This window comes from Rhinolophus hipposideros (assembly GCF_964194185.1).
Source record: "Rhinolophus hipposideros genome assembly, chromosome: 5".
Classification (NCBI taxonomy): domain Eukaryota; kingdom Metazoa; phylum Chordata; class Mammalia; order Chiroptera; family Rhinolophidae; genus Rhinolophus; species Rhinolophus hipposideros.
Genome location: NC_138051.1, coordinates 94,690,909 through 94,833,450, shown reverse-complemented (window position 1 = coordinate 94,833,450; position 142,542 = coordinate 94,690,909). Strand labels below are relative to the sequence as shown.

Below are 142,542 nucleotides of genomic sequence, written 5' to 3'. Positions count from 1 at the left end.
TTGTTCGGTCCACGGGCTAAGAATGTGTTCACATTTTTAATGTTGAAAAAAATAATGTTAAAGGATAGTATTTCGTGACAGATGAAAATTTTCTACAATTCCAATCCCAGGGTCCGAAAGCAACGTCTTATAGGAACACAGCCATAGCCACTCACTCGTTCAGAGTTGCCATGGCGACAGAGGCCGTGGGACCCTCACACCTGAAGTGGTGACTCGCTGGCCCTTTGAGGAAAAGGTTTGCCGACCCTGCTCTAAACTGTGTGGGGGGAGTATTTTTGGAGAACAAACCATGTCTGTATTTATTGTGAAATGTTGAAAACGAAGAGAAGAATACGACTCCCTGCAATCCGAATCAGTCGAGAGACCAGGGCACCTGGGACCTGTGCTTTTCTGCCTCCAGGGTTTGAATCCTGCACTCAGTAAAGAAACATTAAGCCCTGAGCAAGACCAAAGCCCCCTCCCTGCCTTTGCGTCTGCCTGGACGGATGTCACTGTGTGTCAGGAGTTCTCCCTGCCAGCTTATTGAGGTCACATCCAGGAACCACTGGAACGCAGTCCTCTGGGCTCCTGCCCAAGATGCTGGCACCAACCTGTCATTGCCAGTGCAAGGCTCAGGGGGCCCCAGGCTTCACCAGTGTGCAGGGGGGTGCCAGCTGGTGCCACCAAGAGACTCCTCACTTCACCTCAGCCCCGACCCTCCTGCATCTACTCCCAACATGTTTCCAGGACTCATCCACAGAGAAGTCTGCACAGGTCAGCTCTTTGGGGAAGCCACGTGGGCTTGTTGCCCATCTGTAGCAAAGGAAGAGGAGCAGAAAATCAAGTGTAATCGTGTCCAAATAATCACTCCTCTGTGCATGTCCCCTAGTATCTCACATTGCTGTTGCATTATTTGTCTCTCTATCTCTGGGGAGAGACAGGATACCAGGCCCACAGTGGGTGCTCAAAAAGGAGCGGACAAAGGGTAGTCCCCCAAGTAGAGGCTCCTGATACTGACCACCTCATGTAACTCTACAACAGCCCACTGGTAGGTATGTATGACCTCTGCCTTTCAATGAGGCACCAAGAACTCTAGTGACTTGTCAGTGGTCACCAGTTGTTAAGTGACAAAGCTTGGGTTTGAGTCTCAGCCCATGGTCTTTTTACAACAAACTTACAGGACAAATCAAGGTGAGAAGCAATGGGAGGCAGTGGATTAGAACACGGGCTTTAGAATTAGTGGGTCCAGGAGTCAAATCCTGACTGCAATTCATTGCAGTTGAAGCTGCTACTTGGTCTAAAAGACCACGTCTCCCGCTTCCTTGCCTCTAAATGTACGTACAAGGTGGCTAATGAGAGGTAGGCAGAGTGTTGAGAGTGACCTCCATCAACTCTTTCAAGATAAGCAGGTTCACCCTTCTGTGTACCTTCCTCCATCCTCTGGTTAGAAAGTGGATGTAATGATAGGAGCTTTGGCAGCCACTTTGAACCATGAGGCTCAGGGTGACATCCAAAAGATTGGGAACCAGAGAATTTGGGGGCCTGCCACACAAACCCTGGACTTTTTTTACACAAGCAAAAATAACCTTCTATTTTGTTTAAGCCACTAATTATGTGTGTTTCTTTTTAAAGCAGATGAATATCATCGTAACTTTATATCCCTGAACCCCACCTCCTGATCCAGTCATTATGGAGTCATTATGTGGTTACACAACAGCTAACACTTACTGAACACCTACTGTTTACCAACCACTTTTCTACGCACTTGATATGTGCTGACACATTAAATCTTCAAAACAAACCCCAAAGGAGGTGCTATTATTATTATCATTTGCAGAGAGAATGCTGAGGTTCAGCGAGCACATTAGTTAATTTAGGTTGGTCTGTGAGTGACACAAACCCCACGTTAACAGTGGCAGTTGTGTTTCTCTCACGTAACAGGCCAGCAGTCACCTGGACACCTACGGAGGCTCTGCTCCCTGACGTTCTCATGGATCACCTCGCTGTTGTCCCTGGGGGATGGCCCTCACCTTCCCCGTGGGCTGTTGTAGGGTGACACAAGATGTAAATATCAGGAGCCTAGACTTGGGGGACTGCCCTCTGTCCACTCCTTTTTGAGCACCCACTGTGGGCCTGGTCCCCACTGGGTCCCCACTGGCAGCACCACAATGCAGAAGGGATTTTAAAAACAAGAGAGAGGGGCTGTCTCTGACGGAAGGCTCCCCTGAAACGATCACATGACATTTTGGCTTAGATCCCGTTGGCCAGAATGTAGACATATGGCTATACATAGCTGCAAGGAAGCTGGAAATAGTCTTTATTCTGGAATGGCATGTGCCCAGCTAAAAACTCACCTACTATAAAAAGGGAGAGGATGGATATTGGGGGACTGTATTAGGATTCTCCAGAGAAACAGAACCAATAGAATGGATGGATGGAGGAAGATAGATAGATAGATAGATAGATAGATAGATAGATAGATAACAGATAGATTTGTTACAGGAACTGGCTTATGGGTTATGTAGGCTGAGAAGTCCCATAATCTGACCTGCCGTCTGCAAGCTAGAGATCCAGGAAAGCCAGCGATGTATTTCATTCTGAGTCTGAAGACCTGAGAACCAGGGGGCCGATGGAGTAAGACCCAGTCTGATTCTAAAAGCCGAAAACAAGGAACTGTGATGTCATAGGCTGAAGCAGAAGATGTCCCCATTCACAGGCAAAGTTACTTTGCCCTTCCTCCGACTTTTTGTTCTCCTCAGGCCCTCAAAGGATTGGATGGTGCGTACGTCCACTGGTAAGGGTGATCTCCTCTACTCAGTCCAATTCAAAGGCTAACCTCTTCCAGAAATGCCCTCACAGACACACCCAGAATTAATGCTTTACCAGCTCTCTGAGTATCTTAGCCTGGTGAAGGCAACACATAAAATGAACCATCACAGGAACTGAACCACAAAGAGGTTAAATAATTGACCTCAGGCTATGGAGATAAAACGTGGCAGAGCCTGAATTCTATTCCAAGCAGTCTGGCCAAATCTAGCCCTCCAGGTGTTTTTGTAAACAAAGTTTAATCATATACAGATGTGCCTATGTGTTTATATATTGTCAGTGGCTGCTTTCACACAGCAGCAGGATTGAGGAGTTACAATAGAGACCATGTGGCCAAAGCTAAAAATATTTACCCTTTACAGAAAAGGTTACAGCCCCTGCACTAACAGAGGAGAAGCAGAAACCCGGGTGGCAAGGTGAAGCTGGTGAAGAGGTGATAAATCCTCCCCAGGCCCCAGGAAGGTCTCCTGCACCTGCTCTGCAGGGGCCAGCAGAGGCGAGGTCAGTGACCCCTGGCTCTCAGAGGTGGAAAAGGAAACATCTGCTAAATGGAGTTTCTGTTTTGCAGAGGTGGGGACAGGCTGAAATTGCAGCTATTTTTCAGTGCCTGGAATCTGTGTAGGTGAGCAAAAGTTAAAAAGAGAATCTGTTGACAAAATGATTAGAAAGCTCATTGGGAAAAGAATGCTGCAAAGAATAGCCAAGAGAAGTTTGGAAAAGAAACAAAGAAAGACATGAGCAATGACAGGTACTCCTCCAGGAACGTGAAATTATAATATCTCATGTCATTTTCCCAGGAGACGCCTAAGGTAGAGACCGATTGTCATTAACCCCATTTTGGAGCTGAGAAAGCTGAGTCCAGAGGTGACAAAGGCTCTCCAAGGACGACAGATTCAGCTGCATCTATAGCTCTACACATACCTACACCCATGCCCAGAAGTGCTTTGCGAAGGTGTCGTGCGGGGTGTCGGGCGGGGCGGCCTGCGGGGTCTCTGCTCCCGCTCCCCACATAAGAACGCAGGACATGGTGAGGCCAAAAAGGAACACCCACGGAGCCATAGGTAGGGAAGTCATACCACTATGGTCTCACTGGAGGCTGGGTTTACACGACGTGCGACCTGCTGTCCGCTTTGCTGCCAACCGACCAACTGTCCTCGACTCTCCTTACTCTCCTTCAGTCTCCTCCTTCACTCTCCTCGGCTCCCCTCCGTAGCCAAGGCAGTTATATCAGTGACCAATGGCTTAATGGCTACAGCTGATGGCCAACCAGCCACAGCTGACGGCCATCCACTATCTGAGCCAGCACCTCTCCACATGAGGCCGAGAGCCTGGAAACCGCTCTCTGGGGCTCTGCCCCCACAGAAGGCATTTAAATGAGGGGTTTTGGGGACGACATCCTCCATGCCTTCAAAGCGGTCGCAGAAACCCCAGTCCCTGGGAAATACTATGAGAATGATTAGTAATTATCCCAGATTGCTAAGAAACCCTGTCTTAATGCTGGTATAAGTGTGATCTTTCTATCAAAAATGATTGATTGGAAGACATCTCTTAATTGGGAAATGCTATTTAATAAGTTACTCCCAACTGAAAATGATTTCTCTCTCACACACACAGGATGTTCAGTACACAAGAAGACCTGCCTACATTCAGCAAGAAGCTTTATTATCCCAAACCTGAGATGGAGCCATGAACACTTAACTCTAAGCCCCTCTCCTCCCTGCCGTTTATAACTAGGGTTTGGAACATCTCAGTGTTGGGTCAGTTATTGGATCCAAATGGCGGGATTGATCAAAGACCTCAACAACATCTGCGCTAAATCTATTCCACACACCAGTGGCCATTAGAAACCTGGCAATCAGGCTGCGTGGGCTTCGGAGCTCCCTTCACCTGACTAGAGTGGATGGATCATTCCCGATGGATTCTGCTAGCACTTGACCCTCACTCCACACACTCCATGGGTCCCACGTCAAGTTTAAAAAGGTGCCAGGGTTCATCTTTTCTCTTCCTCTCCCCCAATTCCCTGCCACACCCACACAAATGGGAAATCACCCATTGCTTGTACATTTTTATACTATTGGTGGTGTCTGTCATCAGGTGAAGGAAGCCCTAGACAGAAGAAAAGTCTGGAACCCCCATGACGGGCCTGACTAGCCCAGGAAATGACAGCTTTCAGGACACAGTGCAAAAACTTGAGCTCTGTACTCGATTCCCGCTTCTCCCTTATCCCAACGTCTCCAATTCTACCTTCCAAGTATCTCTCAAAGCCTTCACTGTTCTCTACCACCACTGCCACCACTAAAGGTCATGAGAGACACTCAAATGACTTGACTATACGCCAGAGTAGCATACGGGACATTCTGGGTATTCAGTTGACTTGGAACCACCTATGTGCAAAGCACCGTGCTAAGTACATTGTACACACACGCTCTTTAAACTCTGGCTACAACCCTTTAGGTGGATATTATTATCCGCATATTACAGATGAGAGAACTACATCTCAGGGGTGTTAAATAAATTCAGTTATTAGCAGAGTAAGTTCTGGGGCTCTAATGTATAGCGTGGTGACTAAAGTTAATACTGCATTATATACTTGATATTTGGTATGAGGAGAACTTAAGTATCCTCACCATACATTTTAAAAAAAAGTAACTATGAGGTGATGGATGTGTTAATGAACGTAACTGTGGTCGTCATTTCACAGTGTATATCAAAACCTCACATTGTACACTTTAAATATATACAATTTTATTTGTCCATTGTGGCCCCAAATATCTGGGGACAATAAAAAGAAATTTCCTGTTGTTTAAGGCTGAATGAAGAAACTTCATACGCCCTAAAACTTAGACAAAATTCAGTTCAATTCAGCAAGTATATTGTGAGCGCCTACTATGTGCCAAGTGTTCTCCTAAGTGCTTCACCACAACAATGCACAACAAAAATGGTCCTCCCAACTCCCGCTTCCATATAGAATGTAAGTCGGTCGTGGAAACCTGGGATCCTGCTGCAACAGCTGGAAAGAAAAAAAGGGAAAATCACAGCAATTCTACTTTACTGGTGTGGGAAAAGTGTAGAATCAACAAAGTACAAGGTGAGCTCAAGTTCCAGAGAGGGGGGAGCCGTTCAGAGAGCTGAGGGAATAGAGAAGCGCCCAGTCCAGGAGAGCCGTGCTGGAAGCCAGGTGTAAACCAGAGGGGGGCTGAGACTCCCTCCCCTGCACCCCAGCCACGATTCCGCTCAGTTGCTGAGGAACGAGGACTCGGTGGAAAATAATATCATCCATAGCCTCTATGGACCTTTTATATAAAATGAATATCATATAATAAAAAACTAAAATAACATGCTATTCAAAGAAGAAGAAATCATCACTCATAACCAGAAAAACAAAACAAAACAAAAACAAAGACCATAGAAGCTTACCCATAGATGATACAAATTTTGCAGTTAGCCAACATGGATATAAAAATAATTATAATTAGTATGTTACAAATAGAGGAAATATGCACTAAAGATGAAATGGAGCATTTTAATCCAGAATTTTGAATCTATGAAAAAAATTAAATAGCATTCTAAAACTGAAAAACACGTTGTCTGAAATTGAGAAGTCATTGGATGGGTTTAATACCATGTTTCCCTGAAAATAAGACCTAGCCGGACAATCAGCTCTAATGTGTCTTTTGGAGCAAAAATTAATATAAGACCCAGATTATATTATATTATATTATATTATATTATATTATATTATATTATACCCTGTGTTCCATTACAGTAAAATAAGATTGGATATGATATTATGTTATATTATATTAGACAGTCTTATAGTAAAATAAGACCGGGTCTTATATTGATTTTTGCTTCAAAAAATGCATTACAGCTGATTGTCCGGCTAGGTCTTATTTTCAGGGAAACACAGTAGCAGTCTGGACTCAGCAGAACACAAAAGTAGTGAACTTGAAAGTAGGTGCATAGAAAATACACAGATACCTTTTCCAAGTGGTAATGAATGCCCTGCAGAAAAATTAATTAAGGGAAGGGGATAGAGAGTGATGGGAGGTGGCTCCTTTACATGCAGTGTTTGGCCTGAGCCTCGCTGAGAATTTCGAGTAACACTGAAGGAAGCAGTGGAAGTTCAGGTCCTTGGTGAGAGGCTGACCATGTACCTATCCCTTCCCGGGTGACTGGTTTTCTAGTGGGCTCCTGCCAGCGTTGTCTTTAGACTATAATCTTTCCAAAAACACCATGCAGCTCCTTACATGCTTGGCACTGTACTGGGTATGGGGGAACAGCAAATCAGACCCCCTGGCAGGTACCTCGCTCCTAGGGAATGGCCGTAGGCTGAACAGAGACAGGCCGGGACCGCCAGGTTGCTGACCTGCGATCCAATGCCTTTCCTGGGACCATGAATATATGTTAAAACGCGCTGGGGAAACTTCAGCGGGTCCAGGTCGGAGCTGAGAAAAACAAGGTCTTCCATTATGTGACCCTTACTTCTTGGACTGTCACAGCCTTGGGACAACATTGGCCAGAGGAGTGTTTGGCCAGAAGGCACCCCCCTCCAGTTTTGTTGCTGGGAATGCAGTCCCCATTCCCTCTCTGCAAGGGACAGTGTCTCCCCTCAGCTCTTGGGGTCAAGGCAGAGCTGGGCTGCTGTCCCTGGTGTGAAACAAGTCCTATTCACAGGGCGCCCAGAGTCGGGGGGGCTCACCCCACCCGCCCACCCCAGGTGGTTCCCACTCTTGCAAGGTCTTGCAGGGTCTAGCCCTCCTCTTTCTCCTTGAGCCAAAGTCCCTTCCATTCATTCCATGTGTCACACAGGGTCTCCGCTCCCGCTCCCCGTACAAGAAGGCAGGATACGGTGAGGCCCAAAAGGAACACCCATGGAGCCATAGATAGGGCGTTCATACCACTATATTCTCGCTGGTGGCTGGGTTGGAGACACAGGAAGCAGGAGCCGCAATCTGCCACCGCTTCTCTGCCAACCAACCAACCCCCAGCGTAGCCAAGGCAGTTATATTAGTGGCTAATGGCTAACCGGTAACAACTGATGGCCAACTAGTCACAGCTGATGGCCATCTGCTACCCAAGCCAGCACCTTTCCTTTCCACGTGAGGCCAAGAGCCTGGAAACTGCTCTCTGGGACTCTGTCCCCACACTATGTGTCCTTCAGAGCTCAGTTAAAGCATCAGGAAGTCTTGCCTGACCCCCCACACCCTAGGCTCCTTTCATAACACAGCCTCCTTTCTCTTTAAAGTAAGTGGGATGATCTGATTAAAATCTTTCTCCCACCAGCTGTCTAGGGCAGGAGCCAGACCGGGTTTAGCTCTTTGTCGTATCCAAGCACCTGGCACGGAATATATATTCAAAAAGGTTTTGATGGATGAATGAGTCACTGAAAACCCCGACACGAATACCTGATAGGTGGGGTTGTGCAGCCAAGGTGTCGGATTCCTTCTCCCCCATTTGCTGATACCGCAACACTGATGAAAGGCCTGGAGTAAACAAAAGCAATTCCTAGCTGGTGAACAAACACCCAGCTCTGTTGTTGGGAGTTAAGTATGAGAAGGGCTGGGAGTTACATGTGAATTTCGGGGAACAAAAACCTTCAAACCATAGAAGCACATTATTTGACTTAAAATTCACAAACACCCTCTTAGGTATTACTTTTATCCCAGGTTTCAGGGGAAAAAAAGCCTGAGGCCTCAGAAGTCACTGCAAGGGGCGTTCTGGGCAATGGAAATCATTGAGGAGTTTAATCCAGGTGAGTTGCAGGTGTGTAGTTTTGTAAGCGTGGGGAGTGGACGGGCAGGTGAGGTCGGCAACGGGGGACATGGTAATGGGGTGCAGAGAAGAGAACCAAATCAAGAGATCTGGGACAGATGTCAACAGAGCCTGTTTGCATTGGAAGGAGGGTGTCTGGTTTGAGTAACTGGCTGGAAGGTGAATTTAAACAAGACAAGTCGTCATAGCATGGAACATATGTGTGACACGTCCCCCTTTCCAGCACTCCATCACACCTATTCTTCAAACCTCATGACCATCCTGGGAGGAAGGAATGGGGACTCCTGCTATGGGAAGTGGTGCCAACCTGGGGCATGGGAGATAGAGGGGCGATCCAGGGACCCGGACAGACAGACACAGGCACAGCCTGTCGCGAACGTGGCAGTTAACCCCCGAGTGTTTGGGAGACCCATGAACAACTCAGACTGCCTTCTCTGACCACCCATCTGCAGGCCCAGGGCGGATAACCCTGCCTGGCTCCTTTGCAGTGCCAGCCGCTCAGCATCTCACCTGAGGAAGGGAGGAAAAAGTTACTGTCCCGAGGCCCAGGGCTTCTGCCTTTCCCCACTCTGCTGTCACATATATGATCCTGTCTTTGCCATTGTGGGTTTCCCTTGTAGAGAAGCAACTTAACATGCTAACTATTACCTGTGTCTGCTTTGTTCTTTGACAGGAGGCACTATGATTATCTCCATTTTACAGATGAGGACACTGAGGCTCAGAGAGCTGAGAGGCTTATCCACGTTAAGCGGGAGCCAGGATTTTCATCCTGGTCTTCCGTCTCCCAATTCCCTCCTCTCCATCCCATCCCCTGGACAGCTCTCAGCCTGAACACAGGGAACCATCCAACGTTGGCCTGATAAAGGAGGCGTTGCCGGGAAGAAATGGACTGAAAGCACACTAAGCATTTCTGATCTGATTGAGCTGCCTGGTAACAAACTACACTCTCTCGACCCCCTGACGTGCCAAGGAAGGACGCGAGACCCACTTGGGTGGGAGAAGATGTGGGACGTGGGGAAGCAAGCCTCTATCTGGGGACATATATAAACCCGCCTAACTTGCTTTTTTACATAGAGGATACGTCAGGGAGGATACGTCAGTGTGGTTGAGTCCAAGTCATGGAACCACAGAAGGGAGCCAGGTGGAGGCCACCCTCTAGTAGCGGGGCAGACCCAGAGAAACAGCACCATCTGCTGGACATGCGTGGTGTGACGCTCTCTGTGACAAAAGCAATTGGAAAGAGCTTCTCAAAGACACATGAAAACCTATTGATGTTTTACTGCTTGGGGTTGAATTTGAGACTATGCAAAGGCTTTTATCCAATTGGAAGTTGAAACAAAACCAAAATAATTGTTTGTTAATTATGCAACAAATATGGCTTGCGCACCTAATAAGAGAGATGTGATTTCTGCCTTTTTTGAAGTTACATTTGGCAAAGGGTACCTGTAGCATCACACACACACACACACACACACACACACACACACACACACACGCTACATACATACCTACCTACAGACCTCTACACACATGCATATGTACATACATACCATTTTAGGTACTCCTAAATAGATGTGTTTGATAATATGTATGTGTAACTAAATTAATAGCGTAGTGGTTAGGACCATTTGTCTGGGCTTATGTTCCAATTCTTTCACTTTTTCTTAGCTGCGTGTCCCTGGGCAACTCACTCAACTTCTCTGTGCCTCAATGCTCTCACTGGTAAAACTTTAATGTTCAAATATATTGAAGATAGCTGTCCTGTATAGTAAATATATTTGAGGGAGTTCTGTCTACACTCACAAAAGCTTTTATATTTAATTACCAAAACTTTTTAAAAAGTCCTTTCTTTGAGAAACATGGGACAAGATGTCTCACCTGATATTTGGAAACACAAAGTGATTCCATCTGAGTTGGAATTGTACTAGTGCAGGAGTTTGTTTCGTTTCTTAGTTCTCGGCCGAGTTCAGCCCGTGTCCCTTTAAAGCAGTATTTCTATTGACCAACCCTGCTCACCTTAGTAAAAGCAAACACTTGAGTAGGCTTCAAGTGTAAACAACTGACTCAACGAATATAGACATCTAGAGGAGAAACAGCCGGCCCAGTCACTCTACAACACAGTCCCCTGCAGTGCCCTTTACAGTGTGTGGGTAACGGATGAGGTGACCTTGGGGCACAGGGGTCAGAGGTCTATCCTGGGGACATTAGTGCCAGAAGGAGGCTGGAACCTAGGAGACACGAAATTCACTCCGGGTACATGAAAAAGGGGGCTTAGACCTGCTTCTCTCTGGAAAGTGTAGACCCAGGTGTAGGTTTCTGGGGCGGGAGTGACGGGGTGGGAGCTGCGAGAAGGTTCTGCTGTGGGCAAGCCCAGGTGCGTAGGCTGCATCCGTCAGTCAGTTTCTCCACTGGGTTTCCCATGGTCATTCCTGAGTCCTGAGAAGTCTTTGCCTCAATGTTCCGATTTTGACCCAGCTATACCAGAGGGCGAAGGGCCATGGCCGGCCCCTGGGTCGTGAGGTCGGCCTGGTACTGGTGGGTTTGCAAAAAAGTTAACAAAACAGTCACTCTTGGAGGAAATTGTTGGGGCTCCAAGCCCAGCTACCTGGAGATCCTCCCTGTGTCGGGGTCCCCAAGACTCTCACCTCAGAGGGAAAAGCTGGTACGTGGTTTATCAGTGAAGGATACAGATTTTTTTAAGGCAAAAGATGCTCAGGGCGGAGCCCAGAGACCAGCAGGAGCTCCCAGGGGCGCCCCCAATGGAGCCCCAAGGGGGCATTTAATTCTCCCAGCATCATGTGACGTGTGCCAAGTGTCACAGCAGGGGCACCTCGTGTCCAGGGTTTTTATTGGGGGCCAGGCTTATTATTTAGCTACTCAGTCTCCAGCCACCAGAAGTCAAAGTGACACAGTGTGACTTAGGGTCTCAGGCACAGAAACATTCCTGTCAGGCGGACGGACATTCGAGGGGCACAGGGGTTCTCTCCCAGGAGCCAGTGAAAGGCCAGGCCTTTCTGCGAAATGTGTCATGTTTTGAGCACTCAAGCCTTCACTGCCCCCTCCCATGTGCCAAGTTCAAAGGTCCCCCTTCTTACTTCATGAGGCAAGATGGCTGATTACTGCACACAGGCCCACAGTGCGCTGGTTTGCGGGGGGCAGAAGAAGAGACTGGTTTGTGTGGTCGACACCAAAGCGGGGCCCCAGCCCCAAGGTCAGCCTGCAGAGAGCCCTGCAGAAGCTGGAGCCCTCTGCACGTGGGTCCAGGGGCCAGTCCTGTGCCGTCCATGCGCCTCCTGGAGCTCCCAGGGAGCTGTCATTAGTAGACAGACTTGTTCTTGACTCAGAAGCACCAGAAGAATTCACAGCAGAGACAAAGAGCAAAGAGGAAGCCTGCAGTTTAACCCCGAGCGCTCCAAGCCAGCAATTCCCCCATGTAGTTCCTTTCAGCCGGTGCCATGCATCCAAATGGAGCCAACTCTTCTCCCTAGAGACAGCAGAAGGAATCCCAAGGTCGGATCTAAAACAAAGGGGCAGAGGGGGCAGGAGACACCCCATGGACTCATGGGCTGCTCAGGACTGGTGACAGACACACCGGTGATCTGGAAATTCTTTCCACCCTTCGTCACCTAACCTGTCAAGCGGGGGTCACTTCTAGTTCTTTTTCTGGCAAAATGTGTCCCTGTGGAATTGTTCATTTCGGTCCAGTAGAACCCTTGCTACTGATACATGAGATTAACTCAAGGTTAAACCGTGTTCTTTCAAGCACAGTAAGAGCCTCGCCTACCAGGTCAGTACAGACTTCCCACTGGACGAAATAGAAGTAGTATTTTTAAAAGACAAAGCTCAGTGGCAGTAGGTCCGATTGTAATCTTAGGGGAGTTATGTACAGGGACTTCTGTCTGAGGCCGTCTGGCCCCCACGCGCAGTTGGGTAGTGGTACACTCCAGAGGTCATCACAAGTATTAAATCTTGTCATTTACCCTCAAAGAGGAGCAGCCACGCTCCTTCGGGACCACAAAGCACTAACGGCGGTCTGTCTCTTAACTGTGGACTCACCTCCACCCCTGTAACGTATGACGAGTCCAGATGACATCCGACGGCACTGTGGAGGTTACTTATCCTGAGAGTTCATCGGGGGCCAGGCTACTGATGGGGCTTCTCACATTTAGGCCTCGGAACAAGCCTGACATACGTGACATTGGCTACTTTCTTGCTGTCGAGGAGGGAAAGGTCATGCACTTGTCTGAGGTCAGCCCCAGTCCCGGGGAGACTTGGGCTGGGACTCCAGGAAGCCTGACCCACGTTCGAGCTCTTGGCTACTGCGTGGACTGCTGGTCTGGTCAACTGTTATAACCTGGCACTTCTTGTGACTAAATCGAAAAGGAATGAAGAAGGGGAATTCGACTCACTTTTTACCTGTTGTTTTGAGCAGTACATATCTAGCCACAGGGCGTCCAAGTGAAGCCAAGAAAAAGGCAATTGCGACCTGGTGTGATGGACAAAGAAAGGGGCTGTGGGAGGTCAGGGACATAAAGTGGACAGTGGGGTAGGTGTTTGTGGAAAGTCATTCTGGCTGAGGCTGGAAAAGACCTCTGAAGGCAGGCGCCCATCCTGCAGTATCGGTGGCCTTGGACTGGGGCCAGGTCTGCTCCCAGATCAGCTGCACTGGCCCACAATTGCGACCACAAAAGCCCCCAGGGCTTTAAGACCTGCAGCCATGCTACTCTGAGGAAATGGCGGGGAAGGGACTTCGCACAAGTGCCCCTCGGCCACCCACCGTGTTTCCTTGTGTCTGGGCTCGAAACCAGCTCTTTTCCCTTTCTCCATCCCTCCACTCTCCTTCCTGTTAGCTACCAGAGCAGAGCCTTCTTAGGTATAACATATTTTTCGAGATTTACTAAACAACTCTTAAGAAGAATGTGAAATCTTTGGTTTTTTTTAATCTATCAAATCAGCTACGTTTTCTGACCATCTACCAACATCCATTTCTTCCTGTCAGTAACTCCCAGGAACACTGAAGATTGTTCACCTCTGGTTTCAATGTACTTCAACAAAACCTTGCCAACACAGAAGCCATTCCTCGGAACCTTCAGCACAACCTCTCCTGTCACAAATAACAAGGGACGCGATCTTTCAAGATAACCATTTCTCTCTAAATATCTCAAGAAGCTATTTAATTCATTTACAAGAGTTCCCCCTCACGCTACCTGTGGGGTTTTAATAGTTACAGGAAAGCTTGATGTCCCAGATTTAACGCAAGTAAATGTGATAGGGCTTAGAACGATAAACCCTAGAAACTTCTTACAAGTTCTCTTTTGTCCTAAAACAGCTCCCAAACTCACAGCTTATATGGAGTGACACTGATGTAAGTAACTACCACTTATGAAACAAAAACCACTGGACATCATACAAATGTTTAATCGCCCGCAATAACTTCATCTCTTTCTACAGCGTCCAATAACACAGCACTTTGGAATTGTGACAAAGATCCAATAAATCGCAATGGGAAGCGGACCTTGCATTTTTAAAGAGCTGACGTGTGACACTGCTGTTTGTACAAGGAACTTTGGTGTCACTGCTCTCATTATCACCGTGAATTCTAATTATGCAGATCATTAAAATTATTCAGACTGACATGAGATAACATCTTCAATTTTCCACTTGGTGAAGACTTGTTAAGCATACGGGAAAAAAGTATTAATTAACTTCTGGAAAGAACATTTCTACTTCCTGTAGAGCTCAGCGACTCCTTGAACTTTGAAGCTCGCTGGTGATAGAATTCACCAGCATCTTTGTCAAAATGATTCACTTGGCAGCACTGCCCTGGTCCTAATATTCTAGGGAGGTTTCTTACACGGATGTCTCCTGGCTGGTAAGTTTGTCCTCATTTCACTTTCTGGATGAGCCCTAAGGGTATATAGGCAGATCTGAGGAAAAGCCAAAAGAAGGAACGTTACGGAAAAGTACCATACCACACCCCAGATGTGAAGACCACGAGGGACAAGTCTGCAGACTTGTGTGTGTGCCCCATGGCCTGGCATTCATGAAGGGACAGTAGTAGCTGATTTGTTAACGGTTTCTTTGCAAAGGACAAGGTCGCAACCTTGGCTCGGCCACCATGTGGCACCCAGCACAGGCACAATTGCCAGGACATGGCCTTCCTTCTAGGGCCCTCACTTTTACTTGTCAAACATGGTTCGAATAGCTGAGTTCCAACCTCCGCTGAGTCTGTGTGAGCTCTTGGCTCAGAGCAGACAAAGGTATTGATAGAATGTAGTGTGCAATGAACGTAAGAAAAAACCCTTTTGTGACAGTACCCTGCTTTTCTAGTCCCTGAAGCCCTGAGCTCCGTGATTAGCCAGGGGCCGTCCTCTAACCTGACAGAAGCTCCCAGTGAGTGGGAGTGGGGCTACCACTTTCCATTCCTTTCTTTTGGGAATCCCGAAACCTCTGGGGGAGGGAGGGCGGCAGGAACAGCAAGCTATGAGAGAATCCAGTCCTTACCTAAGTCCGTTGTCAGTTTTTTCCAGAAGCACTCCAGTAGACTAAACAACCAACACAGAGCAGGCCTCTAAGACAGTGCTGGAGATATGAGCCATCCTTGCCTTCTCATTTGGGCCTTTTCATTAAAAAAAAAGGCATCCTCCTTCCCACCTCTGGCACTGTAGAAATGGAATTCTCGATGCCCGTTTGAGCCCCTGGAGATGAATGAAGGCATCTGGGAGTCCAAGGGCATGCCGGGACTGGATGGGCTTTCTTCTCAGGGCTCACGGGAAAGCACCTCTGCTCCAGTCCCTGTGTGGAGAAGCACTGTGAGCCTTGTGAAAAGACAGGGCAGAACCTCTGCTATACTCCATTTCCTTTCCTGTAAAGGCCCTCGTTTCTAAGAAATAAAATACTCATTAGACCCTATTCTTTGGAAGACTACTAATGTCGTCTCCATATTTAATGGCCGTACGGCTTGCCCAGCACAGATCTTCAGAGGCAGGCAGGCGGGGCTGCCTCCTCTGGCCTCACCCACCTCACTTCTGGCCAGGCCCCCCAAGCCTCCAACTGGACCTTCAACACCACGCAGCATAACACTTCCCCTTGAGAAATTAAAGCACAGCGTGAGAGCAATTTTTGTGGCACATTTAACAGAGGAGTATGAGAATCACTTAATTCCGAAAAACAAAAGGTCATAGGTACAAAAAGTCCTAATAGACTGTTCTAGACTGAATGTCTGTGTTCCCCCAGGGTCTTATGTTGACACCCAAAGAGATGGAGCTTTGGGAAGTGATTAGGTCATGAGGGTGGAGCCTCCACGACTGGGAGTAACGCCCTCATAAAAGGGACCTCAGAGAGCTTCCTAGTGAGGACACGGGGAGAAGATGCGGTCAGTGAACCAGGAGTGGGTCCTCACCAGACACCGAATATGCTGAAGCCCTGAACTTGGACTTCCAGCCTCCAGAGCTGTGAGACAAAAATGTCTGTTGTTTACAACCCCCCCAGTCTATGGTATGTAGTTACAGCAGCAGGAACAGACGAAGACACAAACGTGCTGCTATTCAGAATTGACAGCTCACACACACACAGTATCCCTGGCTGTTTATTTAAAAACCAACATCCCAATTATCATGTTTTCTTCCTTGTCCATCATTTTTCTTAACAGCACAAGTTACAAAAACTTGGGGGGGAGGGAGATATATTATCTTTGCAGACTGCCACATTGGCAGAGGACTCACGCATAATGATGGTTCAAAAGCTCCTGCTTTTACTCCTGAGTCAGGCAAAGAGCAAATCACAACGTGAGAACAAATTTTGTTTACATCAACATCATTATACAACATTGAATTATTACAGTGCAGTGGTTATCAGTAAGTTCACAACAGAATATTCTCAGCCCAAACACCACACACGAAAATCACCCAACTGCGTACACACTGGAGAATCAGTGGAAGCAGTTGTCTGAACAGCAAAAACCCCAATCGGTAAGGCTTCTCTGGCAGTGAGTTTCGGCCCAGAGGCTCCCTCTCCCGCCGGCTGGTGCGGCCTCGGCTCAGGGAGGACCCGGCTGCCCTCACTTGGAGTCCTGGTCCTTCGTTTCGTCCACAAGGGCGGAGCGGATCCCCAGCTTTTTCAGCTCTTCCACGAGGTCCCCGTTTTGGTGCATCTGCAGAAGGATGTCACAGCCCCCCACGAACTCGCCGTTGAGGTACACCTGCGGGATGGTGGGCCAGTTGGAATAGTCTTTAATGCCTAGAGGGAAAGACACATAAGTGTTGTTTAAATGGTTGGAGCTTCACCCACTCCTAGCGGAACACCCGTGTTCCTTCCTTGCTTCCCCGACACCTGAGGAGCATAAGCATTAGAGCCAAGTGGACAGTGGGTTAGACCCTGACTCCTCCAATTACACACTGTGAGACCTAAGGCAAGTTATTGCTTAACCCCTCGTCTTCACAAGGGTTTTATGAGAATCAGTTAAGAATGCTCTCATAAAACACCTAACACACAATAAATCAACACTGGATTAACTGCAGAGAACTTGATTGGTTGGTGTAATTCATGTGAGATGTACAAAGCCACCTTCCCACGCATCTACCAGTCATGTTTTCAGTGCAACAAAACCTGAAAGAAATGCCACAGCTTCATTTCCAAGTGGATACTTAACATGGATCCATCACGGTGGCTCACTGACCATGAGTGTCCCCCCAATGCCTGTCTAGGTTAGAGAATGCCTGCCACCAGTTACTTATGCTCGAGATGGTGAGTCATTGGTTTTATCCTGAATGATTCTTTTGCCCAAAGGAAAGTCCCTTCCCTAAGGCTACAGGCTGCAGCCTTCGAGCCATTCAGACCCTGCTGGGTGCTCCACAGGGCAGAGAATCAGCACGGAGCTCCCAGTGACTGTTAAATGAAGGGAGTGTCGTGGGCCAGGCGGAGAGCCACGGGGGGAGTGGCACCCACAACCTGCTCTCAAGAGCTCACGGCAAACCAGAAACCACCGAGCATGCACGGGATTGGTCCTCCGTGCAGATGGCTTTGAGGACACCAGAGGAGGTGACAGGGCAGCCATGTGATTATTCTGTTCCTCATGTGAGCCATGAGGACGGTGGTTGCAACAGAACAGTAAGAAAGAAACGCGGTCTCAATCTTAAGATAGAAAAGATCACTCTTTTCTAATGTTCCTCCTCACCATTCTACTCGTATGTTAAGATGAAATATACTTTTTAAAACATATCCAGCCAAAAAATGTCTGTGTTGGTTATATTAAAAGAGAGGATGGTCAAAAGCATGACTTATAATAATCACTATATATTACGTGATATTTTTATACCCATATAGATATTTTTAAGTAGCCAAAATGCGCACAGAATAAACAGAGAAGCCAACAGATTCTTCGAACAAAATACAATATTACACAAACAACAAAAAAACTGGGCCACCCCCCCACCAAAAAAATGGGCAAGGGGCAGTTTTATGTAAACAAATGAAAAATACAAGAACTGGTTCTTGATACCCTATTATTTATTATCATACATTTATTTTCCAAATAAAATTACCAATTTGAATTGTATCATAAATAATAGTCCCAAGATACAATGCTTTTCTCTCTTTTAAAAGTCGCTGCCTTCTGAAAAAATAGCAACTTTTCTCTAAATGACAGCACTGGAGAAGCCCCCACCCTCAGGCTTTATCTTTCTTCTCCAGACTTCACATATGTAGAAATGGTTACAATGTTATACGCCCCAAAAAACACACTTTAAAAAAACCACACCATTTTTTTTAATTAAGGTGTAATTGACATATTAGTTTCAGGTACATAATTATTCGATATTTGTATATATTGCAAAATGGTCACCAGTCAATCTAACATCCATCAACCACATAGAGTTAGGAAATTTTTTTCTTGTGATGAGACCTTTTAAGATCTACTCTTTTAGCAACTTTCAAATATGCAGTAGTGTTAACTACAGTCACGGTGCTGCACATTGCATCCCCAGAAAAGCACACTTCTAAGTCACTGTGGGGAGGGGTCTTAAGAAAATCAGCTAGATGTATGTATGGTGGTTACGAATAAAGGGCAAATTCCATTAACAATCAGACTGTCTTTACAGTTCCGAATATCTCGGTATACTACAATACCCTGAGAATCCAAGTTTCTCGTCCCTTTGATGTTTGGTGCTACACAGTTAATGACGGCATGTAAGTTGTGTTATTGTTTTTTGTCATCTCTATCCTCAAATATGGTCTATCAGAACTTATTTTACAGCGATGCCAGTCACAAATCTTATTTTACTTTTATCGCCGGTCACAAATCTTATTTTATATTTTTAGGACGGCTGAGGGTGGGTGTGGGAATTAAGAAATGTTTAAAGTAAATGTGGACTTCTTTTAATTCTTCTAAACTTTCTTAAATATCTTTGACATTTATGTACATAATATTATATACTTTTTATTAATAATATACTGTGTTTAGCTTTCCATGACAATATCTACTGAGCTTTTAGCAAGTGCCTACAATTTTTGAAACACACCAAAAATGAAAATAAATTTGCCATCTGAGGGCCACCCAAAACCACACATTTAATCTTAAAGAGTACACTTTTTGAAAGTAAAATCTTTGCTGAGTAAAAGAATGATTTGCTTTCATCCATCATTTTTGAAGCACCACTCAATCAAAGCACTAGGCTTGTCCCATTCTTTAAACTTTATGACGTTAGAGACCATGTATGTCCCGACTAGCAGGGGAGTCGGATGAAACACCAGAATCAATCCTCAGCACCAAAACTACCACGAGTGGGCTTTCCAGCACCCAGAGCACCCAACACACAGTCATGTTTGAGGGAGGCTAACCCCTTCCAAAGCCCTCAGCCTGTGGCGGTCTTGCCTAATAACTTCCATTTCAACAACTCAGAAGAACCCTACCTCAGAGCATACAATGGCATTATGACAATAGCTCAGGTTTACGAAGATTCTTACCTGCTTCTTTAATTTTTAGATTAACAAGTATTGTAGGCAGCTGACGTCAAGGCAAAGCTTTGGCATCTTTCTTAAAAAGTATGCTATTTTTCATTTGTAACGAGTCGGATTTTCGGGTTAAACATTTCAGGAAACAACTAACTGATTCCTATAGAGTGAAGAGAGAAACTTCCAATAATAATAATAAAAAAAACAGTTTGTAAGCTGAAAATTTAAATGAATTTCATCGATTCACAATTAATTGTTTAAACGGCTTATTTCTCTCACATTTTAATTTTCAAAAACTGCAATATACAGTGATAGTTCTTACAAATATCACTGGAATGACCCAGAATCAGAGAGAAACTCTTTAAAATTAGAAAATTATACCCAAGAATGAATTTTAATGATAATCATATTTTATAACATGGTAGTGATTCGATTTGGGAGAGAAAATGGTGACTGCAAAGTTACGTAACAGATAACACCAGGAACTGGGGGCTCAGAGGCTGTCTTACAAAACCAGTTCCACACATATCAACTGCCGCACCAAAAACTATAATATTCCAACTACCAAGCCAGAGTGCAGACAATGTGCTGCAAAATTCCTTTCCAGAACTTTCCGGAAGTACTTTTCAGAATCCATCACATTTCAGAACATTAGATGTCACTCCTGGTTTGGACGACACATTGTAAGAATTGTAAGAGCGTCCTGATTACAGTCTGACTAGGCTCTATGACCCTGGGCAAGTCACACCACCACCTCCTTCTGGAGTCACATGTTTCTTCTCCTTCTTCCCTGACCTAGAGCATGACCCTAGTACTACAGGAAATCATCTGAGCCGAAAGCACAGAAAACAGTAGGCCCTCAATAGAAGGAAAGCAAGGCATGGAGGCAGAGTGAACAAGACACTGGCTTGGCTTGCTAGCTTGTACACGTAGCCTCAGTTCAATTTGCTGATCTCTTGCCTCGGTTTCCTCATCTGTAAAATGGGAATAACCCCAGGCCTCACAGATTTATGATGAAGAGAACATGAGATAAAACAGGTGAAATGAATTAAGCTCCCACAGTGGCAGGTACAATGTGATGCTGCATTCTCGCCACGTCAATGTGCTCTACCCCACCCTTTGCAGTAATGCTTTTCTGAGAAATAGTATATGCAATGGGAAAGAATGCAGGAAAAATACTAATTAAGTATGCCATGTAGTATAAAAATGCCAATTTACTGAGCTAAAGGTTACTGAGTTTCACACTCTTTTAGTGTTTTACATAATCTCATTTAACTTTTACAAAAATCCTACTAGGTAAGCATAGCTATATATATCGTGTTTTACAGATAAGGAAATTAAAGCTCAGAGAGGCTAAACAAAGTAACCAGTCACTGTGCTTGCCGGTGCTGGAGCCAGGATTCACATCCAGGTTTTAGGAGTCCAAAGACCAGGCTCCTGACCCCGAGGTAGCCCCTGGCCTGTCACTCCTGCCCGTGAGCTACTTGCACACACGTATCTGCAACACAGGGGACGGTTCCCCAGCAATAACATTTAGACACATGAATGGCATTATGCCATAATTCCCTTTTCGTGACTTACTTTTTGACTGAACATTGCAGTTTTTTGAAGGTTACTTGTAAATACATCTAGACCTAGTGCATCTTAACCACAATTCAGTTTTTCATCATATCACTAAATTACAGTTTGCTTATCCAATCTGCTACTGATAGACCAAGATCCCTTCTTGCCAGTTTTTCATTATCACAAGCAATGCTGCCGTGAACATCCTGACATACGTCTCCTAACTCCATGCAGGGAGGGGTCTGTCTCTCTAGACCGAGGGATGGCTAAGGAGGGCCTTCGGGTCCACTTTCTGGTTTTGCAAATAAAGTTTTATTGGCACTTAGCCACACCCATCCATTTTGTATTATCCCTGACTGCTTTCACGCCAGTGGAATAGTTGCAACAGATTCTGCATGGTCCACAAAGACTATTTGCTTTCCGGCCCTTTACAAGGGAGTTTGCCAATCCCCGCTCTAGACTATACACCCAGGAGTGAAGCAGCTGAGTCTTCAACTTGCCTAGGTCCTGGCAGTTATTCCTCCAAAGCGCTGGTACCATTTTGTACTCTCATGGGCAGTATACCACACATCCAGCACACAAACACACACAGCCAAATCGTTAGCTGACTTTTAGAGCTGGCCAGTGTCAGGTTTTTTACCATCACCTTAAATTCCCTGACACTGGAAAGGCGGAACATATTTTCAAATGCTTGATAAACACTCAAAAATAGGATAGTGATTATTCAATCAACAGACAGTGCTCCAGATGCAAGAAATACAAAAGGGTGATCTGAATAGGCAGAAATTTAAGAGTTTTAAGAGCATGGAAGAGTTTACGGTAAATAAAAGAAGCATATGCTTATTCGTTAAAACACTGAAAGCTTGCTCTGCCTAAGCAATATACACAGCACCCAGACAGTGGCACCAGACACGTTCCCTGTTCTCAGGAGGGCAAAATACTGTGTACAGACATACATGATTTCCACTGTGTTAACAACAGCAACAACATATGTTAGAAACTATACCCAAGTGTTAATAATGGTTTATAGGGAATTACAGGTGATTTTCAGTGTTTCCAAGTTTCTTCCATAAGCACATTATTTTTACAACTGAAAATAAAGGCCAGTCTTTAAGACCAGGATTAGGATTCGGGGACACCTGTCTGCTGGGACCTGACTCTTCTGTGGCTGGCTTCTGTGCACTCCACATCACGCACACAATGCGGCCTCGCAGTCACCTGTGTTCCTTGGCTCACAGGTCGAGACCTGTCTTCATCACACTCCCTGGGCCCAGCGCCCAGAATAAGGACATGGCATTTGTGGGTCTTCCTCGAGCTTGGGCCCTTTGTAGAGCTCAGCCTTCTCTGGCACAAGAAAACAGGAGAAGCCAATTTCGCAGGATCCCCTCTCCTTTACTAGAGTGACCTTGGGTCTGGGAAAGGTGCACAGGCATATCTTTTGGCTGATGAGTGAGCATCACACAGCTTGTCAGTCTCTCCTGGTAAACTGAGGGGTATAGAGAGCAAACAGATGACAAATCTTAATGTTTTAAAGTCTTACCCTGGCTAAACTAGTCCCCACTGTGGGAACAGGCTGACACCACCCTGCCCGCCCATCTGGAGGTTATGTTCAATATTTATATATTTATGCAACACATTTAACACAAATAACAATCTGATAAAACTCAATGGTCAAGAAATCTAAGGATTAAAAAAAAAAAAAAAAGAAATTTAAGGATTAAATTCTTGTTGTTGTTGTTTAAACACTTAAGAACATAAGATCAGAAGCCAGAGGTACATACAAGATAGAAGACAGACACATAGTGCTTTCAGTAAACATTCTTACTGCTGCTCCTCCTTTATGAGCCCTATTCCAGGATGTCCTATTGCCGTTTATATTAAACAGGAGAACACAAATTTACAAACCAAAGACCCTCAAAACCTTATACTAAGCAAGTTATCAATGACACAACTTTTTACCAATGGCCACACTGGCAATTTGCAGGGGACGTGTGGTAAGTTCCCAGATGAAAGGTAAGATTTCCTACCTTATCTTTCAGTTAGAGAAGCTGTTGCTGGATGAAAACTGTACGAGAAACCCAGCGCCTAGCCCTGGTGGCATTCCGGTAGGCCCGGAAGACAAAGGGACAGGAACATCGTGCGTGGCAACGTGACATGTACCTGGCGACGCGAGCCCGCCTGCGCTACCTGCCTCGCTTCTACCCACCTGAACCAAGAGTCCTGTAAGGATTACATGACGTAGGGAAAATACTTTGAAAAAACCGTCAAGTGCTAAAAATGAAGTAGCTGCCAGCGGGCAGTGCCTCTTGTGCGCCAGATGAGATGACAGCAACGTCCTGGAAGTTTTCCTTTCTTTCCTCACAAGAACTTTGCCAAGTTTGGTTTCATCCCCTTCCCGTTACCGACACGCCAAGTGCAGTTATGTGACAATGTTAACGCGGCACCGCTCGCTGGCTGCAGGAGGAGACAACGCCAAGCCTTCCCTGGACTCCGGCCGGTGTCACCCCCGTAGGAAGCCTAGGAGCGAGAACTGCCCACGCAGAAGAGCGGTCCTAGAGGTGGAGTAAGAGGACGTCGGCCTCCGCGTGGAGGACAACGCGGGGCACGGGGCCTCCAGCTCCCGTTACAACGCTGAGTGAGCGACGGCCCGGGCTCGCGGACGCGCCAGGACCCGGCCCCGCCGTCTGCAGCTGGAGCGCGGCCCGAGCCACCCGGGGGGACGCGCCCCGCCTCCCCACGTCCCCGCCCGGCCGGCCGAGGAGCGGCCCACGCGCGCACACGAGGCCCCCCCCGCGCCCGGGGCCGAGGGAAGCCCACGCGGGGCGGCCCCGGCCCGCCGAGCTCCGGCCCGAGTCTCGCGGCAGCCCAGGCCGGGGGTCCGTGCCCCTGTCCCCACAGGCCCCGCGGGACCCTGGCCACCGCGGTCTGCCCTGCCCTGGACGTCACGCCTGTTGCTCCCACGCCGCCACGTCCCCCCACACGAGTCCAAATGCTGCGTCAGCCTCCTCGTCGCGGCGACCACACGGGACGGCGCGGGCACCGTGGGCCGCGAAGCACGGGGACGCGCCGCCCTCGGGGTGCCCACAGCGCCACCGCCGACAGGGGTCACTGCCCCCCGTGTCCCGCCTGCCCCGCGGGGCAGGACCGCGGCCCTCGGATTCGGCCGGAGCCCTCGCCCGCCCGCGGGGCCCGGGACTCACCCCCGGCCCAGCACGCCCGGCCCGGCCCCGCGGGTGGCTGCCCCGCGCCGCAGCTCGAACCCCCGGTCAGACCCCGCCGCCGCCCGCAGCCTGACCTTGCCGGAGCTGGGGGTCGTCCAGCACGTTGTAGGCCGCGTAGTCGCTGACGCCGTGCAGCCGCAGGATCTGCACCACCGCGTTGCTGAAGCCGCACTGGGGCTGCTCCGGGGTGCCCTTCAGGAAGACCACCACCTTGTCCTTCTTCACCAGCGCGTCCAGCTGCTCCGCCGAGCCGCCGCCGCCGCCCGAGCCCACCGCTCGCACGCCCGGGCCCCGCAGGCCACCGCCGCTCGCGCCGCGCCCCCAGCGGAGCAGAACTGCCGCCGCCCGGCCCAGGGACCCGCTCATCCCGCACGCTCGCCGGAACCCTCGACAGCGGGGGACTTCAGCTGACCACCGGGCGCTTTTCCCCCGCCCCTCAGCGAGCCGGCCTGCCCCCCGGGAGTCCTCATTGGGTCAGCTCCGAATTGCTCTCCGTGATTGGAGGACGCTGGCCCGCAATTACTCGAGTCTACCAATCATGTTACTTGTCTCATCCCGACTGGTGGAAGGTGGTGCTTACGCTTGAGCCGCATCCTACAGCATTACCATTGGCCGTCGGCAACCGCTTTGTCAGTTGATTGGAGAGAGCGGATGTCCATCAGGGTCACGCTCCTAGGCAAGGAGAGGAGAAAGGAGGGAAAGACGACTTCCCTCCGTAGGGTAGGCGAGCCTGCTGGGATAGCCGGGGAAGACTTGGAAAGGCGCTGGGCGGGGTTTCGGCGTCCCACGGCACGCCGGGAAGAAGTCACTTCCAGGTGACGGTTCCGGTTCCGGTGTAGGCGGTAGTTGAGTTGCCATGGCGCCGGGTTCCTGTGTTAGAGGCGGCAGCCGTTGTGCAGCAGGCGTGGGCCGTCTCTGCCAGCTTAGGTGAGCGACTTCGCTGCCTCCGTAAGGCCACGGCCAGGTGACACCGTTCGTGGCGGGAGCGGAGACCGGGCGGAACGCTGGCTTACAGGCCTGCTTGAGGCTGCGGCGTCCGGGCCGGGGCCACGTGGCCCGGCCCTCCTGGCCGCGCCTCCCCCCTGGAAGCACGGGCCGGGCTTCGGCCCCGTGGCCCCGCTTCTGGCGCCTGATTGTTTCTCTAGAACAACTGTCATTTTAAAAGTGTGTACAACGCTGTCGTCTGCGTGAGCCCACGTGGGTTGGGGGTTTCGCTGACTTTGCAGCCCACTGGGGGCCTGGCCCCGGGAAAGGTTTGTGGAACGGGGGATTCAGACGGGAATCGGTTCGTTTGAGAAACGTTTTCTAGCAGCTGCTGCGCGCTCCACACGGTGCCGGGCCGGGGTCTGCAGGGGGACCTGGTGCCCAAAGCTTGTGGTCAGCGGTGAGACAGGAGAAACGGACACCAAGTGATGGGGGAGGGGCACAAAGGATGGAGGGAGCCTCCCGCAGCCCGTGGTTTTCTCTCTTTTCTGTTGTAGTTCTTACACCTTCACGTGCAGTATTTACCAGCTTGTGCCTTGATTTCGTGCCCCGTCGCTCGACCCAATTCCCTGCTCTGTCCTCAGTACCTAGCACAGTGCTCGGAATGTGGCAAATGCTCGTGTTGGTGGGACGCATGATTTCGAAAGAGCAGGACTCAGCGACATCGCTGCAGGATCTGTAGTCTGGGAGCGGCCCTGGGTTGCTGGTACCCTGGAGCACACCAGACTTGCAGACAAAGCGCACTCCAGAGGAAGCTGAGGCATGACTGCTCAAGAGCCAGCCGTTCCATGTGCAATTTTCCTCTGACAGTTCCTGGGTGCTGTTGCCACGGTGATAATGACTGTCCCATGTCATTATCTATCGACCAACAGTAAGAGAAGCTTTGCAGTCGAGATATTGTTTGACAGATGGAGCGGTTTCTGTTGAACACTAAGTACTGCTACAAATTACTTTTTTTACAACCCTGAAGTAGTTTTAAAGTTGTTGCTGGAGCTGAACTGTTCATGCTTTAGAGGTGCCCAAGTTGGAAATGAGAAAATTAGGACATGTGCTGTTAGCATGGGAATCTTCCACATAATCCTCCAGCATGAAACTTGAGCTGAGTAAACGGAAAATAAACCGAAGACATAATTCAGAAGTACATACTGAGATTTGGGGTTTTTCTAATGTGGGACCCAAAATTGATCAGCTTCTTAAAGGATCTTTTTTCCCCCCAGATTCATTGATTGCAGGTAAATCAGAGGAACAGGCATCAGGAACAGAAATACACAGGAAACGCTCTATGTACGCTGCAGCAGAACTGCTGTTTCCGAAGTCCAGCATCTGGTCCACATAATACTAGAGAATATATTATTTCCAAAATCACGTAATTTTTACTCATGCTCTTATTATAGTAAGTTGTTTTTGTTCTTTTTTTAAAAATAAATGTCAGCGATTTGTTCCTGAAAACCTACCTTGTTTATTGCCTACTCTAAACTAATTCAGCTTTTGTGTTGCCTGGAAGAGGGGGGAGACTTTGCAGACTTGTGTTCCGAGGATCCAGAGATGCAGAGTAGTGATGGGAGTAGCATATCTTACCTAGTGTGTAATCTTGGCTTCGGAAGTGTCGTTGTGTTTTTTAGATGTCGGATGTTTCATTAAGTTGAGAACACATCTGTCATTAAAGATTAAGAGTAATCCTTGAGCCGGAAGAACACAAACCCTGTGTTTTTTTCAAACTTACTAAGTAGACTTGCTGTGTACAGTAGAGTGTGATGAGAACATACGTGAAATGTAAGGATATGGGAAAGCATGTTTGTGCAGTTGTCAGGGAACTAAGTAGGATGGCTTTCATAGGATGATTGAGGGCAAGAAAACAAATCATGTATCTAAACCAAAGAAATTGGAACAGCGCACCTAAATTTAAGTTTTTAATAAAGGAACCAAAAATATAAAATGTGTATGTTGAACATCCTCATTTCTGTCTTTGATTTAAAACCACTCTTGGAGTATTGGCACCAAACATCAATGATTCAATTAAAGAAGCAAAGAAAATAGTATTCAAAATGTCTCTTCCAAAGCATCAAAATGTTATATATGATTTGACATGTTAGTTAAGGAATTCTATAATGAAAACATGCATGACAAAAATATATTTCATAAATAAACAGATGTCAGGAATGTGCACTTACATCAAATGTTTTGAACACATAAGTCAGTAATCTTTATCATTTTGTGATCTCTTGCCTGTGGACATTAATGGGGATGTGGGGGTGGGAAATACACAGAAATTTAGGAGAATCCTGGAATTTTGGTCATAAGATATTATTAGACCCAAACTAAGTAATCAAGACATCTAAACATGCTGACTCGGGCATCCTAAGAATGTTTTTCTTCCCTGCGCTTATTTATAGATAAGGCTTTCCTATATTTGGTAAAATTTCTCCTTTCCACCCACTTCTCCAAAAGTAAATTAACCATCCTTAAGAACCTGACAAATTTGAAATAGTGTCTTCCTGTGTATGAGCCCTAAATGAGGAGTCAGGATTATTGAGCCTGAGATGATGCTGAATTTGAACACTCGGCACGCCTGACTTCAGTCTAGAAGTCGCTGCTGTTTTCTGACAAATAGGGTATGTTTCTATGCACAGGACATTCCATAGAGAAATGGCCAGGTCCACGCTGGCCTGAGCATTCTGTGTCATTTTAAGAGAAAAGTGGCTGCGTGGTTTGCCACTTTGGTTTGTTGAACAGGGGTTGAGCCACCAAACACTCCTGAGCTGAAATATAAAATATGTGTGACCCAGAGTTCCAGAGACTGGAGCTGGAACCCGAACCCTTCTCTGGTGCACTTAGCCATTATCCAGTAATTTTAGAGCAGCACTGCAACCCTGGGATTAACTTGACTCCTCAACTACCCGAAACATAATGTAATGTGTGAGAAACCAAGGCAGTGCCTAGCCCTCGGAGAGAATCATTGCTAATCCCTAATGCAAAGATAGAAATGCCTTTTGGATTTTTACGACCTCTATCTGACAAAGACAGCTGGTTTTATAAATAACTCCTCTGGCCATGGGAGTGGCCTGAGTTGTGCTAATCTCTGTTTCCCACACCAAGTGGGCTCAGCCTAGAGACAGGAAGGAAGGCCTCCTCGGGGCCCCTCCCACTGTATCATAGGCCCTGTGTCCTCTGGGTAAAATGAAGAGAAATGGTGTGCTGTAAATTGGCTTAGCGCAGTCTGAACTGACCATGGGAGATGCCGGTGAAAATGGATTCTCCGAGGAAGCATATAGGAAAAGCCTGGGTATCACAGCAGAAACATCCTGTTCTGGGTGTTGAATTGTACATGTGTGAGGCCTGGGTTCCAGTCCTAAGCATCCCTAAATACTTAGGAGGTTTTTTTAATTCTCCTTGGAATTTTCCCCTTCCTGGATTTGTGAAAAATGTATTTGCAATATCTGCAAAAAGGTATGCCTATTTCCAGGTGTCATTTTATATATACATATATATGCATGCTGCAGAGTTTTAAGGAATTTATTTTTACTCCATTCCTCTGCTCCTAAATGTTTACCCCCCAAATAATACTGTCTTGCATGTGTAACACACTGTTTGTTCTTCAAATAGGTTTTGTGTACATGCTTTCATTTGGATCTTAACTCGAGGATAATGGTTCTTGGACATTTTGGTCCCCAAATTATGTTCTCTTTACAGTATTTGTTTATACCATCTTTTCGACAGGTTTGAACACTTTGGGTTCTTCTAGAAGTTGTGTTGCCTTCACAAGCACTTTTTAAATTTTACTGCTGAATCAACATCACCAAAATTAAATATTATTGAATTATCTTGTCTGGCTTTGCATGTGAATATATTAGATACAGATGTGATTTTTATGCTTTGCAGAACTAAAATAACAATAATTTCAATCCACAAATCCAATGAAAAAATGTAAACCATAGCTTTTCATTTCTGAAAGTTATGTTTTCTTTCATCCTCATGGCTTTTTCACATTGAGGACCGAACTCTTGGCTGTAGGCTTTAAAATGAGACCTCTGCTGGCTTTTGTTCTGTTGAGAACCTTGTTTTATTCTGAGGAAAATAACCCAAGTCATATCTACTATAAGGTAATATTAAGTGGTAATCAAAACATGTTCAGACTTGATTAAAGGTGATAAAGGAATTGTTGACTTTTCCTCAACTGTCTAATGAAAGATTTTAATGTTGTGCATTATGGTTTTTTTGGTTTTGTTTACCAGCAGATAGTTTCCATAACTCAAACTATTATTACATTCCAACGACTTCTGAGAAGACACCTAGACCACAGAGTATAAAAAGCAAGGAGCCAGTGCTGTTGTGGGTCAAAGCTGTTAGGAAGAGTTCTCTGTTAGCAGAAGTTTGTATCTCCCTCTGATAATCACCGGGTTGCAGCCAGACGAACAGAAATTTTTATTATTTTCCTCTGGATGATTGCTAAGATGTATTGCCAAGGCCTTAAATTCTCTTTATGATGAGGCAGAATTTCTTGTTGTACTTCCACCTTTGAGCCTTAATGTTATAATTGTATGCCTTCAAAGTTAAATCTTGCTATTATGGGGATCCACTGCTCCAGCCTTCAAAGGAAGAGAGATTCACCCCAATTTCATGGGGTGGTGGGGGATGGAAATAGGATGAGACATTAGCTTTTCATTTTCCTTTACAGGAAAAAATTGGAGGATTTTAAATATTTTTTTCTGCTTTTATGGCCAGAAAAATTCCATTTGTTAATTCTAAACGTTATCCTTTTTGAAAGTGTAGTCTACTGAGATACAGTTAATTGTTATCAAATTTCAGTGACCCAGAGTTTCAAAGAGTTTTAATAAAAGACTTATAAACTATTCTCTATTTAAAAAAAGAAAAGGGGAGACAGCATTTTGCCTCAGCCTCACTTGCTAACTGGGTGACCAAGAGAGTTTTGTATGAAAAGCCTTGGGGAGAAGACGCGTATTGGCAGGGCTTCTCGCCTCTCAGATACACAGTGATGGGGCATTTCCCTGTAGTAGCTCTTATCAGTGCAGCTCGAAGGCGGTCAGTCAGTTGGTGAGATAGTCCCATTGGTTCATCTCTCCTCGTACCACACGGCGACAGCTCTGCCAGTTCACACGTGCCGGGGACAGAGCCAGTAGTATCCTCTTACTTGAAGGGATTTTTGCTTATGTTAAAAATTAACACATTTCAAAATCATTCTGTCCCTTGAGAAACCTGGAGTATTGCACAATGAGCCTTTGCCTTACCCTGCAAGGCAGGTAGGGGGCACTAGTCTATTTTACTTGGGGAGCAGGGGCAGCAAGAGCCAATGAGGGCTGTTCCTGTCATTACATAGTATCTGGCATTTCACCAGTTCGCCTGATCCTAGCAAGGGCCATTTCTCACCCAAGGCCTGTTCTTACTTCAGGGAATGGCTAACTTGCTTAGTTTTCTAATATTACAGCCGCAACAGAGCAGAAGCAGTACATTTAAAAAGCTTCACACTAAAAGCAGGAAGAAGCAATGACTAATAGGCTAACAGGAGATTTTAAAAATTAAGAAGCAGACATTCTGAGAGCATTTGGTGGACGCCGGGGCCAACGGTCCTCACACGACACTTGCTTGAGCCTGAGAACCGTGTATAATAATTCCAAGTCACCAAGAAAAGGAAATTCTATTCCACGTGCTCTGGATCAGAAGTCAAGGAAATGTAGTGTATGTTAGATTGTCAACAAAAATTACACACACGCATGGCTTCAAGAGATGTGAAAAACGAAACCAGAGGGATACTTTCTTCCCTCATTATGCCAGACAAACAGGTTTTAGTCTACTTCTGTTAGGTACTTCGTTTTAGTCTGTGGTAAGCACCTTAGAAATACTAAGTTTAATTAGGTGGTGAGGGATTGAATGATGTTGGCATAAAGTTCGGTTTTTCTAAACTGAACCAAATGTTGGGCTGGAAGGAGCTGGGCTGACGTGAGGCCTGGAGATGGCCGTCCACACAGCAGTTCTGTGCGTGCTGTTGGACCCGGGGGAACAATCGCAGGCATTAAAGGGTATAACCAGCCCGATTTCACTGCCATTGGGGACCACGACCCTGCAGGGGCTTTGCATGGAGCATTGTCTTATTTTTTGTGCCGCTGCCCTACCACTAGACCCACAGCTTGAAGCCCCACTGAGTTCATCATTTGCCCCCCCCCCTCCTTGGCGCTATTCCTCGCAGGTAGTATGAGGCCTGACAAGTTCGCAAACTTGTTGCAAGGATGTCTCTAACCTTTTTTGATATCAGAGGGATTATTCATTATGAATTTGTACCAACTGGACAAATAGTTCACCAAGTTTACATTTGGAAGTGTTGAAAAGGCTGCGTGAAAAAGTTAGACGACCTGAATTTTTCTTTTCGCCAACAATTCCTGGCTCTTGCATCACAACAATGCACCAGCTCCCACGGCACTGTCTGTGAGGGAGTTTTTAGCCAGGAAACAAATAACTGTATTGGAACACCCTCCCTACTCACCTGATCTGGCCCCCAATGACTTCTTTCTTTACCCAGAGATAAAGGGAATATTGAAAGGAAGACATTTTGATGACATTCAGGACATCAAGGGTAATACGACGACAGCTCTGATGGCCATTTCAGAAAAAGAGTCCCAAAATTGCTTTGAAGGGTGGACTAGGCGCTGGCATCGGTGCATAGCTTCCCAAGGGGAGTACTTCAAAGGTGACCATAGTGACATTCAGCAATGAGGTATGTAGCACTTTTTCTAGGATGAGTTCGCGAACTTAATTGACCTCGTATGTGCTCAATACACATATCTTGAATGAAGAACACATCACATGGTGACAATACAGGACAGTATCTCAGAAATCCCAAATGGCGAGAAACACAAAACTGCCCATGCCGTAGGAGGGCAAGAAACAGCCATGCGGCACTCACCAGTTCTGTGCTGAGTCAGACACTCCCAAGGGCCTCCTGGTCTTAGGGTGGGGACAGATGCAAGAATGTCACTAAGTACTGGAGAAGGATGGGGTGGGGGCTCTGAGAACAGCAGTCAGCATGGGGGGGGGGCAGGGAAAGCATAGACGGGGTGGGGCTTTACCTGGGTGTTGAAAGAAGGGAAAAGAGCTGCTATTCAGAAGGAAAGGACATTCCAGGAAGTGGAACAACCAAGGCAGAGGCACAGAGACACTTGATGCAGACACGTGGACAGGGCAGAGGGCCTGAGGCTTTTGTCCTTGGGATGAGGGGAGGTCACTGAACGAGTGGAAGCTGCAGAGATCACGAGAGGTGAGCCTGGTAGGGCTGAGGATGAAGTGGAGGTGGCGGAGACTGACCGGCCAGGCAGAAGATGCCTGTAGGATGGAACCATTCTGGGGCTCCGGCCGGCCGGCGTGGTATGTGGTGTGCGTCCTTCGAAGGTCCGATTGACAGCATTTGCTGACTGGCTGGATGTGGGGCCGGGGCTGGGAAGAAGAGGGAGGGATTGAGGCTTCTCCCCAGCTTTCTGGCTTAGAGCTGGAGACTCCGACCTGCTGAGGCAGGGCCGATGGGGAGAGGAAGGAGGGTTGAAGGGGTGAGTCATGAATTTCTTTTGGACATTCTGAGGTTCAAGGGATTTGAAGCATCTAAATCAGGTTATATCTTATATGGGTGAGTATTCAGATTATTGCCTCTCCAGGTCTGCACCTCATGATAAAAGATGTAGGCAGGAAGAGCAAGAACAAGAAGACACAGGAAAACCCCTGGGCAATGATGCAGCTGGGGATGGACAGGCCATGAAGAAGACCTAAAGGGGTGGTGGGTGGGTGGGTGGGGGAACAGGAGCAAGAGCTTCTAGCAGAGGGCCAATCACAGATGTCAGAGCCACAGAGAGGCCAGGTAAGGACCCAAGTGTCTCCTGGATTCGGCAATGCAGGTAAACACGGCTGTGGGCTGACACAGAGTATTCCCTGAGCCTCCCAGGGTCTCTGGAACGTGACAGCGCCAGGCCAGTGAATTTGAAAGGTGTCTTGTGGCTGTTATTTGTGTATGTGTGTGTGTGTATGCCTTTGTTCTAGGCCACCTTAGAGTTTGTAACTGAGCAGACAGAACTCAGTCCTTTTGCCCAGACTCACCAGTGACACAAACGTTTCGGTTTGGATGATGAAACAGCCCCAGATTGCTGAGTGTGAACTAATCCCATTGGCGTAGTGCCAGCAAGGACCTTTTACATACCCAAGGACACTGGGTTGTGTACGCTGCCTTCTCTCCTGCCTATTTAATATGCAGTTGCTTCTGTCTGCAGAATCTGGCTTTTTAATTAGCTAGGAGGTGCCTTGAGGGGCACCTGCCATTGTTTTCTGCATACCAACTCTACAACAAGAAGACATTCAGGATTCAAGTTCTTTAAAATCTGAGGCTAGGAGCTGCAGCTCTGGCAAGGATTTGCAGCAGTCAGTTTGGAAAGCATTTGTACTGCGTGTGTCGGGCCAGCTGTTTGCAGCAAGGTTCTAAAGTTTTGTGGAAGGAGGCTTCTGCAGTGAAATGGTCTCCACCGCTCTAGAAGCATCTTGGGCCATCAAGAATTGCCATCCAGAGCAACAAGTTGCATACAAACGCATGGACCTCTGACACAAGCCCCTGTCACTCCAGTAAAGGGGTCAGCTGTGCCCCATGTGTGGGCTTCCCCAAAGAGCACAGCCTTCCTGCTTGCATGGTGATGGTGGGGCTGGCACAAGCGCCTGTGGGTTCTGATGCCCTACCAAGGCCCGGCCAAGGCCTGGCCTCCGCAAGTCTGCCAGGCGGGCTCAGAGGCCTCCCCCCGCTTCCTGGGCATGCTGCCTATCACACAGCGTTTCTAATATTATCACATGTGCAGGACAGCCAAGCCTGCCCAAAACAAGGCAGGAACACTGCGGTGGATTTCAAAAATATGTCTCCGGGGAGCAAAACAATACAAGATTTCTTTCCTCCTTAGTGGTGAAGTCTTGCTCACTCACGGCCTCTTCCTGAGTTGGTTTCTGTTGTGAAGTTTTGCCTGACAGTGTAGTCATTGGTGGATTTCTTTCCCCACAACAGCACGCATTTGCACAGACTTCAAGTTTGTGGCACATCCTCCGTGTTCTCTGAGATCTCACTCTCTCTGAGCTCCTCCAGGAAGCAAAGGCAAGAACTGGCCCCATTTTCTGCAGGTGGAACTTGGGAGGGGACATGGCTCCCTGGCTCAGTCAGCTGGGCAACAAGGCACCTGGACAGAGACCTTGGCAGATTTCCATCCAATGAGCTCTTCACTCTGCCCACCCACGCCAGGGTTGGCAGCACTGACATCATCAAGGCTGCATTCAGGTTTCAAAACAAAAACAAACAAGCCAGGTTCCTGAAATGTTGCTGTTCAAGCCAAAATGGTGTAGCTGGAAGGGCAAGCAGCAGTCAAGGCTATGACTAGAGAGTAATCGCACATCTCTTGTGTTTAGTTACCAAGGAAATAGCTGAGGGTGGAAGTGACTTCCCTGGTATAGTATACAGCGATTCAGAGAATACAAAACCACATTCCTTATCTGAAGTGCTCTGCCGGCCCTTCTGTGGTACGGGATGGAGAAAGCTGCAACTCTGGCGTGTTTCTTGAGGCATGCGCAGGTCATCAACTTCACTGGAAGGCTCAGCCCTGCTGTTTACACACACACACTCACACACACACTCGAACACACACACACTCGAACACAAATACACACACCCTTCCAGGCTGCTGCTCTCACTCTCACAGCGTATGTCTCACCTGTTACCAGAGCTGGTGCTGTTCTTCACAAAGTGCTTTAATTTCTCATCAATAACCGTGACCTGTAGGAGATCAGTACATTAATGAAGCCAGAGCTTAACATTTAGGTTCCGTGTAACTAAAAATACAGAGGGTGCCAAAAAAATGTATGCACATGTTAAGAAAGGAAAAAACTGTATTAAAAGTACACTGATGGGAACCACTTTGAGCACCTCTTGTCATTGCACAAGTCAAACGTGACTTGTATTCATCTTTCGTTATCAGTATATATTGAGTATTACAATTGTAATAGCTTTTTCCTTTCTTAAAATGTGTATACATTTTTTGGCACCTAAGAAATACACTGGAATTTAATCATGACCAGAAAATGGTCCTCCACTATTGTTACCAGACGGATAGAATACGTAGTGGTTTAGAGTGTGGGCTGGGGCCAGAGTGCCTTGGTTTGTACCCTAGGTCAGTCACGTGATAGCTGTGTGATAATGGACAAGTTATTACTCTCTCTGTTCCCTTATTTGTAAAATTAGATGACAACAGTAGCTACCCAGAAAGTTGGTGATGAGGATTAACTAAGTTAACGTAAGTAAAGGCTGAGAGAGTACTTGGCACATAATAAGTCCTTAATAAATATTAAATATCATTATTCTTCTCCATCATTCAAAATGCAGCTCACATCTGGCCTTACCCAGAATGCCTTTCCCCAAACACTTGAGCCTTCACTCCTTCCCGTTTCTGGACTCCTCTAAAAGTCACGTCTGTACCATGCAGTCTAACATTTCATGACACACACTGTTGTCTTGTTATTTCACTGTTACTTTACTGTTTCAATCCTAACAGATAGTCCCTCATAGATAGTAAATTCCTCATGCTGGGAACCGTACAGCTTGCTTTTGTTGGGCTTCCAAAAGCCATGGCCTGGTCCTGGGCAATTACTGAATACTCAAACCTCCTGGCGGTGTGTTTATCACTATGAGCAAGTAGGAAAAATCTGGAGGTATGCTATTATATATAGGTTCCATAACAGTTAGCACTGGAAGTGTCAAGACTTACGTGCACACAAAAACCTGTGCCAAATGTTTATAGCAGCTTTATTCATTAGAGCCCCAAACTGGAAACAACTCAGACGTCCTTCAACAAATGAATGATTAGACAAACTGGGCCATCCATACCATGGAATACTACTCAGCACAAAACAACCTGGAGGAATCTCCGGTGACTTATTCCGGGTGAAAACAGCCTGTCCCAAAAGGTTACATGCCTTATGAGTCCATTTATATAACTTTCTTGAAATGGCAGAATTATAGACATGAGAACAGACTGGTGGATGGGAGTAAGGAGGAGATGCGGGCAGGAGGGAGGAGCTGCGTGAAGGATGGGAGATGATGGACACACTGTATCCTGATTGTATCAGTGTCAGTATCCCCGTTGTGATATTGCGCTGTATCATTTTGCAAGATGTTGCCATTGGAGGAAATCGGGTAAAAAGTACAGGGGATGTCTCTGTAATTTATTACAACTGCATAATCTACAATTATCTCAAAATCAAATGTTCATTTTTAAAAAAATAACCACTTAAGGTGTTCCCGACAGAAGCAGAAAAAGCAGACTAGGTTTGCCCACTGATGGGAGAAATATGACAAACCTCTTTTAGAAGGATTTTCTTTTTCAGGAATAAAGTTTGTCAATTGCACGTTAACAATGTTGTGTCTGTTAGTACTTATTCCTTGCAGTATAATCATCGTGGTGTTAGTCATGCTCAGTGATGTTATTGTCTAATGCAATCAAGATTCACATTGTTTTTAAATCCGGAGAAGTAACTTAGAAATGATCTCTCCTAGTCGTCTCGTTTCACAGATTCAGGAGCTCAGAAGTGACCCAAAGGTACACAACCAATTAGTAGCACTAACAAGAGCTAGAACCCAGTGAGCTCAGGATCCTGTGCTGTGCTTCTGACACACTTTATATCTTTATTTTATAAAAGCAGCACAATTAGTGTATTTAGAGGAATATCCTGAATGACTCCAGTTCCCGGGCTTAGTGCTTGACATGACTCAACTGCCATCCAGCAGGTGTGCCCCTGCTCAATTACTAGGTGGCACCTGCCAGTGGAGAAGCCCACGTACCCAGAGAAGTTAACGAACCAGGCTGGTGGACTGGCTCACCCTCCAAGCACATCATAGAACCCCGGTGGGAAAGGACAGACTAACACTTGGGGAACTGGCAAAAATTAGAAAAGCTGAGAGCAGAGCCAGGATGAGAGCCAGCTCTCCAGCCCCATCAGGATTTCTCTGACGGGGCGCCCCAGGGTGACATTTTCATTTCTGGTTAGCCAGTAGCACTTATTTATTTCATTACTAAGGGGGAAGCCAGGCCAAGGACAGAGGAATGGGAACAAATTTCCAGAACCCCAATTACCACCTTGGGACCTGGGCAGGGCCCTTCCTTCCTGCCCTTTTGCCTCAGTTTACCCATTCATACTTGTACAACAAGGGATTGGATTCCAGAAGAGCCAATCCAGGTTTTGTTTGAATCTTTCTGTGGAGACTGAACACACAAATAACTAAAAATCATGCTTACAAAGTAAGATTTCTACAGGATCGCTATTGAAGCTAGCTAACCAACTACAAATGCAAAACAGACCTGAATCATTTCCCCAGGCTTATTAAATTGGCCCCTGCTTCCTCATGAGTAGTGGTGATGCTGGCTGCAGAGAAGAGACTTGGGGAAAGCGCAGTAAAAATTCTGCTTTTCGGGAGACGTTTTGTGTGTTGCACAAACAGCTCCCACTGCCAGATGAGTCAGAATTTCCGAATGGCATAATTTTAGGGCCTTCTGTGGTTCCCTCTCAGGGCCACTTCTGAAAGGGAGGCCTTGGGGCGGGGTTTCCTGTGCTCAATTCCAGAGATGACCGCGGGGCTCTCCCCCCATGCTTTGCCAGAACTTTCTTTCAGCTAAGTTTTCACTTCTACTTCTTCCTGTCGCAGTGGGTAATGCTGAAGTTGAATTGAAGTTTTTATAGTCTCCCATGTTGCAAACTCCCCCATTCTCCTGCATTGCTTACTCAACTTTTTTTTTTCTTTCTGTATGGACTATTTTGGTGTGGCAAAAGACTGCCATGTAATTAACCAAAAATAAGGTCCTGTTTTTATGTCAGGCTTAAGAAAAGCAATGGGAGAGTGTTCTGAAAAGCATCAAACCTTATAATGCTAAAGATAATAATAACAATAATAAAGCTACTAATATCTGCGTGGTGTTTTGCAGTTTATACAATATTTTTGTCACATATATTCTCGCTTATGGAATATTATGGCTGTGCCCATTTAACAGATGAGACCGAGGTTCTAAGAGGTTACATGATTTGCTAAGATTCACTCAGTTTAGTAGCAGAGCTGGGCCTGGAATTTGGGTCTTTCAGCTCTGGAAACGGTGCTCTGTGCCGCCTGAAGAACACTGAGTGACATAACCTATGCAGCAGCATTACCCGGTTCAGGCTACAGCCCCTTGGACAGAGTCACTGTACTGTGACCTCCCTGGGCGTGACAGTCTATGCCTCATTCTTTTCCATATTCCCAGGGACTAGCACATAGTAGGTGCACAGGAAATGTATGGTGAAAGTCTGACTAGTTGTATGCCAGAAACTGTAGTGATCACACTATACCCAGAACAGCTCATCATACCAGACACAAAACCATTCCAGGTAGGCTCCGATTATTAGACCCCTTTAACAGAAAAGGAAACCACGGATGAGTTGCAAACTCGTCCTTGAAAGTTGCAAACTCCAGCGATTTGGCACCAGAGCTTGAGCTGTCTACTCCCATCCAATTGGACCAATCACCTTTTACTGCAGGAAATTGACTTCCCGGGGTTTGCCAACCCCCGCAGCATTGGTGGGGCCATCGTGCCAATCACCTGACCTGTTTGTGCATTAGCTTCCATCATAAGACAGAACTAATTAAACTCTGCCGAGCTTTAATGAGGAGACACACGTGAGAAAGCGTGTGGAAAAGCAAAGAGTGTTATCCAAGTGCCAAGTATCATAATTGTTCATCACCGAGCCTTCAGCCTGACTGTTGTAACCCTGAGGTGCGGCAGTGCCTCAGATGGAGTCAAGATGATAACGAAACATAATAGGAAAGCTAGAACCAGTCAAGGGCAAGGATGGGAGAAGGCCCTTTGTGTGTAGTTCCTATAATGCTGTGAGTCATTATAACTTAATAAATGGGTTCTAAGTTATGAGAGCTGGCTGACACTGGCATTCTAACTCAAGCTGCATCGACCCAGTGCTAACTCTGGGCTTTGACATCCTCCTACCTTGTCCTCAGTGTGGAAAAGACACACACAGACACACACACACACGTCATCACTATCTGGTGGTTTTACAATTTAATCTTTCTCTCAGGACACTGATTTCTACCCTGACTTATTCAACACACCCACACACACTGATAGAGGAAAACATCTTCTGGGAAGCTTTAGATCTGGGCCAGTTACTTGACTTCTCAAGCCCAGGCTCCTTTTTCTCCTGTGTAAAATGGGCGTGGCCACACGTAAGTTGTGAAGAGGAGTCCCCACGGCGTGTAGCCCTACAAGTTGTGTCGTTCCTTAGCGGCTCGCATCCAAACGAGGCGGAACCAATCGTGCAAAGGTGTAATTACTCGAAGAAACGTCAGGGTTGGGGTGAGGACAGTTCAAAGGGCCTGAATGCGCTGGGAGCGCCCAGGCGCGGAGGCAGGTACGACGTAGCCCTTCTGCTTCAAGGTGGAGTCGGTGGAGTCGCTGGATGGAGCCAGAGGACGGCCGGGTGGGAGACGTGTCTGCCGGGGAGGAGGTGCCGGGGGAGGGAGGGTGCACATTCTCGGGCCTTCGGTTGGAGGGAGGTTGCGATTAGGCGTAGGACTCACATTCCTTGCGGCTCACCCCCCATCGCCTCCGCTCTTTGGCATCCTGGGGACGCGCACACGAGCCTGGAGCCTGGAGGTCGCCGCGCGTGGCGGCTCCGGGGACCGTGCGTGGGAGGGGCCGGATGGGGCGCCCCGCCTGTCAGGCTGGGTGATCGCTATCACTTCCTTCTTGGATTTCGCGCCTCGGGAGGAGTGCCGTGGCCTCTACCCCCACCTCGGCTCCGAGAGAGCAATCCTGCCAGCCCCTGAGCCCTCTGCCCAAGTCGGACGCCCAGAGCCAACTTTCCCCAGGGGAGGCGCAGCTCCCCGCTTGGCGGGAGGATGAGACCCGGGCGGAGGCGGGCAGGGAGTCGGGGCTCCGGGCGGCTCCCGGGCGGGAAGGGGAAGCCCTGGGCGCGGGGCGGAGGGTGAGGATGGGGAGAGGCCCCGTGCTCGCTCCGTGCTCGCTCCGCGCGGGGGCTCTGCGATGGGGCTCCCTCGGAGCTGAGCCCAGGCACCCGGCCTCCGCGGAGCGCACGCAGCCGGGAGCGTTCTCGCCGCGGGGCCCTGGGGCGGCTCCCACACCGGCTCCCAGAGGGGACGGGGCGGGGCGGGGGCGAGTGTGTGCGGGCCCCGCCCCGGCCCCGCCCCGGCCCCGCCCCGGCCCCGCCCCGGCCCCGCCCCACGCGAGCGCCCGGGACGCGGCGGGAGGAGGGCTGCTCCGCGCGAACTGCCCGCGGCGCCCCGCTCCTGCGCGCTCCGGTTATAGGGTAAGTGGCTCGCGGCCAGGCGGCCGGCGGGGGCCGGGGCGGTCGGGACCTCAGCCCCCGGCCCGGCCCTGACGGTCCCCTAGGGATCAGGGTCGCGGAAAGTCGAGGGACCTGGGGAAGCACGCCCGGCGCGGGGGCGGGGGCCCTGGCGTGACAGCTGCGATCGGGCGGGTATTTTTAGTTTAAACCCAGCGGTTCCCTGCCGCCTGCGAAATCCCCGAGTCCTTCCGCTCCCCAACCCGGGCGGTTTGTCCCGTAAGAAAAAGCCTCTCAACCCGGGGCAGCGCGTCCCTGGCGGGCCGGGCGCCGCCTCCAATCTTCGTTCTGACTGCGCGTGGGGCGCGCTGACCTGTCACCGCGGGCTCCCGCCGCCCCGTGTCCCAGGCCTGGAGAGTAACCGCAGGCAGGAATACCGCTTCCGACGACCGCGAGCTCGCTCCGTGGTGCCTGAGAGCCCAGAGCGGGCGGCAGGGCGGGGAGGAGCCCCCCGGCAGGCTCGGCTTCCATTCACACACCTCCTGGCTGTGCGGCTTGGGGCGAGCCTTTCGCCTTCTCTGAGTCGCGTCCCACGGTTCTAACGGAGGGGGTAGCGAGGCCAGAGATCTCCAGCAAGGCCTGAGGGAGCCCCGGTGGGTGCTGACTCCCCTCGGGGTCTTCAGATCTTGACTCCAAACAGTGGACCTGGTGGATGTGACCCAGGGGTCAACCCAGGGGCAGTGAGTGAGTGCCCTGCCTAGCCCACCCGACCTCTGCTTCCGAACTCTAAGTCGAGCAACCCCAGCTGGGGTGGGGTGACAATGAATAGTACTACGTTGTCACGTTGGCCCTGAAGCGCTGGCCCGTGGCTGCCCTGGGACCCTGTCCCACATTCCGGATCTCTTTCACCTCTGAAGGTTGATTAACTTCCTCCAGCACTAGTTAGGGCCTTCTACAGCCGTGCGCTGCCAGTGGGGGAGCCCCACGTGCCCAGGGGGCATGCCCCATCCCCCAGGAGTGAAGGCAAGAGGAGGCAAGACTGTCCTCCCAGCAACTTCTGCCCTTCTGAGTTTGGCGCAAAAGCCTCCTTCCACCACCGGGGAGGAGAGGAAACAGGCCCAGAGAAGGGGAGTGATTTACCCCGAGCCACACAGTCAAGAGCAGAGCCTGACTCCCTTGAAGGGCCTGCCCTACCTCCTGCGCAGCTGAGGCAGCCAACCGGCAGCAGGGGTCAGGAACTGGAAGGAGGGAGGGGCGAGAGCCGCCAGTGCCAACAGGCGGTTTTGTTGTTTCCTGTAACGGTGCCGCGGCAGGGCTCTCTGACACGTGTGGGTCTGCACATTCCTCAGGCAGGACTGCACTTCAAGGCCAACAGCCACAGCTGTGCCAAGCCTGCTGGCCCCCGGGCATGGTTTTCAGCCAGAGGCCCCTCTGAGGGCAGCTGGAGTGGGGAGTGGGCCAGGAAGGCTTATTCTTGGAATTCACGTTTTGCTGGGGGTCTTGAGGAGAGAGCCAGAGGATGTGCTGGTGGCACTGAGGGGAGTGGTGAGAATCCAGGCTCAGGTTTCTGCCTCAGGGTGCAGGCTGGCCTTGGCTCCCTGCAGGCACCCATCTGGGTGAGTGTGAGCTCCTTCTGTCTCTATGGGAACAACCCTCTAGCCCAGGTGATTTGCATGTTCTCCAGCAGCTGTGGACTTGTTGGTACCTGGGCTGCCCCTCCGCCTCTTGATGCAGAAATGTGGGGCGGGGCTGTTGGGGGATCAGTTTGGCTGCATGGTGACCTCCACGCTGAGGAGGAAAACTGGGCAGGTCAGCACAACCTCCAAAACTCTGTGGAGCCCCTGGGAGCCCCGTGGGCAGGGGGGCCTCCTGTGTTGCCAGCCGTTAGATGGGGGTAGCCAGGTCAGGCTGCCTGGGTTCAGTCCTGCCGTAGCCTTTTCCCAGCTGTGTGACGGTGGGGGCATCACTTCACCTTTCAGAGCTTCAGTTTCCTTCCCCATGAGAGGGAGATAACCATGGCACGCGTGTTAAATGAGACATTCCATGGACATCGTTTTGTATGGTGTGAACACAGCACATGCGAGCAGTTGTCACAGTTTGGGGTGACATGGCCTGGCTGGGACACCTGAGTTCCCTCCCCTTCAGCTCTGCTCTTTCCCTCTCAACCTTGATGTCCCCAGGTCTGTTAAATGGTGGGTAGCCTTGGGTCATCTACCTCCCTCAGAGCCCTTTTAGCACTGAAAGCTGGTCCTTGACCCAGGCAGAGATTTGAGAGGGGTCTGCAGGAGCTCTCGACATGTCTGTGGGCGCTTAGGAAGCATTCCTGTCTCTCACCTCCTATGATTCTGGCAGCAGGCAAGGCTGCCATTATGGGCTAATTTACAGGTGAGGCCACAGTGGTAGAGGCAGGATTTGAACTCAGGGCTCTCCATTACTCCACACAGCCTGCCCTGACAACACAAGGACAACACTACATTAATCACCATTAAATGTTATACATTAATCATCAGGAGAACAATTCTGACAAGATGCTGGCCATCATTAAGACACTGGCATTTCCTGGATTCCAAACAGTTTTTCCCCCTGTAACATCTAAAAGTAGCCCAACTGGGTCTCCAAGAGAGGAGCCTGTGGGGAGCAGATAGAAGGTAGGGAAGTGTCTGCTGACACTCCCTTGCCTCTCGCCACCGGAGGACCTTTGCTTCAGGACCTAGGGATGCTGTTCCTGGGGATGAAGCTGCTAGGGAGCAGCCAGGGGAGTCCTGGCAACTGAAGCCTGTCATCTCCAAACTCCAGCTAAGACGCCCAACTCCTTCCTGTGAAGTTGTCCAGAGGAAAAATGAGACAACTGTGAGGGCAACGCTCAGCAGAATGCCCACCATGGCGGGACACAGCACAGAGAGGGGACGCAGCACAGAGAGGGGACGCAGCACAGAGGGGACGCAGCACAGAGGGGACACAGCACAGAGAGGGGACACAGCACAGAGAGGGGACGCGGCACAGAGAGTGGATGCGGCACAGAGAGGACGCAGCACAGAGAGGGGACGCAGCACAGAGAGGGGACGCAGCACAGAGAGGGGACTTGGCACAGAGAGGGGACGCGGCACAGAGAGGGGACGCGGCACAGAGAGGGGACACACCATAGAGAGGCGTTATCATGGTTTTTATTATCACATATCCTCCCAGTGTAATTGTGACCATGTGGTGTGGCTGCACCTCTCGCCTGGGTTTCTAGGCTGCAGATTTGGTGGAGGGAGTCCCACCATCTCCGAAATGCATAGAAAAACAGCAGAGAGCTGCTAAGGAAACGATGAAGCGCAAGACATTAACAATGAGTTGTTGAGCGATACATACGTGAGAGGTAAAATGATGGTAAGAGGCAAGGAGATGGTTACCTTAAATGAAAGTCCAGTATCACCATAGGTGGGGGCATGAGGAGGTTGAGATTGAGAGGGTCATGGGGGGGCAGGGGCGGTGAGTAAGGAATTCACCTAGGAATGATTTGTAAATGCAATACCAGGTGGTTATTTTTGGTGGGTGAAGGGACAGGATCAGGCAGGAGACGACTCCACTCCCAGTGGGATCCGTTCTGCTGTTTCTTGGATGGGCTTGTGGATGTTTCTATATTTTTATTCTTCATTATTTACAAATAGGAAATATGTATGTATATATTATATATAGTGTATATGAACATTGCATATATTTATATATATTCATATATATATATATATATATCAGATCTTACCTACAAATAAAATTACAAGATAATATGGAACATTTTCCACAAAGCTCTCAGACTCTACCCACAGATTCAAAAGTTAATCTGGACGGATTTAAAAAATCAAACAGACAAATCCTGTGGTATAACAGACACGGTTTTTCATTCAGATGAAGTAATCTCCCTCTTCCAAAGTCATACAAGAAGATATTAACACTCTGGAGCTCAGATTCTCAACAGGAGTTTTTTAAGTCCTGGCCTAATGATTTCTGCTTCTGAATCAGAAAATCCTGGCTTGTTTGAGTTGGGAGGAACCTCGGGTCACCTGGACCAATCTGGTGGTTTTATGGCAAGGCAGGTGACCTGCCACGGACAACATTAGGGCACCTCCCGTGTTTCCCTGAAAATCAGACCTGACCGGAAAAGAAGCCCTGGCATGATTTTTCAGGATGACATCCCCTGAACATAAGCCCTAATGCGTCTTTTGGAGCAAAAATTAATATAAGACCCGGTCTTATTTTTGGGGAAACACGGTAGGTAGGGAAGACAGGTGCTTCTGGGCTGCCACACCGGCTCGACCCTCGTCAGTACACCACCTGCCACACCCATGCTACCGCTGTGACGAGGGCCACCGAGTCCTCCGGTGGTCTACTTGAGATTAAACTGATGTAATCATTTTAATTTAAAAAAGGCAGAAGACAGCGAACACATGAGATGACTGCACACTTCCAGAATGTGCGTGCACAGAAACATTGTGAAAGGACGTATACAAGCAGTGCCTAGGATCTCCTTTCCTACTCTAAGCCCCTTCAGAGAGCCACTGTACAGGCTTGACAGATTTCTAAGTTATCGGAATGACTTAGTGTCCTGGGAAGGTTACACCGCTTTTCAGTTGGGGAATCAGGTTCAGAGAGGTTCAATGTCTGGCCCCAAATCACACAGCAGGTGAGTGATGGAGCAGGACTTTCACCCAGAGGGGGAACTGAAAAGACGAGAAGCTGCTTTTTAAGTGAGCTGTATTGTGAACACGTCCTTCACTCCACAGAAGCTGCAACTCCTGGCAGCACAGCCCTGCCTGGTGGGCCTTAGGGACATGCCATTGTGGAGGGTAATAGAGTGGTATCCTCCCGGCTGTCAGATTGCAAGAAGGCCCTTAAGGCTGATGGCTCCAACTCCCATCCTTCCCTCCTTACGATGGAGCTTGCCCTGTGATCAGGGGGCATCCATCCCATTTTTGGGTTCAGTGCTTTCAGGGTTCACTTGATTCCTGGCCACTTTCACTTTGCCCAAAGTAGAGGTGTTTACAGGTGCTCCTTCTACAGACGTGCCTGTCGTGGAGCTCAAAGGGTGGGCGTCCCAGGACTGACATTTCAGGTGACGGTTTTCCTGATACATGGTGGGCATGACACACGTGCTCACCTGGGCAGTGGAGACCTGGGGCCAGGTGCCAGCCCTGCTCTGTGTCCTGGGGCCAGTCGCCGCGCAGGGAATGATTTCCCGTCTGTCTGACAGGGGTGGTGATACCTCCACTCAGGGCTGGGCTCACATGAGAACCTGAGGGGATAGAACTTGACACAGGTAAGGGAGCTTTCAGAGACAGGAAATAAACCCTTACTGCATGTGCCCGGACAGGCTGTGTGTGCAATGTTCAGGAAGTATGTAGAAGTGACAGCTGCAGTGGAAAATAAGAATGTCAGAACCAGCTGGAGCCCTAGAGATGATCTCATCTGAGCCTATAATTTTACCTGTGGGGAAACTGAGGCTCCACGAGCAGAAATGACTGGACTGTCTCTCAGGTGCCTTGAGATTTGAGACAGTATCTTCTTGTCCCTGGGTGAGTAGTCTTTTCCCTTCCATCATCTCCCTAAAAGTCTGTCACCCTGATGAAAAGGGGTGGCGGGGCTGACCCTCAGGGTCAGGCCCACCTGGTCATCACCAAGGAATAGGGTGGGCCATGGTTGCGGGTTAACCTCTAATGAAGCCAAGAGTTCTATTTGAGATCTGAAAAGGGCCGAGCCCCTCCCAAGTGACATTTGCTGAAATAATACTGCAGGCTGACTCACTGAGGAGCAGCCTCTTTCCTTGTTTCAAAGACCTTGGCCTGTTGTGGCAATGGGAGGAGCTCACAGTTTCATAGCTGCCTTTGACCTTCACCTGGGCCAGTCTCTGTTTCCTGCCCTTTAAAATGGGAGGTTGAAATTAGGAGAGCTCTAAGGTGCCTTGAAGTCTGGATGTTCTCTAGTCCCAGAACCACACCCCTGCAGTAGGTGCAATCTGCCCATCCCCCCAGGAGGGCCTGGTCACTTAAGCAGGTGACTCCCTGTCTACCTGCCTGCAATGGCTCCCTCTTGCTCTGAGGTTTAAGTCCCAAAGCCCCTGTCTGACTGGCATTTCATGCTTTCTACCACCTGGGCTATCTGTCTCTCTGTTTCCCCACCTTCACCCTGGGGCCCCAAATTCAGCTTGATTTTTCCCACCCCCAGACCTGTGCTCCAGCTGCTACCTCTGCCACTGGCCTCCCTGCTCCTCCCCGTCAACACCTTGTTGGACAGCACCTCCTTCTAGAAGCCTTCCTCAGCCACCCTCTCCAGGGTTGGTGATTTGCATTTCCATGTTCCCTTTGCACTTGACACATGATATTGAATTTTCTGTGTGCCTGCCTGTGACCTTGAGGGCGGAGATATAAGATTATTCATTCTCACATCCCAGCCAGAGAGAGTTGGTTTTATTATCACTATTATTATTTCATTAAAAGGCTTTACACGTTAACATAGGGTCTTACAAACTTCAGGTTTGCTGGTGCTTGCGACACCCTGAAGGGAGTGGACAGGGTAGATTCCAGGACACAGAGAAGCGAGGTGGCCTCTGGTCCTGACTTGATGCTGGGGAGACAGGGTGTGACACATGTCATCTCCCTTTGTGGCCTCTTCGGGGGACTGTCCCTTTCCTGGGCGCTTCGGGGGCCAGCCCTGGAGCTTGGAGCACACTCTTGGCCTCCCTGGGACTCACATCGCGGGCTTGTTCTCTCTCCTGAGCACACCATGCTTTTCCCACTCAGGTCTTCCTCCTTGCTCTTCCCTCTGCCTAAAGAGTGCCTCCCCCAGACCTTTCTGTGGCTGCCCCTTCTCTTCAGCCTGATCTCAGCTCAGACTCACAGCCTCCAGGGGACCTTCCTGCCCAGACAGTAGCACCCGTCCCACCCCTGCCACTCTGCCCTGTCCTGTCACTGTGTTTCATATCTCTAGCATTTATCACCACCTGTAATTGTTTATTTGCAGTTGAGCTTATCGTCTGTCTCCTACTAGAACATGAATTCCATGAGGGCAGAGATTGTTTTTCTGTCCCCAGAGCCTAGCCACAGTAACTGCTCAATACATAGTATGGAATGCACCAATAAATGAATGAACGAATGAATGAATGAATGTATAAACAGACGGGGTGACATTCCTCGACTGGTTCATCATAATGGCTAGCATCTGTTCAGTGCTTACTGAATGTTGGCATTGCTGTAAGTGCTCCCTGCATTTTCTCTCTTTATCCCCACACACTCAGTGAGGTACACTGATACTCCCATTTCACAGAGAGGTTGAATAACCTGCCCTCAACTACTTAGCGGTGAGTTCGTCTGACCCCGGAGCTCATGCCGGTAACACCAGCCTATACTGGCCTTCCCCTGCTGGGCGTGCACTGGGCAGACCCAGAACTCCACCCCCTCACCAGGCATCGACTTCTTTCTCTGCCACCCCCAATGGCTCTCACACTGCCAGGCCATTCCTCGAAGGAAAGCCTTTCTGCATGGCCCGTGTCACATGGGTCCAGGAATGCCAGTTTTTCCAGAGCCAGGCCCATCCTGGAGCACCCCATCCTGTCCACGCTGACCACACCCTTTTCTCGCTGGGTTCCAAGGAACTCCACCTGCGGCTTGCTCACTAGCTGTGGAGAACTTGGTGACCACAAGCCGGTGGTTGGAGGTTGGATATGAGCCAGATGGAGTTTCCAGGTTCAGTTTCTTTATTCAGCACCAGGCAGTGATCAAGCCTGGTTTCCCTAACTTACCTATGTATCTGTTTGCTGATTTCAAACTCAACTTTGCTCAAAAATGATTTTAGAAAACCCATTTTTAAAAAGTTCCATCTTGTGGTGTCTCTTGGCCCCACTTCCCTCTGGGTAAAACCACCTGAATGTCTGGGAGGGAGGGGTGGCATGACAGGTACCCCCAGCAGTCTCAGCTCGCTGATGTGCTCCTTAGGGAAGGTGAGGGGGTGGCCCCATAAGTTCCTATATTTGTCCCCCACAGGAAGTAGCGGGGTTAGTCACATAGTTCCTAGTTGGAGCAGACTTTGGTTTGGGAGCCAGAGAGGCACATGTCTGTGGCTGGGCCCTGGGCCCTTCCGCCCTAGAAGCTTCCTGCCTTGGGCACCCGCATTCCTTCACAGTGCTGACCTGGACTGAGGTGAACAGAGAGGAGGGCGCCTGGTGGTGGGAGGAGTCCGGTGGGGGAGGTGAGTGCTTTACACAGACTGACTCATCCTGGGGGACGATCGCTCAGAAAGAGGGCAGCTCGGAGGACTGGGGTGGGGCGTCAGGAAGGACCCTTAATTTTGTTGGAGGGCACAGTCTTTCTGGGCATCACCTCCCTTCTCTGTTAGGTGGGGGGGGGCCCATGCTACACTCCTCACCATGCTGTGAGACCATACAAACTGCAACCCGCCCCCCCCCCCCAGAGCTAAGGGGTCGTTAGTATTATTAATTTAGCACACAGAGCAAGGTGTCACCTGTCTTCCTGGGCAAAGGACACTTAGACCATATGGTTTGGCGGAGTTCCTCTTTGCTTCTGGGCCTGAAGTGTGGGGTTGGCAGCCTCGAATGCTGGAATCATACAGTTGTGGGCTGGGACCCTGGTTCTGCCACCTGTGCTGTGACCTTAGCAAGTCACATAACCACCATGGGACTGGCCAACTCACCGGTTCAGTGGGGCTGGTCACACCTTCCCTGCAGGGTTGCTGTCAGGAGCAGATGTGGTCTCAGATGTATAAGGAGTTCCCAGGTCCAAGTGGAGGCTTGGTCCCAGCAGTCCTGGCTCTTCCATTCCTCGCTGCTCCGAGCACCCCCCACTCTCCCAAGGCACTCGCTAGCTAGTGACTGGGTGACACTTGAGTCCTTCCGCCCGCCTCTGCCCCCAGGATTTGAAGTGTTCGAATCTGGCACAGCTGCGGGTGAGTCAGCTCTTGGCTCAGGTGTTCTTGGCTGAGGCCTGTACTCCAGCAGGTCCAAGGGCTGTGATGGACTGGAGTCTACCAGCCAAGCCTGTCCCCTTTGGAGGACTCTTCCATTGGGGTGTAGAGTGCAGACCACCACATTGGTCACTCACTTCCCTCCCAGGGTCCCAGCCATCCCTAATGGCCAATGCGACTTTCTTCGTTTATAGATGACTGTGGAAAGAAAGTCATGTCACCACACGAGGCCCCTCAGTCTTACTCCCAGGGCTTAGCCTGGGGGTCTTCCGCCATACAGTGTGGGGGCTTAAACCAGGCCAGACCTGTTTGGACCAGGGCCCCTGGTAACTGGCAGGATGAGTGTGGTACCACAGCTCAGGGTCTAGAGGAACAGCAACTTCCTTCTCTGTCGTCCGCTCCGTCATCCTTAGGACCTTTCTGATGATGCGATATTATCCTAATCACCTGGGCTCCCCCTTAGGCCAGTGGGTGAGCGCCGCACCTGAGGCCACTTACCTATATAGTTTGAAAGCTCCCCAGGGGACTGACGCCCAGGGATGGTTGAGAACTACTGGATTTTGTCAGGATGGATGACGTCTCCGTGTGGGCTGATCTGGTTCTAACAGCCTCCTCTCTACCTCTTGCTCGTCTCTCTGTCTGAGCAGGCCTCTGGTGCAAGCGAGCAAGGGCACCCGGTAGAGTTAAATAAACGGCATTTATTCCTTACGATGTTCTAAACATGGCAATTGAGGCCTCACCCTGGTTCTTTATTTCAAGGAAAGATACAAAGTCTCTTAAAACACATAGGTTTAAATTTTAAAGATAAAACGAATGAGAAAAAATAACAGTCCAGGTGTCCCCAGATGTGATGTACAAATGGCCAACGTGTGTGAAAACATGGAACTAGATGGCTGTCATGCGAGAGTCCCTGCTGGCTTCGCCATGTGTTGTGCAGGATGGCACACAGGGTGTCCGGCAGGGTCTCTGCTCCCGCTCCCCACATAAGAACGCAGGACATGGTGAGGCCGAAAAGGAACACCCATGGAGCCATAGGTAGGGGAATCAGACCACTATATTGTCTCTGGAGGCTGGGCTGGAGACACAGGAAGCAGGAGCCACACGATCTGCAACCCGCACTCCACCACTTGCTAGCTCAGCCACCACCTTCTTGCTAGCCCCCACTTGCTGCTAGCGTAGCCACGGCAGTTATATTAGTGGCCAATGGCTCACTGGTTACAGCTGACGGCCAACTAGCCACAGCTGATGGCCATCCAGTCACAGTTGATGGCCCTTTACTACCTGTCTCTGCCTCGCCTGATCAGATCATAGCGGCAGCCTGGGAGGCTCCCTCGCCAGGATTCAGGGCTATTTTCCTGGCCACATTGCTGCACAACCTTGGCGAATGCAGCTACCACAATCTCAGCATCCATAGGGCCCCAGCACCCCCACTGGCACATGGGCACCCCCCACCATGGGCCATGGAGGGAAGTGGGGATCCTACCATCCCAGGGCAGCACCCAGCAGTGCTGGCCCTGGGCCCCGCTGTCTCAGATCCACAAGGACCCCACATCTGAAACTCTCTGGAAGGGCAGCAAACAGAATTTTAGGCGAACAGACCCTGACTGGCCCCAGCAGGCTTTTTCTGCTTGTGTCCGGTGGCACCCACCTGTTACTACTGGACAGCTGTCCCTGTGCCTGCTTTCTGAGTTTGAGTGATTGTGTGAGGTTCCTGTTTTTTAACTGGAGATGTCTTTTAACTCAGCGTTCACACCATGGCCCCTGGGGGAGGGTGGAACCCAATCCAGGATCGAGCCGTGATTCAGGCACTGTCTTGGAGGCCGTGGTGGGTGGCTCCAACAGTATGTCCCTGACAGCGCAGGGAAGACCTCATCTTAATGACAAATGACACCCAAATGCCTGTAAGGAAAACTTCAGGGGGCGAATCCCCTGAGGACACAGCTCAGTATTTGGAAAACACTGCCTGCTCATCCCATTTTGGATATCAGTGACAGAGTGGTATTTGCTGAAAGGAATACTATGGAATCTTCTGGATTTCCAGATCTGGAGGGATGCCGTGCTGACAGGTGGGGCTGGGGTGAGGTATGTCCCTTGAGCCAATAAGTAATGTTGGTCCCTGGAGCTTCTAGTACAGAGGTCGGCAAATTCTTTCTGTAAAGGGGCAGATAGAGAATATTTTTGGCGTTATGGGCCATCCAGTCTCTGTGGCAATTATTCAAGCCTTCCATTGTATCTAGAAAGCAGCCATAGACGCTAAATGAATGCGTGTGGCTGTGTTCCAGTACAACTTTACTATGGATACTGGATTTTGAATTTCACGTATCACCCGGCACAAAATATTACTCTTCATTTTTCCCCCCCAACTGTTTAAAGTTGTGAACATCACTGGGTTGCTGTGCAGACACAGGCAATGGGCTGTGGTTCGCATCCCCCTATTCTCGAAGCCCTCTCTGCGGGGGAAGGTGGGCCCTGCAGAATTGAGCAAGTGGCGGCTCTAATCATTTCAGTCCTTCAGAATGTGGTTCTGAAACAGGTCTCACTCGTGTGTCTGGTGATTAAAGCAGAACCTCGTGTTAATCAGTTAGTTCATTCCTTCACACATGTGAATTGTCTAGCGGCAACGAGGCGAGGAAATTGGAGGGAGAAGACTTATCCTGTGCTGGCTGCGGAACCACGGGCAGGTGGCTGAGCCCTTCTGAGCCTCAGTCCTTTCATCTGTAGAAGCCATGACAGTGGGACCTACCACATCCAGGAAACAATCAGTGCAAGGCTTAGCACATACGTGGCACACAGCAGCGCCCCGTGCTGGTCGCTATTTCCTCTTACCTCGATAAAGAGTTCGGGAGCATAGGTGGGTGGCGCTGCTTTGTCCTTTTATCCAGTGACCCTGCACAGATATTATTTCATAGAGAAGGAAACCCAGAGAAGTTACGGAACTTATCCAAGGTCACGAGTTAATAATAAATGATAGAACTAGACGACTGTGTGACACGAAAGACCTAATTCTTCCCATGTGGTGCCCTTGCGAGGGATCAGAGGGGAGATTTAAACTAGTTCATCCAGATGCCTACCTGGGGGAGGGTTGATTTAATCATTAGCATCTTTCCCGTTGGAGCCAGGCTCTTGTAACTCTCCATGCTGTGCCTCAAATTCTTGGGGCACCTCTCAGACCTCCCGCAGCTGGGGAGGTGCCAGGCTGATGACTGTCTGAATATCTTAGTGAGGACTCGGCTGCTCTGAACGTAGCTCTGGTTTAGAAGCCCCAGCCCGGAAACAGCTACCTGGGAAGACTAAGTCTTTCTCAGTCCCCTTTGGAGAGAACATCTATGGTATCTGAGTCTCTGGCCTACTGGAGAAGGCTCTAGAAGGTTCTAGAAAACAGTATTCAAGGTAGCTGCGTTTGAAGAATGGAATCAGCAGGGTCTTGGGAAACAAATATTGGAGGCGAATTCCTGACTAGTTTTTGCCTTGTTTTCCATGTCTGTATAATGGGGATGACATGTCATACTTAGCTGCCTGTTGCTTGAGCCCAGTCCATGGTAATTGGGTGCCTACAATGGACTTTGCTCTGAACGAACAAAGGAAGGCTGGGGAGGAAGCCTGACCTTGAATTGTGGAGGCCCCAGGAGATAAAGCTCAGACAAGGGACACGGTACAGGGATCAGAACCTGCAGCCGCTGTGGTCAGGGGCCGAGTCGGGAAGGTGGGCCGAGCCAGTGTTTCCACACCCCTTGCCCGTGTGTGAAGACTTAACCGGAGCAGGCAGGACACGAAGACATTAGACTCACCGGCTCCTGTCCTGTGTGTAACCTGCAGTGCCTCCCTCTTGGTCACCTGAGGAAAAGCTGCTCTTGACACAGACTGCTGGACACCCGGCCCCCACCTGTGAGTGGCTAAGAGGTTGGGGTGGGAGGTGGGGTGTCAAGAATAGGGGGCGGCTTTGAGAGAGGCTGTGAAGGTGGAAATAGGTGTGACCAACTGTTCCCAGTTTGCCCTACATTGAGGGGTTTTCTGGGACACGGGACTGTGAGAGCTAAAACTGGGAAAGTCCTGGGCAAACCATGATGAGTTGGTCACCCTAGGTCAGTCGTGCCACTCCGACCATGGCTTTGGGCAGGCTGGGTCATGGATGGGCAGTGGAACGGGTCAGCTCTCCCGAGTCTCAGTGCTCCCTCAGACCTGACTGCCCCTCCTCTGTGCTCCCAGAGCCCGTGAGCATGAAGACTCTCTGACTCTGATGTCCCCCAAGTCTGATGGCCCCCTGAAGCTAGAAACCATGCGTGGCCTTGGGCCAACCCCTGCCTGCCCCAGAGCACAGAGTGTTTAATAAATGCAGTTGGATGGATGGATGACGGGTTGAGGGTTTCCACATTTATCTCCTCCCTGCTGGGGCAAATTACTCAGATGCTAGTTCATGCTTTGCCACTTTGCATGTGCTGTTCCTTCTCTTGCATGCCCTTCCTTCTCGTGGCCCCCTCCAATGTGCCTCCTCTCTTAACTATCCCTCACCACAAGCATTGTCACCTATTGCCACTGTGTCCCTCTGAACCAAACCGTACTCAGCTCCCTAATTGGACTTCTTTTTTTATGTGTCTTTCTCCCCCATGCACTGTGAGCTCCTCAGGGGAAGGTCCCAGGTTTAGTTTTTTGTCTGTTGGACTTAACACCTGGAGTCCCCATGAAGATTCTTGAAGGAATGAACACATAGAGCAGAGAGGCACTCATTCATTCACTCAACAACTCCTTGTCAAGTGCCTACTGTGTGCCAGGCATTATCCTAGGCAGTGGGATGGGAGTAGTGGATACGATTGGCAGCTTTTGCTCTGAGGGAACTTGCATTCTAAAGGATCTAGAATCATCTAAATGATTCTAGCAAGCAAAAAGCAAAGAAGACTGTATGAGAAGGTCACGTGTGCTTGAAGCAAATGCAAAGCTGAAGGCAAGGGCTCTCCTGCTTGCTGGCTGGGGGTGGCGGCTGCCCCTCCCTGGAGGGGAAATGGCTCAGGCCCAGCACATGGGCATGCTTCCTAAGGAGGCAGAAAGAATGCACCTTCCCCTGGCTGGTGGCAGCCTTACTGGAGTGTGGTCAGCTCAGGAATGGGGCTTTTGCCTGTTATGCACAACACGTGAACCATCAGTCCCTTCAAAGAAATCCATCAAAGCCAGCATTGTGTGTGAGGAGGAGAAAACACATTTTAGAAAGTCCAGTGTGATTGTGCGTGACGTGGGAAGCTGCGTGTGTCTGCCCCCCACGGGCCCCTGGCTGGGAGTACAAAGAACGGGCTTGTGTATCTGCTGGCCACCCCTCTCCCCCACCTGGGTGCGTGACCTTTCTGGGGCAGAAGCAGGAAAGGACCTGGGCTCCCCTAAGGGACTGTTAGAGGGAACTGGGAACGCTGGGTTCTCCAGTGGGAAAGGGATTAAGCTCCCTACTGGCCCTGCAGTGGGTCTGTCAAGAAGAGGGGTCAACAGTGCTGTGGCAGCTTCCGTGCTCTACACTTGACAATGGAGTATTGTCCTTGGGGCCTGATGGGGAGCTCAGGCCCAGACACAGGCCCCTCCAGGAGGGAGGACGCAGCCTCATCAGCAAGGGCCAGCTTGTGCTTGGGGCATGTCACTCCCCAGAGCCCCAGGGGTCGGCTCCTCCCTGCTGCCTGATGCCTGCTGCCTCTGGTGCTGAGGTTGGGAGATTAGGGCGGCACCTCTGAGTCTACAGGGATTTCGCTCACCCCTGCTGGTAACACCCTCATGTTGCTACCCCAGTGAGCAGAGGAACAAAAGTCAGTCCCAAGGCCAGGTGCCCTTGTCTTCACACGGACACATCTTAAATCTGGCGTCTCCAAGCCCTGGCAGGAACGGACATGTGCTAATTATAATCTGCACAGCCTGTTAACAAGCGACCGTGGACTCCAAGAAGGTGAAGATTCCTGGAGGGAAGGACTCGGGTGCTCTTTGACTATCAGGTATAAAGCAGGGGTTCGGGATACGGAGAATAGACTCTTCTAGATAGCTCAGTGGACCTTGCACTCCAGCCAAACAGGGATGATTTTAAACCTCTTGGGGAGAATGGGGTAGCAGGATTAGTTGCAGTGTAACCTTGGGCAGGTTACTTAACCACTCTGAACCTTGATTATGTATAAAAAAGACAATCATTCTTACTTAACAGTGGATGGGAGACCTCAATCAGCTGATTGGTATACACACCTAGCACAGTGTAGGTACTTAGCAATATTAGTTCCCAGCCGTCTATCCCCTGAAAAATCCTGAAGAGCTTCCTGGAGCCAGTGGCGCCGGCGCTGATGGGTAAATGTAGCCAGGCAAAGAACAGCATGGATGGAAAAGGCCCAGGGATTCCCTGATGCAGGGAAAGGAGGTTGGAAATGGTAGGAGGGAAGGCTGCAGAGATGTCCTTCTAAGCATCGTTCACTTTCTCGGGTGGGGGTTGTGGAACGCTGGAGGGTTTAAGTCAGAAAGGACCTTGACTCTGAGCCCTTAAATGCCCTGTTCTGAAAGGACTCTGATTCTTCTGCCTCCTGCAAAACTGGCAGATTTCAGGAAGGAGTCGAAGCACCCTGGTTCCCAGGTCTCCGGAGCTGGGCATCGATTTGGCTCTGCAGGTCTCTCCTGGGGTTCAGGGATTCCAGCCCCGAGAACTCACTCCCTTCGAGCGAGAACTCCCTTGTGGAATGAACTTGGCCTTCCTTGGGCTATTCTTCCCACAGCTGGAGTGCCTTTTATTCATTAAAGAGTGAGGTTCAAATCGTTCTGTGTCGTCTTATAAACCAAACCTGAAAACCATGGGAAGGCATTTTGCTTAGCTGGAAGCAGAGGGCTGGGTTTTCTAGTCTGCCTCCTTCCTGGTGTGCCATCCGCCCAGCGTCAGCAGGATCTGACCGCGGTGGGTCTGTGTAGGTCCGAGAGGTCCTGCTTCACATCGAGGGCTCACTGTGCCCGACTCAGTGCCAGGCCTTTATGTGCTTGTTGGTGCCATTTTACCCTCATTTTTCAGACAAGGAAACTAAGGAACAGAGACCTTAATGAACCTGCCCAAGGTCACACAGCTAGTAGTAGATGGAGAAGCCAGATTCAGTCCCAGACTGTCCATACTTCAAAGTCTCAACTTTTTCTGTAGAGCATAATGTGAACACCTGGACTTTATTAATACAAATTACACTCATTTGAACTTATTTTGGAAGTCTAGTAGAACAGTGAAACCTCTTGTTATTACAATGTATGTAACTTTAAAGTCCTTTCATTTTTATTTATTTTATTTTATTTTTACATTTTTTTTTAAGGAGGGCTCAGCTCACAGTGGCCCATGTGGGGATTGAACCAGCAACCTTGGTGTTACTAACACCCTGCTCTAACCAATGGAGCTAACCGGCCACCCCAAGTCCTTTAATTTTTAAAAAACTGTGTTATGCGGGGGACCCTGCTCGCTGCGCCATTTGTCATGCAGGGCGGCCTGCGGGGTCTCAGCTCCCGCTCCCCACATAAGAACGCAGGATATGGTGAGGCCAAAAAGGAACACCCTCGGAGCCATAGGTAGGGGAGTCATACCACCAGAGTCTCACTGGAGGCTGGGTTGGAGACACAGGAAGCAGGAGCCACACTGTCCGCAACCCGCTGTGCTAACTGCAATCTGCGCTTGCTAGCTCAGCCACCATCTTCTTGCTAGCCCCCACTTGCTGCTAGGGTAGTGACAGCAGTTATATTAGTGGCCAGTGGCTCACTCACTGGTTACAGCTGACGGCCAACTAGCCACAGCTGATGGCCAGGCAATCCCAGTTGATGGCCATTTACTACCTGAGCCAGCACCTTTCCACGTGAGGCCAAGAGCCTGGAAACTGAACTCCTGGCTCTGTCCCCACAAACTGTTACTACCACCTTAAGGACATTGAACTTAAAAAAAATGTATCTCTGATTCCACTGCTCTAAGAGGACTCTTTACTTTTTTCCATATTCCTCTAGATTCTTATTTTTTCTGACATAGTTTTTGCATAATTTGCACAGCAAGGGTTGGCAAACTACAGCCCACTGGCCAAATGCCGCATATTTTTATAAACAAACTTTTTGGCGCACAGGCAAGCTCATCATTTACATATTGTCTGTGACTGTTTTCATACAACTGCAGGTTGGAGTAGTTGTGACAGAGACCGTATGGCACGCCAAACCTAAACTACTTACTCTCTCTCATCCTCTCCAGAAAAAGTTCGCCAATCCCAAGTCTAGTGAATGGAATTTTGCAACATGCTTTTTTTGTTGTTGTTGTTAGTCCATGGTGTTAATTGTCACAGCTCTCATTGTCAATGGCCCAGAATATTCCATGGAATGGATCTCACAAACTTGTCTTAACCATTTCCTTTTTGCTGGACTATTGTACCGCCTCTTTGTTGTTTTTCTCTCAGTAGAACTGTCACAGGTGTGAGTTTATTATTTAAAACCCTTATGTCATGTCTACTCTCAGCACTTTACCAGTGTAAGTCACTTAATCCTCAGATCAACAATGAGACGTTCATGTTGTTGTTATTACCCCCGTTTTACAGATGAGAACGTGAAGGCAGAAGAGTTAACTCCACTTAGCGAAGGCTGGCTGTGGAGTCCCAGAAGAGGCCGGCCTTCTTGACTGTGTGAGGGTAGGCAGTGACTCACCAGAAGGGAGCCCCGCCGGGCCTGGCCCAGCCCAGCCGCCCCCCGTCACCCAGATCTAGCTAATCCTTAGGTCTTCCTTGGTACAAGCCAGCCAGCGAGGGCCATGTGACCACTAACTTTGTGGAAAACAGCCCTGAAGAGAAGGCGGGCTGCTGATACAGGAGAGAAAGTACAGGGCCTGGTTGCAAAAATACCATTTGGGCATAATAATCCGAGAGTAGATCAGGGGCTCTGCTTTGTGGCCAGAGGCACCCAGGGCTCGCTCAATTGTTATAAATAGATTATACACTTGCAAATGTTGTAGTTAGACTGAGAAAAACAACAACAAGAAATGCAACGTAACTGTCTAGCAAAATGGAAGTGGCTAGGAAAGTTTGTGACATCTACCCCATGGAATATTCTGGGTCATTTACAATGAGAAACGTTAATGATTAACACCATGGGTCCCCTGCGGCCAGCTTGTTTTTAGTCTTCCCTGAGTCAGCGGGCCTTCAGGAAGATGATGAGACCTGCAGGCCTCCCCAGGAGCTTGCTCGCGCACGCGCGCGCGCACACACACACACACACACACATGCAATGTATAAGGTTTCAGGGACTCGTGGTGCCCTCATCACCCATTCAGGACCGCGCACACATTGTCAGAGGAAGCAGGTTAAAATCCCTGGTCCACAGAATCATTTTGAAAAGCGAACTTAGGGAGTACTGCCCACAGCACCTTTGTGAGCTGGTGGGTTCCGGAAGGTCTCAGGCCGAGAAAGGCCGTGTTATAGAGACTTCGGCATGCCAGGGAGACCACTCCTGTTGAGAAGACTGAATGCTGTGCCCATCTTCTAGAAGAGAAAAGGGAGAGTGAGCTTTCAGGTCACCCAAGAGCACAGACAGGGACTGGTACAGTGTAGGCGTTGAAACCAAATTTGTCATTAAAAGGAATTAAGTTGTCTCCCAAGCTTTGGGATGGAGGGAAATTGGGCCTGGTGTGGTTCTCTGTGAGAAGATGAGATGAACCCAGCCCTGCTCTCTGCCTGTGCGCTCGAGGTCCTTGCAGGGTGCTCCCTTCATCTGGGTGGGAGGAAGGTACGAGGGGCAGAAGTCAGAGTGAGCTGGGTTTTTCTCATCTGTCAGTTCCTGGAACCCTAGGCGCAGGGCCCACACAGCTGAGATGTGTGTCCTTGTCTGTCCTGATTCAGTTTCAGCCATATACCCGAGAAACGTACTGGGGAGGTGTCGCTAGGCCCATCAGCAGTAACCCCAAGCCATGCATGCCTCTTGGGATTGTCCCCATCTCAGGCACACTCACTGTAGAGAGCCAGGCCACCTTGTCAGTCTGAGCCACTGGGGTTCACCCCCCACATTGCCTGTCTCTGCAGTCACTTGGGTGTGTGATGGGAAATCCTGTTCTGACTCAAAAAGGAACCCGCCTTCTGTCGCCTTCCTGACTCACTTCCTCATTTTGCGGTCCATTTTGCAGCATGGCACCGAGCTGGAGCCAGACTGGGCCTGGGCTTATTCCCAATGCTGCACCTCAGTGGCTGCCTGAGCTGGGCAGGAGAGGTGGTCCCTCTGAGCCTTGGTTTCCCCACCTATAAGTGGGTGCTGTCACTTCTGCTTTGGTGGCTGGTGGGTCACAGATACACAGCGTCTGCCCAGTGCCTGGCATATAGCAGGTGGACTCACGTGTAAGAGCTTTTGGTGACCTTTTCCCCAACCCACAGGACTCGCCGTTAGCATTTGAGGCTCAGACCCATAGTGACCTTGACACCCGTCTAGGACGATCATAGGGTCAGATGGGCCTGGGATGGGGACAGGGTTCGAGCGGTCAGGACACTTGTTAGCCACACAGCACGGGCCCTGGTGCTGGCTGGGTGTTTGCTGGGAGAGGGCCCGAGAGGACACGCTTCAAACACAGACAGTTGCGAGGATGGAGGCTGCTCTCTACAGCGGTTTCCAAGTTCAACTAGTTGTTGAGAAAATATCCTTTGACTTGACCTCTTGGTCCTTTTTTTGAAGAGCGAGTTTCCAATAGGAAGGATGCCTTGGGGTTAAATGGCACTTTACAAGGCATTTCCTAGCATGCGACCTAAGTGTCACTTGGTAAGGAGCCTGCTCGGTCTGGTCCAGTCCAGCATTGTTTCTAGAAGGTTGACCAGATGCTTCCCCGGCTGCTTGTCGGTCTGTCACTGACTCGAGCCTGCCACTCCCTTGCTCACAGACCCTCACGGGCCCCCTGTTGCCTACAAATTAAGGTCGATGTACCCCTATGAATCGGTACCATTCAGGCCCCCGAGCCTGCTTCTCCAACACTGCTTCCTTCTGTCTCCCTTTGATAGTTCCCTGAAGTTGGCCTTGCACTTTCCCACCTCTCTTCTTCAGACCCTGCTCATCCTTCTGTCTCAGCCAGGGTGTCCCCTCCTCTATGAGCCCCTTCCTGGGTTCCCCAATCAGCATCGTTGCTCCATTCTCTGGGCTCCAAGAGCTTTGGGTGTGTAGAGTCCTGCAGACCAGGAGCCTTGCCATCCGCAGGCCCACGACTGGCTCAGCACTGGGTACATCTGGATGTAGAAGTCAAATGGTCTTAGATTTGACTCCTTGTCTTCTAGCCATGAGCTAGGACCTTGGGCAGGTCATGAAACTCCTCTCAGTCTCAGTGTCTTCATCTGTAAAACGGATGTGAATGTTAATACCTGTCTCTTAAGTGTGAAAAATGCCTTTGTTATTAACTCAGCAAATGCTGATGAATTGAATTGAGGAGCATCTCACAGGAATTCTGAATACCAGATGCGGCCTCCTTGGCTCCCAAGGCTATTTGAATGCTTCTGAGGGCCTCCTTGAGCTTCATTTCCTCTGAGACTGCCAGGGTCAGCCGGCTTCCCGGTGCTGCCATCACTGGAGGCCACACCTCCTGCTCCCAGGCCAGCCCTGGGCCCATCTCCCTGGGCTGCATTCAGCCTTTCTTTTCGGGGGCAGTTTGCGCTCTGTTTGTTCCATTGCTTGATTTGAAAATTTCGTGCCATTCATATAATGCCTGCAAGACCAGTTTGGATGCTGGGATGGTGACAGGCTCTCTGAAGCAGTCTGACAAAAGTGGCTGGGTCAGCTGCAGCTCCGGAATCCAATAGTCTCAAGTTCAATCCCAGCTCTGCCTCTTGGGCAGTAACAGTGAACAGCTCTGAAACTTTTTATTTTTTAAAATCTTTCTTTCTTTCTTCCTTTCTTTTTATTAGTTTCAGGTGCACAAGACAAAGTAACACTTAGACGTTTATCATTTATATCCCTCACACTGTGTAAACCCCCTTCCCCCATCCACTAGCCCTCTGGCGTCGCACAGAGTCATTACATTTCCAAGCTCTGAAACTTTAAAGTCAAGTTATTTCACCTCTCTGAGACTCAGGTTTTCTTATCTCTGCAATGGGGGACAGTGATAACAACCTTCAAAGTTGCCTTAGGATCAAGTGAGGTAAGGAATGCCTAGAAGGAAGGAGCCTATTCATTGGCCCCTAATCCATGCTCAGTGATTGGAAGGTATTGGTCTTTATTTTGAAAAAGAATACGCAGTCACTTAGCTTCCCCTACATCAGCACACTGTGGTAAGGTATGTGCTTTGGCTCCCCTGAAGGAAGAACTTCTTTCTTGCCTGAGCTATGTGATAACAAAATCGCCTGCCTGTGGTAGGTAGTGAGCCACTCATCATTGGAGGTATGCAAGAGTCTTAGAAGCCTTTTGGTAGGTACATTTTTTTTTTAAGTTTTTTTTTATTGGGGAAGGGGAACAGGCCTTTATTGGGGAACAGAGTGTACTTCCAGGCCTTTTTCCAAGTCAAGTTGTTGTCCTTTCAATCTTAATTGTGGAGGGTGCCATTCAGCTTCAAGTTGTTGTCCTTTCAGTCTTAGTTGTGGAGGGCGCAGCTCAGCTCCAGGTCCAGTTGCCATTTCTAGTCGCAGGGGCACAGCCCACCATCCCTTGCGGGAGTCGAACCGGCAACCTTGTGGTTGAGAGGACGCACTCCAACCAACTGAGCCATCCGGGAGGCAGCTCAGCTCAAGGTGCCGTGTTCAATCTTAGTTGCAGGGGGCAGAGCCCACCATCCCTTGCGGGACTCGAGGAGTTGAACTGGCAACCTTGTGGTTGAGAGCCCACTGGCCCATGTGGGAATCGAACCCGCAGCCTTCGGAGTTAGGAGCACGGAGCTCTAACCGCCTGAGCCACCGGGCCGGCCCGGTAGGTACATTTTTAAGAAAATTCAAGCAAAGATGGTTGGTTAAATTAGATCAGTTTGAATGGCCCTCAGTTTTAGGAGTCTGATTGTTTCTTTTTTTTTTTTTTAAACGGCTTTATTGAGATATAATTAACATAACATGCAATTCACCCATTTAAAGTGTACAATCCGATGCCTTTTAGTATATTCACAGAGTTGTACAACCATCACGACAATCATTTTTAGAACATTTTTATTACCCCAAAAAGAAATTCTGCACAACGCCCCCTCCTCTCACCCCCCCAACCCTAGGCAACCACTAATCCACTTTATATTTCTATCGATTTGCCTGTTGTACTCGTTTCATATAAGTGGACTCATAAAATATTTGGTCCTTTATGGTTGGCTTTTTTCTTTTAACATGGAGTTACCAAAATTCATCCATGTTGTAGCGTCATCATTACTTCCTTCGTTCTTATTGCTGAAAAATATTCCATGGTATGGATATAACACATTTTATTTGTCCATTAGTTGATGGACATTTGGGTTTTTTTCCATTTTTTTTAACCTATCATGAATACTTGTGTACAAATTTTTGTGTGGATATATGTATACCTAGGAGTGGAATTGCTGGATCACATGGTAACTGTGTTTAATCGTTTGAGGAACTACCAGGCTGTTTTCCAAAGTGTCTGCACCATTTTATATTCTCATCAGCGGCGTATGAGGGTTCCAGGTTCTAACTTGGTTATCGTCTCTTTTTTATTATAGCCACCCGAATGGGTGTAAAGGGGTATCTCATTTTTGTTTTAATTTGCATTTCCCTGATGGCTGATGACGTCGAGCACTTTTCACATGCTTATTGGCTATTTGTATGTACTCTGAAGAAATGTCTATTCGGATCCTTTGCTCATTTTATAATTGGGTTATTTGTCATTCTAGAGACAAGTCCTTTATCACTTACATGATTTGCAAAAATTTTCTCCCATTCTGTGAGTTGTCTTTTCACTTTATTGATGGTGTCCTTTGAAACACAAAAGTTTTCAGTTTTGATGAAGTCCAGTTTATCTGTTTTTTTCTTCTTTTTTTTTTTGCTTGTGCTTTTGGTATCACATCTAAGGAATCATGGTCTAACCCAAGGTCAGGAAGATTTATGCCTATGTTTTCTTCGAAGAGTTTTATGGTTTTGGCTCTTACAATTTGGTCTTTGATCTATTTTGAGTGAATTTTTGTATTTGGCATGAGGTAGGGGTCCAGCTTCATTCTTTTTCATGGGGATATTCAGTTGTCCCAGCACCATGTGTTAAAAAGACTATTCTTTTCCCGTTAAATTGTCTCCACACCCCTGTTGAAAACTAATTGTCCCTAAAGAAGAGAGCTTATTGTTTCTTTATCTGTGGGTCATTTTGAAGAAATACGGTGCTCCCCGTCAGAGGAATAGAATGTTTTTATACCAGGATGAGTCCTGGCCACAAGAGCTGCTGCAAGCTCTTGGGTGAGTCTCTTAACTTCTCTCAGTCTGTCACCCTATCTATAAAACAGCACAGCTAGATAAGAAGATTCTTAAGAAGTACTCCAATTGGGACATGCTGAGACGTGACCCAGGGAGGTTTCTGCAGAACCCTTCGTTGGCTCCCTGGGGTGCCCCATCATGCCATCAGGCCTAGCCCTGCAGCCTGAGGTCTGAAGCCAGTCTCAAAGCTGGGGGCAGTTCCAGTAACTCCCTATCCTGGCATGGCCCCGTGAGAACCCGCCTTGCCTCTCTGAGAAGATAGCTGTTGTGCTCATTTAGAAAGCACCACTGCCATCCTCCTCCACACTAGCTGTGGAGGCCTGCCTGGGTGTACTGAGCAGGGGTGACCCGGCCTCTGCCCTCCAGGTGACAGCCTAATGGGAAGACAGACACATCAACAACAATCATGGAGCTGAGCGGGGTCTGTACCACGGACTGTAGGTGCAAAGGGATGGATGACAAAACACTGCTGTGCAGATGGGGCCGCAGGCTTGATCCGAATGGGAACACTTGCTCTGGGTAGTATCTGAAGAGAGACAGGTTGAACTGGGGGTAAACCACCACAGAGAACTCGTCACAGCTCTTTCATCTGCCATCTAGCAGTGGCCATTGCTTTCCTCGCTCCTTTAGCTCCCCAACCAGACCTAACATGCTGACCAGGTGAGTGCTGACCATTTGTTCGCACGTACGGGCTGTGGTTAAGGAGAAGCCTCGGGAATGAGTCTGCCAGTTTCAATTCCAGCTCTCATGCTTTGGGGCAAGTTATTTCACATCTCTGTGCTTTGCTTCCTTATCTACAATATGGGGCTAATAATAGCACCCACCTTGTAGGATGTTTGTTTCCAACGCACTGAAAGTTGGAATTGTAGCTTGGAACAATGTGGCACTTACTCCAGCATGCTATGCCGGCCCCACTGTCACTTACGATAGCCCATGGTTAGTACATGTCACATGGTAACGCAGTACAATTACCCTCAGGTTGCCAGAACAGAACATGTTTACTACAGCCCTGCACGTTTGATGGAGCAGGGCTTCTTGGCAGTGTACTTCCCTTACTAATGGTAAGCGTTCTTTGGGAGCTCAGAGGACCCCCTCATACACACAAAGGACTCCACTCATTCATCAGCTTTTACAGGCTCTCGGCTGTTGGTTCAGAGTGCCTGGTTTTGCCTCAGAAAACCGCCTGTTCAAGGAGTCCCCTGGCAGTCCAGTGCCCTTGGAATTGGGGCAGCTTCCCGTGAGCTGTGAGTCTCCCTGTCACTCAGCTCCTGACTCCCTTGGCCTCCAGCCAACAGGCCCAGGGCAGAGCACAACAACAGCCTTAAAGTGGGAGGTGGCTGGGAGGTGCTCAGCCAGCATCCGGGAACTTAGGAAAGGGGTCGTGAAGTTCCTGTGCAAAGTCGACCAGATGGTTCACCCTTGGGGACTGCAGATTAAAACCGCAATGAGATTTCATTGCCCACCAATTAGAAGGGTTAAGGTGAAAAAGACGGACCACAGGAGAATGTGCGGGAACTGGAACTCATGCACATGGCTGGCGGGAATGGAACGTTGTGTGGCTACTTTGGAAAACAGTTGACAGTTTCTTAAAAATGTAAACAGACACCTACATATGATTCAGCCACTCCACGCCTGGGTATTTCTGCAAGAGAAATGAAAGCACATGTGTACAAATAAGTGTTCAGAGCAGCTTCGCTTGTCATCGCCCCAGACTCTTCCTCAGTGGGTGAATGAATAAACAACATGTGGTCTGTGCATACAGTGGAGTATGACTCAGCAACAAAAAGACATGAGCCACTGCTATGAGCCACAGCATGGGTGAGTCTCAGAGCACTTGCGCTGAGCGAACGAAGCCAGGCCAAAAAACCCCAAAAAACAACAACACACTGTTTCATCCCATTAGTGGAAAAACCTCCAGAAATGCGAACCAATCTCTAGTGACAGGAAACACATCATCGGGTGCCCGGAACAGGGTGGGGGCAGGAGAGAGGCATTAGAAATGGGATCAGGAAACTTTTGGGGGTGATGAGTAAGTTCTTCATCCTGATTGGGCTGATGGTGTTAGGGACGTATATATCAAAACTGTCACACTGGCCGCTGCAAATGCGTTTATTACTCATCAGTTATACCCTGCTAACAATAAAGGCACCCCCACGTCCCCATCAGTCCCTAAGATAAACCCGACCGTGCCCTCCTCCAGACAACTCCTCTTGTGTGTGCCGACCCACTGGGAGAATGAAGGACAGACAGTGCAGGCAGATTGCTGGCGCCGTCCTGGGCCCACGCGTCCTCATCTCGTCCCGCGTGCCGGTTTGCTCACTGTGAGACAGGTCCAATATAGGTACCTACCTCCTCAGGTTGTTGGAAGGAGAACGTGGGGAAATCCACATAAAGTGCATAGTAAACATGCAATAAATAGCAGCTGCACAGGGCCCCGTGGGGAGGGACCCAGGAAGGGAAGGGTTGTCTCTAGGGTGGTGAGGAGCTGGAAAGGTGCCCCCCTCTGAGTGGTTGAGGCTGAATTTTAAAAGAGGAACAGGGAAGAGACTCCCAGAAGGAGGTGTAGAGGGGTGGAGTGGGAGAGGACTTACCAGAAAGAACTACGCTGGGGAGGCAGCACCCAGATTTCAGGCTTCTAGGAACATCGGCAGTGTGGTGTAGCTGGCTGGCGTGAGGGACTGGTGACTTAGGGCTGCAGGATTAGGTGAGCACTCCTCCTTGAGGGTCCCGGGGAGCGCTGGCTTCATCCTCCGGGCCAGGGTCTCTCAAATTGGGCTCTGAGGAATTCTCCGGACACCACGAGTTCTATAAGTGCTGAAATTTTCATCTGATAAAAACAAACACAGTGATAAAAGCCCCGATATTTTGGTGCAGTGCTTTTGAATGGTACGACATTTCATCCAGTAGAATGCTCTCATGTCTCTGGTCCTCCTTGATACATGTGGGTTCTGAGAATATGTTATTGTGCAGCTGTAATTTTCTTTTAAAAAGGTCTGTTCACACATTATTGGGGTTTGAGGGCCACAGGAGGTGTGGCCAGGTGTGCAGGGCCGCTATGGTCAAACCTGCTCCCTTAGGCTGCAGCCCAGACAGTCTGGGGAGGGGACGCTGGTTCCATGGGAGATGACGCCGAGGAAGGTTGGGCCGGGCGGCCAGTCAGGTCCGGTGGGTTCAGGGTTCCCCTCTCTGGGGAAGGTTCCTACCTGGGAGAAGGGGTGATGGGCTGGAGGCCTGGCATGTGCCTCTGACTCCCAGGACCAGTAAGACGTTGGGAGAGGAGCCTGGAGGGGGAGGCATGGGACGTCTGTCACTGCCATGCTGTCACAGACACTGGTGTGGGTCACGGGAAGGAAGGTGTGAGGGCAGGTACAAGGACAGGGGGCTGACATCCTGGAGGCGCCACCACATCTGGCCAGGTCTTCTCGGGGAGGGGCCTTGGGGGCTGGAGCAGAACCTGGGCTTGGCCTTGCCGCAGGCCCAATAGGGCACTTTCCTCTGGGCCCAGGGCCTTGGAGATTCCACCTACAGGGTACCTGGGAGTCCTGAAGGTATCGTCACTACTGAGGTGTGGAGTAGGGCCACGACACACAGTGAGAAAAAGCAGCACTGACCTAATGTCAGCTTTTCCGAACCAGAGGCCGGTGGGGTGTCTTGACCTCTTTAACCTCATGCCTCTGGTCCTAGGCACTCAGTGTCTCTTCAGGCCCAGACCAGTTCTCTGATGTCCTGTCCAGCGCTCTGTGACCTGCAGCTGATGCCTAGTTCCTGCCTCCCCACCTTATGCCCATCTCCCACCCACACTACCAGCAGCCAGCTGTGACCCTGTGGCCAGGGTCCCCCTCAGGACCATGGCAGGGAGTCCTGGAGCTAAGGCCCCACTCCTTGGAGCCACCTGTCCTGCCCCTCCCGGTGTTGCCTCTCCTTTCTGGACAGTCCAGCCCTCTGTTCCCCTCTCTGCCCCCTCACCCCCCTTCTCTTAGCTCCTGTGCCTTCTTTCCCGTCCCAGACACTTATATTAGATTGTGCATTGCCAAGGTCAGTGTTTCCCACATAGAAATCTCAGCCTCCATACTTTGCCTTTTGATGGAGAGCTTGGGGTTGGTTAATTTCAGTGACTGGAAATGCTGTTTTATAGGCAAGGTATCTGGGGAAGGAGCTGGCCAGAGAACAGCTGTTTCCACTGCCAACGACAGCCGTTTTCACAGGTTTTATCAGTGATTGAGAGCTGACTGAAAATTGTTCTCAGAGCATTTGTCGTGAAAATAGTCTCAGGCCTATCCCTTTTGTGGCTAGCATTGTAAAATTGCCCTTACAGCCCTGTTACTGAGCAGAGTTTCTTGTCTAACCATTTACAAGCCATAGGCAGAGGGTGGGTTGTGACACCCTGCGGTGTGTGTGGCTTTGGGGCAGTCCCTTAACCTGTGGTTACCTCTAAGATGGGCGGTTGCCCAGTCGTTGCCACCTCTGGATTCAGCTATCTTGGAGACTTTTTGTAAGATTAAATAAGATGGTGTGAGAGCTCCTGGTCCAATGACCAGTTTAGATGCTGCTCAGAGTTCCTGTCCCTCCCTGCTTTTTACACACTTTGCTCTGAGAATCCTCTTCTGCAAATGCCACATAAGAGAGAATTGCCAGGAACGTCTTGTGCTCCAGGGGAGCCCTGAGCGATGGCCTCTCCAGAGCATTGTCTGCAGTGAGCAAACAAAAGCGAGCGTTCCCAGAATCCACTTGGAATAAGCATTGGGATTAAAACCAGCTGCCCGCTCAGTTCCTGAAATTCCATCTGCGAATATAAGAGCAATGGGAACGAGTAAGGATGGAAACTGTGTGTGGCAGGGCAGGAATGAGTCACGGGAAAGCTGAGCGAGTCACGGGATAGGGAGCCTGCCCTGTGCCAGGGCTCTGGGTCAGTGTGGTGGGGGCCCCTGGCCAGGTTGGTGAGCAGGCACGCCAGGCTGTCACGGCGTGCAGGGCCCGCCATGGGAGCTGTGGTGTCCTCGAGTCTGAACCATGAACACGTCTGAGTTCCAGAACAAAATACCAGTGGGCAGCGGGTTGGCACAGGGCCAGAGTGGCCAGGCACCGAACGGCTGAGGCTGCCTGGCAGCTGGGGCCTCAGTTTATTGTCTCAGGCTCTAGATTCTTGAGGCTGAGGCCCAGATTTATGCTTGGAAGTTAGATGCTAATGGATGGAAAATGACCCATGGAGGGCTGGCTGCCCCAGGTTCCTGGTGCTGCATGGGCAGCTCTCATTGGGTTTTGGGGGGTACAAGCAGGGACATGGAAGCCCAGTAGCACCATGGTGTTTAAAAGCAAAGGCTCTGGACTCAGATGGCCCTGAGTTCAAGTCCCGCTCCTGCTACTTAATATCCCTCTGACGCTGGGCAGTGTTCTTATAGTGTTGGTCCTCAGCTTTCTCAGCTATAAAGTAGGGATGACAATAAGTGTCTCACTGGGTCTGTGCAGGATGAATAAGTTAATAGTTTTAAGCCTTTATCACAGAATCAGGCACATACGGAATGCCAGATACATGTTGGCTGGTAAATTATGCTTAATCCTGGATATACCACTTTCGGCAGGCTCTTGGCTTCGCTGAGTCTAATTTCCATCTTTATAAAATGGTACTGATAATGCCAGCCACATAACAGCCACTCTGTGAGGCTAACTTTGCCCTTCTTTCTTGGGAGGGGTTTGGTGTCATGTTTTAGGGGTGTTCCCTAATGGGGTTTGGTTAGGTCCTAAGCAGGATTCTTGAAGATTTTGGATCACCAAATGGCAAGGGGTATTACAACATTTGCACATTGCCAGAAAATGTGTAGGAGGTATTGAGGGGGGGGTGCTGTTCCAACCTGGCCCTTATGCAGTGACTGCCCCTCCTCTGTGGCACCACGGCCAGTAGGGACCTCCACCCTATGGCCTCAGCTTTGCAGGCCCAGGAAGGAGAAGGATGGAGGTAGGGATGAAGAGGGGTCCCTGCCAGCCGACCCCCAGGACAGGGTTCTGAGCCCCAGCTGGCAATCCGTGGACCGAGGCTGACCTGGCAGGCGATCAGTGTCAGGAGACTTTGTCGGTGCCAGTTCCCTGTCGTTTTTCCTGCAAGGCTGGTTCCCCAGAGACCAAATTGCAGTTCGGCCAGTTTCTCAGGGGGCCTAGAATCAGGGCAAAAGGAGCTGTTCCCTTGGTAGTCTCCAGATGGACAGACAGCCTGTGCTGTTCTGGATTGGGGGCTGTCACCTCCATTCCTCCCGTCCTCTGCTCAGCCCTGGGTCACAGCAGGGTCGGTTCTTGCGGGCTGTGGAGGGTTCTCTGACAGCCTACAGCCTCTCCGCCCTGGCTGGGGTTAGTCTCCTTTGGGACCCCACGTCCTGCTGCTCAGTGGCTCCCAGCCTGGGTCTGACAATATCGCCTCCTCCCTACGTCCCTCCAGCCTCGTGGGGAAAGTGGCCGGTCTCTGGGTTCCCTTGTGTCTCCTGGCAGCTTCTCAGCCTTCACCTCCATGTAGCCAGGTCCCTTTGGGTCACAGCTGAACTCACAGTGAATTCACTCACCCTGGTTGGACCCTGATCGATACAGGGTCACTGTCCTCCCTGGGGCAGGTTTGCCCAGTGCCCCAATGGGCAGCAGAGTGGGACTTGGTTTTGGAGCCCATGTGGTCAGTGAGACAAACACAGTCTTTGGTATCCAACAGAACCAGGTTCAAATCTGAGTGCCACCATGAGGGCTCTGTGTCCAGCCTCAGTGTTCTTGTCTGCGATTGGAGAAGGTGATGGCAGCCCTGCCCTCTGAGCAGGTGGCCAGTTAGTCTCTACGGCGTTCTGGAGGGAAGAGGAAGCTCTGTGGAGGTTCCCCCACCCCCTGCTCCACCCGAGAGGAGGCCCCTCTGCCTCTCTCGGCTGCCTCCTGTGGGACCAGGACCTACCTCTCAGACCAGGGGTGCCCAGAAGAGGTGACTCATAGACAAGTGCCCACACAATGTGGGCTGCCCATCGGCACATCAACGTTAGCAGCTTCTCATCCCTGGCGGGCTTTTTGTCTGTGTCACGTTTTCCAGCATCTTTCTGTCCACCACACACTTTTAATGACATTCTGCCTCCTCGGCTCACCCTCAGCCTTCCCTGTGACTCTAATTAAGCTCCACCCTTTTGAGGTGATAACTGAGGTCTGGAGCTCAGATTCTAGAAGCTTCTCAGCCTCCCCCAAAGTACAGCCTCACAGTCCCTTCCCAGGGAAGCCGTGTCCCCAGCCATGTCTATGGGTCTTGCCTGCCTCCTGTGGACGTGTCACTCTCACAGGCCGCTGACTTTTGACCCAGGTTTCATCTGAGCATGTGCTCTGTCTTGACTCTGCTCCATCGTCTGCCCTGACCCAAACTCGTCTGTTGTCAGGGAAAAAAAATAATAATTTCTCTTCCGCCTGTCATTTGTGATAACCACACAAACACTGGAAACCAAGGCTCTTTCCTTTCTGTCTCATCATCAGACCAACGCCAGCCGGAACCAGAAAGGGCTGCGTCCTCTTGCCCAGCCCTGGCTGATTCCTCGGGGACAGCCCAGAGACACACCTGCAGCCCCCGTCTCCTGCCACCCGTAGGCCCACCCAGGGCTGCTTCAAGGACTTAGAAATGGAAACAGCTTTTTTTTAAACCCCTGAGCACATTGCTTTCTTTTTGCCAAAATGTTTGGAAAATACATAGTTCCATTTTTTAATTTTTTTTTTTTTTACTATGTCCGTTCAACCAATCCAAGAGGGACAAACTCGCCAAAGATGAGAATTCTCCCCTCCCTCCCAGAGAGGGTGCCGGCCCTGCTGCCTCGCACGCCTGTCCTGTGCTTCTTGGCCTCTGCAGCTGCCCGTCTCTGCACTGACCTCCCAGCCTCCGCCCACCCCCTTGGAAGTGCTCTCTACCTACCCTGGCCAGGGTGACCTGCCTGAACTTCAGAAATAGTCCTGTCACCCACACCGGAACACTTGCTGGCTCCCAATTGCCCCCAGGGCAGCCTTCTGGACACAGCTCCTAAGGCTCTGATCTGGCCCTTGCCCCCCATCCCAGTTTCCTCCGCTGCCCCGCCCCCACCCCCGTTCCCATGCTCCAGCCTCACCATCTCTCGCTGTGCCACGAGCCTTTCCTCTGCCCTCAGTTCCCAGTGCCTCCTCTGTGGCACTGTGGCCACTGCTCCCCTCTTTCAGAGCTTACATTGACGCCTCATGGGACATGATCAGAGCCCTACCTGGTTCCTCTCATTCTCAGCACCCGGCACTCAGTAACTGTTGAGATGCACAAATGCCTTAATCTGGATGCAGTTTCCTAAGGAAAGAAAACCTGACACCTGGCACCTGAGGCATTGGGGATAAAAAGGAGCCATTTCCAACTATGGAGTGTGTTTCAGGCAAGAGGTGGGAGGTCTGTTTCATTCATCAAATAGAAGCGTTATCCCCAAGCTAGGGTCTGAATGTTGGTGTCTGCTCAAAATTCACATGTTGGAATGTTAACCCTCCCACCCCCACCCCATGATGGTGTTAGGAGGTGGGGCTGGTGGGAGGTGGTTAGGTCATGAGGGTGGTGCCCTCACGGATAGGATTGGTGCCCTCCTAAAAGAGATCCCACAGGGCTTCCTAGCCCCTTCCCACAATGAGAAGTCTGCAACCTGGAAGAGGGTTCTCACCCGACCACGCTGACACCCTGATCTCACACCTCTAGTCTCCAGAACTGTGAGAAGTAAATTCTGCTGTTTATCAGCTGCCGTTTGTGGCACTTTGTTATAGGAGCCTGAGCAGAATATGACACCCAATTTCCAGATGAGGAGCTAGAGACCCAGAGGTTCAGTGACTGACCAGATGGTACACAGCTAGTAAATGGCGGGGCCAAGACCACTACCAGGACCAATTCTAGGTTTTCTGGCCTCAACACCTGCCCTTTCCCAGGACACATGCCTGTGGGTCAGTCGGCCAGCTAGCTTTGCCTGCTGGTCTCTGTGGCTTCCCGCAGCTGCTGGCTGTAGACTGTCTAGGAAGCTGGGGTAGCAGACTAGCCATAGGCCGTATTCCCCTAACAGTCTGTTTCGGTACAGCCAGTGAATATAGAATGGTTCTTACATCTGTAAAGGGTTGTAAGCTCAAAGAAGAATACACAACAGACTGTAAGTGGCCTGCAATATCTAAATATGTTTATTATCTGCGTCTTTACAAAAAATGTATGCGCCCCCCCCAGCTCCCACTGATGTAAGTTTCCCTGGGCCATCTCCCTTGGAAGAGACCTCAGTAGAGGGGGCCATGATGCTGGAAGTGGTGCTCTGAGCTGGATAAGGAGGGGCTCTCAGGGGAGAAAAGGGGCCCAGAGCCAAGACCAAGCTGACAGGCTGAGGTAAGTCCCCAGGCCCAGCTCAGGGCCGGCCTTGGCCTGGCTCACAGGTCCTGGGAAATATGGACCCTCTCATCCCATAACCTTGGAGATTCTCAGAGACCCTCTGCTCAACACTCACAGTGTACAGGTGGGGAAACTGAGGCTCAGAAAGGCAAAGGCACTTGCTCAGCGTAAAAAATAGACTCCAAACTTTCCCTGTCTCCTTTTGGAAGGTCCTCTGCCCTGCTCAGCCCAGTATTGTGCATTGTTTCCTTTGCTCTTTTGTCCCTTTAGCCAACATTAATGAAGGGCCGATTACTTGGCTCGAGAGCACTGGGTGCAGAGGGAGGAAGGCACCGACCGCCCTGCTCCCAGGCAAGAGAAGAGACGTGTCCTCAGGGTGCAGAAAAGTGTGATCGGTGATCACAGGTGCTCTGGGGGTCCTCGTTGGATGGAGCACGCGTTTGCAGAGGGGACAGAGGTCATACATGGTCTTGGCTATGCCAGTGACGAGGCTGCATGCCAAGAACTGCACGTGTGCTGTGGGCTTGCTTGTGAGGGGCACGAGGAGAAGCAAGGCTGGAAACAGGGTCATACTGGGGGCTGGGGGCCAGGCGGCTGACCGTGCTGCAACAGATCTTTTAAGTAGGGCAGTGGCCAGCTGGATTGGTCTTTTACAAAGCCCCGTCTGGCTGCCGCCTGGAGGAGGGATGGGAACAGGGCCAGAAGCTGATTTGACTTCATTGAGGACCAAGCTCCTTTCATCAGAGAAGGTGCTGGCTGTCCTCCCTTTGGGGGAGGGTCTGGCACTGCCTGGCTCACCTGGCCCTGTGATCATCTGTCTCCCTCAGGCCTCCACCTCCACCCAGGGTTCCCGCAAAGGGAAGTCTATGAGGCGCCCTGGTGAGTTTCAGGGAGGAACGCTTGGGAGGATCACTTTCCTGGGCCTTAAACCAACTGTAGATGGATGTTTCATGAGCTGCTCATTTGGTTTTAACTCCACCTTTTAAAGGTGGATAATGAAACGGCTCCTTTCCACTGGCTGTTAGGAGGTTAGAGCTTGATTCTTCCTTGGTGAGTGGACTGACAGAGAGCTACAGATAAAATTTAGGGGCCCATGAACTTGGATAGGAAACTAACTACATCCTCACCTTTAGCTGATAGCAATTCCTTCCATTATGCATGAGACAAAACCAAAACAAAGCCCTCTCTGGTACTAGCAGTGCTTGTGTCACTTATTTTTATGTGCGCTGCAGCCGTAGATATCTTGACATGCCAGTTATGCCCATCACTGTTTCAAACTTAACGGTATTATTAGACCCCTTGTTAGATCTTGTGATTTAATGTGTTCCTAAAGAAGTGTGTGTGTGTGTGTGTGTGTGTGTGTCTCCTGAATTCAGTTTTCAGTATTTTGATAACTCTGTTTTAATATGGTTGGTGTCCTCTATAATTCTTTGCATTTTATTCTCGACAGTTCAAGCCTTTATTCTGAGAAGGGGTCCCATTCCACTCAGCTCAGACCCCTGCCCTCGGCTTGTAGCTCACCCACACTCATATTCAAGGCGCATTTCCCCCTGGGAGCCTCTTCAGGCAGGGGGGTGTCTGCACACTGGCTGTGTGCTCCTCACAGCAGGCCTGGCTAAGAGTGTGTGCCTAAGTCCTGTGTGTTTTGTTGCATGGGAAGGAAACGGTTTGGCAGAACAGGACAAGAGGCCCTGGTCTCTTGAATTCTGCCTGCATCCTTCCAAGACCACGCAATTAGTTAGGTCCCTCAGCTGAGGCTGGTCCGTGGGTCTGAGGACCCCCAAACCCTGCTCCCCCATGGACCCCATGTGCTCCATCTGATGTACCTCGAGGTCTCCAAGGCACCCACCTCACAGGCCCTGGATATTTCCAACTGCCGGGATTGTCCAAAACCAAGCTGCCTTTTGGTAATTAGAGCGCCCCCCTCCGTGTCATCTGAAACTCTGGGAGCCTAGTTTCGCTTCTTGCTTTATAAAAATAAAAGCTGAGCTTTTGGAAGCCAATCAAGTCACACACTAGACAAGAGATTAAAGCCACAATGAACCAATTTAAACGCCTGCACATTCTAATGTGCTTTTCAAACGAAGCATTCAAAGACTGGGAGTGGCTGCGGGGAACATATTAAATAGTTAGAAAAAATCAAAACAGTTCTGAAAGCAAAACAACAGTCGGGAGACTGAGCTTTGAACGGCCTGTGGGCCCAGGGCTCAGAGCCCAGAGTGAAGCCCACTCTGGGTCAGCTCCTCCAGCTCACTGCCGCTCACTCCACGCAGGGCTGACGGCCTGTCTTGTGCAGTCTGATGGCAGAAACTGCCCAGTGCAGGCCTGGGGAGGATGCCCAGATTCCCAGTCGACCCTGGTGGAACAAGCAATGGATGATTGAGAAGAGAGGGCCAACAAACAAGTCAGCCAACGTTAAGAAAGTGGTTTTTGTTTTTTAAAATTTTTATTGGGGAATATTGGGGAACAGTGTGTTTCTCCAGGACCCATCAGTTCCAAGTCAAGTCATTTTCAATCTAGTTGTGGAGGGCTCAGCTCACTGGCTCATGTGGGAATCGAACCGGCGACCTTGGTGTTACGAGCACTGTGCTCTAACCGACTGAGCCAACCGGCCGTCCATTGTCTTTTTTTTTAAGTAATTACTTTCCTTTCTGGAAAATTCACAAAATAGGTAAGAAGAAAAATAAGGAAACAGAAAAACCTCCAGCTGTGGTTCCACTCGCCATGTGCAATCATCCTTAACCAAGTGGCCTCCCAGGCCACCGTGCCTGAGGTCACCTGGGATGTGGCATGCATCATTCTGTCCACAACCCCTCACTCCAACTCACTTACATGGACACTGTAATGGCAAGGCTTCCCAACCTTTTTCTATGAGCACAGGATTTTGTGGTTGTTTTGCTTTGCTTTTATTAGTTGCAGAGTTATGACTACTAAATATACAACTGTCTCGTTTTTTGTCATTATTATATCTGAAGAATTCTCCATCACAAATTCATTGGAAGCATACTTTTTATTGGCTGCATAATATTCTGAAGTGTAAGTGTTCCGTGCTTTACTTAAATAGCTCCCTATTATTGGGTATTTGGGTTGTTTCTAGGTTTGTTTTGCCATTTTAGCTAACTCTGTTGTCGTTTTGGGATGTATTAAACTTTATACCAATTCTGGGCTAGTTGAATGACATTTGTGAAGGGCTTACTCTGTACAAGGCATTATGGGAGATTGGAGGATAAGCTAGACACAATCCTTCACCGAAGATGCAGATATAAATAACTTTAATCCAAAGTAGGTTAGAGTTGCCGTAAGCAGACAGCAAGAAGTGGCATACAGAAGAGTGTTGCCTGAGCTTAAAGGATGTTGAGGAAGTTACCTGAGAAAAGCTGAGACTTTGCGTCCACAGCTGGAAGGTACGGGTGAAGGAGGAGTGGGCAGTGCAGCAGAGGGTTTGGCTCAGCTGGAGACGATGTCAGCAGGCAGGCAGCGCCTGGGGCAGGCGTACAAATGAGTCTTATCTCAAGTGCTGAGGCAGCGGATGATCTGTGGCTGCCAGGAGTAGGTGGTGCGTGACTCAGTGGAAGCAGGATCTGCCGTCGACCCTAGCTGGTGGAGCAGTAGTGACAAGACACCTGGCGAACGTGGCTGTCCCCAACGTGGGATGTTAATTTCAGGCGAGTTTCAGGGGCTGGGGTCAGTTTGGCTGGTGCCAAAAATTTTGTTTCTTAGGTTGAGGCTTTTGATTCATTCAGATCAAGACGCATTACCTGTCGCCGCCGTCTCGGATTGTATGTGTTGTAGGGTCCTCTTTACTGGGGGCTTCAACCCAAAGAGACAGAAGGGAGGTGCCCCTGGGTCCCCAGGTGGGGTGGAAGGGGAGCAAGGAAGCTGAGTAGCCAAAGAGAATCTTTGCCACCCTGGCCCTGGCCCGCTCGCCCTGCTCTGCCACAGGAGAGACCAGACCTGTCCCCTTCCCTGCCTGTTTCCAGTCCTCTGGCACTTGGACAGACACCGTCGCCCCTGGCTGTGTCGCCCAAGTCAGAGCACCAGGAGGGGTGATGGTGGTGGGCTGTGGGCCTGTCCCCAGTGTCAGTGCTCCCGCCCTCGCCGCCCGTCAGCCTGCCCACGGCCTCTCCGCAGCCCCCTGCATTCTTGCGCTTCTGCCTGATCTCACGTGCTCCTGCCTTCAGCCCCTGCAGGTGCCATGACTCAGCAGCCCCAGGAGGGCTTCGACAGGAGCATGGAGGACGCCCTGGAGTGGATGAAGGCCGTGCAGCAGCGCCTGCAGATCAACGACAACACCCAGGGGCCCCGCGCTGCCCTGGAGGCCAGGCTGCGGGAGACCGAGGTACGCAGAGACCACGGCCTGGACAGCCCTGTGGCCTTGGCCGTGCCTCTCGCTCTCAGGCTTCAGGCTTCCCAACTGTGAAATGGCCTATTTCTCAGGCTCTGATGTGTTCGAATCTCCTGGGGATTTTGGTTGAAGTGCAGATTCTGATCCAGGAGGTTGAGGTGGGCCCCAGATGTGGCATTTCTGACCCACTCCAGGTGACACCATCGCTCCTGGTCCTTGGACCACACTTTCATAGTAAGGGTCTAGAGCCTGCCCTCTGGCCCTTCTGTTCTGGCAGGGGCACTGTGCAGCTAGGTGAGTTCTCAGCCCAGCTGGCCCAGGCCTGGCTTCTCACCCCCCTTCCTTGCTTTCCTGGGGCTCAGGTCTCTGCCAGGTCTGGGTCGGCCCAGGTTGGCCTTCAGGAAGATGGACAGGGGATTACGTCTGGTAAGGAGTGACCCCTTTGGTTTCTGTAGAGCAGGGTCCAGCTTTACCCCCCACCTGGCACAAAGCAGGGCTCAGTGGCCATGAAGCTACACTGACCGGAAGTGCTGGTGCCCAGTGCCTGGTGCTGCACCATGGTGCCCCCGTCTGAGGGCATCTGCTCCAGGCCTGAGGCAAGGGGAAAGAGCACTGGACTAAGAGTCAGAGACGCGACTTATATTCTCCATGTGATGCTAGTGCGGTGTGACTTCAGCCAAGTCTCTGTCCCTCTCTGGGCCTCAGTTTCCCATCTGTAAGCAAAAGTTGACATACCGTGTTTCCCTGAAAATAAGACCCAGCTGGATAATCAGCTCTAATGTGTCTTTTGGAGCAAAAATTAATATAAGACCCGTTATTATATTATACTATATTATATTAGACCCGGTATGATATGATATGATATATATTATATTTATTATATTATATTATATTATATTATATTATATTATATTATATTATATTATATTATATTATATACCGGGTCTTATAGTAAAATAAGACCAGGTGTTGTATTAGTTTTTACTCCACAAGACACATTAGAGCTGATTGTCTGGCTAGGTCTTATTTTCGGGGACCCACAGTACACATCTCTTAGGTCACATCCACTGGGATATTCCACAATTCTAATTTGTCACCTAACAATGGTTGCTTTAAAGGGGAGGCTTACCTTCTCCTACACAAGCTGATCCCCGACAAGGATAGAAGGTGACCCTACACCCTGTTCCCTGTGTTTTTTGTGTGTTTGTTTTTTGTGCTGTCTTACTGATTTTGTGCATCTTATTGAAAATATGCAATGTTCTTTTAGGAAGTGGACAGTCAAAATTAAGAATTTGCATCACCCTTTCAGGGCCCATGGTTTAAACTTCATCAGAACATTATGAGGGAGGAGCCATTGTGTGCATTTAACAATCGGGGAAACTGAGTCTTGGAGGGGTCATGCGACTTGTCCAGGTTGAAAGGTGTCAGGGTGGCCATTCCCTCCTAGAACTGAAGTCTCTGACTCCTCATCTGATGAGCTTTCTGCTTTTCTACAAGGTCGTGTGCTTCCCAGGAGACCCTCGGCCTGGGCAGAGTCAGGGAGTGGTGGGTGTCTGCTTTCTCAGACATTCAGTTTAATTGAACAGCTCACTGGACTGGAGAGAGAACAGGCTTTGGAGTCTGGATGTCCTAGGTTCAAATCCCAGCTCGGTTGTGTGACTTCCTGCAAGTCACCTGACTCTGCTGGGCCTCAGTTTACTCCTCTCCTAGAATGGGGTGATGCTGATTATTACAGAATGTTGACGTGAGGAGGGCCAGGGACACTGGGCACTCAGTAAGGGTTGGCATTGTTGCTGAATGAATGTTAGCATAGGAGAAAGCCCTGTGCAACCTGTAAAGCTTGATGTAAGTGACCTGAGTTGGCAGTGACAGTAACACCCTTTCTAGTCCCCTCCCTTCATCCCTTCCCCAATCCACCGCCAGTGTTTTGGGTGTTTCCTACCTCCCCACTTGCCCTTCAAATCGTCCTTCTCAGTCTTTCATTGGCTGGACCCCGATGGACCTGAAACCTTCCACTCTGAGTCAGGTTCCCACCAGCCTTCCCTGTGCCAGGCCTTGAACCAGGGCCTCAGGACCCCCAGGTGGTCGGGCCCTGGTGCCTGCTCTCAGGCTGCTCCTGCCCAGCCTCCTGCCACACAGTCACAAACAGCCCTGCTCCTCCACGGTAGGTGCAAAGAGGCCTACATTGCCCAGCACGGAAGGTCACCCCATCCCCGCTCAGCCTTTTATAACAACTGTGAACAACGCCTGGTGTGCTGGTTAGAGCCCTGCCCAAGTAGCCACACAGCAGGAAAGAGGTGACCGCTCTTGAGTGATCTGGTCAGAGGCTTCCCTATTGGAGAATGAAGTGAGTGGGGAACCCAAGATGGAGAGGAGCCCAAGGAGGTCACATCCCCCAGTCTAGTCCTAGGGGGTCAAGAGAGGCCTCTGGGGACAAGTGACTTTACTGCTGAGGCTTAAATGAGGAGGAGTCAGCCAGGTCGGGGGACACAGGGTGAGGGTGGGAGGAGGCGGCTCCAGGCAGAGGGAACAGTGTAAGGGAATGGTTGGGGCACATGCTGGGCGCCCCAGCAGGGTTGGTGTTAGGGCAGCACCAGCTGTCAGGCAAAAGCAGGGGACAAGACCAGAGAGGTGGGCAGGGGTCGGAGGGCGACAGGCTGGGACACCGAGCCATGGGGCTTGGGCCCCTTCTCTGTAACAGCAGATGTGGGACTGGACATTTGGAAGGTGAGGATGGACGGGACAGGGCAGGCCTAGAGGGGGGAGAGCAGTTGGCAGCCCAAAGTCCCTTCCCGCCTTAGCACACTTGGTCTTTGTCATTGTTTTGTCACCAGTGGGCATTTGTCAAGTGATAACTCCGCCCGGGTCACCGGAAGAGGGAAACTGACATGCATTCAACACTCATCATGTGCTCAAGGCTGCAGGATGCGTTCATGTTTCATTTCACAAAAGCTATGTGAACGTGGTTTTATAGTCCCCACTTTTCAATACTGAAATGGATTCCTAAACATGGCTGGCCAAAAGTCAAAGAATCAGTACAATTTGAATTGAATTCAGAGCTGAGTTCAGAGCCTCACTGCCCATCCTCGTGTGGGGTCCTGGGCCATGGAGGCGGGTGAGACACACCCTGCTCTCGGGTTCATGGCGTAATAGGCGACAGGTATGCCCATAGCCCAGGTGGCCACACAAGCGTGTATGAGGAACAACCCTAACATGGGTCTCATGGTCTTATTCTCCTCTAAAACCTTCCATGGCTCCACATTGTCCACTAAAGAAATACCAAACTTCATTTGGCATCAAAAGTCCTCCACTATCCACACAGCCCTGTTTTCCAGGCTCACCCCCCCCGCCCCCCCGCCGCTCCCCAAACCCACCACCCAAGCACACACTTCCTCCTGTTGGCAGAAAACCTAGGTTTCCTGTCACTAAGCCTTTCCCATGCTGTTGCCTCTCCTTGGAATGCCCTTTCGTTTGGGTCTGGGTGATCCTGAGAAATGAAGTGCTCCCTTGCGCATGAGTCTCTCCTGACCCCCACCACCCACCCCAACCCCAGCTCATGTTGTTCTCTGTCTGGGAACACCCCTGTCCCGCATGTGTGCTCTCTGTCTTAGGGGACTAATCCCTTTGGACCTTGCACCCTTTGCTGGCGGGTCCTTACTCCTGTTGGTGGGTCTGGCTTAAGCAAGGCAAGGGTGGTCCTTAGGAAGAGCTGTTGGCGAGGCCAGGGTAAGCGGGCCCTGGAAACCGAGGGAGTGCTTCCATCAGGTGAGCCCCCAGGAACTCGACCTGGAGCCTCAGAGAGGGGAGCCGTGTCCTGGCTGCCCCACCACTGTGCTCTCCCATGGGGCTCAGGCCGCTCATTTTCCACGTGCTTTGACCTTTTAAAACCAACTTTGCAATGAGAAAACATTTCACTTCTCCCATCTGGTAAAAGGGAGCAGCTAGAGCCTTCTCCACCTTCCCAGTCGAGAGACCTCCCCCTAGGGTCTGGGGTCTCCCTTGTGGTTCTTCCAGCAGCTCAGAGACATGTCCCGAGTGCCTGTTTGCTAGAGTGACCAGAATGTGAGTTCTGATCCAGCATTGATGCTTCGTAGCTCTGTGGCCTAGAGGGGGTCCCATGGTAAAATGGGGGAAGAAGCCCCTCGCCTTTTGTATATTGAGGCTCAAGGACCCTCAGGGAGGTGGAAGTCACCTGGAAGGGAGGTGGAAGGGACACTGGAGAGAGTGTGCTCCTGGGAAGCAGGACTCACAGAGGATGAGAGCTTGGGTCTGGGGCCATGGGCCTGGGTTCGAATCCCCATTATGGTTGTAACAACTTGGGAGAGTTTCCCAAGCTCCCATAGCTTCAGCTTGCTCTAGGGGGAGGTGAAGGTTGCCACCTTGCAGGAGGGAGGGAGGGAAAGAGGGAGAATTGAGGCAAAGAATTGACTGGTGTGCTTGGCACAGTGCAGGGCACGCATGCTGGCAGAGCCAGCCCAGGGAGGAGGTTGTTTCTTGTGGTTTGGATATACAGGGATACAGGCATGCCGGCTGTGCCTGCCCATGCCCGAGCCTCCGGCGCTGGTCTCCTGGGTCCTAGCGTCCTGTCTCCGTGTCCTCCGGTTCCCAGCCTCCTTGGCCCTGTACTTGGAGCCTGGCCTCAGCTGGCTGCCTCCTAACTAGCTTCCAGGCCCTTCTGGTCAGGGGCATGCTAGCGTTTTCTGGGGCCTGGCTTCCAAAAGCTGGGTGCACTGTCCCGAAGCACACCGTGATTTTCCTTTGCTCAAGCCCCCCTCTCAAATGTCCGCACATCACTAAGGCTCGGAGTCAGTGCCCCCTACTCATGAAGCCTTCTTAGATTTCCCCACACCCCTCCTGGAGCGTTGTGGTCTCATGGGTCTTTTATAGTCATCTGTGCTCTTGTCTGCAGACCTCAACACAGCCTGCAAGCACTGGGCCATGTTTGTTCTTCCTGGACTCCAGGGCCCAGAACAGTACCTAGCACAGTACCCAGGACAGTGCACAGAACCATACCTAGCATAGTACCCAGCATAGTGCCTAGTATAGTACCCAGCACAGCGTCCAGAACCATACCTAGCATAGTACCTAGCATAGTACCCAGCACAGCGCCCAGAACCATACCCAGCATAGTACCTAGCATAGTACCCAGCACAGCGCCCAGAACCATACCCAGCATAGTACCCAGCATAGTACCTAGCATAGTACCCAGCACAGCGCCCAGAACCATACCCAGCATAGTACCCAGCATAGTACCTAGCATAGTACCCAGCACAGCGCCCAGAACCATACCTAGCATAGTACCTAGCATAGTACCCAGCACAGCGCCCAGAACCATACCCAGCATAGTACCTAGCATAGTACCCAGCACAGCGCCCAGAACCATACCCAGCATAGTACCCAGCATAGTACCTAGCATAGTACCCAGCACAGTGCCCAGAACCATACCTAGCATAGTACCTAGCATAGTACCCAGCACAGCGCCCAGAACCATACCCAGCATAGTACCTAGCATAGTACCCAGCACAGCGCCCAGAACCATACCTAGCATAGTACCTAGCATAGTACCCAGCACAGTGCCCAGAACCATACCCAGCATAGTACCTAGCATAGTACCCAGCACAGCGCCCAGAACCATACCCAGCATAGTACCTAGCATAGTACCCAGCACAGCGCCCAGAACCATACCCAGCATAGTACCTAGCATAGTACCCAGCACAGCGCCCAGAACCATACCCAGCATAGTACCTAGTATAGTACCCAGCACAGCGCCCAGAACCATACCCAGCATAGTACCTAGCATAGTACTCAGCACAGTGCCCACCTGGTCTCCGCTGTGTTGAGGGAACGCCCTGACTAACTCCATTCCTCCGGCCTTCCTGGCCTTCTGCTTCCTCTTCCCCCTGAGTTTCCTGCTTCTTCCCCCTGAGGTTCTCCCTCCATCCAGCCCCACCTGATTGTTGGCCTTCCTGGTTCCTTCATGTCAGAATCCTGTTGTAGCTGCAGTTCAAGTATCCTCCCAGCTGGCTAGTGTCCCTTGGCAAGCACTCCTGGCATGCGTCCTTGCAGGTGACAGGCTATAAAAGAGCCTCACACCAGCCAAAGGGCACAGCCATCAGAGCAGCGAGGAAGGGTGGAATCTGCCTCTCAAAAGTTGACTGCCAGCCCAGCCACGGCCTCTAGCATCCTGGGCCCAGGTCCACAGCAAACCTCTCACTGGTTGGCATTGCTGCAGATGTTCCTGCTTCTGGCCAGGGGTTCTGCCTGCCTTTGGGCCTGGCCAGCTCTTCTCTCTTTGGCAACACTCACTCTCCTGCCAAGGGCAGTGGTCTCGGCTCTTTCATGTCTCTTACTCCATCCAGTCTGTGCCTTCCTGACTGGGAATCAGGAGACCAAGTCCAGAAGCGTGGAGGAGGTCACACAACTGGGACACCAGGCTTTGAGATCATACTTTGTGGTAGCTGTTGGCTCCCTTGGCTTGTAGAGCTGGACTCTGCCCAAGCTGAAATTGGGCAGCAGGAAGGGGGCTCTCTGCTCCCGAGTGGTGTGACATGTTCTGGGCAGGGGACGGGTCACTTGTCTTGGTCCAGAGCATTCCGTTGCCCTCAGATCTGTAGTCACCCCCAGTCACTATGGTACTTTCGTCGTTCACATTGCTGTTGGATACTGGCTGCTGAGGGAGACTTGGGGTCCGTGCTGCAGCTGTGACCCTTGGGGGCCCTGCCACATCCCGCTGCTGGGTCTGGCTCCGAAATCCAAACAAAACCTCTTCTCCTGTCTTGGGGAATCTCCCCGCTCTTCACTCTGCCTGTTCCCCCCACCCACTCACGTACACAGAGACAGTCTGTGGGAGGGGCTTGTTCAGTTTCACTCTTTAATAAGCCGAGTAAGCGGGGAAGTCTGTTTGTACCATTGTAATCTGTTGTTGTCATCATTAACCATCCCCACGTGAAGTAACAAAAAGGCTTGGGGCCATTGCCCATTTGCATTTGTTGGGGGAGAGTGACATAATTGCAAGACAGTTTAGAAGTGACAATAACTTATGTTCGTGTTTTAATGAATAATATTTATAAAAATTAATATCATGACCCTATGAGGTAGAGAAAGCAGATTGTTATCACCATCTCAGGGTAAGATAGGAAGGCCCAGAGTGGTCAAATGACCTGCTCAGAGTCACACAGCTATCAGTGGGACAGTTTTTGACATGGCAGGGCCCCTCCGCCACCCACAGGAAAGGATCAGAAACAGCTAGCCCACTGGGACATCAGTCTATGAAACTGACCGCCATCCCCTCAACGTCCCGCTACTCCTCCCTTCCCCACGCACAGGCTGAGGAGGGAGCTTGAGCTTTAGGCAAACACTGTGCTGTCAGTAAATACAGATCAGATGCTAAGTAAACAAAGGTAACAGTGAACTGTTAGTGCTTGGGTGTAGTGTGGGCCAGGTGACGTCTGATGGCCCTCCCTGTACTATAACCCTGGGGGCATAACTGTTATCTTCCCTGTTTCCTAGGCCTGGAGAATTTAAATACCATGACAGGTAGCAGAGAGGAGCCCTGGGCTTGAAATTTAGTCATGTTTTTCTACAGAGACCAGCTTTAGTTGCCAAAGAACTGGAATAATCACAGTTAATATTGATAATAGCCAATGTTAATCAGAGACTGTGGGGACAAAGCCCCAAAAAACAGTTTCCAGGCTCTTGGCCTCACATAGAAAGGTGCTGGCTCGGGTAGTAAATGGCCATCAACTGTGATCAGATGGCCAGCAGCTGTGGCTAGTTGGCCGTCAGCTGTAACCCGTAGGCCATTGGCCCCTAATATAACTGCTGTGGTTACGCTGGCAGGGAATGGAATGGGGGCTAGCAAGAAGATGGTGGCTGGCAAGCGCGGACTGCTGTTAGGCAGATTATGTAGATCCTGCTTCCTGTGTCTCCAGCCCAGCCGCCAGCGAGAATATATTGGTTTGACTCCCCTATCTATGGTTCCGTGGGTGTTCCTTTTTGGCCTCACCGTGTCCTGCGTTCTTATGTGGGGAGCGGGAGCAGAGACCCACCAGCCACCCTGTGTGACACATGGCGCAGCGAGCAGGGTTCCCTACACGACAGAGACCTACTATTTGTTAGACGTTGTGTGCTAGTCTTATCCTCCAAGAAGCCAATTATAAAACGAGATTAAATGTGCAAGACGTTTATTAGGGAAACACCTATGAGAGAAAATGGGGTCAGAGCCCGGGGAGGCTGGGAGGGAGGAGGTCTCCCCGATGCAGGTCTGCCCCTGAGTCCAGGTGAGTGGCGAGGGTCTTGGAGAGCCCTGTGGTTCTAAGGGAGTTTGGCAAGGCTGTGGGGCAACCTGGACCAGTCCCCCTCATTGGAGCCAGATGCCCCCCCGGACATCGCCTTAGTGTTCCTGCTCCATCACCGTTGGGAGTAGCTGAGGGGGCGAGGCCTTGGTGAAAACTGCAAACTCAGAGGGAATTCTGGGGCCTCAGATGGGCCGTGGATCAAGCTCGCTCCCTCATAGACCTGAGAAGCAGGCCCCACACCGTGACATGCGCTCTATGTGTGTTTTCTCATTTAATTCTGAAAAAATAATCTGAGAGCTAAATACTGTTAACACCCCCATTTCACAGATGATGAAACCAAATCCAGGGATATAATGAAACTTGTCTGAGTTCACAGAGCCAGAAACAGGCGAAGCGGAGAAGGGAGGGAACTCGTATCATCAGACAACCCCCAGACTTCTGTGCTAATCCATCGCTCCTTGCTCCCCAGCCTCAGAGCCATTAGCAGGCTGCCAAGGTCACAGGACAAGGGTGCAGGGGGCGCTATTTGAACCCTAGCATCTCTGGGCTTAAAGTCCTGGCTCTTTCCATCATGCCACTGTCTGTGGCTCTGCCTGTTTGCATTCTGTCTAACCCCTGGAAACTGGCTTTTGTGTCCACGCAGAAAATATGCCAGCTGGAGCCAGAGGGACGTGTGAAGGTGGACCTGGTGCTCCGGGCGGCTGAAGTGCTCCTGGCATGCTGCCATGAGGACCAGAAGCCCGAGATCCTGGCCCGGCTGAGGGACATCAAGGCCCTATGGGAGGAGACTGTCACCTACATGACTCACTGTCACAGGTAGGGCCGCTGGGGACCTGGCCAGGGCTTTGTCTGTAGTTGGCTGCTGACCCTGCTTGCCCACCAGCACACTGGCCTGGGGCCTCTTCTCCAGTGCTGGGCTCTTCTCCAGTGCTGGGATTCCTGGGAACAGGATGTCCTCTTGGGATTTTGGCCAGCCCTGCCTGCCTCTTTTTAATCATAATCAGGCTTACTGATGATAGTAGACTGTGGGAGCCCATCTTGTTTTGCCAACAATTAATTCTTGGTAGACTTGCCAAGGATGTACCCTCCAGCAGAATGGGAGAAAGGTCCTAGGATAAGAAGGCCTGTTGCCTTTAGGCCAGATTCTCTGCCTGTATCAGGGAGCTAGGTAGGAGCGGGAGGGGTGTTAGAAAGACCAGAGATTGCGTCTGGCTCTGTTGGCTACTTTCCATGTGGCCTTGGGAAAGTTACTTGACCTCTCTGGGCCTCAGGCTCCTCATCTAGACAATGGGTAGAATCAAATGTTCCTTGAAGGTTGTGAGGAGGACAGAAGAAAGGGATAGCAAATGTCAGGAGCAAAGCACAGTACTCAGCACACAGCAGGCCCTCCGTAAACAGGAGCAGCCAGCATCCTCTCCATCTTGATAAAACCAGAATGTTGAGTGGAGTGAGGGGACTTTGCACAGTGCTTTCTGCTTTTCAAACCCTTCTAATTGGAAGTCCAAAGAGGCTTGATGTTCGCTGGACACAAGCCCATCATCATGTTACAGATGAGGAAACTGAGGCGATGAGGAGGCAGGGTTATGCAGTGAGTGAATTTATGGCACCCCTGAAACGCACACACAGGCCCTCAGCCTTCTGTCCCCACTGAGTGGTGACAAGCACACAGATACTCTTCTATTCTGCAAATTGTTAAACACACTCTCGGTGGCATCTTCTCGTGACTGTCAGTGGGCACGCAGGTGGTAAGAGCCTGAGGGCTCTGTGTGCTGAGTCCTGACACCAGAGAGAAATGACTGGGCTTCTGTGCACGGACAGTGGAAGTTGAGGGCTCGTATTTGGGGTGCTGGTGGCTAAGGCTCGAAAAGCTGCATCTACATGTCAGATCAGGTCTGGAATCTGAGCCCCTGATCCTTAGCCTCCCCCATGGGGCTTATTTACCAGATGGAGGCTCTTGTCCAGTAGGACTGAGATAGGGCCCCGAATCTGGAGTGTCAACAAGATGCCCAGATGACGCGGAGGCCCAGCGAGGGTGTCATCACAGCCCCTTCCCACAGCCGCTGGCTCTGGGGAGTGGGCAGTGGCCCAGCCTCCCTGCCCAGGAGCAGCGTGGGCGGGCTGTTCACTGCCCGGTGGTCTCTGCCCACAGCCGCATCGAGTGGGTGTGGCTGCACTGGAGTGAATACCTTCTGGCCCGAGACGAGTTCTACCGCTGGTTCCAGAAGATGATGGTGGTGCTGGAGTGCCCCGTGGAGCTGCAGCTGGGCCTGAAGGAGAAGCAGTGGCAGCTGAGCCACGCGCAGGTGCTGCTGCACAATGCGGCCAGCCAGGCCGTGCTCCTGGACCGACTGCTGGAGGAGGCAGCCTCCCTGTTCAACAGGATCGGGGACCCCAGTGTGGACGAAGATGCCCAGAGGAAGATGAGGGCTGAGTACAATGCTGTGAAGGTCAAAGCCCAGGTGGGTGAGGCGGGATGGGCTGTCTCTTCCTCTGTTCCTCCATCGATCCACCCCATCTGCGCATCGGCCACGTGTGCTCCTGAACCAGCTATCCATCCATCTACTCTCCACCCACCCACTGCCATCCATCCATCTATCCACCCTCCTCTCCTCTTACCAGCTACCTCCCCACCAGCCTAACCAACTTCTCGTTCATCCAGACAATCACTTCATCACCCACCCCTTTATCTATCTACTCATCTGCCTACTATCAACCCACCCACCTCTTCACCCATCCCTTCCCTCATCTATCTCTTTACTATCAACTCCCCACCCACTGTCTACCCCTGCACCCACCTACCTAGTCAGTCTACCTGTCACCCTCCTGTCCATCCACCCACCCACCCATCACCTAACGACCTACCCACCAATCTCCATCTACCCCTCCACACACCCCTCCACCGCCCACCCACCTGTGCAGCCTTATCTCCCTCTGTACAGCCAGTGGCTCTCAGTGCTTGGTACACATGCGGTCCTTAATACGTGTGTGTTGACCGACTAACTGATGGACTAAGGTTCACTTTCAGCTGGCTCCCCTCCTCCTGCCCTTTAGCTTCTCCACCTCTGCTCTCGCTTGCCCTTCGCCCATCCCTGTGCTCATCCTTTGTCCCCATTCCCTCACCTCCTTCTTGCCTTGAGTTTTAAACAGTCCATTGAATTATTAAGTTCAATTGTTTTTTTAAAGACATTCTTTTTGGTTCTTTTTTATGTCCGCCATTCTTTTTTTTTATTGTATCTTTCTTCCCCTTACATTTTGCACACCTTCCAGACATGGATGATATCTGTAATAGTTCTAAGCATGCATGTAATATTTTACAATCTTCATCAGATTGTTCAAGTAACTGAAGTGCCAGAGCCTACGGCTGACATTATTTGGGCCTCCTGACCCAGGGGATCATTTCCTTGGGGGCTTTGTAATTCTGAGCTGTGAGCTCCCCTGAAGCAGGGCTTTGTCTGCAGAGCCCCGTGGCTGGGCCTGGCCCTCAGAGTAGCTTGTGTTTGCTTCAGCCAGGCTCCCCTGGGAATTTACCTTCATGATTCCTATTTTTATGTCACTGTATTGGCTTGGGGGTTTCTGAATCAAGTGGGTACTCTAAACTTGAATGCCAAGCCAAAATTATACAAGAGGCCCCTGGCTCCATACTCTGAAAAGTGACTTTTCTTTTTCATTTGGTTTTAGCCAGAGCCCAGGCTGAAATACAAACTTCCTCTTGTATTGTGCTGATGGGGAGATATTTTTTTCTAGTTCATCCTTTGACTGAAGGGGCAGCCCCTTGAGGGTCCTGCCTTTTTGCCGTTGTCTTTGCCCCCTCTGGGCCCATAGTCTTACCTCCTCCTCCATCTGAGAAGAAAACATCATGCACACCTGTGAGTTTAGCAATCTGGTTTCTCTAACATCTTTGCTTCTGGTGCCTGCAAAGTCTCACCTTGGTGTGTGCATTTAAACAATGCTTGTGATATTTTATCCAGCATTTCTGACTGCCTATAATGGGAGAGTAGTCAGGTTACCTAGTCTTCCGTATACTGGAACTGGAAGTCTCCTGGGTCCTTCATGTTTACAAGTTAAGGGAAATAGTTCTGTAATAAACAGAGCTCTCGGAACCCATCAGCAGGCAAAGGACTCTGGCCCCTGTCCGCTTGGAAAGGGAATTGGGTTTAAGCCAGGTGTGTGGCCTCAGGGCAGCTCGCCCTACCTAACCGGAGTGTGAGGACGGAATGAGCTCACCTGCAGCTCTTTGAAAACTGGCAAGCATTTTCCCAACACAAAGGACACCTGTACTCTCAGTAGCAGTGGGAATAAATAGCAACAACAATGGTTTTAATATACAGCAGGTGCTCGGAGCTGTTGATTGAATGAATGAGAACCCGCCCTTGTAGTTTGAAGGCACACAAAGGCAGGGGGAGTGACAGGAGGGTCTGGGGCAACTGCACAGGGGCCAGAATGGACAGGGAAGGTGGGGATGGAGTTTGGCTCTGGAAGGTGTAGCCAGTTGGCCCTCGACAAGCCCTGAGTGGCAAGGGCAAGCTTAATAGCAATTCTCTGTCCAGGTGTGTCCCTCGGGCCCAGGCAGGGAAGGTGCCTGCCCCATGGCCTCCTTGTTATGACTCTACAGGACACAGGCGTCAATCAGTGGAGATTCTTTCATGCAGCATGTGGAGGAGAGGAAACAGAAAGTGGTGGGGGGTGTGCGAGTGTGTGTGTGCGTGTGTATGTGTGTGTGTGTAGGGAGCATGCCAGGAGTACTGGGTGAGCACCAATTCTGGCCCAGATGCAAAAATGGTCACCCCAGAGAGTTTCATGGTCACCCAGGGGACTCTCCCTTTACCGAATCCAAAGAAATCGAAGAAATCACAACTTTTATTGGCAGCTGCTATCTTTTCTGTCTCTTCATGTCTTCTTTCTGTCTCTTCATGTGGCAGATAGAGAAGGTGTGACTGGGCCCATTTTTCTACTTAAAAAAAAATAAAATTCAGGTATCAGACATGACTGGCCCAGTAGAAAGAGCTAGAAGCTCTACGGGACACCACCTTCATTCGTGCCTCAGGTCCTGGGGTAGTCACTGCCCCTGTGCCTGTCAGGGGAAAGCGAGGGACTTCTGTGGGTCAGTGGTGGGGGGAACACAGTAAGTAGGATGTTTGGAGCCTCTGGAGGCAGGAGAACGTTGCTTCAGAGGGTTTGAAGGTTTTCAGGAGGCAGAGCCTGGCTGGCAGGGTCCTGAGGGCTGGAGGGTGGGGGCGTTGGCCCAGTGAGGATGGTGGGGGCGCAGCCCTGCTGGAAGCCCTCAGAGTTGTCAGATGAACTGGTCAAGTCTGAGCCCCAACTTGGAAATGGGGCACTGGCATCTTCAGGGTGACTGGATCCTATGTAGAGAGTCAATGCAGTTTGGCTTTTCCAGGTTGGCTGAAGCTCACAGACATGATTTTTCTCTTGTTCCTGCTGCCAGGGGTTTGGGAGCTCTGTTCTTACTCCCTGCGAGCCTATTAGGCCCTGGATGGGGAGAAAGGTGGGGACCCGTGGAGCTGTTTCTTGTCTCCCCCAGCGATGGCTGTAGACTGAGGTGGCAGGTGGGAAAGTTAGATTCCAGCTGGTGTGTGAGCGGGCATGTTGCTGGCAGAAGAGTCGTAGCTTCCATCAGATTCCAGAGGGTGCTATGACCCTCAGGAGACTGAGAAGCTAATGAGACGCGCATGCTTTTCCGTTGCCCTTGGCAAGACAGTTAGGCCCCAACCCAAAGGTCCTCATCAGTAAAACGGGATCAACCTCGGGGGCAGACCCCAGCCTCCCGCCCTGGACAGAAGCAAAACACTCTGGCTCCATCCTGAGCAGGGTGGGAACACCATGTGTCCAGTAGCCCCCAAAGATTCTTGGTGGCCCAGATGCCTCCTGGTCACCTGCTTTACCTGTGATGAAGGCCTCACCTAGCATAAAAGTCTCTGACAAAGCACATGAGCAAGCCATCTCTAGGCAGGCAGCCAAACTCCTACCAGGGCCGTGGAAGGCTCCCTGGAGGTCCAGGCCTGTTCCCAGGGTGGGAGGGTCCCTGGGAGGTTGTCTTAGTCCGCTCGGGCTGCCAGAACAGAGACCCACACACCGGGGAGCTTAAACAACAGGAATTGATTCCTCACACTTCTGGTGACTGGCTGTCCAAGATCAAGCTGCCCGCAGATTGCGTGTCTGGTGAGGGGCTTCTTCTGGGCTTGTAGACAGCTGCCTTCTCACTGTGTCTTCATGGCCGAGAGAGGGACAGAAAGCTGTCTGGTGTCTCCTCGTATAAGGGCACCAATCCTATCCTGGGGGGCCCACCCCACCCTCAGGTCCACGTCTAATCCCAGGTACCCCCTAAAGGCCCTGTCTCTAAGTACCATCACACTGGGGGTTAAGGCTTCCACATAGGAATTTGGGGAGGACACAACTCAATCTGTTGCTGATACTGTACATATTAATACTTCATCCTTCACCAATAAGAGCCCATTTCCACATGTCTCATGCTGGTTAAGAGGCCATTTCCACCTCTGAAAATCCATTTTTGACTTCCAATATGTTAACGAGCAAAGCCGCATCCTGTGGATGGGGACAGGACCACAGAAGCACTGTGGGGGCCAGCTCCGGACTGGGGCCTTCTGACCACCCCCTGCGGGGAGATTCTTGACCAGGACAAGTAGCCCCGCTGGGGGTGAGGATGTGAGCGATAACACTGTGTCAGCCCAAAGCATCTGCAAGTCAAGAAGAGACAGCAGGCTGGTGGCCAGTAGGGTCTTGCTTGCTTATTTTGTCTGAGTGTTTTTAATCCACCCTTTCCATTTTCTGAAGGGCCAGGCAAATGGTAGCGTCCTTTCTCCCTGCTTCCCGCCCTTAAAGAAGGCGTGTTTGTCTGGCAGCTGAGCCATGCATCAAAGCCGTCTGTGCAGCCTTTGCAGAGGAATATATCCACGCTGCCTTTGTTAATTGGTTGGGTTTTGACATTTCTGACAGCTCTGCTGGCTACAGATGGTTTAATTGTTTGGTCTAACTGGAGAAGGTTGAGCACTGTCCCATTCGTCACCCCTGTCATCCTCGGCCATGGCTGGCCCGGCAGTGGCTGAAATGTGCTCTGTGATTGCTACGCCTGGCACAGAGCTTGTCTGGACGGCTGCCCTGCTCGGGCCGGCCTGCTCCCTATCACGGAGGCTTTTATTTACTCTGGATTGCCCCGGGTGCCAGCACCTCATCACTCACACACACAGAGCCGCCGGCCGGCACTTTCTTTGGCAAATTCACTTCATTACAACATTTATAACCATCAGCGTCAACGGGGGCCAGCATTTATTCTCTGCTTGTTATTTCTGACCCACTTTGTTTCATAAATGAGCCTTTCCTGTGGTTGGAAGAAGCTCTGGAAGGATACAGATGACCCCACAGAAAGGGGGATTCGGCAAAGACAAGAAGACGGAGCCGGGTCATTGGCCTTTGGTCCACTTTCAGAATTCGCACAGCACCGTGTTTCCCCATCCACTGTGCGCTGCTGGTGAAGCGCTGAGCCTCACTCCATTTAGTGAGGGGTTCTCAGCTCTTCACTGACGGACTTGGTCCTGTACCTTGGTGTCCCCATCTCTAAAATGGGGATATTTTCTCCTCTTTGCAATGGTCATTGCAAAGATTTAAATGAATTACTATTCCTAGACTTGGTGAGGAGCTTCTCAAAGAGAGGGGCAGACACATACAGATAGCAGAGCAGTTTTGGCATCTGTTTGTCTGCTCCCCCTTCCCAGCTGAGAACTTTTGACTTAGCTTCAGAGACCCTCCTGGCCGTGGCCTGGCTCCATGGCTGAGAGCTGAGGCTGATACATTGTGGCCCACGGGCTCCATCCAGCCCACCTCCTGATTTTGCATGGCCTCTGAGCTAAAATATGGTTCTTACAGTTTTAAATAATTGGGGGAAGTAAAAAGCTGAGTCTTTCATGACGTGTGAAAATGATAGAAAATTCAAATTTCGGTGTCCGCATTTCAGTTTTATTGGAATATAGCTGTTCTCTGTGTGTGTTTATCTGTGGCTGCTTGTCTGAGCCGCTGCAACATACGGGGCACAGAGGGGGCTGAGGCCCTGCAACCCAAAGCACGGAGCAGGTAAAGCCGGAATATCTACTGTTCCTCAAACTCTGGTCTCGAGCTGTGGTGTTGGAGCTCAGCACTTGTCATTTAAATCTTGTCTCTCAGGCCCTGCGAGAGTTTGTGACCTCCCAACATCGATTTTGACATTTGTCTAATGGGAGGGTTTTGTGATTGTGGTGAAGATGAAACAGCTGTCTGGCAAGTTCCCGGCACAATGTCTGTGCTGAGTAAATGGAAGTCCCTCTTTCCCAGCTGAACCTGGGAGACGAAATCAACAAGGGGCCACCTGTCTGTAGGGAGCTCTTGGTTCCCCGAGCAGGAGCCACACCACAGAGAGAAGGCTGTTCATTCAGCCCGGAGCAGTGGGCAAGGCTTCAGAGGAGGAGGGCGCAGGAGGTTAGCACACCTGCTCCCCCGCCCCCGCTTGCTCATTTGGGTGTGACAGGAGCACAGGGGAGAGCAGGGGGCAGTAAACCATGACTCACAGTTGGTAAGCGTGTACTACACGCCTGGTGCTGTTTCTTGGGTGACGCGAGCTCTGACTCATTTACAACCCAATGAGGCTTGTACAGTTATTAATCACACCTACAGATGGGGAGACTTGGGCAAGAGGACTGAATTATGTGCCCGAGGCAAGCCGGGGTTCGAGTCACAGGCAGTGGGCTCCCAAGCGCGGCTTGACCATTGGACCACAGTACTTAACATGGCATCCTGCCTTTGACCTCTGGGCTGCAGGCCATTGGACCTAAGCCTGGGGGCAGTGTGGAGCCATGGTGGGGTTTAAAGAGATGGTGCTGTGATCAGAGGTGTGTTTTGGAAAACAGTCCTGAGGCACACAGTAGGTGTGATAACAGGGATACTATTTCCCAAATGTCAGCCACTCTCAGGACACCATCTTGTCCCTGTGTGGTTAGAACTTCAGTGGGATTGTCTGAAGGTAGGCATGACTTGAACGCCTTCAGGTGGCATCACTGCGCTGATGAGGAAATGGGGCAGCCTGCCATTTATTTGCATGTCTGAGGACACTGTTGTTCTGAGGCAGAAAGCCCGTAGTAGGTCCATTCTTACCTCCTGAGTTTGAATCTCGGTGTTTTCCTACCCAGGTGACCTTGGGCAAGTCATTTCACCTCTTCTGTGCCTCACTTTCCTTGTCTGTCAGACTAGGTAACAATAGTGCCACAGGATGGGGTGGCCAGGAGAGATCAATGAGATGATAATGTTTGTAAAGTCCTTGGAGTAGTCCTGGCAACTTGGTGAGCTCTCAAATGGTAGATTAGGTAGCAGTAGTTGTTTTTTAACCAGGCCCCTGTCTTGAGTGCCATTCCCAGGACGTGGCAGGAAAGAAAGCCAGCTGTGTAGTTGATAGGCCCAGCACTGACATGCTTTGGTCTCCAAAGCCAAGAGCCTCTTGGCTTAGTGCTAATAAGTTAGAGAGGAGCGTCTGGGATCTCCTATCTGCAGCAAAAGGGTTGGGGTTGCAGCCCACACTCCTTACATACACACACACACACCCCCCACACTGAGGCAGGCCTCAAAGACCAGGTCAGCCTGGCCTGGGGACCCTCATGGCCAGTGACTCTCCCCTCCCCTCCACAGGAAAGAGTGGACCTGCTGGAGCGGATGACCCGGGAGCATGAGCATTTCCAGGCAGATGTGGACAAGTTCCAGCTGTGGCTGAAGGCGGTGGTGGAGAAGGCGGACAGCTGCATGGGGCGGAACTGCAAGCTGCCCCCCAAGCAGCGTCTCTCCGCACTGCAGGTAACCCAGGGCCGGCCGAGGGAGTGCTCACATGCAGCGGGTTCTGTGTTAGAGTTTATTTAACAGGGTTGGGCTGGGGGGCGCACAGGAGATACAAACATCCAGAGCCTGAAGACCCCATGGAAGGAGAAGCATGGAATGTAGTGAAAAACGTTTGGGGCCTTGACTGCCTTATGGAGCCCCCAGAAGCGTATTTGGAAACCCAAGACCAGAGCAGCAGGGTCTGCACCAGTGGGTCTCAAATGGGGGACATTTGGCAATGTCTGGAGACATTACTGGTTGTCACAACTGAGGGTGAAGGTGCTACTGGCATCTAGAGGGTAGGGACCAGAGATGCTGCTAAACACCCTACAATGCCCTTGACAGCTCTCATGACAGAGAACTGTCCGGCTGCAAATGGCAGCAGGGCTGAGGGTAAGGAGCCCTAGTGTGGGCGTCAGGCCTGCAGTGGGGAGAAGCTAGGTCCACCTCACCTTCCGGACGTGCTGTGACCTCGAATGAGCTGCTGACTCCCTCTGCAAAGTGAGTAGGTAGATTATCTCCAATAATTCAAGAACCACTGTGTCATTTTTGCCACAGCTACCCAGGACCTGTGCCATTTAATATTGGTGTTTAAATGGACTCACGTTCTGAAAAAACAAACAATGACCAAACAATATCTTATATAACTTATATAACAACCTTATTCACAGCAACCTTATTCACGAGAGGCCCATACTGAAAACAACTCACGTTTTTATCAGCAGAGTATTGGATAAATAAATAAACATCCAGTAGAATGTTTATCTATTGGATAAGTAGAATAGAATATGTACACAGAGGAACACTGCTCACAATAAAAAGGAATGAAGTACTGTTATACACGACAGCATGGAGGAATCTAAAAAACATTACGCTGAGTGAAAGAAGCCAGTTTCAAAAAATAACAAGTTCTATGATTTCAGATAAGTTCTAGAATCTTCTGGGATGTTATTTTGATAACAACGTAGACTGCATGGGCGTGCATATTTCTGGAAAGTCTTTGAACAGTAACATTTAAGGTCTGCATGTTTTACTCCATGTAAATGATCCTTCAATAAAAAAAATAAAAACTATATATTTTGAAGGCATTTTCAAATAAAAGAGATTTAAAGGTGTTTATCTAACCATTTAAAAAAATTAAAAGCCGATGAAGAAACTTGATATCATTGTCAGAAATGGATAACCAGTACTCATTCATAATTAGTAGGTAACCACACAAATTAATATAATGAAACCAAATGGGGTCCTCAGGTTCTGTTGGGCTCCATGCTGTGGTCAGCTGAAGGCTCCGTGCCCGAGGCTGCCTCTGTCTTTGTTAAAAAAGAAGATGAACAAATGTCAGGGGGTGTGAAAGACAGAGAAGCACCGGCAGAGACTTTCTCCTTGATTAAATGAAATGGCTAGGAAGCCACGTGGGCAGGGGATTGCACGCTTCCGTGGTGAGTCAATGTCATGAAGGCAGACAAGCCACCCCTTGGAAAGGTGCCTGTGGCTCTAACCCAGGAATCTAGGAATCAGTCAGTGCTTAGCATGATGTTCCCAGGGGCTCTGGAAAACACATCCAGTGTTGTCTCTTTCCCCTCATGCTTTTTATCACCTCCTGCCCTCTTTAGGACATCGCCAAAGATTTTCCCAGGGGTGAGGAGTCTTTGAAGAGGCTGGAGGAACAGGCTGTGGGGGTCATCCAGAATACCTCTCCCTGGGGTGCAGAGAAGATCACTGAAGAACTGGAGGAGATGCGGAAAGTTCTGGAGAAGTTGCGGGTCCTCTGGGAGGAGGAGGAGGGGCGGCTGCGGGACCTGCTCAAGTCCAAGGGAGCCTTTGAGCGGCAGAAGAGGCAGCTGGAGGCCGAGGTGGGAGAGTTCAGGAAGGGCCTTCAGAGGCTGGCTGAGGAGGGCATGGAGCCCATGGCGAAAGTGGGGACTGAGGACGAGCTGGTGGCCCGCTGGAGACTCTACTCGGTAAGCAATGTTTGGCCAAGTCACGTCAGTCCAGGTGGCAAGTGTACCCTGGAGTGTCGCCACTTGGAGCTCCTCTGCATGGTGGAAGAATCATGCTAAGCCTTAAGTGCTCTCACTTTGGTTTTCCTGGATCTTTGGGTATTACTAAGGTTGGGTGTTTGCACCCATTTTCTGGATGAGGAAACTGAGGCCTAGAGAGATTTTTTTTTTCTTCCCTCAGCATCCCTAGGATCATATGATGAGTCGGTGGGTAAATAGGACCAGAGCTAGATTGGCTCCAGGTTTGCCACTCTCTTGACCGATGATGGGATGTGGGGTGGGCTTCCCGGGCACAGAGCAGGGAGTGTTAGGTCGGAGGAAAAGCTCTTAGTGTAGAGATGGTGATGAACAAACACAGTGGGGGGCTAAGGAGGCCAAGCAGACAATGCCTCTCCTGGGGAGGAAGGGGTGGGTTCCCACCAGACATGTCCAATCGCAGCACCCTCCCCATGTGCATATTCACAGGACATTTGATTTGTGGACAGAGAGATTTAAAAATAGGATAAACACCCTCCCCCTACTCCTATGTTTATTTATTAACTCCGTGGGTTAGCTCAATGTCGGTTCCATTGGGGAGATAGTGAAAAGAAAAGCCACCCAGGCGTGGCTGGTTGGCTCAGTTGGTTGGGGCGTGGTGCTGATAACACCAAGGTTGCCAGTTTGATCCCCGCATGGGCCACTGTGAGCTGCGCCCTCCTTAAAAAGAAGAAAAGAAAAGAAAAAGGCAAGCCACCTAGACCCCACCTCCACTCTGTGTCCTATTTTTTCTCTTCCTTCTGATTTTGCCCATATGCCGACATTTTTGTATAAGTAGGAGCAAAGCACATGCACTCCTTAGGGCTCACTCAGCGGTGTAGGAGACCTGATTCCACTGCCATGATCAAGTTCGTAAAAAGGGAATCGTGTCCCCTTTGGGACTGTCCACCTGCGCGGTGTGGAGGTGTGTGGTGCAGTGGTGAAGAGCAGGGACTGTTGGATCAGACTGCTGAGTTCAAGCCCTGGTTCCTCTTCTTACCAAGTGGATGACTTTGGGAGAATTACTTTCATCTCAGTTAAATGTTCTGTGTGGTGCGAATAAGACCCACTTCCCACATTCCTTATGATCGTGTGAAAACAGAAAGTGCTTAGTACAGCACTGGCCAGAAAGTCAGCTCTCAGGGAGGGAAGGCTTGGAAAGCCCTGCCACTATCCCGCTGTCACCACAGCCACTTGCCCGTCTGGCTGTGTTTCAGAAAGCCTTTCCTGGGGCCGAACCACATCCCTACGGAGGCTATCTGTCCCGCCCCATTCAGGTGTCACCTCAACTCTGATTAAGCCATGACTCACCCGAAACCAAGGAAAGGGAATTTCAGAATTTCTTACTAGAGATTTCTGTTCTTCAACCACTGCTTGCACAGATACTGTTTGCACTTCTTGTGACGAGGTCTATAGGAGCAGACACACCTGACCTGCTCAATGCTCAACCCAGCCCTCTGGGTGCCTGGGGACCAGGCCAGGTGTGTGGCTGCAAGGTGGCCAATCTACTGTGGGCTGGGAGCACCCTTGTCCCAGCAGAGCAGGGGAGGAAGGAAGAGTACCGTAAGCCTACCCTGTGCCGAGGAAATGTGGGCTGTTTTCCATCTTTGAGAAACAGGCACACTTCAGGGAAGCAGGTGTGTCAAGGCCTCACTTGAAAGAACAACTTGTAAAGAAAGCCTGTGTAAGTGAGGGATGCGTTCATCTTCAGAATTGTCACCTGAGGCTGTTATTTACCCAGCACGCCCTTCTGAGTGCTGTATAGCCCTGTGCGGGGGGCACTGCCACAACCCCCTTTTATAGACGAGGGAACTGAGCGCTGAGAGGCCCCACAGCTTGCCCAGGACAGCAGGAAGGGGCCATCTAAAGTGTCACAATGAGCGCTGGTGAGGAGCGGGGCTGTCTTCACAGCCTGCCCACAACAATAGGTGGATCACAAAGCACCTGTGGGCCATTGTTCCCATTGGTGCGGAAGAGCCAGGTAAAGAGCCAGAGCCAGAGGGCTGGGCTCTCAGGTCAGGTCCATTGTTCAATGGCCCTGCATCTATCAGAAAATACTTAGCTGGAGTTGCCTTGTGTATGAAATGGGAACACAGAGGCTTTCTTTCCAGAATTGTTGAGGGGCTTAAAAGAATGGGGCACCCAGAGCATTCAGTGTGGTGGCCATGTCCCCTCGATAGTACTTATCTGTGTTGTTAGATGTGAGTACTCATGAGAACACCGTGAGGCAGGTGATACAAAGAGAAAAACCAGCTTGGTGAGAGCCACAGAACGAATGGGAGCTCGGGGAGCAGGGGCTGAGCTCACGGGGCTGCAGCCCCTGCCCTGGGTGACAGTTTTCTCCCTGGCTGGCCCCCTCCCACCAGCCACGCTCATCCCCCTACGCACACACCCCCTGTCCTGTCGCAGAACCTTACGTGCCCCCTCGGGGGTCATCTGTGGTTGCAGGCAACTCGGGCAGCCCTGGCTGCGGAGGAGCCACGGGTGGATCGGCTGCAGGCCCAGCTGAAGGAGCTGATCTTCTTACCCCACGACCTCCAGCTGCTCCCCGAGAGCGTTGTTGCTGCCATCCAGGAGTACCAGAGGTATCTGGGGGCCGACGGTGGTGGGACTTGGGCGCCTTCTTTCCCCACCTAACGCCATCTCCAGGAGGAGGGTTAGCTTTCTCTAGGAACCTGGTAACTCGTAAATAATTCTTACACTTCTCAACAACTGGCTGTTACAAGGTCTCAGTCGGCTCAGGTACTGTCCCTTTTGACAGTATTTTGTGTTTTGCTCCCAGAAAGAGGACTGAACAATGCTTTTCTCCATGCTTAGTGGATCATGCACTCATTCCATCAAGTCTGTTTAGGCAGCCTAGCACTGGGGACCAGTCCACCACGTAAGGACCCAAAGAGAGGGCTTTTCAGTAGACAGCCATCATGCCCCTGCCTGCTGGGGGTGCTGACGGAAGCATCTGAGCCTGTCTCCCGGGCCAGCCTCTACCTCCCCCTCAGCCCACAGGCTCAGGCACAGCGGGTCTCCAGTTGCCTAGCTCAGCAAAGACCAATAGGTCAAATATCCACCCTGTTTTCACCACGTAAGCCTCAGAGGTTTTCAGAACACAACACAACTGTCCCCCTCCCTTTTCCTCTGCCTGATCCAGGGGGTTCCTCCAGAATGAACTCGGGGAGCTCTCTCCTTGCTGTGTGTCTCTTACCGCACAGTGTGCTCAGGCCCCACCTTTGCCTGTTCAGAGCAGCTGCCTGGGTCCCCCGGGGAAGCGAAGGTGGAGGGAAGGGTGGGCTTGCATTTCTTGTGCACAAAGCAGGCAGTGGGCCAGGGTGGCCAAGGGTTTCCTTTCCCTCCAGTTTCTCTTGTTGAGGTATCAGGCGCTGGTTATCTGTGGCTGGGTGCTGCATATTGTTTTTGAAAAATCATCTGTAGAAATTATTTGGACCTACGAGGGTGATATCTTACTCAAAACAGGATTTTGTTTGCGTCTGCAAGGTGCTTAAGGGCAGGCGGTACCTGTCTAGGGTCTCCATACTTCCTCTTTAGGACTCTGCGTTCCCTGCTCATGAAGCTGGGCTGCCAGTCTGTTTGAGGGCTGGTGTCCCTCCAGTGCCCTTTTATGCAGAGGGCATAGTGCTCTGAGGTCCCACAGACACTTCCAACAGCCTGGGGGACGGGCGTGGGACCACCCAGGGGGCAACACAGGCCAGGCTGCCTGGGAGCTTCACTGACCCCACTCTTTCCTCTCTTGGTTTCTCCCCTGCCCGTGGCCCTTGCAGCATGAAGGGGAGAAGCACCAGGCTGCGTAACACCACGGGGGTGGAGCTGTGGCAACGTTTCCAGCGGCCTCTGCAGGATCTGCAGATGTGGAAGGCCCTGGCCCAGAGGCTCCTGGATGTCACAGCCAGCCTGCCAGACCTGCCCTCCATTCACACCTTCCTGCCCCAGATTGAGGTAACCATGGTCCTGCCAGGAGGGCTGGCTGACGCAGCTGGGGGAGGCGTGGTCCTGGGTTCTCTGGATATCTGGGTAGAGCTCATTGCATCGTGTCTGGCTTAGGAGTCCTGTGTGTCCAGGAAAGGTCAACACTTCAGATACAAAGGTCATCGTCAGTTCTTGGGTGGAAGGCAAAGCCTGGTGCCTGGGGTGACCCCAGGACTCTGGCCCTCCCATTGCTTTTCCCTTCAGGACCCTACTGCAGCCATTCCTGTGGGGGGAATGCATGAGCAATCCTGAGAGAGCTGTCAGCTTTACCATCTATCAGTTAGGATGCATGTGACAAGCGACAGAAAACCTGAGCAGTGATAGCATAAAACACAGAGATCTTTGGGTCCATGGCTGCCTTGGTAGGTCAACAGTGTCATCCAGGACCTAGGTTCTTTCCAGCTCTAAGCCGTGTCTCCCTTCATTGCCCCACTGGAAGCATGCATCCGCACCGGAAAGCATCTTGTGCAGGAAGGAACAGCATGGGGGCAAAAGGGCACTCTCCATCTCCCATTTCCAGCAGAGAGGCAAATCCTCCTCTCAGGTGCCCTGGCAGACTCCCCTTACACCTCATTGGCCACACCAGGTCATCTGACCATCCTCGGACCAATCACTGACTGAGGGTAATGGGATTGCCATGACCGGCTCGTGCCAATTATAGCCATAACCCTGGAACCTGGAGCTGGGATCTTTGCTACCCAAACAAAATCCTGGCTGTTTGATGAGGAGGAAGGAGGAATGGCTGTTGGGTGAGCAGCCAACAGTGTCTGCCACAAATACCTGTCAACATGGTAGCTCTGTTTGCCTGTCAACACTGCCTTAGGGTATCTCGGCGCTCTGACGTCCATACAGTGCTTTCAGGTCTAGAGATTCTTAGACACATAGAGTGTGAAAGAGACACACCAGGGTATCAGGTGGAAGCCCCGTTTTAGATTGATTTTCATTCTGATTATGAAAGTCGTGCTTACTTGGAGAAAGTAAAGATTTGTGAAGAAGTAAACAAAAAGCACTCACATTCCCACAAGCCACAGAACCTCTGATAACATGTTGGAGCCCTTTCTCCATCACTTTTTCTGTCCGACTTGGTGTTAACCAGGGTTGGGCCCTACTCACCCTTCAGCACACTCCTGAACCATCCTGGACCATAGACCAGCGCCTGCATTTTGGATTGTCTGCGTCATGACTCTCCACTTGGGGCTCTTGGGGCTCAGGTTGGAGCAAGTGTGTTCTCTCCATATTAAGCTGCAGTGCATGGCCTTTCCTTCTGGAGGTCCTGTGGGCTCCCTTCTTCCCATGCTCCAAAGAATGATGGTTCATCCTTTTTTATTTATTTTTTTATTGGGGAACATTGGGGAACAGCATGTTTCTCCAGGGCCTATCATCTCCAAGTCGTTGCCCTTCAATCTAGTTGTGGAGGGCGCAGCTCAGCTCCGAGTCCGGTCACTGTTTTCAATCTTTAGTTGCAGGGGGCACAGCCCACCATCCCATGCGGGAATTGAACCGGCAACGTTGTTGTTGAGAGCTCGCGCTCTAACCAACTGAGCCACCCGGTTGCCCTGATGGCTCATCTTTTTGAGGTACTCCTCAGGGATCCCTAAAGTGAATTTCATGTGTGCCAGAAATCTCAATTTTATGTGAGACGATCCCAAATATACCATTTGTATCTGATGAAAATCCATCTAGCTATTTCCATGAGATATGGTCACCAGTAGACAGAAGCTTTAATTAATTACAATTTTTATTTATTTGGGATCATATTATATTGTTATATCCACTGATATTTCCACTCTACATATATGTGTTTTTTTTCTCACCATCATTTAAAATTGTTCTAAAAGCCATAATTTTTAATGGCTGCATAATATTCCATTTGGGTGTGCCATGATTTATTTAGTGTATCCACAGTTAGATATTTAGGTTGTTTCCTATGTTCCTTGTCATAATTAATATGTATTGAATATCTATGCACACAGAGTTTTGTCTCCATTTCTGCCATTCTCCTCCTCATTTTGCTGAGGGACTGGGGCCAAGAAGAAGTTAGGGTGCTTGTCCAAGGTCAGGCCACTCAAGAGAGGCAGAGCTGGGGCCAGAATGGTGGGTTCTAGACTTTCATCTAATGTTCTGTCCCTGTTTTCACATTGGTTTCTAGACAGAGCTTTGTGAGACAAACAGAGCAGTTTTATTATTATCATGATTTGACTGTGGAGGAGAGAAACCAAGTCTCAGAGAGGGAAAGCCACCTGTTCAAGGTCATCCACCAATTAAGTGGGAAGGCTGGCTTTGACCCAACCCTGTCTGTCTAACTCCACAGCAGGTGCTGTCCTTAACTGTGTCATGATTGCTTTTCTGTCCTGCCCTTCCCTCGGGGGCAGAAAGTAAACCGGGACCTTCTTGAGGCAGGAGAGAGAGGACCTGTCTTTCCAGAGCGTGACCCTGGACTCCTATAGCAGGAATTTCATGGAGCGGTGGGGGAACGAGTAGGGCCAGAACTTTGGTTTGTTCATGTTTGGACGTCATTTGCTGATTGGGAGAGTCTTGTATCACTCTCACCAGCCTGCCCGGGGAAGGGGGTAGTTGGATGTCACAGACCAGACCTCAAGCCGCCAGCCCCATCTTTTCTTGACTCAGCTCCTGCTTCTAGCCTCAGAGCGGTCTGTGAATCTGCAGGCTTCCTCAAGAACTGAAACATTGAGCCCCCAAAGTTGAGCATGGCTGACATATTAGTGTCCTAGGGCGACCGAAACATAGTACCAAAAACTGGGTGACTGAAAGCAACAGAAATTCATTTTCTCACAGTTCTGGAGGCTGGTGTCGGGAGGGCCTTGCTCTCCCCGATGGCTCTAGGGGAGAATCCTCCCTGCCCTCTTTTAGCGTCTGGTATTTGCCGCAGTTGTTGGTGTTCCTGGACTTAATAGACCCATCACTCCGATCTCTGCCCCTGTCATCACATGGACATGTTCTCTCCAGGCGTCGTCACTTCATCTTCCCTCTGCATGGTCCAAATTTCCCTTTGTAACTAGGTCACCACTCATACTGGATTAGGGTCCCACCCTAATGACCTCACTTTGACTGATTATCTCTGTAAAGACCCAATCTCCAAAGAATGTTACATTCTGAGGTCGTTAGGGGGAGAGATTTTTGCCATACCTTTTTTTGGGGAGGACACAGGTCAACCCGTAACAGCTGGTTAAATGGAAATAAATGGGAATAGCTCTTTTGTTGTGTGTTCCCTATGAGTCTCACACGATGTTAAAGTATCATCTTATTTAAGCCTCATGACAACCCATGAGCTGGGGTGTGAATACTCCTGTTTTACAGATGAGGAAACTGAGGCTCAGAACTGCCCAAGGCCTCCCAACTAGTATGTAATCCAACCCACAATCGCAGCTCCTCAGCAGGAATTCTTAACCCCCATGATACTGCATCTGGGTTTGGAGAAAGGGGGTGAAGGTGACCCCCCACCTAAAGAGGCTTGACCTCCATATATCCAGTCACCAGCCACATGCCGTCACCCACAGCTTATGCCAGTCTATCTGTGTCAGCCATGTTTATACCGCCCTTCTTCCAGGGACTCCCTCTGCCCTCCCAATATGGCTTCTTCTGAGGAGCCTTCTCGGATTTTCCCAACCAGGATTGTCCACCTCTGCCTTGAACACCCACAGCACTCAGTTGAAACTTTGCTTAGGAAAACAATCATATTTTACCTTGGACTACAGTTACCTGGGTTGGGGTCTTTGTTTTTCCTCTCCCAATCTTGTGATGAGCTCAATATCTCAGTAACATCATCAGGTAGAAATGGAAGGACTCTGGCCAGCTGACAACAAAACCTCTGGCCTCCAGGACCTAGGGCCCTCTGTTGGAGAAACAAAAGGTACTTACCCCAAACAACTGGTTAATTGGCAGGAGCCTGAGGCTTGGCACAGGGCTTTGTGGCAGGAAGAGTGAGTGTAGGTTGGACCTGTGGTCAGCGCAGCCTTCCTGGAGGAGGTGGCCCTGGGCTGTGCAGAGTTCCAGCTGTGTGGGAGCAGCTGCCCATTGCAAGGCGGCTTCTGAGTTCCCTTTAGGTTCCCTCTTTGCCTGGTGAACTCCTACACATCACGACTCCACTCTGGCGCCACCTCTTCTAGGGAACCTTCCTGAATTCCTGCTGATTGTGCTCCCATGGGCTTTTAGCCCCTTCAAAACATCCCAAACACCGCCTGGTGGGTGGCCCACTGCTGTTGGTGAAAGGAAATCGTTGAGTAGAAGGTCAAATTTGTTTGCTTGGGTTCGGCTGCAGTGGGGATGGTTGATTGTGGGGTGCAGTTGAGGGGCAGCAGGCGGTCAGGAGCTGCTGTGGTCCAGGCAAGAGAGGCTGAGGGTGTGTGACAATCAGTGACAGTGGAAATGGGGAGGAGATGGACTTCCGAGACACATCGGTGGTAGAATTCTTGCTCAGGCTTTGCCAATAAGATGGATGTGGAGGTGAGATAGGAATCAAGTTAACCCTGAAATTCAGGGCCTCCCCACCACATTCCTGCCACCCGGTTTCTTCTTATGTTTGTCGCTTTCTTAGACCCCAGCACAAAGGCTCAACCTCCTAGAATTGCAACAGAACAGGTGTGCTCCAGGCACTGGTTCCCAGCTTCTCCTTGCCCCATCGTGCTCCATGGTTAATGGAGGCCTTGTCTCCCACAGGCGGCCCTGGCAGAAAGCTCCCGTCTGAAGCAGCAGCTGACCATGCTGCAGCTGAAGAAAGATCTGTTGAGCAGCATCTTTGGCCAGGAGAGAGCCACGGCCCTCCTGGATCAGGTGGCGAGTTCCGTGAGGGACAGAGACCTGCTACACAACAGCCTTCTGCAGAGGAAAAGCAAACTGCAGGTGAGCCCCAATGGCTGTCTGCCCGGCACTGGGACCCAGCCGAGGATGGGGCCACCCTTGGAGGTGGGGGGGTGGGATGGGGGTGCAGGCAGCCTTGCATTCTGATCTCAGCTCCACTACGTGCCACTCTGTGGCCCTGAGCATATCCATTTGCCCCCACAATCTGTGGCTCTTCGTCTGTATCCTTCTAACTGGTCTCCTGACCACCTGTCTGCCCCCTGAGTCCACCCCAAGTCCCTTCTCTACATTGTAGTCATTGAACTGTCTCTTGAGGAAAGCTGGAGGAGTATCAAATGAGAAAACACAGAAAACATGTAAGCTTTTAATCACCAGAGAACTAGAAGCCATTACATCAGGGACCCATTCCTAAAGGACTACATTAAACCGTAGATATAACATGGCCTGTTGCAGACAGTTTAGTCTCTATGTAACAAATGTTTGCGGAGCATCGAATGAGGATGATGAGAGTTGTGGTCCATGGGGTACTGAGGAGGGCCCAGGCACCTGCTGAGAGCTTCGCATCCATAATCTCACTAATCCAAGTAGCATACATTCTAGGGTTTGCAGGACAGACGGTCTGTTGTAGCTCAACTCTGCCACTGTAGCATGAAAGCAGCTGTAAATGAATGGGTGTGGCTGTGTTCCAATAAAACTTTATTTGCAAAAACAGACCTCTAGTGGGATTTGGGGTGTGTCGTACAGGACGTAGTTTGCCAGCCGCTGTTCTAGAGGGCAGAATAACAATTATGTGGGGACACTATGGTGACTGAGGAGGGGCATCCAACCCCCTCAAAGGCTCTGGGAAGGCTTCCTGGAGGAGGAGACAGAAGGCTGGAGAAAGAGCAGCTGGGTTGTGAGCAAAGCTCTTAATTTGTCTGCTGCCTCTTCTGTGTCTCTACAGAGCTTGCTTGCTCAGCACAAAGATTTTGGGGCTGCTTTTGAGCCTCTGCAGAGGAAGCTCTCAGACCTCCAAGTCAGGGTCCAAGCCGAGAACGGACTTCAGCCGGACCTTCCTGGGAAACAGGCCCAGCTTTCAAGGTTGCAGGTAAGGAGTCTGTGGGGTCCTTCTCACTTCTGCTCCGGTGCTCAGCTCTACCTGGAAGCAGCTCCCCTCTTCAGCAGCAGCTGGCCCGTGACTGACATTTCTTCTTGACTGGATTTCCGCTGATTTACCTGATGGTTCCTGGCACACCTCCAAACAGCTGATTCTCAAGCCTAATAAAGTGATAAGCTGTCCTTTTGCTTACCCTGTGATTCCAAATTCTGACATTGGTATTTGTTTTGAAGTTGCTTTGCGAAGTGATTCTAAGGAGTCCAGAGGCCTTCACTTAAATAAACCAATTTGGGGATCAGGAATAAATGCATTAAAATACCTATGGATGGACATAGGCAGATCACTGGTGATTGTTGGCTGGGTGAGGAGTTTGCTGGTTTTTAAAATGCATGTGATGCAACACTGATCTCTTTAAAAACCCAGCCTCGCTCATACATAAGTAGAGTGTTGTTTAGAAGACATTAAAAATCGTGCATTTGGGGCTTTAAAACTAAAGCTGGGATATGATTCTTCATGATGAGATGGTCATAAGTCACAGTCCACACGTTTATCCCCCGGTTTATTTTCATGATGTCTCAGAATATTTTTGTCTCATTCAAAAAATTCTCAGCAGCCCTGAGCCTGGGGCCATCAGACGGCCATGTAGTGCGGCCTCTGGATTTGGGGAGCCCCGTGTCCTGGGACCCTCCCAATCTCTCCCACTTAGAGCTCTCATCCTGATCAGCACCCATGACGAGAGGCAGAAAGGCCACCCCCACTCATTCCTTCCTCTGCTGCAGGGGCTGCAGGAAGAGGGGTTGGACCTGGGGGTGCAGATGGAGGCCGTGAGGCCGCTCGTCCAGGGGAACCCCAACCACCAGCATAAAATGGACCAGCTTTGTGCCGACTACCGGGCGTTACAGAGATCTCTGGAGGTAAGGGACCGACCGAGGGCGTATGCCATGACGGATACCAGGCCCCGGAATCGAACACTCCTGGAGCCTTTCCCCTCTTTTCTTCCTTCGTTCCTTCCAACTCTTCTTTTCCTTTCTCCCTTCCTTCCTTCCCTTCCTCATTCATTCAGCAGGCAATTACTGAGTGCTTCCTGTGTGCCAGGCAGTGTTCTGGGCCCTAAGGATGGAGGCGGCATGATAAAGACAGCCAAGATCCCTGTTCTCCCTGGGCTTCCATTCTAGTGGGTAGATGGACCATGAGTCAGCAGCCAACAAGTTCCACATGTGCCAGGGGCCCAGGAACAACACAGACTGCTCAGATCCTAACAAAAGCCCAGAGGGCAGTAGGCCTCACCATGTTTGCAGCTTGAATGTGAGGTTGAAAAGCCTGTCCTGGTGGCCGGGAGCCTCATCTGCAGTGCCCTCTAGTGGCCACCTGGATCTTTTGGGTGTCCTCAAAGGATTGGTTCCCTTTTGAGTGTGTGTGTGGGGGGACGGGGGGAATGGGAATTGAGGGTCCTTCAAACGTCCCCTGAGGACAAGTTGAAATGCAGGCCCCAGGTCCCATCCTGCTGCTGATGCAGAAGGGGGCTTGGGTCTGCGTGTGTAACAATGCCCCAGGAATGCAAAGCCTGCTCTCAGGCAGCCATACTTCAAGAAAACTCAGTCTAAGGCCGGGTTCTGCATCCAACAGGACCCTGCATGCCCTATTTACTAACAAATAGTCTTACCACCCTCTTTGAAGTTCTGAAAGTCATAGATAGTATAAGTACCCACACCATTTGAAAATTTAGTGCAATTCCCTTTCCATAGTAGAACAGAGAAATAAAAGGAAAATATTTATGAAAAATAATGTCTGCCCATACATAAGTACTCCAAGATGGCCACACTAAGGATAGAAGGAGGTGGTCACAACACACCCGTCTATGCGACCCAACAGCCTCAACTGCCTCTAGGGATGAGATTTCCTGCAATGTTAACAGCGCTTGGTAAAGTTGCAGTGAAACCACAGTGCATTCTGCTGTCAGTTTACAAAATAGGTGTGTTCCTGGAAAGGCAGCGTGTTTATTAAAACTGCAAAAACCTCTTTGTGTTGGTATGTTAACCGAAGTAAGGTTCTAAGCTCAGGCCCCGATACACAGGTTTTTCACCGCGTGGGTGTTGGTAGGGCATGAGAAAACCATGTGGGGGTGGGGCAGTTCTGTGTCGTGGACTGTCTTCCCTAGAGTGGACGGAGCACCCCTGACTCACGCTGTCGCTGGCATCACCCCCACCCCATCATTGTCGCAGTAACCGAACCCCCCCATGAGTTTCCAAGAAACACAGCTCTACCCAGAGAGGCCCAGTGGTCTGAGTGACGCATAAGGTCTAGATGGATTCATTTAATTCCATTGACTAAATCAGCAGCTAGTGGTCCCAAGGGTGAGGCGGGGAGAGCAGAGAAATTGGAATCACGGTCCTGCCCTTCAAGAGCCCAGAGTACCAGCAACAAACGTCAGCTTCAATGTCTACATTCAATGATGAGTTGATCATTAGAATAATTAGAAGCATTAACTGACCATCATTAGGTGATATTCTAAGACTATCACACTTCTGTATTATTTAAATACTTCTTTGAACAAGTATTGCCCCTCTTTTATTATTTTGGTACTCAGTGCTTTTTAAGTCTAATACTCTCTAATAAGTCCTTCTCCCACAGCCCAGGTGAGCTTCCGCCCCCGTCCCAGGGGCAGGCATGTGCCCCACTTAGCAATGGGGGCCATTGCAGGCCATTGGGTCTGATGCTGGTGTACAGGGCCAGGAGGGGACAGTGGGAGTGAGAGCACAGGGAAGAGGAGTTTTGCATCGTTTTTCAGGCCCTTGTCAATGGTTGGTTGAGGACAGATGCGGTGTACCCTCCCATGTGTCCCGGCTCCTGGTGGTTTTGACATCCAGTGGTGTCAGCCAGTGGAAGGCAGGAAGGCAGGGCCTGTGGTGGCCCAGCAGAGTCACGAAGGCTTAAGCCAGGGATCGGAGCATGAGAGGGGATGACAGGCCCTGGGTCTGACTGGCCTGTGGTGGCTGAGAGGGCGGGTCCCAGGCTGGGTGACCAGCAGGGAGAATGTCTACTTTGGAGAATGTCTACTTTGTTGGATACTGAGCCCACCTTTTGTGGGGACAGAGAAGAGCAAGGCCCTAGCTTCAGAGAGCTGAGTAACGACTGACCCAGGGGAGGGAAATAAGAGCAAGACTATTTAAAAATCCTTTTTACCAAAGTGTAACCACATACAGAAAAGTGACCGTCTAAGTGTGCAGCTTGATATAATCACAAAACTGAGCACATCATGTTAGCAGCACCCAGATCGTGACACAAAACACCAGCACCCCCCCAAGCCCCTCAATGCCCTGCAGTCACCGCCTACCACTCCTGATACCCGAAAGTAACCCTGACTTGGAACAGCATATAGTTGGGTTTGCCTGGTTCTCTGTGTTCTTTAAGCTGAATCAGACAGAACGTTTTTGTGTGTGGTCCTCAGGAGGGGTATAAATCCATCCATAATGTATTAAATGGTAGTATGGGTTGTTCATTCTCGCTGCTGTAAAGTATTCCCCTGGATGATTATACTTCAGTGTACTCATACATCCTACTGTTGATGGGCTCTTGGGTGGTTTCCAGTTTGGGGCTATGACAGGTGCCACCACACACTTGCCTTTCGGTGCAGATGTCTTGCATCTGATGGGCAGACACCCAGGGGTGAAATGGTTGGGTCAGAGGGAGGCCTGTGTTCAGTTTTAGTAGATACCGACCTAAGGTTTTCTCGTGTGGTTGTGCCACACCCCGTGGTGGACGAGAGCTCTGGCTGCCCACACCCTCTTCCAGACTTGGTACTTTCCATAAAAGTAAGATAGGCTTAGAGGCTGTTTATACCAGAGTTGGTCTTTCTGGGGTAAATCCTTGTACTGTGTAGAAGGGAGGACCAGCGTCTCTTGTTCTCGCTTGTTGGGGAGCCCTGGGTGCCATGTCGCCCTGGGGCCTGGGCAGGTCTGGGGGTCTTGCAGGGTGGGGTGGCCCAGGGTCTCAGCCTGGGCTAGCTCTCAGGGTGCCCTGGGCCCCCCGGGCTGTACTGCAGGACCTCATGGACCGGTGCCAGCGAAGCGTGCGGGAACATTGCACCTTCAGCCACGAGCTGCTGGAGCTGCGACAGTGGGTCGCCATGGTCACTCAGAACCTGGAGTCATACCAGAGGGACACAGGCCCATGGGATGCCCAGTCCCGAGAGGCCGAAATCGAGGTGAGATGGCTTTCCCAGCAGAGATGTGGCATCCCCCAAAGCAGGCTTGAGAGGCCGATGTATTGACATAGGGGAGCAGAGACCGCTTCCCCAGGCCTCACTGTGTGTGTGTGTGTGTGTGTGTGGTGTGTGTCCTTCAGAGGCTACTGGCTGAATTCCCGGAGAAGGAGGTCCAGCTGCCCCTGATCAAAGCACACGGCCGGTTGGTGATGGAGAAGTCCTCTCTGGAAGGGGCTGCTGTGGTCCAGGACGAGCTGAGCGAGCTGGTGGAGTCGTGGCGGGCCCTGCAGCTGCTGGAGGAAAGCCTGCTGAGGTGAGAGGGCCTCCTGGCTCTGAGCCGCGCCTCAGACAATATGCCTTCCCATCCAGGGGAGAGCTCAGTGGTGCCATGGGCCAGATGGCTGGGGTTCTGCTGTGTGCCAGACCTGGCACCAGAGGCCTGTGCGCCTCTCCATTCTGGCCCAGTGGGCATTGGAGCAGGAGCAGTAGGAGCAGAGAAATGTCCTAGCCTGGGGCTCAGCCTCTCGTGCATTCGGGCTTGGGCCTCACCTGCATCAGTCGGGACATGCACCTTGACGACAGTCATGTGGGTCTCAAGTAGGAAACCGGAAATGCATGTGCCTCGGAGACGTTCTGACAAACCTGAAGGATGGACACTGACTTGGGAAGACCAGGAGTAGCCTCCCACCACAAGATGCCCCAATTCCATCACTTCTCTCGTGACCTGCTGAGTCCCCATCTTGTCCCCTCATTGACTGGCTGTTTGTCTTCTTAGCCTCGTCAGAAACCGGCAGCTGCAGAGGACGGAAGTGGATTCCAGGAAGAGAACGATTTTCACTAACAACATCCCAAAGTCTGGGTTTCTCATCAGCCCCACGGATTCTGTTTCCAGGCGTCACCGCAGGGTGAGTCTGTCTTGTGGGCCTTCCAGGAGGGGGCAGATCCTGAGGCCAGTGATTGGGGGAGGGGAAATCTCCAGCAAAGCCCCCCTCCACCCTGCCGGAGGCCACGCTCAGCCCAGGGCTTGGACACGTCCCGTCTCAGGTGAGCCTGCCTTGCTGTAGCACACGCATTCCTTGTGCCACTGGACAGAGGAAGGGACTCAGAGACCTCAGACCCAGGTCCCCGGGGAAGGTCCTGGGCATTCCCTGGGCAGACAAGCACTCACCCCTCAAAAAACTGGGCACCAGCAGAGAGGAGAGGCTCAGGGTTGAAAGCTTCCTGCTGGCCCCAGATTGCACACTGAAATCACACGAGATGGGTGTTCTTTCTTGTGTGTGTGCCAAAAGTTGTATTTGGTAAAAAGAACTCACCTGAATACATTGTATCATCCATCCCGTCCCCTGATTGCCTTTAAAAAAAGGAAGCACATCGAAAAGAACTTCCTTCCTTGTTCTTAAAAGATGGCGTGTCACTCCATTCATTCTCCCGTTGAGTCTTTCGTTTCCCCATCCAAAAGACACTTAGGGAATGTTCTGAGGACTGAGCTTGGAGGTGGGATACAGCTGTGAATAAAACAGAAACACTTCCGACCAACAGAGAATCTAGAATCCAGTGCAGAAACTTTCATGTTGCCGAGCAATCATTTGAAACTGCAGATTCTGATTCAGTAGGTCTGGGGTGGGGGCCCATGAGTGCCTTTCTACAAGCCCCTGCTGCTGGGCCTCGGAGCCCATTTTGAGGGACAAAGAAGTGGGGAACACAGGCGATTATAATAAATAAATGTTTACAGAAAGCAGGTTATGTGATGGCAGGGGGATCATAGGCTATGGCAGCCTGTGGCAGAGTGACCGTGACCCCGTTCTGGGGTAGGGAAAACCTCCCAGAGAAAAGAAATGTCAAGGGAAGCCTCACAGCTGGCTGGGAGACGAGGAGAGGAGTGGAGATGGGTACATCCCATGCCGAGGAGACAAGGTGTGCAAAGACCCGAGGGAGAGAGTACAAGTGCCAGGGCCTGAGATGTGTCTGTGGGCTCAGAGAACGAGGAAGATGGCATGAGCTGCGGAGTCAGGCAGGGCTGGAACCTGAGGCTCTCAGGCCACAGCAAGGAGTGTGAGAAGCCACCAAGCCACCAACGTGGATAAGTGAGGGCTCAGCTGAATGGATTTGCAGTCACTCTGGCTGCAGAGCTGGAGGGGTAGAGGAGTGGCGGAAGGATAACCATGACCATAAGCGTCTTGCTAATGGATGATGGTGGCTCCACTAGGAGACCCGGGATGTGACAGCGAGGAATGTCCCTGGCACCTAACCATGGCCACATTGAGTAGAGACATTCCTCGTCCCCCCAGGCCTCTCTCATCCCCTGTTGGACATCCTCATCCCCACTCCTCTGCCTCAGATGGAATCCCCAGGACACATAGCCAGTAGGCTCTTTTCACCGCTGATGCTTTGGTCATCTTGTGCTTTCCTGCAGGCAAATCTGCCCCAGGAAGCAGAAGGCAGCCATGAAGATTTCTCCCAGCTCCTGAGGGACTTTGAGCAGTGGCTGCAGGTGGAAAATTCTAAGCTGGTTAGAGTCATCGCAATGAGAACTGCCACAGCCCAGGACTTCAGGACCAGAGAAACGAAGCTGCAGGTTTGTTCCCAAGGAAAGGTCCCTTTCCACAGGGTTTGCCTCAGAGATGTTTGCCGCCAGGGAGTTCTTCAAAAAGGAGCACAGACATAGCTCGTGAGTTGTTCTTGCTTGTGTATCAACAATGGTTTTTAAACGTTTTTGGTTCAAATATTTTAGAAGAACTTTAGAAAAATCATTCATCCATTCATTCGGCCTACTTCTATATAGCGCAACACAGAAAATATCACCCCTAATCTCAATGAGCCCTTGCTATGTAACAAATAATCCCAACAGTTTGTGGCTTCAAACAGCAACTGTTTGTTTAATTCATGATTCTGATGGTTGGCAATTCTGGCTGAGCTCAGCTGGGCAATCTATCTACCACAAATCTTTCTCCCTCGCTCCCACATCTAAATAGTCACCAAGACCTCCTCGATTCCACCTCTTGAAAATGTTTTGTTTCTGTCTACCATTGTCCTCATCTAGGCACTTACCATTTTTGACCTTGATGATGGCGACATAGGAGTTTCAGCTAAAGGGGGAATGGTTTTCAGAATCTCGACCTCTACAGGGCCCAGATTTTGACCTTTGTCTCTATAGCCCTGTGAGGCTGCCAAACGCATGGTCTGTTTTACAACTGTTTCTTCCAGATTGGCCAATGTCCTACAGACAAAGCAGGCCTGAACCCTGGGCTTACTTCTCTGTGTTTCATCCTTGTCCTGGTTTTAGCCTGATATGCCTCACTCTCTTGTTACGATGCCTTTTAAATGTTTTTAATATTTTGTCCTCAATGAGAGGTTTGGTCCAATTACCTAGTTGACCATGACCAGGAAGTCCTTCCTGCCTACCTCCTGCCTCATACCCGGCCATGCCTCCTGTTTCCTGCCACCACCACCCAACTCCAGCCATACTAGAGATGACTTGCAGTTCCCCAGATGAGCCCTTCTTGCCTTGATCTCACATTTAGGGGGCTCTGAGAAGCTAAGTAACGTCCTCCTTATCACACAGCTAGTAGAATGGTGCAGAGCCAGGATCCAAAGCCAGAATTTAAACCCAGGCTCTTGGATTTAGAGCCCTGCTTAGGATTTAGGACTCCTGCTTCTCAGGAGTCCTGAGGCTAAAAGCTGCCACCCTGGGGGACCACAGTACTATATTTTGATAGAAAAATCTGTTTAGTCCCAACCTCACTGCACTCATGCCAATAGGAAGATGTTCAACAATGGTAGTTTTTATAGTGATGAGCCCTCTCACATCAAGTCCCCTGGAGGGCTTGGTTCTAGAACGCCAGAGTTGGAAGTGACCACGGAGCTCTGCAGTGCAGCTGCTGAGTCTCGCAGGAGTCCATTCTGTAACATATCGGAGAGCAAATTGCCTAGCCTTGGCTTGAATTTGCACAGATGGGATTCTCCCTTTATAGGTTCTGTCAGTTTCTCTCAAGTGGAATTTGATTGGCTCCTCCTTACCAGCAGGTGGGGCCATCTGGGCCATTTGGAAGGTGCACTTGACAATCAATGCCTTTTCCCCACAGGAGCTGGAGGCTCAGGTACCAGAAGGTCAGCATCTCTTCGAGAACCTCCTTCATCTCAAGCCAGCAAGTGGGACCTCGGATGAGATGGAAGATTTGCGCTACCGGTGGATGCTCTACAAGTCCAAACTCAAGGACTCCAGCCAGCTGCTGGTAGGTGGGAAGGACGCTCAGGTCCCGGGGGATGGGATTACGGCTGAGCCCAAGCTCACCTGGGACTCATAGATGGGCCCGCATGCAGTCTGCCCTGGGCCTGCACTGACCAGACTGAGGTGACGACTCAGAGAGAGGAGAGGAGACTCCTGGGTCCTAGATGCTTGATTCGCAAGATGTCATGCGGCCATCCTGTCACCCTCTTAGGCCAGAACTCCAACAATGACAACGGGAACTATCCTAGTTAACATTTGGGGTGCACTTTGCTCCCTACTAGGCTGAAATCCTATGTGTAGCACCCCATTCAGTCCTCACAGCAAGCCTCTGCCAGAGTAATTGTACCTCTAGTCCCCAGAGGGGCCGAGACTCAGAAGTGAAACTCACCCAAGGTCCCAGAGCTAAGAGGCAGAGCCAGCACTAAAACACACCCTGTTGTTGGAGGCAGAATCGAGGGAGCCCTGGGATCTAGTCCCCTTCCTCCACTAACTGACTTTGTGCCTTTGAGCAGGCATCTTCTCACTTTGGCCCGTGTCTCCGGAGGCCCGTGTCTCCTCCTACAAACAATAGTAGCTAAACTAATAATGGCCTTTATTAAATGCCATGTCTTCGTAACAACCCTATAAAGGAGGTACTGTCATTATCCCCTGAAGACCTATGAGGAAACTGAGGCACAGACGCTAGCCCGAGGACAGGGCTGGTTGAGATGGCCTTCCAGGGCCCTGACAGCCCTCAGATCCCAGACGCCAAGCTTTGGTGCTACCGCTTTGCAGGCCCCGCAACACCCATAGTGGCCACTGGGTGTCAGCCCAGCCCCAGCCAGGTGGCAGTGTCCCGCCCCGCCCGGGCTCAGGCCTTCCCAGACAGAGTCCCACCTGGGCCTGAAGTGCGTTAAAAAGCTCATTAAATCGAATCACCTGCTGGTTCAGCCTGTCCAGATGACCAGAAGTTTTAAAGAAACGCTCCCCTGACAAAATGAATATTCCATTACAGGCTCTGTTGGGATTTAAGTTTCACTCACTTAACTTTTTTTTCCCCTTTTCCTCTCCGTCCCTAAAATAACAGACACAGAATTCTCCAGGGGAGCCGAATGGATTCCAAAAGGTATGGTGTCTGCCATCTGCTCCATATGGCTAGAGGGCAGGGCGTCTGGAGGGTCGCTGGGCCTGTGACGGTGGAGTGGGACTCCTGAACTTTCTGGAAGGTTCTGTGAGGTTTGAGGAACAATTGTAGGGAATCAGCTCTGGGCTGCAGTGTGCGGTGCCCCGGGTCCTCGCTCTCAGGAAGCCCCAGGGGTGTGCAGACCTTACCTGGCTGTGACAGGCACACGATAGAGGGGAGACCCTACCATGTTTCCCCGAAAATAAGACCTAGCTGGACCATCAGCGCCAAAGCATCTTTTGGAGCAAAAATTAATATAAAACCCGGTCTTATATTATATTACATCATATTATACTATATCCAGTCTTATAGTGAAATAAGACCGGGTCTTATAATTTTTGCTCCAAAAGATGCATTAGAGCTGATGGTCCAGCTGGGTCTTGTTTTCAGGGAAACACGGCGGAATTTTTCATTTGGAAAGGTGAAGAGTGAACAAGGACGCTTTGAATAATTATGCTGGGACAACAGGAGTAAAGCAGGACAGTCCCAGGAGACCGAGTGTAGACGGGTGGGTGCATGGGGCTTCAGGGGACAGAAGAGGAGGGGGCGGCTGTGCCTTTCACGTTCTACCAGGCAGGTGTTTCCACGGAAGCCCCCGGGGACTTGCTCAGAGCCACCCCCACGGGTTGCAGGCCAGAACAATAACAGCACTAGTCAGCATCCTAAGGAGGAAAACCGAGTATTAGATGCTACATGCTGACCGTCACTGTGTGCCAGAAACTGTGCTAATTTGTGGTTAGGGTGTTTCATTTAACTGTCCCATCGACACCTCCATTTTAAGAATGAGGAAGCCGAGAAGTAGCAAGTTGGAATAATTTGTTCAGGGAAGGTTCTTGCGTGGTCTCCAGCCTCTGACTCCAAAGCCCACGTCTTAACCTTTCACACAAGCCTTGGAGAAAGCACGCATAAGGCCCAGCAGGTCTCCCTGCTTCTGGAAAAGCCCCATGTAAACTCATGTCCCTAGTGCCCCCTTTTCCAAGGGAACGGGCTTGTCTTCCTGCCAGGCATTGCCCATAATGATACGGGCCTCCAGCGTGCTGTGCTGCAAGCGCTCTGGGTCCCTCCTGGTCCCTCGTGCCATGGAGTCTGTTTTCAGCTGCTTTGCACATCAGGGTTTCTTCTTGGTCTCCAGCTGGTGCTCATGTCTGATATATGCAGGAGAGTTGGTGTCCCCTGGACTGGGGCAGGGGGACGGTCACGAGACCACCACTGTGCTCTGGGCCCCCTGCCAACCAGCTTTGTGGCCTGGGACAAGTTGCTTTGCCTCTTGGGCCTCACTTTCCCCGTTTATAAAATGGAGCTATTAATGCTGACTTTATTTACTTCATGAACTAGTTTTGAAGATCGTGTGAACCTCTGTAGAAGAAGTTCTTCAGAGAGCTCAAAGCCCTGGTTTCTCCCCCCACCCACCACCTGTCAATATAAAATAACAAAGGGTCTTCTCGTGAAATAGGGAGAAGCATCCGGAAGGGCAGAGTGGCCCACAGTCCAGTCTGGTGGCACCCAGTGGGACATGAGGGACCCAGGGCCAGGTGTCTAGGCTGCTCTAGCTCCCACACTTTAAGCTCCTCATTGGTTGGGAGCCCCCATCTGTGCAGCTCCCAGGCCAGAGCCCATGGGGAGCCATGTCTGCGTCTCCTGGCATCTAGCACGTAGTAAGTGCTCACGACGTATTTCTCAGTAGAGGGACATTGGCCGGCTGACACTAGCCCTGCAAGGCGGACTCAGGTTCCCAACAGCCTGTGATCAGATTCATGTGGAATGTTCACAGCCCTGTATTTACTTGCTGTCTCCCCATTCATTCATTCATTCCACAAATATTTATTGAGCGCTGACTGTGCCAAGCACTGTTTCAGGCACTTGGGTTGCATCAGTGAACAGAGAAGCAAAGCTCTGCCCTGCTAGACCCTGCATCCTGGCTGTGGGGGGTGGAGGAGGTGAGAGAGAGGGACACTCATCTAGCTGGTCGTGCTGAGCACGATGGCCAGGCTGAGTCAGGGAGCTCTGAAGGCGTAGCCACTTGGGGTCTTGATAGTTGCAGGGTTTACGTTATCTGTGGCTGGCAGATGGTGGGCATAGTTTCATGGGATATGCAATACAGGCAGGCTCTAAATGGCTAAAAACGCTGTTTATTTGGGCCATGTTTAAAACAATTGGATATGTGAAATTTTGAATTTGGTGCTGGCTGGCTGACTTTTTGAGCTAACGGCTGGCTGGCTGGCTTTTTTTCAACCCACTGTGAAGAAGGAAGCAACCTGGGGGCCAATATACAGAGTCTGTATTGGACTCATTTATGACAGCTGTGTAAGTACAGATTTCTGTGTCCCACCCCCAGAGTTTTTGATTCCTTAGGTCTGGGGTGGCCCAAGAATCTGCATTTCTAGCAAGTTCCCAGGTAACGCTCAAGCTGCTTGCTTTGAGGAGCCACTGCTTTACGCTCTGTATTCGAATCTGGCACCCACCATTCGTGTGTGTAATCGTTGGCGAGTCACATAGCCAGTTTTCCAACAAATAAATGGGAGTCTATCGAGCTAATGGTGGGCAAGCTCTTATGGTAACTTCAACCGGCCCACGGGTTCTTCATTGCTATGTAACTGTGGGCCCTGGAGACTTCTGCAGACCCTGCCCCTGCTTCTCTTTCTGAGAATAAAGGGAGCAGTGACACTTGTGTTGCGGGGGTCCTCCCTTTGGTTTGGTTCTGGTGTTTTTGCTGGTTGGGGTGTACACATGTGTGTGCAGGGGGGTGTGCACACACGCACATAGGCACACACACACACACACACAGGCCTGACAGGTAGAAAATAGGTGCCGTCTTCAGAGGTTGTAATCTTGCCAACTGAAAAACATTTCATACATTATTTTTATTCCAAAGAGAAGAGGGAAAAACAAAACAAAACAAAACAAAAAACCCTGCCTCAAAGCTAATTATTTATGAGCAGTTGGTTCTGCATGCTTTTTTTTCTCTCCGTGCAAGTCACTGAAGGCTCCAACTACGTCAAGCGCTTCAGCCTGCTTGTTTTGTGTAAACGGAATAATTAAGATTTATTAAATTTGCAGCTGCCTACACACTTGCCAGCTCAGTGCCACGAGATATGTTTGCCTGCTGTGCTCAGACACATGAAGTGTAATTGCTTTGGAGACTTACAGTTGGGCTGTGAGTCAACTAAATTCCGGCACTGGCTCACAGAAGTGGTGCCGTCCTACCTGAGACAAACCGTCAGCTGACAGACAGATTTGCCAACGTTTTCGTTTGCCTGGGTGAGCTAGGGCAGGGCCTGTGTGCCGGTTTGCAGGAGTAGGGAGCAAACACGTCCCATGCATCGCATACGATGGCCTCTGGGATGCAGCTTCTGATGCTGAATGGCCGAGAGTGGCATTTGATTTAGCTGACTGTATTTCATAGGTTTTAAGACTCATCATTTTTCGCATTTTCACACCTCTGGAGTTGGGGTGTCTTATTATAATCCAGTACTTCCGGTGAAGATATGGATTGGCTTCTCTCCACCATGCAAGACACCATCCACCTGAGATTTCTGTACATTAAAATCTCTGCTTGTGGGGTATGTTTTGTTTTGTTTTCCTTTGGACCACATTGATTGTGGGAATTTAGAGGGCCAACCTCTGAGAGCTCCAGCCTGTGGTTCAAACTCTCAGGGAAGAGTTCTGTTGCCAGCCCTTCACCCAATGCCAAGACAGGACGTCAGACTTCCTTGCCTCTCCTTTCTGTGAGGCAGGACTAGTCCTTTTCTCCTCTGACCCTAAAGGTGCAACCCCTTGCTGCCCTCAGCTTGATGCGGGGTCTCCAGTCAGACGCTCCATCTTGGTTGTTGGGTTCTTTTCTTCCTTAGTGATATGTAAAATAACGGTGCAGCTTACAAACCAGCGTCTCAGAGCAGATGCAATACTCTAATACCAAATCTCAAAGCATTAGTGAGTTTTTCATGTTAAATATTTACTTTCTCTCCCACTCACTATGATTTTTTAAAAAAATCCCTGCTGTGTACGAGGCACAGTGCTGGAAAGCTCACGTGTCAGGTCTTTGATGCTCGTAACCATCTTCCTCTTTTTAGTGCGAGGAGAGGGGCCTCTGGCCCTTTCTCCATATGTGGCAATGGGCCAGATCAGAGTGGGGCAGAAGGAAGGTAACTTGACTTTATGCCCCTGTGATTCACAGTCCAGCTTTAGGGACTGGTCCAATTTGGCTATTCCTTGGTCAAAGTCCTGGGCCTTGCTGGGGCTGTGCTGTCTCTAACTGTCAGAAAGGGAGAGCCAGCAACGGGCCTCCCATCATGGGTTACATCATCCCTGAAGCCCTGTCTATCCCCCTACCCAGAAGCCCAGAAGTGACTGGCCATCACCGACCATCACCGATTTATGAAAGAGTCAATGCTAACACCTTGGACATCAAGTTTTGTTGTTTTTTTTTAAATATCTTTATTTTTTATTGGGGCATATTGGGGAACAGTGTGCTTCTCCAGGGCCCATCAGCTCCAAGTCATTGTCCTTCATTCTAGTTGTGGAGGGCACAGCTCAGCTCCAAGTCCAGTCGCCGTTTTCAATCTTTAGTAGCAGGGGGCGCAGCCCACCGTCCCATGTAGGAATTGAACCGGCAACCTCGTTGTTAAGAGCTCCCGCTCTAACCAACTGAGCCATCCGCCCGCCCCTCTGGAAGCTCAGAGGCAGCTCATTGTCTTCAATCCATCTGTGGAGAGCGCAGCTCACTGGCCCATGTGGGAATCGAACCAGCAACCCTGTTGTTCAGAACTCGTGCTCTAACCAATTGAGCTAACCAGCCGCCCCTCCGGTAGCTCAGACACCATCATGGGTGCCTCTCTCTTTGTTTTTTTTGTGTGTGTGTTTTTGTTTTGTTTTGTTTTGTTTTCAGTTATCAGAATCGGTGTTGATAAGATTCATTGTTGGTGAAATACTATTACTTAATTCATTGTCCACATTCCACATTTTAAAACTATCTCAATAGTCTTTTAAAAACTTACTTTATTTTTTAATACACTTTATTTTTTTGAGTAGTTTCAGGTTTAGAAAAAAATTGAGTAGATCATACCGAAAGTTCCCATAGGCTCCCTTTTCTCGCCTGTTTTCCGTGGTTCTCCTGTTACTAAAGTCTTGCATTAGCATGGTACACGGGCCACAATTGATGACCCAGTATTGACACATCATTATCAGCGAGAGCCCATAGTTTACATTAGAATTCACACTTGGTGCACATTCTATGGGTAGTGACAAAGGTATAATATAATGTGTCTCCCATTACAGGATCATACAGAGAATATCACTGCCCTCAGCATCTTCTGCGCTCCACCTGTTATCCCTCTCCCCTGCCCCAGAGCTCCTGGCAACCACGGGCTTGTTACTTCTTTCCCTTAGCAATTTGCATTTAAGTTTCCTCCATGACTTTTTGTGGCTAGATATCTCATTTCTTTGTATCACTGACTAATCATATTCCGTTGTATGGATGTACCGTGTACAGTCATGTTTATAGATTGTTTTTTCCTTTAGTTCAGGATCACACATTGTATTGTTATCACTTCTCCTTAGTTTCCTTCAAGCTGAGACGATTCCCCAGTTGTACTTGACCTTCTTGAATACAGGCCATAACATTTTGTAGAACATCCAAAGTTGGATGTTCCTCAGGTTGGATTTTCCCGATGTTTCCTAGTGATTGGAATTGGGCTGAGTATTCCTGGCTGGAATGTCCCAGAAGTGATGCTGTGTCCTCTCAGTGCATCTTATTGGGAGACCCACAATATCAACATGTCCCCCACCATGAGTGACTAAGGTGGTGGCTGCCAGATTTCTCCCCTGTAAAGCTCTTATTTCTCTTGTAACTAATAAGTGCTCTGTGTGGCTCTGCTTGGGGACACTGGACATACAGCGCCTCTTTCTTAAATGGTCGTGTCCTCAGGGGCTCTAGGGCTTCTTTTCCTCGCACAAATCATTCTCTCCCTGGCAACTCTTTCCACCACCATGGCTTTGTTCTCGGATTCTAAGCCTCTCACTGTCTCTGGTCCATCTCTCATTCTAACTTCAGTCCCAACGTTCCAACAGCCTACTGGATGTCTTCTTGGGAGTCCCACAGACCCCTCAGACTCAACAGCTGACCTCATTACACTCCCCAATCAAACCTCAGTGCCCCCACCTCAGTGAAAAGCATCATGACCACCCAGTTTCCCAAGCTGGATGCCTCTGGGTCATCTTGGGTCCTCACTGACCTTGGTTCTGGTTCCAGGCTCAGAGCCTGGTCATGGATGGTCTCAGATGAGGAAAGATGGGGGAAGGAAGAGAAAAGAAAGGAAGGGAAGGGAAGGAAAGGGAAAAGAAAGGGAAGGGAAGTGATGGGGAGGAAGGGAAAGGAAGGCAAACTTCTTCCCATATATCTGATCCTCAGTGAGGCTCCGTTCCTCCTTGAGTAATGACAAAGTCTCCCCTCACTCTGATCCTTTCATCCAGAGGTACTTCCCACAAATTAACTAAACCATCTCCAAAAGGCCAGCTCAGATGATCTCATCTCTGTGGCTCTCCAAACCAACCTAGGGTTCTGGAAAAATACAGTTCTGTGGCCTGACTGTCCTGTGCAGAGCCACCCCAGTGAGGAGATAGAATGAACCTGGCCCCAGCCCAGCCACTGCCACCCTGTCCCTGAGTGGGAATTCTCCGGAGCCTCTGAGCTCTCATGGGAGGTGTATCTCATGGGGCTGTAACTCAGAGCTTCAGCACTGAGAACTTAGGAAGAAGATATCTAAGGCATTGTGGGCAGGGCCTGGCCTGGGCAACTGTGGATGCCAGAAGACTCCGTAGAACAGTCGGGCAAATGCAGTGGGCCCCCATTCTGGAGATTGTCTAGAGGAAACCCAGGGAGAGGAAGCCGGCCAGCACCTGGCTTAGCAGTCTGTCAGAGGGATCTCCAGGGACTGAAGTAATTGCTAAGTGAGAGTTGAATGAGGGGCATTGGGGTGGCCCATCTTGAATCGCCAGAGAAAAGCTGGTCCCTGCCCATCACCTTGAGCTCTTGGTGCCAGCCTGGAAGCTTCTTTGTGGTGGACAATGATACCCAACCAGTTCCCAGGAAAGCCCCTGAGAGTCCCAGTAGTGATGCAACGTCGTGTCCACACTCGGACCTGGGTCAGGATGTGACCAGCTTCAACAGTTCGGGCTGACTGACAACAGAGTTCCAGGGTGACGTTTGTTGTTGTTTAATTGTTTCTTATGAGAAATGCCGCGTGGGGTGGGGGACAGAACCTGGACAGTGGAGCGATACTGGTGATTTGAGCCTGTCTGCCGCCCTTGGGTTGGTCGCTTTGCCGCAGGCTCAGTTTCTTCCTCTGTGAAATGGGGACAGGGAGCCCATGTCACGGAGCTGTGCAGGAGCTCTGGAAGCCATGAGTGAGGAGGAGCCCTGAACGCAGGGCCTGAGTGGGGGAGGGGGCGTGTTCAGTGCATTCATTGACGAGTGGAGCCCAGATGTCCTGGGGACCACCTGGGCACTGAGAACAGTCAACGGGCAGTGGTCAGTCTGCATGGTCACTGCACAGCCCCGGAGGAGGAACAGACAGCTAGAAGCACACGATGGGGGGGAGCTTTTATTCATTATTTCAGTCCTTCAGCGAATATTTATGTGGACACTACCTCCAGGGTGTCAAGGGGAATGCAGACTTGGATCAGGAATCCAAAGGAAAGATTGGGGGGCCATGAGAAGGTGTGATGGGGTTTGTTTTGGTCTAGAAGCCTGGAATGTCTCCCTGAGAAAGCCACTCACAACTGGGATTAGAATGATCAGTAGGAGCTAAGCTGGTGCATTGGAAGAAGGAGGCAAGTATTCCAGACAGAAGGGATAGCCTGTGCAAAGGTCCTGTGGCTGGAGGATGTGAAGTCCTTTAGAAGCCAAGCTTGGCATTTAAAGAGGGCGGAGCTTTTCTCTCTGATAAGGCTGGGGAGGTGGACGGTACATGGTCCCTGGCATCTGGTGGAGGCGGAAGCTTGTGGGGCTAATAGGAGCTGCGCGTCTGTCCCAGTGGCCATCAGTTAGAGAGGAAGGGACTGAGCATTTATTTAGCCTTGACTTTGCGCGTGAAGCATACGTGCACTGCCTCTTCATCCTTATAACGTTGGTAGGCAGGCGTCATTCTCCCTTCTTCCCAACAGGCGAAGGAACTGAGCCTCAGAGAAGTGACGAGGCCTGTCCTAGGTCACACAGAACCAGGGTTAGAACCCAGGATTCCAAACCTTTTCTTTCCCCCAATGTCCCCCTTATCCATGGCAGAAGATTAGGTCACATTTACTGTGATAAAAACCCATCTTCCTGAACTCAAAACTCTAGTGTCTCAGGTTCGTGTGAGAGCTTGCAGGACTTTCGAGCATGTAATTTACCCTACACAGTGTCTCCTGCTCTGTCCCAAACATCATGTGCTATAAACCCTCTGCTTCCATACTCTAAGGGATGGGGAGCAAAGCACTTCTAGAGGAAGCCCCTTCTCATTTTGGGGAGTTCGATCTAGGTACAACACAGGTAGTACTTTCTGTGGGGAAACTGAGGCACATAGAAGCCCCCCCCCCCCGATCTGGGAAGAGTGGAGAGTGCCAATTGCCTTGTTGGCTTCTAAGAAGGTAGTTCATGCCTATTTGTGAGTGTGTGTGTGTGTGTGTGTGTGTGTATTTTCTGAGTACTTGAGATTCATATTAAAATGTGTCTTTTCAAGAACATTTTAGAATTCATGTCCCTCAATGTGGGGATGTGAGCTCTAAGTAAATAGCCACTGGGCAGGCAGGGGGAGTCCTTTGAAAAAGACCACCCCTTGTCAACACTTCTTAATGCAAACACACTTTAGACCTTCAAAACTGTTTTCTCCAGAGGATCATAGCCAAGACACAACTCCTCACTTCAATCAGCAAAGTGTTAGCTCTGAAAATGGAGGAGCAAACAGAAACAGAACACTTGTAAATAGATTCTCCACTTGGGAGACCATTACTTACAGGCTTTTATTTGTGGTGTAAACCCAGGCTAGGGAGGGCCTGCAACATGTTGTCTCACCCTCTTCCCATTCCCTGTTGGAATCAGGCAACGTCAACATGAAATGTCAAGGAGTCAAGTTAGACCCCCATGGACTGAGGCAGCCCTATGTGAGCCGAGTGGGTGGGTGGGAGGGTCTGAGCCAGGCTCGCGGCTGTGGGAAGAGCCGCCTCTTCTGTGAACTCATGCTCAAACAGCTCATCCCCCCTACTCCTGAAGTCACTGCTGAAATAAATGTAGCCAGCGGTGTTTCTCCATTGTGTGGGTTATAAGAAGTCTATGTTTACAAAATCAATGTCTAGAGACTTTGAGTGAGAACATCTGAGGCTACAGGCATAGAGGCAAGTGTTATCAACCTAGAGGAGATAGTTGGGGCAGGAGAATGGGTGAGATGACTCAGGTATGAGAAGTAGACAGACTGAAGTACCCAGGTCAGAACCTCCCAGGAACACCTGCGTTTGGCAATGTTGCCTCATCACCACCATCACCATCATCCCTATTCCCATCATCATCATCACGACTTATTTTTGGTGCTCTGGAGGAGGAATCTTTGGTTCTGCAGGGAGCCAGCAGATACATTCTACAGTAACAGTACTATTAATAAGACCTTAGTTACTTTTTAATTGGTGTGAATATACTTTAGTTTGAGTCCTCACCACAACCTGGCGTATGGGAGGTAGGTGTTTTATCCCCATTTTGCAGGGAAGGAAACTGAGGCTCAGAGAGGTTATGGACTTGCCCAAGATCACATAGCTAGTGTGTGAGAGAATCTGCACTGGAGCATAGTCAGTCGGGTTTCTAAGAGCTAGGCCCTGCCCTGCACCATGCTGCATTGTGACTGTGGGGGCCTCCACTTTCCTGAGCAGCCAGCTCTTGGCCCTGCTCTCCCATGAAGCTGCAACCCAGTTAGTCCCTCTAGAATTTAGAAAGTGCCTTTTGCCACTTTGAGGTTTCATGGACATTGTAGCAAAGAAGTCCACTAGGCATTTGGACTTGTGAGTCTGACCTTCAGGTGTCATTGACAGGGTTCATGATGCAGATAGTGATGGAGGAGGAGGAGGAGGAGAAGTGATGGTCAAGAACATGGTGGTGGTGATGATGATGGAGATGGTGACTGATTTAGATGATGATGGTGTTAATGGTGCACAATAATAATGACAGCAGTTTTGAGTACCTACTGTGTGCCAGGCGCTGTCTCATGTATTCCTCACAACAACTTTTGTCCGGCAAGTACCATCACTACCCCTATTTATAGATGAGACATTTCAAATGTAGAGAAGTTGAGTGACCTTCTCAAGATTTACATTGAGGACTCTTAGAACCAGGCAAAGATATCTGGAATAACTAGCAGAGCCTGTAACTTTATATTTTTTCCTTCCTTTCATGCCTTGAATGGCTTGAGTGAACTACAGAAATATGTGTTTTTGGCAAAACCTCACAGGTGGGAAAACAGATCTGGGAGGTCAGATCATCAGCCCAGAACCTGGGCTGCTCCTGGCGTCCTCCTCGCCCCGCCCCTCCCCTCCCCGCCCCGCCCCTAGTCGCCACGCCCCCTAGTCGCCACGCCCCCAGTAGCCACGCCCCCTCCGGCTCATCATCTGCTTTGGTTCCGCAGACTCAGCGGTGGCGAGGGCCTCGCTCCCTTTCCCAGAAGGTTTGCTGCGCGGCGCTCCCCCTGCAGCTGCTGCTGCTGCTCTTCCTGCTGCTGCTCTTCCTGCTCCCCGTGGGGGAAGAAGATCGCAGCTGCACCCTGGCCAACAACTTCGCCCGCTCCTTCATGCTCATGCTCCGCTACGACGGCCCCCCGCCCACCTAGCCCACCGGGTCTCACAGGTGACTTTCTTCTCCCACCTTCCATCAGCCCCGGGCTCCTCCGGAGGACTCCCGGGAAACGGGAAACAGGGATTGGCTGGATGGCAGAGCTGCACCAGTGTAAATACTGTATCAATGTTCCCAGCACAAAACTACTTTTTATACGGTGTTGTCTTCGTCTATTTATACTAAATGTGTACTATGTGTGACCAGGGAATAATGTATAGAATTTTTATGTGCTTTGTATGAAAATGCTCAGTGTACATAGAAAGTTTGATATATGGCATCTATTTGTAGTTGGGGATTTTTGTGGCCTTGGTCTGCAGTCAGCCCTGGAAAGCAGGAACAGTAACATGTCATTTGTACAGCAACCTCTTCTCCAGAGGCCAACACCCAGCCCAGATGTCAGTGAAAGGCCTTTGAGTTGTCAACACGGAAGGGCACCCCAGGTCCTCATTCAGTGTATGGTGACTCTTGTTTTAGGCACAGTGGGAACAAACATGCTTGTCTAGTTTTTAAAAACAATAGCAGATTAGATGCTGTGGGGTAGAAGCAGAAATGGTAATGATCAAAGGCAGGCCCAGTGACAGCAATGAAAAGTGACAAGTGATAGAGTCACATCAAGGGAAGGAAAGAACCACGAAGAGCAGGCCCAGAAAGAACTAAAAAGGACAGCAGAATGGGGGCACTGTGTGCAGGAGCCCCCATAGCACAAACCAATGAGGAGTGACCATGGCTGTGCCCTGAGTGCTCAGGAAGTGGTTAGACTGAGCCCCGTGCATTCTGCTCGGGGAGAAAGCGGGAGAGAGACTTCAGTGCGAAGGTCTCCGTGCAGAATGGTGAGCACACTCTGTGGGCAGCACGCACCTTACAGTGCCGGAGAAGATGCGTCCCCTCTGTCACTCTTGGGCTGAGTTTGTCATCTCCAACTCAAGGTGAAGGGACAGATGGAGAGCACCTCCCACACCAAGGACCGAGGGGGAGGGCCAAGACAGAGACACGAGATTGGCCTTGGAGCTGGGACTATCCAAATGGCTCATCCTCCTCCTCCCAGGAGGACTTTGGACAGAGGCAGGTCCACTGGACCAGGGATGTCCTGCATGTGCCAGGACAAGGGAGCCAGGCCCTGTCCGGCCTGGATAGGCAGTCGGCCTCTATGCACCTGTGGAAGGGCCGGGCGGATTCCATGCTGGGGCCTTGAGGCTGGAAACACGTCCCTTCCTCCCCAGGGAATTCTGGAGTTGTTCCTATAACTGGATAGTGCTTTATAACTGGATCATGTTTTCCCTAAATCAACACTAAGTTTTCCTTTTAAAAAATGCTTAGTGCCTACTCTTTATAAATCGATTTTTGTCTTTTCAGCTACAAATAGAAGACCAGAGGCGTTCCTCAGGCCTTTGGAACCATAAAGTATTATAGACACAGAAAGGTCCTTTAAGCAGGGAGAAAACTAGGACCCAGAGAGCCCTGACCCCAGAGGGCCCTGACCCCAGCACCATCCCCCACCCCTTTTCTCGCACACACCCTCCCCTCCCTTTCTAGTGCAGGCCCTGCCTCGGCACAGCTCTCAAGGAGGGGACCCAGGCCTCCCAGGAATTAAAGGGAACTGGACATTCACAGGGTAGGAAAATGGTGTTGCCGAGAAGAGCACTTGACACTGACTCAGAAAGCACACCTTTTCCCAGACATTTAGAAACCAAGCCACAAGGCCATACCCTGCCGTCGACCACATTACTGGAAAATCAGGGGCTGCGTGAACCAAGACCTGGGGTCCAGGCGGTGAGGCCCAGATGCTCACCGAGTTGTGTGAGTCCAGCCCTAGAAAGCCAGAGCTGCGGCAGGGCCCTTCGAATGTCTCTGTCCTAACCTTGATAGGTAAGAAGGCTGAGGCCCAGAGAGGGCAAGTAACTTACCCATAGCACACAGCAAGACGTGGCAAGGCCACAACCGATCCCGTCATCACCTTTCCCTGCTCACTGGAGAACATAGCAGGACGCCATCAGTAACTGCAAAAGGATACCTTCGTTCACCTTGACTGCAGTTGTGTTAGGTGTTGGGAGGGAGAAATTGTAATCTGTGGGCTGGCAGGTGGCAAGGTCTAAATAGATTTTTAAACTTTGATAATGATGCCATAGAGTCTGTTTGCATAGCTTTTTTTAAAAAAAGAGAACTGGTATTTTCATTACTTTCATATAAATACAGTTGTAATATGATATAACAAGCCATTGACTGGTGCTTTTCAAGTGTCATCTCTTTTGCTTAAAGTGCGTGCAGACAATTATGATTTTTATGACTTTCCAGCTTCCTGAACAAGAGCCGCAAAGAGCTTTAAAGTGCCATTTGAGAAAGGTGCCGTGGTGGGACCTGCATGTTCTTATTTGTCCTCTGTCCCCAAGTGTGAGAGGGGTGGTAAGAAATGTGAATGTCACTGTGTGTGTGTGTGTGTGTGTGTGTGTGTGTGTGTGTGTGTGTGTGAAGACAGAGAGACAGACATAGACAGAGACTGAGAGAGCCTGAGAGACAGAGAGAGGGGGGAAGTAGGAAGAGGAGGAGGCAGGAGGATGAAGAGAAGGAAGCGGAGAGACACACAAGTGAGCATGGTTAGAGCGGCTGGTTACCCTGCTTAGCTGTCTCCCACTCCCCTGCCCATTTTTCTGAGTCTGATCTCTGAGTGCAGAAGGGCACACGTGGGACCCAGAGGGTGTTTATAAAGGAAAGATGGGAGGGGTGGGATGGGCGAGTGTAGGTGGCAGAGGAGACCAGGAGGCTCCCAGGGCCCTGCCAGAGGGAGCGAGGACAGCAGAAACAAAGAGCGCCTTCTTTTTGGCGCTGCGGCTGCCTGGCCCCTTGGAAGGCACTTTGCGAGCCATATTTGATTTAATGCCCACAGCAACTCTCGTGGTTTGGTATTTCTTTTCTTCCATTGTTGAGATGAGAAAGCTGAGGCTTATAGATAAAGACACTTGCCCCTGCAGAAGTGGGATTTGGACCCACATCAGTCTGCCTCCCGACGCCCATGCTGGGAGGAGGGTTCTAGCAGGGCGCAGCTGCTGCAGGCTCGGGCGTGGGTTTCATGAGCAAGCAGCCCTGCCTGCCGGCAAGCCTTCCACATCAGTTTCCTGCGGGGCTGGCCCTCCGCTCTGGAGAGTCACCACCAAGGGTTGCTGCAGTCATTCTCACATCTGTCACTTCACATGCTCAGCTGGGAGTTGAGCACCCCTCTGTCCTGTGAGGTCCTAAGCCACTGCCACTGTCACTGTAACCCCAGTGCCTCGCACGGGGCGGGAACTTCAGTTGTGCTTTGTTGAATTGCGTGCAGCAAGTGTGTGTGCTGACATCTAGCTCCCCTCCTGGATACAGAGAAAATGGGTCCTGGGTGACCCCACTTCCATCTCTGTCTGTGGCAACCTCTGCCTGGGGCAGCTGGGTGGAGTTCCCAGCAGGGAGCAGGAATCAGGATGCTTATTCCTGAGCTGTTTCAGCAGAAGGAAGCTGGGGACCCTTTGCAGTATGTGTGTGTGTGGGGAGAATGACAGTCAGAGCCTGAACGTGAGCCCTGTTTGCCAACAGGGGGCCCCCTGGTGTATTGCTCCCCGCACACTGGGTGCAAGCCCTCCAATGTGACAAGTTTATTGTTATTTCTATTACTAGCACAATTATTAGTCTGCAATCATGGTTCATGGTAAAAATTTGTGGTTGGAAATATAATATCAGACTGAGAACCTACTTCTCCCCACTGGAGAGTCTCTGCTTTGATAGTGTACATTCGAGAGATTAGTTTGGCCGTGGATTAGCATAACCTCTTGCCCCTCTCCATCTCCTGCCTACTGTTACCCCCCAACCCCCACCCCCAGAGCTGGAGGGAGGCTGTTCCTGAAGTCCCTGCCTGCTCTGTGAATCCTGAGACACCAGTGGCTTGCTTTGAAGTATGTTATCGGAAGGTCTCACTGGCAGCAGGACAGTGACCTTGAGCTGGCCTCTCGGGTCCCTGGCACAGTCGGGATCATGCCCTAATTCCCTCTCTCATGGGAACTCAGCTACTCCGGTGGGGGCTTCTCTTGCTCCCTCGTCCTAATCTGATTGTCACCAGTCTGGGTCAGCAACAGAGGAGAGACGGTGCGTCTGTGAGCTGTGAGCAGAGGCGCAGGGTTAAATATGTGGACACGTAGTCACCCGACTGCATCCATGGCAGACATCACTAGCTGATCACTGAGCTCTTCCCCTCCCTCTCTCCATTCAGAATGGGCCCCACAGTCCTCAAAACCATTCCAGGCAGTTACTGCCAATCAATCACATTTGTCATGTGTGAAAAACCTGTTTGACATCCGTGTACCTGAGACCACTACTGTCAGAAAACTCATTTCTGGCCTCTTCTTTTTTTAATTTTAAAATTAGGAGATTCCTAACTCAAAAGCATTTTCCTTAGGCTAGTACCTGGGTGAGACAAGCTGACCCTAAAAGTTGGCACTGGAATGAATTACCAGATAGGACTTTTAGGGGAAGTAAAATGGAGTAGGAAACGCTAAATTACTGGGGGTTTTAGGCTGTGAGAGATGGGAGGGCTATTATAGACTGCCTTGTTCCAACTTGTGCCCATTTTACAGGAGAGGAAACTGAGGTCCCAACAGCACCTATTCACCCAGTGGATTCAGCGAGTTAGTTGTAGAAGCGGGGGTAGATCTCTGTACCCATCAGATGACAGTGACACTGCTCAGTGCTCAGGGTGGAGATGGAGCTCTGCTGCTAACAGCTTTGGTGAGTTCCCTGCCACCCTCCCCCCAACCATTGGTAAAAGAAGAAATTAGTCCTGGAAACACCTGTGCTACCTGAAATGTTAGGTTGTCTAGGAAGATGCTGGTGGGCTTCTGTCTGGAGGGGAAATCCCTGGATTCAGCCACAAATATCAGAATCCCACCAACTATGACTTAAACAAATGAGGGACTTTTTTTCCCTTATCCTTACCCTTATCCTTATCCTTATCCTTATCTAGAGCCTCAGGGCCCAGATTTCTACATCTCTCATTCCTTTACCTCGTGGTCACCTCATGGCCCTAGATGCTTGCTCTACCTCCGATTTTTCATCTGGATTCCAGGTAGGATGAAGGGGATGAGCTAGCTGTGCCTGCCCTGCTTTTCAGGAGCTTTCCCAGAAGTGCCACGTGGACTTCTGTTGTCATCTCATTGGCCAGGACTGTGTCCCATGGGTCCCCTACATCTGCAAGGAGTCTGGGAACATGCACCCCAACAAAATGGGGTTCTTTTAGTAAGAAAGGGTAGAGGGGATTGTGGTGGCCCTTAGATGTCTCTGCCTCAGTCATCTTGACCCTCCACGTCTTGGTCTCATGCTCGGTCAGCCAAACTTGGAGGTGTTCATCATTGACGTGTGAGAATGACCTTCCACCACTGCCCACCACCTGCCTCACCAGTTGACAGGGTCCCTGAGACCTGCGAGTCCCTCCCCCTTCCCAAGGTATTGCAGATGTTCCTTCCATTCTTGAGATACTTGTAGGCCCACCTGCTTTGTGTTGGGATTCAGCCCAGGAAATTCATATTTGCTTAAATGTCTTCTGGGACACGAGGAACTCCTGGGTACAAATCCTGGAAAGAGAGTCTCTCTGAGCTTTTCCAGGTTGGCCCTCCCTTTGTCTAGCAGACCACTGAGACCTCGAAAGGGAAAGTTCGAGGACATACCCACATGTGGCTCCCATCTTCTGGTTGGGAGAACCCATGGCGCCTCCCTCAGAGGGCCAGATTCCAAAGATTTACTCCAGCCATCATTTCTCCCTTGGTTCCAATTACAAGAAAAATACCTTCTGTTTGTCAAAGTAATACGAAGGGGGAATTGATTTTTAAGAGAAAATTAAAAATCAAAAGCTCAGCTTTGCACAGTGACAGTATCATAGTCAATGAGATTTATCTGAGGCACAATTATTGCTAATTGAAACAAAACAAAAAAAAATATCTCAAGGTCTGAAAACAGATCTTATGGCAAAGCACTCAGAGCCTTCTGAATAGTCAGCTGATTGAGCATCCCCAGCACCTGCCTTTTGGTTGTCATGGTAATATCACAGCTGCTCACAGGTTGGTACCCAACCACCTTGTCCAGACGGGACAGTAATCACACAGAGGGACCTTAGTTTCCTTAAAGGGTCCTGGACTTCCTTTCAGGAATGCTCACTTCTCAGCTCAGCAAGTGGGACACAGGCCTACAGCCCTCTTTCCAGTTCTGATGACAAAGGGACGGAAGGAACATAAACTGAGGGCCTGTAACATGTCCCTGGGCCCTTTCAAAGGTCCATGCTAGGGAATCATGATCTTGTTTTTAGATGCTAAAACCTGAGCACAGAGAGGGTTAACAGCTGGCCTGAAAGCCACCAGCTAGTTAGTGAGTGGTCAGTTTGGGACTCGAACCCAGGGATGATAGGCTCCAGGCCTCTCCATGGAACTCCAGCTGCTGTTTTTTACTTCCGGACAATGAGCTGCTGGGTAACTGGTTGAGGGTGACATTCCAGAGCAGGCCCTGTGGGGTCCTTTTCCAGTGCCCACTCCCGCCAGGGAGTTCTACAACTCCCACGGACACCGGGAGCTGGCAAGACCAGGGTGAAGGGCCAGGGGATGGAGGCCGGTGCTTACCTTGCCAGGAAAAACAGAGACAGGCCACCTCTTGCAGGGCAGGTGGAGGACAGTCGGTTTTGTGACATCACTGCCTGTAGAGCAGTTCTGATTCCTCCTAGAGGGGGACAAAGAGGTGTTTCCTCTCCAGAGGCAGTGGTTGTGCATGTTCGAGAAGTTCTGTTGACAAGGAAGAAGAGGACAGTGGAAGTTGTGTGTGTGTGTCTGTGTGAGAGAGAGAGAGAGAGAGAGAGACAATGTCTCTGTGTGTGTACTATACACACACCTCCATCTAGAAGCACAAGCGAGCAGCCCTTGCTTCCAGCCCTGGGCTTCTGGACAACAGACCCCACCAGCCTGTAGTATCTGGGCACCTCAAGGTGACCACTCTGTACCCAGGATGTTTCCCCTGATTCCTGTGCCTTATGCCTCCAATGGGAGCAACTGCTGGTCCCCTCTGCCGATGGCCACACGAAAGGAGGGTCCATTGACCCCTGAGATTTTCTGCCTTCTGGAAACTCCCTTGGCCTGGTCTGGAAATGAATGATGCCCTCTCTTTTTCTTGGGGTTGTGTGTCACTTGCTGGTGAACGAGGACTCAGCTCGATGTGTCCTAAACTTGGCCATGTCTCTCTTGCTCTGTGTGTCCGTCTGTGTGTCTGCGTGTTTCAGAGACCTGTGATAGTCATAGAATTTGTCGAGCACGTAAGGTGCCCAAAGCAGGAAAAATAGCAAGTTTCCAGTACCAGCTTTGGAGAAATGAGTACTTTCCCCTCCATTTCAAGTCCAAAAGGCCAGCTGTTCATGTGGCTGGACTGGTCTGATTAATGAGCCAGGCAATGGCATAGTGGAGTGTGTGTGTATGTGTGTGTGTGTGTGTGTGTACGCTCCATAAGTGGGTTTTGGCATCAGACGCAAACTAACTCCATTGTTTAAAATGTCATCTTATATAAACAGTGTACACAGGGACCATATCCACTCCCGTCATATTATTTGTGATTGTAAAACATGCATTTGCAGTAAGTTAAGCTTTCTGGAAGGCAAGCAATTACAGAGCCAAATGACTGTGCTGGAACACGCGTGTGTTATCTCAGTTCATATCAAGTCTACAACTCACCAGAGCCTTTCCTGCCAAGGGGGTGGGGGGACGGGCTACAAGGACCTTCCAGTTTCTTCTCAGTGCTGTATTTTAAAGTCACCTTGATGCTTTCGTCCCCTACCTGTTGTTCAAGCCAGAAGTGCCAATGTTCTCAAACCTGGCCTGATGGTTTTGTTTCTTTACATTTTTTTAGAATGTGTCTACTTAATGTTTGGAAATAAAAATCTTTATTTTTGGTCTATGAAAGATTGCGTAGTTTGGAAATTCTTTTCCTGAAGTAAAGAAAGAGGTTTGTCCAAAGAGGTGATGAGGAGAAAGATGACGTGTGACTAAGGCTGGCTGATTTTTAAATTCTGACTTGCAGGCACAATTGGTGCTCAGTTTATGCAGAGGTTGGACTCAAGGCAACCACGGTTCTCAATCCAACGTAAACATAAGCATTACCTGGGAAGCACCTTTAACCCCATTGTCAGTGTCTCTGCAGACCTCCTGGGTGACAGTCTCGGGTGGAGGGGCAGGCAGAGCAGATTCTGAAAATCCAGATGCCCTCCAAGTAGAGAGACGGTCCCAAACAGACCCAGGTACCAGGCTGATAATAGGAGGCCCTTGTAGCACTTTGCTGCCAACCCCCTGCGTCAAAGCATGGCTATGAAGATTTGTTTAACAAACAGTTCTTAGCTTTGGGGATCTGATTTCCCAACCCACAGTGCACTGGAAGCTGCAGAAGGAGGAGACACTGTTAGACTCAGGGCAAGTGGGGCACACTGTTCCCATGTGCGTGGGAACAGTGAACCCATGGGCAAGTGAACCCAGGACGTGCCACTCATGAATGCAGGCTCGTAATAATGACCCTGGCTGGCCAAGAAAACGACAATTTATGCCCAGAATCTGCTGACAAAGACGTGGAAGTATACACTTCAGTTTAGAACACTTTCTATGAGCAGGATTTAAAATAGAAAGGCTTTGCGTCTTGCATAATTTATTCCCTCCCAAATGAAAACAAAACAAAACCCTCCCATTATTTTAATAATGCATGTAATACTCTTATTAATCTGCTATCTGCTCACCATTTGGGAGGGGAGAGAGAAGACCCCTCATGAGAGAAGCCATGCGTCTGTAATCCCTCAAGTGGTGAGTAAAAGGCAGAGAAAGTGTTCAACTCTGCCCTAATCTAAGTGGCATCCAGAACAATGAGTGGGAAAGACTCTGAACCTTCTAGATTTGGGACCCAGTTCCATGTCACAGGTCCTGGAGTTCAACACTATTCAAATTGCTCTCTGAGTTTTTGAGCTGGTGAAGCAGCTCTGCAGACAAAAACGGGCAAAAGATGGACGTCTGTTCTCTCCAGAGGGTCCTAGGTTTCCACTGGTCAGTCTTGTTTAAGGGCAAGTGAAATGATGACACCATCTGCACAACAGCTGGTACAACTGCTGCCGTCAAAGGACAAAAGGACGTGAAGAAAAACCTTTGTTTGTCAGAAGGATTTCGCAACTGCAAGAAGTAAGTTTACCAGGCACCTGGGGACCCACTGTCTAAGGTCTGAGGGTAGCACCAGATACCTGTGAGTCTTGTAGCCTGGGACACACAGGCCCCTCACCTTCTAATTAGTTGTTCAGAAAACAAAGCGTGTTCTGGGGAGGAAGACAGAACTTTGCCTCTGGGATTCTCTGCCCTTTAGGTGTCTCTGAGATTGGTCACAGTGTTGGCCGGTTTAATCGATTTTTAAAAAGCCTTAATCCATATAACGTAAAAGTGTATCATTTATAGTAACCAAACATGGTACACACGTTATTTCTACAACAGAGACATCCAACCTCGGGTCAGGAACTTCAGTATTAAAACATCGTTTCAATGGGAAAACTAGACTCAGCCTCCCTCATTTTAATATGACACCTTTTTGGGAACCCGACCCACTGCGAAAGTTCCATTAAACACACCCGCGGTTTCTAAACCTTCACGGAGCCCTCTCTACTACTCCTGGCTCAATGATTAACTCGTATTTATGATGATGTGATTTTTGTGTGTTTTTTTTCACAGCCAGAGGTGTTATGGAAGTAATTATCTTAGCTCTGTTTTCATCTGTGGCTTCCAAGCCCAGCCGTGATGTGTTTAATTGGAGATATTCATCATCTTTCGTGGAAACCCCTTGGTGAGAACATTATTCAGCTACTTGGCCTTGTCGGCCTTTTCCATCACCGTCTGGCCAGCCCAGGCTCCCACCACATCTGCAGTGACCTTTCTTCACCCTGCTTCCCTCAATTATGCTTCAAGAAGGGTGACTCTGACTTGCTGGGGCGTCCTTTGCTGGGGTTTCGTGCTGCAGTCACAGGCTGGCATGTATCCTGGCCCCTGCTCCTAGCTTCCCCTCACCCTTCACCATGGCCTTCTGCTGCCAGTTTCTAACAGGAGAGTTCCTGTACGGACAGCCAGTGCGGAAAGCTGTTCCAAATTGTCCTGCGATGCAACCTTTCACAGAGCGGGTAAGTGTTTCCCGTCTCGGAGCATGTGCAAATAATTGAGGCCCCTTTGCCTTGGAAGGAGGTGATGGAATGACAAAAAGTAAAATAAAAATAAAAAAATAGCTGAATGCAATGTGGTATCTTGGACTGCGTCCTGAAACAGTAAAAGGACATTAGCAAAAACCCCATTAAATGCAAATGAAGTCTGTAGTTTCATTAATAATTCTGTACCGGTGTTCATTTCTTGGTTTTGACAAGTGTCTCGTGGTTATGTAAGATATTAGCATTAGAGGAGACTGGCTGAAGGGTATATGGGAACTTGGTGCTATTTTTGCAATTTTTCTAACATGCTCCAAAGAAAAATTTTTTTCATTTTTTTTTAATGGCCTTGGAAAAAATGTGAGGGTTCTCTTTTGCCCTTGCTCCCTCAAAAATGGGGGCGAGTCTGTTCCAGGACCAGGCTTTGAATCAATCTCACGTGTGTTTAGCTCCCAGCAACATTGCATCTCCGAGGTATTTGACTTCAGGAAAGGTCTCCAATCCTCCTGAATGATGCTGACTTCAGAGGGATGTGGGGGGGCGCATAAACGAGACAGTATGTGTAAGGGGCTTACACAGTGCTTGGCACGTAGTAAACGCTCAATAACTGGCAGCTAGTATTCAACGCCCATCTTGCTCATGCCAGGCGTATTCTGAAGGAGCTTCTTGTTCTTGCCATCTGAGCTTGGAGTTTCTAGGATCTGCCCTGCAACTGCTGGTAGGGGTCAGGTGTCCCCTTCGAGTTTACAAGTGTCCTGGGGATGCTTGTTGGAGGGAGATTCTAGAATTAGTCAGGGTTCAGTTACAAACAACAGAACCCACTCTAGTTTAAGAAGAAAAGGATTTATTATGGGGTGTTAGGTGGCTCACAAAATTGTTGGAAAGGCTGAAGGAGTAGATGCTAGCCTGAGTTTCCAGGAAGAGCTCCAGCCCCAGGACCACCCTGCCTTTTCCATGAGGGAAAGAGGTCGCCGCCCCTTCAAGGAGCTGCCAGACCAGGAAACAGCCACTGCTGCTGACTGCAGTGTCTGTGTCTCCATGTCCACCCACAGCAGCTAGATGGATGCCGCAGGTCATTCTGCCTTGTTGTGTACCTCTCTTCTAGACTGTGCCATGCAGGAGAATCTGAGTGGGCGAATCCAAGGTCTCCTCCAGAACTGGGCAGCAAAGGGATCAGGAGATATCATATTAGCTTAACCCTTTTTGCGTGACAGGAAGGCATCTTTCAAGGAGTTTAATGGTGAGGAATGAGCCAATCTGTAGTACGCTCCAGAGACCACATCTTTAGAAACTTAGTATCCATGCACACCTCCTTTCCATAGCTAAACTTCCAAATGAAAATGGCAGCCGAAACCATGGATTCCAGCTTCGGCTAATGCCGAACAGTGTGCACTTAGCCACATGTCTCACTGGTCAGTATATCCATTTCTGTGCTCTGTCCGTTTTCTTCTGGTTTGTTCACAATCTTAACTTGATGTCCAGAAGTCTGCAAACTTAATTGTAAGGTTAAACACCCCTATCTCTGCCACCAAGCCCACGGGCGGCGAGGCGCGCCAGAACTCCTTGTTATCAATCCCCGATCTTGTTCTTTTGAAGCCCTTTGACCATGCTTAAGTCAAGAATTAAGTAAAGAGTGTTTAACGAAAGAGTATTACTGAGCTGCTCCTACCATATGTCAGGTATCAACAAAACGGTGAACAAAACACAAGTCCAACACTCCTGCCGTCACAGAGCTTGCTTTCTAGTGCTGGCTCCTGTCCACCACTCCATGTAGAACTGTACCCCCCGTCACTTCTCCTTCCAGGAAAAATGGACTTCCAAATGCACAGCTCCAAGTCAGCTCCCGGGGACTTCCCCTCCCTGCCTTCAGCACCACCCTTCACCACCAGCCTTCTGCAGGGCTGTAGGCTGCAGTGCTACACTTCTGGCTGGTTCCATCGTATCATCCCAGGCCATGTATACCCTGAGCTCAACGTCTTCTCTCCTAAGACAACTGGTCATGGCGGCCTCCAGGTGAGGCTATGGGGCTGGGTGAAGGGGGAGGGTTTTACAACAGGTGTTGGTGTCCTGGTGTCACACACCAGGATAGGATGTGAATCACCTATGTGTGTGTCTCACAGGGTGACCAACAAGACAGGAGGCAAAGACTTCAGGTCTGGGCACTCTTCTACCACGGGACCATGGCATCGGAATCAAACAGTGTGAGGTCCCCACTCGTGGAAAGACTGGACAGCAGCTGGTGAGGTCCCCTCGGCCAACATGGCTCCAGGCCACTTGAGGACGGCTCTCGCCATGGACTTTTTCTCCATTGACTCATCTTGGTGGTCTTGGGACTCAGACCCTCTTCTGACAACACTCTGTGCTTGAGCTGCACACATCGGAGGCTCTGACCCCTCTCTCCAAAGGCCAATTTGTGACCCTTGTATTACACCTTCTCACGCAACGCCCTCCATTGCTCTTTCTTTGTTCCCTGTCCGATTCGCTCATCTGCTGGCTCTGACCCACTTGTCTGCTCCCGTTTCTGGTTCCATAAATTCAGATTCATCTGTTTTGGTGCTCACATTCTCTAGGACAGGGGCTAGCTACTGCCTTTCTTTGTACAGACCAAGAAGATAAAAATTATTTTTAAACGTTTATATTTTTAAAAATTACATTTTAAAATGGTTATATAAGTACCTACATACTATCTTCAATTTTGCCCCTAAAGGCCTAAAATAATTACTATTTGGCCCTTTACAGAAATGTTTGTCAGCCCTGCTCAAGGGGGTTCCTTGAGCAATTTCCTGCCTTGTCTTTTCTTGTATCCAAGCTGCAATCCCCCCTCGGCCGCCCCCCAGTCCCAGCCAGGTCCTTCTTCTGTGTAAGACCAGCTCCTGGCAGGCTGGCCCTGACCCCTCCTGAAGGGTCCCGGGGAGAAAGCACTATGGACTGGGCATTGGGAGAAATTGGTTCCAGCCCCCATGATGGCCACAACTTGCTTGTGACTCTTGGTCACTCAAGTCGCCTCTCTGCTCCTCGGATTTCCTATCTGTCCATTAGGGAGTTCAGACGTGACTCACTTTGGAGATCTCCCCCGACAGCATCAGTTCTTCAAACCATTGTTCCCACAGCCATGAGGAACCTGTGGAGAGAACAGTGCAGTGGGCAGAGCCAGGGAACCACGGACAATGAGCCGTGCAGGTGCACACGCACACTTAGAGACACACACTCCACTCCACACTCGTAGACATACCTACTCACCACACATACCACACAGACACCACAAACACAGACACATACAAATAAAGACACACACCACACACAAGTACCGTGCATGCAAACCACACACAGAGGCAACCCCCCCACCACCACAGATGCACTGACCCACAGACACGCATACGCTCTCTCTGTCCAGCCTTTGCAACTGTGTTGACTGGGTCCGTAGCCTGGGAGCCCCAGCCGAGTTCTGGGGCACACCCCTGGATGATACCTCCTGGATATCTCATCCTGATTAAGTCAGCTCCTCAGAAACCAGGAAATTAAATTGGAGGCCATTTCTCTGTTCTGGATATTGTGCACAATTTGAGCAAGGCCGGAAGAGAGAGCGGACTTCTTTCTCTTTTCCTAAACTGGGCTTGAACAGAAAAACCCGGTTGTGTGGATTCGCAGCACTTTGGTGGGCGAGGTCAGGAGGAGGTGGGGCCCGAACAATCAGAGCCAGCATCTGAGGGAGCCTTGTCTTTGGGGGTCAAGGAGGGGCTCAGGAATGCAGGGGCTATAAAGAAAGAGATTGCATTTAATTAAAGAAACATCTCACGATCACATTCGTGCTGACAGGCCCCTCTGACCTTGATCCTGGGGCCCCAACACAAAATGTATAGTCAGGGTAGTCCGAACGCCTCTCACAAGCTACGTTTGTAAAATTTTTTTATTTTATTATTTATTTATTTACTTATTTATTTATTTTTTAAGGAGGGTGCAGCTCACAGTGGCCCTTGTGGGGATCGAACCGCAACCTTGGTGTTTTTGGAACCACACTCTAACCAACTGAGCTAACCCGCCACTCCCACAAGCTACATTTTAACAAGTATCAAAACCCGCATTTGTCCAGGAGTTGGGGGAAGTCAGGGAGGGAGCCCTTCATTTTATGGGTAATGCATACCAGGCTTAAAAAAACG

At 50.2% G+C, this 142,542-nt stretch overlaps 2 protein-coding genes and 1 long non-coding RNA gene across 3 annotated transcripts; 2 read left to right on the top strand and 1 right to left on the bottom strand.

Annotated features, from left to right (window-relative positions):
- Positions 1-16,150: 16,150 nt before the first annotated feature.
- On the bottom strand, positions 16,151-24,875 carry GLRX5 (glutaredoxin 5). Its single transcript, XM_081048476.1, has 2 exons — positions 24,389-24,875; positions 16,151-16,818 (listed from the first exon to the last, which is right to left on the bottom strand). The coding sequence occupies exons 1-2, from the start codon at positions 24,678-24,680 to the stop codon at positions 16,640-16,642; spliced, it is 471 nt and encodes a 156-aa protein (XP_080904602.1). The 5' UTR covers positions 24,681-24,875; the 3' UTR covers positions 16,151-16,639.
- Positions 24,876-25,140: 265 nt separating this feature from the next.
- LOC308497605 lies at positions 25,141-27,222 on the top strand. The gene is made up of 3 exons (XR_013993348.1): positions 25,141-25,241; positions 25,796-26,436; positions 26,516-27,222. It is a non-coding gene; the product is annotated as an uncharacterized lncRNA (long non-coding RNA).
- A 13,374-nt stretch (positions 27,223-40,596) lies between these two features.
- On the top strand, positions 40,597-130,399 carry SYNE3 (spectrin repeat containing nuclear envelope family member 3). Its single transcript, XM_081047972.1, has 18 exons — positions 40,597-40,682; positions 77,513-77,670; positions 86,617-86,789; positions 88,123-88,432; positions 95,658-95,819; positions 97,454-97,801; positions 100,304-100,440; positions 101,629-101,803; positions 106,511-106,693; positions 107,595-107,738; positions 108,527-108,661; positions 111,790-111,951; positions 112,092-112,264; positions 112,727-112,856; positions 114,365-114,526; positions 116,034-116,183; positions 117,246-117,284; positions 127,982-130,399. Exons 2-18 carry the CDS (start codon positions 77,527-77,529, stop codon positions 128,180-128,182), a joined length of 2,928 nt encoding a protein of 975 aa, XP_080904098.1. The 5' UTR covers positions 40,597-40,682; positions 77,513-77,526; the 3' UTR covers positions 128,183-130,399.
- The last annotated feature ends 12,143 nt before the right edge of the window (positions 130,400-142,542 follow it).

What these genes read in the sequence shown, in the direction of transcription:
- GLRX5 (XM_081048476.1), bottom strand. Translation starts at nt 24,680, where the DNA reads ATGAGCGGGTCCCTGGGCCGGGCGGCGGCAGTTCTGCTCCGCTGGGGG. An exon ending in CGACCCCCAGCTCCGGCAAG is followed by an intron (nt 16,819 to 24,388) that starts GTCAGGCTGCGG and finishes CTTTCCCTCTAG; the next exon opens with GCATTAAAGACTATTCCAAC.
- SYNE3 (XM_081047972.1), top strand. Translation starts at nt 77,527, where the DNA reads ATGACTCAGCAGCCCCAGGAGGGCTTCGACAGGAGCATGGAGGACGCC. An exon ending in TACATGACTCACTGTCACAG is followed by an intron (nt 86,790 to 88,122) that starts GTAGGGCCGCTG and finishes CTCTGCCCACAG; the next exon opens with CCGCATCGAGTGGGTGTGGC. An exon ending in CCCAGCTTTCAAGGTTGCAG is followed by an intron (nt 107,739 to 108,526) that starts GTAAGGAGTCTG and finishes CCTCTGCTGCAG; the next exon opens with GGGCTGCAGGAAGAGGGGTT.